At 39.1% G+C, this 134,233-nt stretch overlaps 1 protein-coding gene across 6 annotated transcripts; it reads left to right on the plus strand.

Annotated features, from left to right (window-relative positions):
• The first annotated feature begins 33,297 nt into the window (after positions 1-33,297).
• TAB2 (TGF-beta activated kinase 1 (MAP3K7) binding protein 2) lies at positions 33,298-121,313 on the plus strand. Of its 6 annotated transcripts, XM_055432806.2 has the most exons (9): positions 33,300-33,434; positions 59,699-59,847; positions 66,205-66,373; positions 79,555-79,745; positions 96,171-97,668; positions 113,615-113,775; positions 113,988-114,081; positions 115,470-115,550; positions 119,280-121,313. In XM_055432806.2, exons 4-9 carry the CDS (start codon positions 79,644-79,646, stop codon positions 119,420-119,422), a joined length of 2,079 nt encoding a protein of 692 aa, XP_055288781.1. In that variant the 5' UTR covers positions 33,300-33,434; positions 59,699-59,847; positions 66,205-66,373; positions 79,555-79,643; the 3' UTR covers positions 119,423-121,313. The 6 variants fall into 6 exon arrangements, with proteins under 6 accessions (XP_055288779.1, XP_055288781.1, XP_055288778.1 ...); XM_055432803.2 differs by lacking the exon at positions 66,205-66,373; XM_088840815.1 differs by lacking the exon at positions 66,205-66,373 and having other exon boundaries at positions 115,470-115,563; positions 119,280-119,419.
• The last annotated feature ends 12,920 nt before the right edge of the window (positions 121,314-134,233 follow it).

Genomic DNA, 134,233 nt, shown 5'->3' on the forward strand with positions numbered 1-134,233 from the left:
GTTGTCTATGGGGTCACACAGAGTCGGACACGACTGAAGCGACTTAGCAGCAGCAGCAGTTTAAGTCAATGGTTTTCCTACTTCTGCACTTGCACTCCAACATAGGAATCAAGGGAATTCTTTTTAAATGATAAATCATGTCTTTCCTGTGCTCAGATCCATCCAATGACCCCCACCTCACTCAAATAAAAGTCAGAGAGGGAAATGTATGTCTTCACTCATAGATAAATGGATAAAGAAAATGTATACATACACACAATTCAACTATAAAAAAGGAAATCTTGCCACTTATTAAAAAAATGGATGGACCTTGAGACCATAATGCTAAGTAAAATAAGTCAGACGGAGAAAGACAAATACTGCATGATCTCACTCATAGGATCTGAGAAAAACTGAACTCAGAACAGATGAGTGGTTGCCAGAGGCAGGGGTTGAGCGGGAATGGATGAAGGTGGTCAAAAAATAGGAACTTCAAATTACAAGTAAGTCTTAGAGATATAATGGTTATTATAGTTAACAATACTGTATTGTCTACTTGAAAGTTGTTGAGAAAGTGATCTTAAAAATTCTCATCACAGGAAAAACTAATTTATAACTATGTAATGTGAGAACTCTACGTGGAACAACAGACTGGTTCCAAATAGGAAAAGGAGTACGTCAAGGTTGTATATTGTCACCTTGCTTATTTAACTTATATGCAGAGTACATCATGAGGAATGCTGGGCTGGAAGAAGCACAAGCTGGAATCAAGATTGCTGGGAGAAATATCAATAATCTCAGATATGCTGATGACACTACCCTTATGGCAGAAAGTGAAGAGGAACTCAAAAGCCTCTTGATGAAAGTGAAAGAGGAGAGTGAAAAGGTTGGCTTGAAGCTCAACATTCAGAAAACAAAGATCATGGCATCTGGTCCCATCACTTCATGGGAAATAGATGGAAAAACAGTGGAAACAGTGTCAGACTTTATTTTGGGGGGCTCCAAAATCACTGCGGATGCTGATTGCAGCCATGAAATTAAAAGACGCTTACTCCTTGGAAGGAAAGTTATGACCAACCTTGATAATATACTAAAAAGCAGAGACATTACTTTGCCAACCAAGGTCCGTCTAGTCAAGGCTATGGTTTTTCCCGTGGTCATGTATGGATGTGAGAGCTGGACTGTGAAGAAAGCTGATCGCCGAAGAATTGATGCTTTTGAACTGTGGTGTTGGAGAAGACTCTTGAGAGTCCCTTGTACCGCAAGGAGATCCAACCAGTCCATTCTAAGGGAGATCGATCCTGGGTGTTCATTGGAAGGACTGATGCTGAAGCTGAAACTGCAATACTTTGGCCACCTCATGCGACGAGTTGACTCACTGGAAAAGACTCTGATGCTGGGAAATGTTGGGGGTGGGAGTAGAAGCGGATGACCGAGAATGAGATGGCTGGATGGCATCACCGACTCGATGGACATGAGTTTGAGTGAACTCCGGGAGTTGGTGATGGACAGGGAGGCCTGGCGTGCTGTGATTCATGGGGTCGTGGAGAGTCGGACACAACTGAGCGACTGAACTGAACTGAACTGAATGTGATGGATGCTAACTTGACTTACCATGGTGATCATTTTACAATGTATACTTATATTGAATCATTAGGCTGTACACTGAAAACCAATATAGTGTTGTATGTCAATTACATCTCAATAAAACTGGAAAAATGTTGAAATAAAAGCAAAACCCCAAGTTCTCATCATGGCCTTCAGTGGATCAGCTGAGGAACTTCGAAACCCACAGTTTCATATACACACTGCTATGTGTAAAGTAGACAGCTAGTGGGAAGCTGCTTAAGCTCAGTGCTCTGTGATGACCTAGAGGAGTGGGAAAGTTGCAGAGGCAGGGGAGGCTGGTGGTAGGGAAGCTCGAGCGGGAGGGTATGTGTGTATACATACAGCTGATTCGCTTTGTTGGACTGATACTGAAGATGAAGCTCCAATACTTTGGCCACCTGATGCGAAGAGCTGAGTCATTGGAAAAGACCCTGATGCTGGGAAAGATTGAGGGCAGGAGAAGGGGATGACAGAGGATGAGATGTTTGGATAGCATCACCAACTCAACGGATGTGAATTTGAGTAAACTCTGGGAGACAATGGAGAATAGAGGAGCTTGGCGTGCTACAGTCCATGGGGTCACAAGGAGACACAACTTAGCGACTGAACAACAATAACAAAATAAAATTTTCAGTTCAGTTCAGTTACTCAGTCGTATCCGACTCTGCGACCCCGTGAACCGCAGCACGCCAGGCCTCCCTGTCCATCACCAACTCCCGGAGTTCACCCAAACCCATGTCCATCGAGTCGGTGATGCCATCCAACCATCTCATCCTCTGTCGCCCCCTTCTGTGACATGCCCGCCACCCTGGCTGCTTCCCCAGACCCGCGCCTCCCAGAACGCCCGGGTCGCAGTGCCTCTGCCTCCGCTCACTTCTAGCTGCTGTGTTCGAGCTCTGGCCCCACGATGAAGGCCAGGGGTGATGGCTGAGAGGAGCTACCCCACATCCAAGGTAAGGGTCAGCAGCTGCGCAGAGATACCCCATGTCCAAGGTAAGAGAAATCCAAGTAAAACGGTAGGCACTGAAAGAGGGCATCAGAGGGCAGAGAGACAGAAACCACAATCACAGCCAATCTGATCACACGGACCACAGCCCTGTCTAACTCAATGAAACTAAGCCATGCCGTGTGGGGCCACCCAAGACAGGCGGGTCATGGTGGAGAGGTCTGACAGAATGCGGTCCACTGGAGAAGGGAATGGCAAACCACTTCAGTATTCTTGCCTTGAGAACCCCATGAACAGCATGAAATGAAATTTTTAAATTAATATAAAATTTTTTTAATGAACCTATAGTGTCCGGTTTGGGGCTTGAGTCCTTCCAGCTCCACAGTTGATTCTCATATGCAGGCAGTGTGGAGAACCAGTTCTGCAGGATCCAACCTCATTTTCCACCGCCCTCCCACTCTAGGCCTCTGGGTTGCTCACGGGTGCCTGTGCCTGGTGTTTGCAGGTTCACCCATGGCTCAGTCATCACTCTTTGTTCAAATAAAGGTAGTTACCTAACCACCCTCCGTGTCCTCTCCCCTGATCCTGTCTCTTCTCTATCTTCCCTCCTTGCTTTGTTTGCCTCTATAGCAACTGTCACTATCCCATATATTTACTAGTTTTTCATTGTATTTCCTGCCCTAATCCTCTCCACTAGGATGTAAACTCCATCATGGCAGGAATACTTGCCTGTTTTGCTTTCTTATATGTCCCATGAACCTAAAAGCGCATATGACACTTAGTAGGTGCTAAATAAATAGCTGTTGAATGAAGAAATGATTTACAATTCCCTCATCTTCTTGATAATTTACTAGATAAACCCCCTTCAAGCGAAAAACAAATATGCTCAGCCTGAACCTTGGACAATGTATCTCAAAATCTAAACTAATAGGATCCAAATTAAAGTAGACAGTTTCTACTTGGGCGGGGGGCAGGGGGGTGGGACAGAGTCATTCCATTTTGTTAAAATCAAGCACAGTCCCTGAACTCCTGCTGTATGCAGAACACCACATAATAAACTCCTGTTTCTTCAGAACGAGTGGGAAATGGGTGTTTCGTAAACTGAAAGTGATAGTGTACATTGACCATTCAGGGACTGTCAAATTTCAAAAAACTAAGAGTCCAGAATGAAGCTCCTTTAAAATTTCCTTTGATTATTCAGAAAACACTGAAGAATTTTACTGTGACTGGATGTTATCATTAAGAATATTATTTGCGTTTTCTAGGAATACATGAATACATGCTATCTCAGGGATGCTGCTGATCATACGAGCAATAGAAGATAGTGCCTGCCTTAAGAGTTTACAGTCTAAGTATGAAGACGCATCGTAAAAACTAAATCATTAGAAAACAAGTTATGAGGCAATATATCAATGAATGGCCATTTAAGTGACACAAATTAGAAACATAAATGAGGAACATAACCTTAGCAGCCTTCCAGGAGGAAATGATTGACAACTGGATTTTGCAGAATTTAAAAGCGAGGACAGCAAGCAGGTTAACTCACTCAACAGAAGTACAGTGCTTTGATTTTAGCACTTCACTCTGTAAAGAGTGAATGTTTGAGTAAATTTTTGACAACATGGACTGATGAAGCTCATTTCCCTATGCCTTGATTCACAGATTGGACTCCATCCGCATTGGCATCAGAAAACTTGTTTCTTAATCAGGAGTCCATAAGTCCTGAACAAATCCAGATAAAAAGCACAGTTTTAGACTGAGTGATTGATGCAGTTAAAGTTATTAGTAAGTATGGGCTTAGCTATAAATACAGAGCTGCAAGTTCAAACAATGAGACTATACCTGGTAGCATTTCTAGAAGTTTTTGCTTACTTTAAAAAAGAGCATAAAATTAACTAAATAGACTTCTTTAAGTAAAGGAAAAACTAATCATCAAATTGCCAACATCTGCTGGATCATGGAGAAAGCAAGAGAGTTCCAGAAAAACATCTATTTCTGCTTCACTGACTATGCCAAAGCCTTTGACTGTGTGGATCACAATAAACTGTGGAACATTCTGAAAGAGATGGGAATACCAGACCACCTGACCAGCCTCTTGAGAAACCTGTATGCAGGTCAGGAAGCAACAGTCAGAACTGTACATGGAACAACAGACTGGTTCCAAATAGGAAAAGGAGTGCGTCAAGGCTGTATATTGTCACCTTGCTTATTTAACTTATATGCAGAGTACATCATGAGGAACGCTGGGCTGGAAGAAGCACAAGCTGGAATCAAAATTGCCAGGAGAAATATCAATAATCTCAGATATGCTGATGACACTACCCTTATGGCAGAAAGTGAAGAGGAACTCAAAAGCCTCTTGATGAAAGTGAAAGAGGAGAGTGAAAAGGTTGGCTTGAAGCTCAACATTCAGAAAACAAAGATCATGGCATCTGGTCCCATCACTTCATGGGAAATAGATGGAAAAACAGTGGAAACAGTGTCAGACTTTATTTTGGGGGGCTCCAAAATCACTGCGGATGCTGATTGCAGCCATGAAATTAAAAGACGCTTACTCCTTGGAAGGAAAGTTATGACCAACCTTGATAATATACTAAAAAGCAGAGACATTACTTTGCCAACCAAGGTCCGTCTAGTCAAGGCTGTGGTTTTTCCCGTGGTCATGTATGGATGTGAGAGCTGGACTGTGAAGAAAGCTGATCGCCGAAGAATTGATGCTTTTGAACTGTGGTGTTGGAGAAGACTCTTGAGAGTCCCTTGTACCGCAAGGAGATCCAACCAGTCCATTCTAAGGGAGATCGATCCTGGGTGTTCATTGGAAGGACTGATGCTGAAGCTGAAACTGCAATACTTTGGCCACCTCATGCGACGAGTTGACTCACTGGAAAAGACTCTGATGCTGGGAAAGGTTGGGGGCGGGAGGAGAAGGGGACGACAGAGAATGAGATGGCTGGATGGCATCACCGACTATGGACATGAGTTTGAGTGAACTCCAGGAGTTGGTGATGGACAGGGAGGCCTGGCGTGCTGTGATTCATGGGGTCACAGAGAGTCGGACACGACTGAGCGACTGAACTGAACTTCATTTTTGAAAGAACTAAAGTCTGTTATTAGCAATGTTCCCATAGGTAAATTAAGAAGCGTAAAATGTATATATTAAGAAATCCAACATATTTCAAACTTGGAACAAAAGCACCCCTGAAGTTTCTATAAATCAATATACCTTAATTAAGCAACAATGAGCTTATTCAAAAGTTAAGGTTAGTTCCTAGTTAATCATATGACCTATTTCCTTGACAATCTTAATTAAATTCCTTTGTTTTTCTTTAATAAAAATATATAACTCAACCTAATTATGAAAGTTTTCATTGTTACTCAATATATGAGGATTGAATTAAAATTTTCTGACTAGATGAATAAATTAATTTTTCCAGGCACATATCTTTACTAGTTTCCCTCATTGAAAGCTGACAAGTTGGAAGTTTTCAGCTGAGTTTTCCTTCCCAGTGAAAACAACCCTGGGAATTCCAGAAACTGCTCTCTTGGGCCAGGCTTCGTGCCCACAAGCCTCCAGTTAGGGAGCTTACTAATTATAATAAGACAGTAGAAAACTTTTGAACTGTCTCTCTTCTTCTTCATTTAGAATTAGGGACAGGGAATGGGGGGATGGAGAGAGGAGAAATTTGTAATGAAGTGTAAGTGGAATTATTTTATTTTGAAAATCACTGAGTATAAAATGTTCTGAAATATTTTTTAATATTAATGTAGAATCAATTTGTTTTATATAACCCATCATCTTGTTCACTTAACCCACCTTGTTTAATTCTAGAGAGAAATCCGGGAATGACTATCGAGACTTTTTTTGTTGTTATGTTCTCCAGTAAGCTGTCATTAATTCACTTCTTATGTGTGTTGCTGTTGTTTATTTGCATGGGTTTTCTGGTTTCAAAACAAGACTGGTCTCAGATGCAGCTGTCCTGGCTTGTTGTTTGAATCTTTGCACATTCCAATAGCATCTTCCCCTGGAATGTTGAATTTAATGAATGAAAGACCAGATGCTCCAGGTACATCAGCCTGGGTGAGAACGGCATATGTGACAGGCCCCCGAATTATCATTCATGTCAACTCTTCAAAATTACCATACTCTAAATATAAGCTTAACATGATCTGTTAAGGAGAAATTTATGTCATCTTTCAAAACGCTAGTAAGACCACTTCACAGACAATACGACTTCATTTACATCACCTGATAATATTAGATGAGTCATCATAAAGGTGCTTATTCTGCTGTGACAATTTAATTGATGATAAACCTAAATAGCTCAATACAATGTTTAAAAAGCAATCGATTCAATGGTAAAAAGGCAGAGACTAGAGAAAGTCAGACACTCAATAACAAAGTTTTTTTTTTTTTCAGGGAAAAAAAGAGAAAGTTTTTAAAGCTATAGATAAATGAATAGCTAAAAGTATCACTGTACAAACCCAGCATCACTTTTGCTCAAGAGTAATGGCGTGTATGCGTGTATGTTACTGGTTGTGTTAGGTTGCTAGGGCTGTAACAGTTTGGTAGGCTGTAACAGATGACAACAGACTGGGATAGCTAAAGCAATAGCAATTCTTTTCCCAGCAATTCTGGAGGCTGTCTGTAGGACTGATTCTTCCTTAAGGCCATGAGCGAAGGATGTATGCCACCTCTCTCTCCTTGGCTTTTAGATGGTCATCTTCTCCTTATGTCTTCAGATAGTCTTCCCTCTGTACCCATGTGTGCCCAAATTTCCTCTTCTCATAAGTCATAGTTGATTAGGGCCCACCCTAATGACCTCATTTTAATTTTATCTCTTTAAAGGTCCTATCTCCAAATCCAGGTTTCCCAGGTAGCTCAGTGGTAAAGAATCTGCCTGGCAATGGAGCAGACACGGGTTCAATCCCTGGGTCAGGAAGATCCCCTGGAGAGGGAAATGGCAACCCACTCCAGTATTCTTGCCTGGGAAATCCCATGGAGAGAGAAGCCTGGCGGGGTTGCGAAAGATTAGGACATGACTAGCGACTAAACAACAACCTCCAAGTACAAACATATAAATTAGTAGGCGGAGGGCTGGAGTGCACACTCAAACTATAACATTAGCTTTATCCATGGTTTCTAACATAATTTTACCACCTGCAGGTTTGATAAGCCAAGACACTCAGGTAAAGCAGCTGCATTGATCATATTATAGCTTCTTTCTCCTATCTAATGCCAAGGTCACATATCCATTGGTATTGCTTTATAACAACTAGTACCACATATGATATAAAATATGTTCTCAAATAAATAGATTGCTTTATGGACAACTGTTATTGCAATGTATGCCATAGTAAAAATACTTGTTAACTGGAAAGACTCTTGAAGAGTCAGTAGACCTGGGTTCTAGCGCCTCTTCTAACTGACCAGCTCTGTGACCTGACCTATCTGAACCTGAGCTTCCTCACAGAATTGTGATGATCAAATACACTGAAAGCCATAAAGTGCTAAGCAAATATAAGTAATTTTTAAAATGTTTTTAAAGTGAAATATAATTCAGATATAGAAAAGCATATAATCATACCATTTAAATTACAGCTTTGTTTCCTTTCCAGACATTATAATTTTGTTTTTCCTTCTCGTCTTATTATACCTCCAAAGCCCCCAGAACAATGTTGACTAGCTTTCATCATGAATGGATGTTACAGTGGACTCAAGATAAACTCAAAATCCTCTGGAAGAATTTGTGAAAGATATGATTTATTTCTTTTATAAATGGTTAGTAGAGCTGCCAGTGAAGCCATTGGAGCCTTTACCCAACACAACTATCTCTCCTTTGAAGACAATATGTCTTTCTCTTCTCTGATTGCTTTTAAGACTTTGTCTTTGTCACCGGTTTTGTTTGGTTTCATTAAGATGAGTTTAAGTGAGGGTTTTGGTTTGTTTGTTTTTGTGATTACCTTGCTTGAGAATTTATAATGTGTAGATTAGTATCTTTCATCAGTTCTGGAAAATTCTCAAGCACATGTCTTCAAACATTACTTTGTCCCATTGCCTCTCTCCTCTCCTTCTGGAACTTCAGTGAAACATGCTAGATTTTCTCTCAATAGCTCTGTGTTTTCCAGCTCTCTTCTTATTTCTCTGCTCTCAGGATAATTTCTTCTGACCTATTATATAGTTCACAGATTCTATTTTTATTTGCCTCTGATCTTGGGCTAAAACCATCTACTAAACTGAATTATTTCACATATGTGTTCATCTACATCTGGTTTTTATATTTGATGGCTTCAAATCCAGCACAATCTCCCTTCTCAGTTATCTTTGTGCCTAGTTATCTTTAACCATGCACTGCATATTTGTAAAAGGAATAATTTCTAGGAATAATTTGAGGCTTACAGTAAAGACACTTTCCTCCAGAGATGATTGGTGTTTACTTCTGCCAAATCTGGCATTACCAACCCCAGACCACCTTACACCAAATTCAAGGTTTGACATTCCCAAAGATCTGAAGGAAATCAAACTGACCAGGAGATTTGAGTGGAGCTCAATATCTCTGAAAATATGTGTGATATTCCTTGAGAATACAGTTTTGTTGGAGAAAGATACATAGTTTTAAAGTCAAAAGACATCATTTTAAATCAAAACTGTGTCACTTTCTACATGAATAACTTCGAAGCAGCCATTTAACCTCTTTGAAATTCAGTTTTGTCATCTATGAATTGGAGAGTATAGTATTTGCTCTTCAAGATAGTCTAAGGAAGAATTCAAATATGGAAGACATTTTACAAAGTCTAGGACACACACAGAGAAACATTATTTGTCTTTATTTCAAGGCAAATCCCATAAAATGATGTTATATTTTCTCACTTGATAGAACTTGTTTGAGAATTTTGCAGATTATCTCAGCTAAAAGGATTAACTCCATAACTAGCCAAGCACATTCTTTCTACTCAAAGTTGTTTTTGAATTAAAAATGTAAGCCTAGCCCCATTATTACTATTAATCATAGCTTTTCATTGGGGATTTATTTAAAGAATCTTTTCATGCTAAGTAAATAGAAAGATTTAATTTTTTTCCTTCACTGGACAGCTAATTCTGAAATTTTTGTACATTTTGAATACAATAGAAAATGAAAAGTGTTACTGTGGAAGAGAAAAACTATGTTAAGAATCTGTCTGATTTTAGTGGAAATGTTCATCTGTGAATATAGCATCAGTTTGAAATATTTAATTCTGGTCAAGAGGCTATAGGGAACTTCCCTGGTGGTCCAGAGGTTAAGACTTCATTTTCCAATGTAGGGGATGTGAGTTCAGTCCCTGATCAGGGAGCTAAGAAAACCAAAACAGGAAACAGATACAATATTGAAACAAATTCAATAATGATTTCTAAAGTGGTACACATTTAAAAAAAAAATCTTTTAAACTAAAAGAGACTATAGTAATTGCATTAGTGTTTATTGTCAGCTGCTGTTGTAAATTGCAACAGAAAGTTAACAGTGCAATACAAATAAAATTTGCTTTTCTTACATCCGGGATTTTGCTAGATAAAAATGAAGCTAGATAAACTAGATGATATTTTTACTAGGAAAAAGAGAGAGCTTCTGGATGAAGACAGAGGAATTTTTTCTTCTTATTGTTATTGAAGAATGTTGGTCTCAAAGTATTAACAATAAAAGAACATTCACTTATATAGGACTAGAAAGATGGTAAACTGAGGATAGACCCAGCGATCCTGATCATTTGTGAGTGAATCCATGTAAAGGGATTCATGGATATAAATATGGCTGATTCACTCTGCTATACAGCAGAAAATAACTCAACATTGTAAAGCAATTGTACTTTAATAAAAAAGCTTTTCTTTAAAGTCTATGCATTGTTAAGTTACTCTGATTAAATTTTAAGCCCCTATTGGTATATTTGGCTCGCGACCTCAACTGTCTTATGTCCTTCATATAAAAGGAAAGTCAGACAGAATGATTTTGATCAACAAGACATGTTTGCTGAATTGTGGATTTAAAATCAACTGGAGTCACACACACATGAGTTTGAGTGAACTCCGGGAGTTGGTGATGGACAGGGAGGCCTGGCGTGCTGTGATTCATGGGGTCGCGGAGAGTCGGACACGACTGAGCGACTGAACTGAACTGAACTGAACTGGAGTCAAATAATCTTGATTCTAGAACTAATTCTGCCAATAGCTCTGATCTTGGGCAACCATTTCCTTCCTATACAGGTCAAGTGAAGTTGCATGAAATGGTCTTTAAAATCCCTTCCAGTTGTAAAATTCTGTAGTTCTGTGGGTTATTTTAAAATTCAGTGTAGGACTGAAAGTGACTCTTTAGAGTCATTCCCTTTTCTTCAAACTTCTCCTGGTTGAACATTAGTCCTAGAGAACAGTGCAGTGTTATGCAACAGAACTTTATGTCAGTCATGCTTCTAAAACAATCTCTCCCACCCCTTACCTCACCCCATTCTACCCACCCCCCACACACACACGCATATACTCCACTGTGGTTAAAAGACAGACCCAATGTCAAACTGAGGAAAGGACTAGGGGTTTCAGCTTTCAAGAAATTAAGGAGTCAAAGATAGGGAGAGTTGGGCTGAAGATTGAGAGAAGGTGGGGGAGTCTATCCCAGTGAGCCTTAGCTTCAAGGCCTAAGTCACTGGCGTGGAATGTTCTGGACTCTGCATCTGGCTGCACTGAAAGGGAGGAGCCTGACTCAGTTACCCAAGTTCATAGGATGCACCTCGGCTAAAATGAACCCATGTGTAGACTGAAACACTGCATCAGGTACTCTACCATTCAGGACTTAGGGATTTTTGCTAAGAGATAACTGGGGTAAAGACTGAGTGATGACAGGAAGCTACCTTCCCCGTCAGCCTTGGAGTCATCATGAACTGGGATAATTGGCAGAGGTCCACAGTGGGGTTGGTCAGATGTCCCCAGATACATCTCTGTGGGATAGAGGGGGCTCTTGACATGGTGGTCAGCAACCGTATAACATCAAGAGCAGATCTCTGCATGTGAGCCAACCAGCACCAGATGGCATGGCAAAGAGCCAACAGCTACAGAGATTAGCCCAAAGGGACATTCGCGTTCTCTCCCGTCTAATGAATATTAAAAGAGGAATTACAATAACCCTGAAAAAACCCTGGAAATCCTGCTAATCAAATTACAGAATCTCTGGGGCCATTGTAATGTAGAGTAGTAAGGTAACAGTTGAGGTTGTTGAAGCCAGCAATACACAGATTATCTTTTCAACCATTAAAATTTCTTAAAATGAAGTCCAGTGGAGAGTTAATATGAGGATGGAATGGTGATTTCTGCATATTATAGTTAGACATTCATCAAGAAAATATAGTTAGGAGTAACAGGAAGCCATGTTTATAAATCTTAACTCTATGAATGTCAGTTCATTTTAAAATTTCTTTTTGTTTATTTGTTCGATCCATGTGACAGCTATTTTGTGTCATAGAGCTATAGTACCTTCATCTATTGTTTCCATGTAATATTTTGTCTTCAGGTTGTGCATTGTGACTGAGAAGAGTGCTATATATTCAAAATATGCTGTCAGAAAACACTATACTGAACATGTCAACATCCTTTAAAATCTTATTTTTATGATTCCAGAATAAATCACTTTTATAAAGCTATGAACTCAGTAGTCACTGAGCCACCATTTTGCAGAACAGAATGAAACTTACATGATTAAGGCATTTTGTAATACAAAATATAGGTTTGTATTTTATTTGATACAAACCTGTATATGCCATTTGTAAAACAGTTTTGACAAAAGTATAAAATTAAATCTACTTTCAAATCCAAGAAAGAAATCATTTTGGCATATATAAAGTCTTAAAGTCCTGCATGTTGAAATCAATCCACGTCTATGGACTTCCAGCCTGTTCTGTTTCATATAGTGATTCAAAATTATGCCCAAGAAAGGCTCAGGAACAGATCCCACCACGCTCACAAATGCTAGAAAACTATGACAGTATGAGTGTGTGCATATTTTTTGTGTGTGTATTTTTACTTTATACACATAAATATGCATGTGTTTTATTTATGTGTGCATGTTTATATATAAATAAATTAGAATTATTACCAAGTTTTGCGTTCAGTTTATTTTCCAGTTTTTCTAAAGTGGCCAAAGTATTACTTGTGAAAAAGTATTTATCAGAACACTATAGGTGAATAGTTTATGATTTCGAAAGACATTCAAAATAAAAGGTAGCTACTTGGCAGCTGAGTTCCAACTTCAAAGAATGTAATTTACCAAGGGCTTCTGAGACTGTGCTCTGAAATCCGTCCAAAACATTGGTGCCAAGGCCACACCCCCAACGGCAGCTCCCAACCAATGGTAGCCTGACAGGGTTAGTAAGGCGGGCCTCTTCCAGTGGGACTTGGGACTCCTCTGATGGACGAATCTTACTCCAGGACTCCCCCAGAGACTTGCTGAACTTTCCCTGGAGGACATGACAGTGCAGCCCGCCACCACTCAACCTGCTCTCTCTCTCTCCTTCATTTGGGGTCAAACCTAGGTCATAGGCCGATGCCCCTCCAGCTTCTCTGAGCTCCCTCCCCGTTTTCTCTCACAGGTGCTTTCCTAAGGAAATTCATGTACATTTGGTCCTGTCTTGGAATCTGCTTCTTAGAGAACCTGAAATAACACAGGCTACACAGCAATATAGCATATTATTATACTTTTTTTTTTAGCCATGATGTCGTGTCCGATGCTTTGTGACCCCATGGACTGCAGCCCTCCAGCCCCTTCTGTCCATGGGATTCTCCAGGCAAGAATACTGGAGTGGGTTGCCATTTCCTTCTCCAGGGGATCTTCCCAACCCAAGAATCAAACCTACATCACCTTCACTGGCAGGCAGATTCTTTACCACTGAGACACCATGTAAGCCATCAGATCAGATCAGATCAGTCGCTCAGTCGTGTCCGACTCTCTGCGACCCCATGAATCACAGCACGCCAAGCCTCCCTGTCCATCACCAACTCCCAGAGTTCACTCAAACTCATGTCCACAGAGTCGGTGATGCCATCCAGCCATCTCATTCTCGGTCGTCCCCTTCTCCTCCCGCCCCCAACCTTTCCCAGCATCAGAGTCTTTTCCAGTGAGTCAACTCGTCGCATGAGGTGGCCAAAGTATTGCAGTTTCAGCTTTAGCATCAGGTATGTGTTATTGTGTAATAAATTAAAAGCAAATTTCTATATTATTAATTTAATTTGATTTGTGACAGATATATTTTTATGCCTAATTTTATTTTACCAGATTGGTGGAAGATGCATCCATTCATTCATTTCTTCACAGAAACATGAATTATGCCTGTTATGTGCAAGCCCTCTGCTAAGAACCATGACAGAGGCAAAGGTAAAGATGAATCAGGACATCAAGGAAGCTGGAATCTGAGTGGAGGTGAGTGGCCATGAGAAGTGCTTTGAGAGGCACAAAGCAAGTGTTGTGAAAGCCCAGAAGTTGGAAAGAGACCAGGATCTCACTTTTCAGCTAGACTCAGGAGGAATAGGTAATTTTTAAATTATTTTTGAATTTTATTGAAACCACCTCAGCAGTTTGGATCACAGTTTAAAAGGGCTTCAGGTTTGAGGAGGTGTGTTTATACTTTCTCATGCATACCAGTGCAAGTAACATTGTTGATGGCGCATTGCACTTCCCATGGCCATTTTCCTATCCACCAACTTTCTCCTTCTGGGGGTCTCCCCGCCAGCCCAGTCCCGAACCTGAATCAAGGAGTCATTATCATTACTGTTAGTTTTCTAGCCAACTAATATGGTTTCCTCAAGTTCCTCTCAAGCAAAAACAGAGAGACACAGACATAAAGTACAGATGTATGGACACCAAGGGGGAAGTCGGGGTGGGATGAACTGGGAGACCGGGATTGACATATATACACTACTATGTATAAAATAGGTTACTAGTGAGAACCTAAAAAAAATTCTTCTCTCAGCTTAAAGGAGTTCTCATTAATTCAAAGGATGCTCTTGGTTTTCATACTGATCTCACCTTCATTTGTACTAATGGGCACAGTGGGTTTTGCCAGACAGCTCAGTATCCTGCTGACTTCTCCTACTCCTTCAGTAACAGAAGTCTAGGAGTTCAGCCTTCAAGTGTCTGTTTTATTCGGATAAACTCTCTTTTGGGAGCTTCAGAAAGTTGGGTATGTCCCTCACCAGAGACAGACATGTTATAAAACAGGTCACTCTTTGATAAGTAGAGATGGGAAAAATGACAGGTGCAACAGCAAGAGGTTAGGTCCCAATGCTGTACTTTCAGTTCACAAAGCAGTTGATTTTACAAATTAATGACTTGTACCTGGTTTATCTATGGAAAACGGCACAGGTAAGCCACGACTAGCATCTCCCAGGAGCTCTCATCATTTCACCTTTAGGACTAGACTCACTTATTTAAAGGGGGCTTAATGCTGAAGTTTTTCCAAATGTGGGAGCCATTGCTTGGAAAATGTTGAAAATTATTTTGTCACTATTAGAATATCTTTCTTCTTGTTCTTACTGAAATGTCAAGTATTAATATAAGTGGGATAGAGTTGGAGTGGGAGTGCGCATTATTAAGATAATCTAAAATCAAATTCTGCCACATGAGCCCGTCTTGTTAGTAATACTTGACTCACCACAAGCTTGAAATTCAAATGTTGCAATAGCTTGTCTCTCTGAACACGTTTCCTTTTTCCAAGAGCCCTATCCAAATCTCACAAGACTGTTCAAACTCAGGAACCATTAAACATATAAAAGCACCTCCAAGTCATTTTCTTATCTCCAAAGTCCTGCCTGTTCTTTGCCATTCATAGATGAGCTGTTAGAAATGAAAAATCCTGACATTATCTTGTGGAAAGAAAAGTAGTTTGAAGAAAAAACAACAGAACACAAAGTTCCTCAGTGAAATGCTGACTTTGAGTGTAACATAGACAAAGCAGTTATTCATAAATCTGAGGTAGCATTTTTTTGAATTTTATTTAACCAAATGCTATAGTAGCTGAAACTACATTCTAAGGTGTTTCCTTAACATGTCATTTTTTCCTCCAATTCAGATACATAGACTTATTATTATAAAGTTCTTCACAATTCATAAGGTTTTCCATTTTGCAATAGTAAGCATTTCAGCATTTATTTTGGAAAAAATGTTTAGAAAAATCTGTGAATTTTTCTAGTAAGTAGACCAATAATTAGGTCTAGGATCAAGAAGATTACGGTGTCTCTCCTCATCCCTACCTCTGAACAATCGAAGCTGGTTTTCATTTTTTACTTTTTGTTCTTGTATTTATATAGGAATTTTGCTCTAAAAGAAGAGGAAGAGTAAGAAGAGAGGGTGCTATTCGAAACGTCTACAGGATTTGGACTAAATCATCTTACTGAAGACAAACTTCATACTCCATGCTCCCGCTGGGTTCACCAGGGCAGGAAAGCAGAGTTGGATGGGGATGACCGCATATACGGAGACATGAAAGACCGTACAAAGTTTATTATCTCAATTTTGTAGTTTGTAAACATTTTGAGAATAAGAACTCTTTTTTAATCTAAGTATCCTGATAAGGTGGTTCCCTCCATACAACAGCAGTTGTGCTTTAGCCAGTTCAGTGTTCAGACTATACGGGAGTTGTATGAAATTACTGACTCCTTAAAATAGCCCCCCGATCTATGGAGTCGGGCTCCCTTCTCCATCTCCAAAGCCTGAGGCTGCGACACAGTTCTTTTCTGTTCAGAGATGGGCAGCAAGTGTCGTGAGTCACAGAATGATTCTGTTAAGCATGAGGCCCCGAGTCCCACAACAAAGTAGGTTGAACTAAAGATTTTCAACCTTTTTTTGTGCAATAATGGCCAAAGAGCCAAGAGGACTTAACATCCAGATGACAGTGCAGAAAAGATCAGGTTCAGCAAGGATAAGGGAAGAGGGACAGGGACCAGGAAAGGCGTTCTCTTGTACCCTGAAGCCTTACATACATGGAAATTTACACAGATTGGGGAAGAGTAAGGCAGGATGGAAAACCAAAATAGGATCAAACTACCTGTCTCTCCTCCAGTCCGCCTCCCCCACATCCCCACTCCTGGTTCTGGCCAGAGAACCTGCTGCGAACTTCAGGCCGCCAGTGCTGCTGAGATTTCTTGTCCGCTGCCCTGTCAAGGTTCTTTCTCTTCGATTCTTTTAACCATGGTGGAAACGAGGTCAGTACTCTGTGATTTTCATTCAATCCAAATTCTTGAAATATTTTATTATTTACAAAAGATTTCCCTACTGACTTAGGACAAGAAAACTATGAATGTACAAAACCTGAGAGTCTTAATCATAAAAATTTCAATCTTCATGGCTTTAGTTAAGCAAAGGTTATTCCTAAAGGAATTTTGAAAGAAAATATTTAAGAAACAGCTTTATTTTATTTTTATTAAAGAGTTTTATTTTGTCTGTGGATGTATAAGTAACATATTCACTGCTAAGAATTTAGAAAATACCACTCCCCCCAAAAGTATAAAACATAAAATAAAGATGATCTCTTTCTTTTTGTAATTAATTAATTTTTTTTATTGAAGGATAGTTGCTTTACAGAAGGGTGATCTCTCTTGTCATCACTCGATGTCATGTTTTGGAGCCTATCTTTCGAGAATTTTTTCTATACCTATATATGCACTGTTTTCAATGTGACCAGCTTTTTATTTTCTTTTATAATCTGTCAGGCAATCTACCTTCTTCACTTAATATAATATTGTGCCATCTTGTCCTGTAAATATGTGTAGTACATCGCCCTTTTAAATCACTGCATCGTGTTCTTTATCAATGCACCATAATTTAGCCCTTTACTTATTAAGATATATTGCAGTTGTTTTCTATTTGTTTTATTGTCGAAAGGATGACTGAAGTAGAAATCCTTGAACACACGCCTTCAAATATGTTTCTTCTTAGGAGTGGAATGGCTAGGTCAAACAGTTTGCATATTTAAAATACCAATACATGTTATTAAACAGCCTTTGTGGAGAGCTTACACTATTCTACTCGCACTCCTAGGATATAAGAATACCTCTGTCTCCACTATACCAACACTGGGCTTTTATTTGTTTTAAATTTTCACCATTAATAAACAAAAAGTTCATTGCTTTAGAGTGAAATTGACTAATGAGGATGACTTTACTTTTCTATGTTTATTGACCAGTAAGAATTTTTAAAATAACCTCTTGATGTCCTTTGTCTTCTGTTGGCCTGTAGGTTTCCAACCTTATGATCATTAATAAGTTTTTGTGTTTTAGGGATAGTAATATTACTCTATATAGACTATAAGCTCCATGAGGGCCAAGACCGTTTTCATCACCACATAGCCTGCCTTTAGTATAATGCCACACTCAAGGACAGAAACTCAAAAAATATCTGTGGAATGACTGACCTTGTCCCTCATATATGCTGTTCAGTTCAGTTCAGTCGCTTAGTTGTGTCCGACTCTTTGCGACCCCATGAACCACAGCACACCAGGCCTCCCTGTCCATCACCAACTCCCAGAGTTCACTCAAACTCATGTCCATAGAGTTGGTGATTCCATCCATCCATCTCATTCTCTGTCATCCCCGTCTCCTCCCACCCCCAATCCCTCCCAGCATCAAAGTCTTTTCCAGTGAGTCAACTCATCGCATGAGGTGGCCAAAGTATTGGAGTTTCAGTTTTAGCATCAGTCTTTCCAATGAACACCCAGGATTGATCTCCTCTAGAATGGACTGGTTGGATCTCCTTGCAGTCCAAGGGACTCTCAAGAGTCTTCTCCAGCACCACAGTTCAAAAGCATCAATTCTTTGGCAATCAGCTTTCTTCACAGTCCAACTCTCACATCCATACATGACCTGTAAGTATACTTTTTTCAGTTTATGTTTTTCTTAATCTCTTTTCCCCATCCAAAAATTTTTTAAACTTCATGCAGTAAAAATTTATCAACACATTCCTTTACATATTTGAGTCTTATAGTTCCCATCTAAAGATTATAAAAAATAATATCAGCAAGCATTTGTGTGTACACCAAAGGTTCCAAAACTGTTGCAACCACTTTACCTATGTTTCTTCATTTAAATCTTGTAACGGGCCTTTGTCTAGTTATCACAATCCCATCCTACTCCCACCTCAATTATTTTTCTTTAAAAAAATCATTCTAGCTCTTCCTCTCAATCGATTTCATTAATTTTAATATGCGATACTTCCATATTTTCTAAATCAGGAGGAAAAGGAATAAAGTGAGATGCCTGTATATGTCATATGATATCACTTACATGTGGAATCTTAAAAAGAATTGGTACAAATGAACTTGTCTACAGAACAGAAACAGGATCGCAGACGTAGAAAACGAACTTATGGTTAACAAGGGGGAAGCAGGAGGAGGATAAATTGGGAGATTGGGATTGGCATGTATACATTACTATAAATAAAACAGGTAACTAATAAGAACCTACTGCCTAGCACAGGGAACTCTACTCAATACTCTGTAATGGCCTATATGGGAAAAGAGTATGTACAACTGATTCACTTTGCTGTACAGTAGAAACTAGCATAACACTGTAAATTGGTTATACTCTAATAAGAATTAATCTTGTAAAAGTGAGCTGTCTCCCTCGCTCCCCTTCATCTCAGCTGCCCCTGATTTCCTCCCCAGTGTGTGTGTATGTATGTATGTGGATTTCCGCCTTTTTTTTATACAAACTGCAGCATGCTGTACACACCGTTCTGCAATTTTTATTTAATAAAATATCCAGATGTTCTTCAAAATCACTTTTTCAATATTTGATTGTGGTTGAGTTAAATTTATAATCTTGAAGACAATTTTGTTCCTAAAATAGTATCTTGCAACTCAAGAATATGTTATTTTTTTTTTTTTTTAGTTTTCTTTTGTTTTCTTCAGTAAAGCTTTTCATTTTCTTATAAATCCTAAATATTTCTTAATATTTAGTCTTTTCAATCTTTCTACATCTGATAGACTGGAAGAAAAAAATACCTCCTTTTTTAAGCAATGTCATTTGCCTTATTACCAATGAGGTAACATATTTTCATACATTTATTGGCCAATCATATTCTTTGTAAATTCAGTCTCTCATTTTTAAACATCTGAATGACAGAGGCTTGAAAAGGTGCAGAGGGCAATTAAAACCATTGTTCAACACACTAAAAATCTGATTTACTATTCCCACCAAAAACACTTCTGGTTCTGTTAATTAGGATAACAGTTCTCCATTCTTCAGTCTCTTTTGATACGCTTTTTTCTTCCTCACATGTTACTCTACTTCATTTGCCTAAAATGACTTTTCATAAAATCTACTGTTGCAATTTCTCTTGCTCCTGTCTCTTCGTTTTTACTGCCACAAGTTTGTTCAGGTTGTCTAGAAATGAATGGCTTTGTGGTCTTCCCACTCACTCTCTTCCTGCTCCACCCAAATAGAGGATAGATGAACCACAGATTCCGGGCTTCCCTGGTGGTTCAGAGGGGAAAGAATCTGCCTGCAAAGCAGGAGAGATAGCTTCAATTCCTAGGTCAAGAAGATCCCCTGGAAAAGGCCATGGCAACCCATTCCAGTATTCTTGCCTGGAGAATCTCATGGACAGAGGAGGCTGGTGGGCTAGGACGCGAATGAGCAGCTAAACACACACGAAGTGCAGATTCTAAGGTATATTGCATTGCTCATAAGACCTGAATGGTATGCCACTGCCCACTAAACTTAGTTGATAGTGCTACTTTTTCTGTCTTGTCTCCTACCATCATTTTGCATTTTTCCTACACTTCAACAAAACCAAACTCCTTAATATTCCCAAAATGCACTCTATGCTTTTCTGACTCAGTGGCTGTGCTCTTGCTATTACAGGGATCTGGAATGCCTTCCCTTTTTTGTTGTTTGCTTTTTCGTTTGGTTTGGGGTTTTTTGTTTTTTTTTTTTTCTGATCTTTTGCAATCCTATCAGTTCTTCAAGGCCCATCTGGAATATCATCCCCAAGAACCCTTTCCTGTGATCTCCTCGTTTTTTGAATTCCCAGAGTAACTTTGTTTCTCTTAAATTGCCCACCCTATTATTATCATCATTATAAATTGTTTCAGCAAAGAGAAGATGTCTTGCAAGATGGTAGGGTGAAAAGGAGCTGGGTTATGTGATCAGAGAATCTGTTCAAAGCCCCACTGTTCACTTAATAATTGTTTTAAATTACTCAATCTAAAGTAAGTCCTTTAACCTCTTGAACCTTCAAAATCTTTAGTTGTGAATTGGTGGTTGTAGTAAGGTATAAAACAGAAGAAATTGTGATGAACATAGAAAATATATATGAAAAAACCCTTGTAAATTGTAAAGTACTGTATAATAGTGGTTTATAACTAGTGAAGTTTGTATGGTTCCTGTCACATGTGTTTCACACTAATGTATCAACCTGCTATATTCTACATCAGACGGGAGCAACATTTTTCTGATAGGGTCTTGCATCATGATCTAGTCTCAGAAATGGAAAACAGTATGACTGGCTGGTTGAGAAGATAACAGACTTTTTAAATAATGGTTTTATAGTTCTCCAAAGGTGAAGACAGGCCTTAAAAGTACTGAGCACCCAGGTCTAGTCTAAAGATAGATTATGGATTGTAAACACTTGCTAATTATGCTGACATAAGCTATTCTGAATGAAACAGATTTTTATTAAAGAGTTTATGATCTAGGGTGAAAGGAAAGGGAGACACCAAAGGTGAGAAGACTAGCCATTCTAGTTCCCTTGGTTTTCAAGTCTAGTCCGGAGGCAAAGGGTAGCTGAGTCAGTGAAAAGGACCGGTGATTTCTCATGGATCCATCTATTATTATTATTCTCCTGGAATAAGTTTTCAAATTATTCATGATGACTTCTGGTGCTTCCACCCACCGTGGCATTACACAACACACACATACCATATTTTGTATACATGAGAGCCCATGCCATAAATCACATTACTGTATTTACCCTAAAGAGAAACAAGGCAACAAGGAATGAGTGACCTTCATCCTTCGAATCTCTGTCTCCTTCCCGTAAGTTTTTAATCCCATTCCCAACCCTCTAAGTAAAATTCTTGCTTTCCACGTGTAAGAAAACTTAGAGGCCCCCACAACCTCTTTCTTGTCTCTCTTTCTAAGATTAAATTTCTCTACATTGTTACCCATTGTCGTCCTTTTAGAAAATGTTTTTATTGAAGTACAAAATATACTCAATAAAGTACCTAAAGTATGTTTACCTTTAGTGTGTATATAGCTCGATGGGTTTATGCATGTGTTTAAATCCAAACAACCACCACCCAGACCAAGATGTAGAATATTCGAGTACCTCAGTAGACTCCTTCATGAATCCTAATCAAAACTCCTCATCCTATAGCCCCCATGGGCAGCCTGCATGCTCAGTCGTGTCTGATTCTTTGCGACCCCATGGACTGTAGTCCATCAAGCTCCTTTGTCCATGGACGTTCCCAGACAAGAATACTGGAGGGGGTTGCCATTTCCTTCTCCAGAGGATCTTCCCAACCCAGGGATCAAACCTATGTCTCCAGCATCTCCTGCATCTGCTGCAGTGGCAGGCAGATTCTTTACTGCTGTTCCACCTGGGAAGCCCATCAGCAATTAATTCTTTTTAAATATGCAACATTTTATTAAGATATAATTCACATACTATATAATTATACTTTCAAAGTGCAAAATTCAGTGAATTTTAGTATACTCAGCATTATTAAATCATCACCAATATATAATTTTAGAACATTCTCATCATCCCCTAAAGAAACTCTGTACCAATTAAAAATCACTCCATGTTCCAGCCTTTCCTCCAGCCTCTGGCAACCATTAATCTACTCTCTATCTCTAGAAAGATGAATTTACCTATTCTGGACAGTTCTATAAATGAAAATATACAATATGTGGTCCTTTATGACTAGCTTCTTTCTGTCAGTATAAGGTGTTCAAGGTTCATTGCTGTTGCAGCATATTTCAGTATTCCATTTCTTTTTATTGGTGAATAATATTCCATTGGTGGATATATCACCCTTTGTTTATCCCTCTATCAGTTGATGAACATTTGGATTGTTTTTACTTCTTGACTATTATGAATAATGATGCTATAAATGTTCATCTACAAGTTTTTGTTTGAACACATGCTCTTACTTCTCTTGGTTATGTATGAAAGTTTTTAATTCTGATGAAATCCAATTAATTTCTTTTTCCTTGTCACTTATGCTTTTGATGTCATATCTAAGAAACCACTGCCCAACTCAAGGTCATGAAGGTTTATTCCTATATTTTCTTCTAAGACTTTTAAAGTTTTAGCTCTCATATTTAGGCTTATGATCTATTTTGAGTTCATTTTTAGATAATGGTGTAAGGTATAATTTGAACTTCATACTTTTGCGTATGGATATCCAATTGTCCCAGTACCATTTGTTGAAACAACAATTCTTTCCCCTCTTAAATTGTCTTGCGGAAAATCAATTGACTATAAATAAAAGGGCTAGTTTATTCTTTTTATTGCTAAGTAATATTCCATTGTATGAAAATACTACAATTTATTCATCCTTCTCTTGATAGTCATTTGGACTATGGCCAGTTTGGAGTTATTAAGAGTAAAGCTGCTATGAACATTCATTATTGGGCTATTATGAATAAATATGCTATGTATACTCATGTATGTATTTTCTGATGGACACACATATTTCTTTCCCCTGAGTATATACACAGGAGTGAAATTGTTGATGTATAAGAGTTCTCCGGAGAAAGAGAAACAATAGAATACTTAGAGAGAATGAGGGAGAAATTTTAAGGAATTGGCTCATACGATTATGGATGCCAGCAAGTCCCAAATCTACAGGATGAACAGGCAGCCTGGGTACCCAGGGGTAGTCAATGCTGTAGTTTCAGTTCAAAAGCCAGCAGGCTAGAGAACTAGAGCCTATGTTCCACTTCAAGTCAGAAAGCCAGCCACTGGACAATTTCTCTTCGTTGGGGAAAAGTTGTTCTTTTGTCCTATATAAGCCTTCAATGGTTGGATGAAGCTTATCCATATTGTACTGAGAGTCCACCAATTTAAATGTTTATCTCATACAGGAAGACCTCATGGGAACACCCAGAAAAATGTTCAGTCAGCTGTTTGACCACCAGACCCAGCCAAGTTGACATAAAATAAATCAACATATTATATTGTATTTAGTTCAGAAAGTAGACAAATGTTTAGCTTCAGTAGACACTGTCTAGGAGTTTTCCAATGTGGTTGAATCATTTTACACTCCTATCTGCAGTCTGGGTTTCCCTGATGGCTCAGACTGTGAAGAATCTGCTTGCAACACAGGAGATCCAGGTTTGATCTCCTAGGTTGGGAAGATCCCCTGGAAAAGGTAATAATTACTCTAGTATTCTTGCCTGGAGGATTCTCTGGACAGAGGAGCCTGTCAGGTCATAGTCCATGGGGTTGCAAAGCATCAGATGTGACCAAGTGACTAACACTTTGTTTCCGCAGCGTATGAAAGTTCAGGTTGCTCTACACTCTTCTTTGCTAATATTTGGCATTGTCAGACTTTTTAATGTTAACCATTCTGGTGAATATCACAAATACGTCATTGTGTTTGTAATTTGCATTTCTCTTATAGGACTTACTGGCCATTTGTAAATCGCCTTGCAAGGATACTTTTTCAAGAGTTTTCCCTTATTTTAAAATTGGGCTGATTAATTTTTCTTACTGATTTATGGAAATTTCTTTCATGTATTTTGAATGTGAGTCAATTGTCAGATATATGTATTGAAATACATTCTGTTTCATACTCACTTTCCTTATAGTGTCTTTCGATTAGCAGAAGCTTTTTTTAACTTCCCATTTATGTCTGTGATCCATCTTGAGTTTTTAATAATTGTTGTATATGGTGTGAGGTAGGAGTGAATTATCCTTTTTTTCCGTATGAATAGCCAGTTGTTCCAGCACCATTTGTTGAAAATATATCCATTCCTCACTAAATTGCAACAGTGACTTTGTCGTAAATCAAGTTCTATTTCTGGATTCTCTATTATGTTCCTTTGGTATATGCATCTATCCCTGTGCCAATACCACATTGTCTTAATTAATGAGCCTTTTAACAAGTCTTTAAACTTGGTAGTGTAAAATCTTAAGTTTGTTCTTCAAAACTCTCTTGGTTACCATAGACCCTTATATTGCCACATAAATTTTAGAATTGCCATTCAATTTGCACACACACAAACACATAGAAATGTTTTAGGATGTTTTGCCTTTCTTAATTATTTTTGTCTCATAATATGTCCCTTGTCTTAAAAAGCTAAACTCTTTTTTTGAATTCCTCCCTCCAGCCTGTAAACACAGCTAAATGTCTTTTCTTTCCTGCCAAAGCAAAGCAAACAAACAAAAAAAGCAAACATTTTTCAACCTTATAGTTATCTCAAGTTACCATTCTCTGTCTTTGCCATTTAATATTTTAAAATACATGTATATGTGTTTTAATTACAAAATTTCTGTAACATTTAAAGTTCAGAAAATACATATACCATTTTTAACAACTCCAAAACCATTATAATTATTTTATATATTTTAGTGGAGGACAGAGGAGCCTGGCATGCTTTAGTCCGTAGGGTTGCAAAGAATCAGACGTGACTTAGCTGAACAACATGACTGAACAACAACGGTATCTTACCTGTGCACAAGTATGTATTCTTTTTGCTGTTATTATCCATGTCCCCAGTGCTTTTTTAGGATGTTTTGCCTTTCTTAATTATTCTTAATTATCCTATCTTCTCCTTTTGCTTAGTAAGTATTTTTCCATATTGTTCCATAATCTTAGTTATTTTAAAATACTGCATCACATACAATGGAGTACACAAATTCCAATTTTTAAAACAATAATGTATTCAGAAAGTTCAGTTGCTTCCAGTTTTTAGTCTTATAAATAAATATTGCTATAAACACATTCATGCATATAGCTTTCCCTTTTGCAACTACTAAACTTTCTGAAAAAATAGTCGGTGTTTCATGCTTCTATCTATCTGCTTACCCCTAGCTCTTGAAATATATCTGCTTCTACCTTACTATGAAACGACTCTGAAAGATCACAGTTGTCTAGTTGGCAACCCAATGTTTCTAAACCTGTATCATCCTGAATCTCTCCATAGCACTTAACACTGTTGGTTTTCTTGAAACTCTACCCATTACCCCTTGATTTATGTGCAATGTTGTTATTCAGTTGTTGAGTCGTGTCCAACTCTTTGCAACTCCATGGGACTGCAGCACATCAAGCTTCCCTGTCCTTCACTATCTCCTGGAGTTTGCTCAAACTCATGTCCATTGAGTCAAGGATGCCATCCAACCGTCTCATCCTCTGTTACCTCCTTCTCCTCCTGCCCTCAATCTTTCCCAGTATCAGGGTCTTTTTTAATGAGTCAGCTCTTCGCATCAGGTGGCCAAAGTATTAGAGCTTCAGCTTCAGCATCAGTCCTTTCAATAAATATTCAGGACTGATTTCCTTTAGGATTGTATTTGTAATCCTTTAGGATGTGTAATGTACGGCTAAGGTGTGCCTACTTCTCTGACCACACTTTCCTCGCATCCACTTTATTTTCTGAAATTGTGCTGTAGATCCTCTCTACCCTTCCTCTCCTTTGGCAATCTCATGGCTTCATTGATTTTATCTCTGCAGAGGACATCCAATGCATATTCCCAATGCTGATCTTCATTCTGAACTTCAATCCCATGTTTTTACTTGGTGATCACATTAGAAGGACTTTCACAAAAATCATCATCTTTCCTTCCATAATTTCTCCTCTTCCTGTGGACCCTGGTCATTTAGGCTTTGATTTTGACTTTCACCTCTCCATCTTTGACTCCTGGACACTTGTTCCGTCATGTGAACTCGAAGCTGTTTCATGAATAGGCATGTGATTCAACTATGGCCCAGGAGATGGGAGGGAGGTGAGAGGGGAAGTGAAGGCTGGTCCTGGGGAACATGTTCCCTCTCCTTGTGCTGTGCTTAGTCACTCAGTTGTGTCTGACTCTTTGCAACCCCATGGACTGTAGCCCTCCAGGCTCCTCTGTCCATGGGGGTTCTCTATGGGCTACGGAGTTACCATGCCCTCCTCCAGGATATCTTCCCAACCCAGGGATCGAACCCAGGTCTCCTCCGTTGCAGTTGGATTCTTTATATTGTCTGAGCCACCTAGGAAACCCTTTCCTCTCTTCAGAAGAACTCTTTTTCTTCCTCTGGACATCATAACCTCAAGAAGTGATGCCTGGGACTGCCATTACCATCTTGCTATTATCAGCTATAGAATGATGCCAACACCCAAGACATCAGAGCAGAGATGGCAAGAACCTGGTCTTTGATAATATTATCAAGCTTCTGAATCTTTCAAGTCTGAAGTTTACACTACTTTGTAATTAACAAACTTGTGAGATATGGGCTTCCCCGGTGGCTCAGACGGTAAAGCGTCTGCCTGCAATGCTGGAGACCTGGGTTCAATCCCTGGGTCAGGAAGATCCCCTGGAAAAGGAAATGGCAACCCACTCCAGTACTCTTGCCTGGAAAATTCCATGGATGGAGAAGCCTGGTGGGCTACAATCCATGGGGTCGCAAAGAGTCGGACACAACTGAGCAACTTCACTTTCACTTTGTGAGATATAAATTTTCTTATTGCTTAAGATTGAGCAAGCTCTGGGAGTTGGTGATGGACAGGGAAACCTGGCATGCTGCAATCTATGGGGTCACAAAGAGTCAGACACAACTGAGGAAATGAACTGAACTGAACTGAAGCCATTTTAAATTGGAATTTATTATATCCTTACTTATAGACCACTTTATATCAACTCACTATCTCTCATTTGGGCTATTGCAAAGCTATGTGGTCTTTATGCCCTCAAACCTAATTCATTTCATAATCTGCTGCTAGATTATCCTTCCTAGAGAACTATTTGATCATATCTTTTGTCTTGTCCAAAGACCTTTAGTAAATTCCCATTGCCTAGAGATTAGTCCAAGCTCAGCAACTTACCATTTGTGGTTTTGTACACCCCTATATTATTGCAGCTCAGTTGGTAAAGAATCTGCCTGTAATGCAGGAGACCCAGGTTTGATTCCTGGGTCGGGAAGATCCCCTGGAGAAGGAAATGGCAATCCACTCCAGTATTCTTATCTGGAGAATCCCATGGACAGAGGAGTCTGGCAGGCTACAGTCCATGGGTTCACAAGAGTCGGACACAACTTAATGACTAAACCACCACCACCTATAGATCCCACCTGCCAATCAGGTTAGACCCAAGAGACACGGGCTCGATTCCTGGGTTGGGAAGATCCCCTGAAGGAGTGCATGGCAACCCACTTCGGAATTCTTTCCTGGAGAATCACATGGACAGAGGAGCCTGGCAAGCTGTCGTCCATAGTGTCACACAGAGTCGGATAGGACTGAAGCGACTTGGCACACACAGGCACAAGCACAGTCCCTTGAATATACCTCTCTTTTTCCCAATTTGTTCACATTTTCTCTGCCTGGAATATTCTTGCTCCATTTCCACTTGCCTATACACAACCTTCTGGAAACTAATGTTTCCCCTACTGCCAGTCTATGCAAGGTAGCCTTTCCTTCCTTGAAACTTCTGTGGTGTTTATTCCTGTCTACTTTGTATTGACGTTATTGGTGTTTATACAGTGTACTATTCTTGTCTACTACCAGTGCTGTACAATAGAGCTTCCTGTGATGATGGTTAATGAGCACTTGAGATGTGGCTAGTGCCACTGAGGGCCTGAATTTTCCCTTTTAATTAATTTAAATACAAATAGCTACCGGTAGCTAGTGGCTACACTACTGCTGCTGCTGCTAAGTCACTTCAGTCGTGTCCGACTCTGTCTGACCCCACAGACGGAAGCCCATCAGGCTCCCCCAGCCCTGGGATTCTCCAGGCAAGAACACTGGAGTGGGCTTCCATTTCCCTCTCCAATGTGTGAAAGTGAAAAGTGAAAGGCTCTCGAGTGTAGTACAGGGATTGCATCTTGTTTTATCTCTGTAATCATTAGAGAGAGCATCTGAAAGGCACAGTATGTTTTGTTCCCTCTTGTTTTCTCCACTGAGCCCTGTGGATAATAGATACTGAATATTTATTGGATCACTAATGATGGATATCACATTTACCAAATATATAAGTAAGGGTTCCTAACTATTTTTGTTCCAAATTTAAGTAATTTAAATAAGGGAGAAGAAGGAAAAGTTGAATGACCAAAACTCCCATCTGTTACTGAGAAAGATGGCTGATACCATTGTGAAAGCTTATCTCTCTCTTTCATTGTGCATGAGTATCTCTATTTCTCTGTCTCACAATATCCCTTCTTTTGGTTAAGTAAGGATCACAATAAACTGTGGAACATTCTGAAAGAGATGGGAATCCCAGACCACCTGACCTGCCTCTTGAGAAACCTGTATGCAGGTCAGGAAGCAACTGTTAGAACTGGACATGGAACAACAGACTGGTTCCAAATAGGAAAAGGTGTACGTCAAGGTTGTATATTGTCACCTTGCTTATTTAACTTATATGCAGAGTACATCATGAGGAACGCTGGGCTGGAAGAAGCACAAGCTGGAATCAAGATTGCCGGGAGAAATATCAATAACCTCAGATATGCAGATGACACTACCCTTATGGCAGAAAGTGAAGAGGAACTCAAAAGCCTCTTGATGAAAGTGAAAGAGGAGAGTGAAAAGGTTGGCTTGAAGCTCAACATTCAGAAAACAAAGATCATGGCATCTGGTCCCGTCACTTCATGGGAAATAGATGGAAAAACAGTGGAAACAGTGTCAGACTTCGTTTTTTTGGGCTCCAAAATCACTGCAGATGCTGATTGCAGCCATGAAATTAAAAGACGCTTGCTCCTTGGAAGGAAAGTTATGACCAACCTTGATAGTATATTAAAAAGCAGAGACATTACTTTGCCAACCAAGGTCCGTCTAGTCAAGGCAATGGTTTTTCCCGTGGTCATGTATGGATGTGAGAGTTGGACTGTGAAGAAGGCTGATCGCCGAAGAATCGATGCTTTTGAACTGTGGTGTTGGAGAAGACTCTTGAGAGTCCCTTATACTGCAAGGAGATCCAACCAGTCCATTCTAGAGGAGATCAATCCTGGATGTTCATTGGAGGGACTGATGCTAAAGCTGAAACTGCAATACTTTGGCCACCTCATGCGACGAGTTGACTCACTGGAAAAGACTCTGATGCTGGGAAAGGTTGGGGGCGGGAGGAGAAGGGGACGACGGAGAATGAGATGGCTGGATGGCATCACCGACTCGATGGACATGAGTTTGAGTGAACTCCGGGAGTTGGTGATGGACAGGGAGGCCTGGCGTGCTGTGATTCGTGGGGTCGCGGAGAGTCGGACACGACTGAGCGACTGAACTGAACTGAACTGAACTGAAGGAACTCTGCAGTTTAAAGCTCAAACGTTTTATTTTGCAGTAATTCCATATAGTGAAAATTTTCAAGAATAGTACAGAAATTCCCATATTCACCAAGTTTTTAAAAAATATTTAAACATATTTTAAAATGTAAAAATAGCCATGTAGTTGCCAAGGGCTGTGGGAAGGAAGTGAGGGAATTAGTGTTTAGTGGGTGTAGAGTTTCAATATTGCAAGATGAAAAAGTTTTAGATATTCACAATAATTGAATATATTTAACACTACTAAACTGTACATTTAAAAATGGTTAAGATGGTAAATTTAAGGTTATGATTTTTACTACCAAAAAAAAAAAACAACAGACTCCCACTTTCCAGCATGACAACAGTTAAACCATCCTTGAAAAATAAGCTATAATGTCATGAACTCCAAAAAACAATGTATCTTATCTTTTGTCCTGTGAATGATCCTTCTTGGAATCCATCTGTTCTTGTATTTTGGATATCTCACTTTTTATTAGTCCTTTGTTATGGCTCATTTTAAGTTCTTTGTTTTAGAAGATAACCACTTTTCCATCATATTTGAACTTCAACAGAAATAAAACTGATTCTTCAGTAAAAAAAAAAAAATCACCTAGATTCATCTGTTTTTATCAATCTTTCTGTATATGTGAATGGGATATGTGAGAAATGTGTACATATGCATAAGGGTTATAATTTCTTTTTTCTGATCCATTAGGGGAAAAATTGCATACATAAGTTTCCTTTACCCCTTAATATTTCAGTGTGTTTTCTCATGAACAAGGATAGTCTCATACATAATATATTCAGGAAACTTAAATGGGTACCGTACTTTAATCTATAGTTCATATTCCACCCACACTGATTATCCCAATAATGTCCTTTATAGCACTTTCCTCCCCCAATAAAAGATCCTGTTCAAGGTCACAAATTGCATTTAGTTGTCAGGTCTTTAGTTTCCTTTAATCTGCACTTTTGTTTTGCTTTCAGAACACTGACAGTGTTTTAAGAATACAGGCCAGTTATTTTGTAGAATTTTCCACTATTTGGGTTTGATGCTTGTCATCATTAGATCCAGGTTAAAGCTTTTCAGCATTGCTTCAAGGATGTATTGTTATACATACCTTCTCTGCCACCCATGGTTCTTAGACTTGAGCTATTCATACTTATTTGTATTCCTAAGATTATAAAACATTATATTTCTATTAAAATGTGCATATTTATTTCATTAAATAAATTTCTGACAATAGTTTGGATAAAATACGTAATTCTACCATTTCAAAAGCAATCGTTGGCTCTATATTTTATAGTAGTAATGCTTAAACTTATTAAATAATGGATTCAATTGCTCTAAACTCATTTCATCAATTAACATTTAGTATGGAAATAGTTCCTCGGAGAGAACTAATGCAAAGTATTAAGGTTCAGGGATCTGTTTCATTATCCAATATTGAACACATTAAAACTATAGTCTTCCCATTTTTAAAAAATCCTAATTTACTCCTCTTAATGATATCGACAATAGAAAAATACTTAAATTCTGATATAGTAAGTAACAATGAGTACTTTCGGCTTTTGATGTGAGGAAAGTTTTGAACTGATGCCCTGTCCCAATATTTCAAGGATTTTTAAATGATACTGGCGAAAGTACCTTAACCATAGAGAATGTGTGTGTGTGTGTGTGTGTGTGTGTACACGCGCTTAAAGACTCTGGCTGTAACCGCAGAGAAGCCTGTACTTCTCAAAGAGTGTGTGTGTGTGTGTATGTGTAGAGAAGCCTGTACTTCTTAAAAGGTGTGTGTGTGTGTGTGTGTGTGTGTGTATGTGTGTACACGCGCTTAAAGGCTCTGTCTGTAACCACAGCGCTCATTCTGGAGGATTTTTCTGGGGAGTAAGAATCGTTTCAAAAACTGGCAGAGAGATGGACATTTTGGACAGGGACAAAAAAAAATGCTGTAGTGTTTTGGACACCATTAAAACGCCGAATGTTTAAATAAATATCTTACATTGTGAGAAACGTTTGAGTGTTGAACACGTTTTATTTCAGGGGGGAATTAAACAAATATTTCTTTAAGAAGATAGAAACAAGTCTTTCCTCCCCCCCCGCCCCCCCCCCCAGTAAAAGTGTCTTTGGCTCAATTTCTAGGACTTCTAGGAACGTGCAATTAAAATAAAATCGAAACAGCAAAACCCTCGCAGCATTTAGACTGGTTTTTCTTTCCAGCGCTCAAGAAGACTCAAGAGCCCAACACTCTTTTCCAGACTCGAAGCTGCGAGCTGCGAGCCTCTCAGGACGTGTCCCGCGCGTCCTCGGGACGACGGCGGACTCCCGCCCGGGTCACCCCGTCCGCCTGGGGCCTCCCCGCCGCCGGCCTCCGAGGGGGTGTGTCTCCGCCCGCAGCCGCCGCACACCCGCCTCCGCCGCGGGCCCACCTGCCGCCCTCGGCGGCCCGGCCAAGAACGAGCGCGGGGCGGCCGCGGCGTCCGGCCTGCCCCCGGCCGGCACCTCGGGGCCCCCTTCCCGCGCGGCTGGGCCGGCTGCCCTGCAGGTCCCGCCGCCCGCTTGCGGACGGGCCGAGCCGCGGGCAGCGGAGTTCTTTTCTGCTTTGAACCCAAACTGCCGCCGGCCGCCGTTGCGGGCGGGAGGGGAGGGGAAAGCTGCTCTTTCCCTCCACACACACACCCCGCTCCAAGTAACGGCGGCCGGGGTAAAACGTCGAAAGTAGGATCCCGGGCCCTCCCGGAGCCGTTTGCCTCGGCGCCCGTCCCCGCACGGCCCCGGCGGCCGTTCGCGAGCAGCCTTCTCGCTCCAGCCTCCGCAAGGCGAAGGGGGAGGGTTACAGGGCGGGGAAAGAGCATCCCCGCGCCGCCGCCGCCGCCGGCCGCTCCCCCGCCACCCGACTGGGGGAAGGCCTCGTCACAGCCGCCGCCTCAGCAGCGGCCGCAGATCTCGCGGTGTTTGCCGGCGGCCGCGCCGCCATATTGTGTGGCAGTATTTTGATTTGCACTGGGCTGGCGGAGCCGCGGCGAGAGCGAGCGAGAGCCGGGGGGTGGGGGGAGGGCAGGCGAGCGCGAGGGGGGTGGGGGCCGAGCGAGCTGGAGCGCAGGAGCGGGCAGCGGCGACGCCACCCAGCCGTCGTGTTTGATCTGCGGCGGCCGCCGGCGGGGCGACCCAGCCCGACCCCCCTCCCCTCCCCCTCAGCCGCGAGCGGCGGCGGCGGCGGCGGCGGCGGCCGGAGGGAGTTGGCGGCGGCGGCGGCCGATCGGAGGGGCTGAGCGGGGAGGGAGGGAGGGCTGAGGTGTCCCCCCTGCCGGGTGGAATCGGAGGCGGCGGCGGCGCTGGCGGCGGCGGCGGTGGAGGCGACGGCGGCGGCGGCGGCGGTGGAGACGGCTGCCCTAGTGGGAGAGGCGGCGGCGGCGGCGGCCGAGGAGGAGGAGGGGGAAGCGGCGGCGGCGGCCAAGGGTAAGCGGACAGCGCTGCCGGGCCTCGGCGGGACCCCCGGTCCCGGCCGTCCCCTCAGTTCCCCGCGCCGCCCCCCCTTCATCTGGAAGGGGCTCTGCCGACTCGCGAGGCCCCTGCGGGGCGTCCGCCTCTGCCTCTCACGCTTCCTCCCCTCCGCCTCCTTCCTTCCCCAGTGGCGGGGTGGAGAGGGAGGCCCCCCGCGCCCTCCCGAGCGGCCGGGGGTGGGCAGCACCGGGCCGGGCCGGGCCCGGGGCAGTGCGCGTGGAGGGGGAGGGGGCGATCCCTTGGAGCCGGGCGCCGGGAGAGCCCCGGTGGGGGAGGGTGCCGGGCGTGGGGAGGGCCCCTGCCTGCACGGGTGCCCCCCGGCCCGCCCCTGGGGCGTGTGAGATGGGGGGCGGGGGAAGGAGAGCGCTTTTGGGGGAGAGCCGTGGCCCGAATCAAGATGACTTCGGGGCGAGGGGAAAGACCGAGGGAATCTGGCGGTGGTAGTGGAGGGGTGACCGTCGTTTCCCTCTCCAATATTGGTTTTCTGCAGCCTTTTTTCAAGTGGGGAGCCAGCCCCTCTGGGAACGTGTGGCCCCTCGATTTCAGTGGATAGATAATTCTAGCTTTCTGTCCGATCAGCCTCAAACCCTAAGACTGTGGTTGTGGCAGGAAGGCTGGAAGGGTCTGGGTATCGCCGAGCAGGTGACAGGTGTATCTTTCTGTGGCTGATGCTGTGGGATGGCGCGGGCAGGGTTAGTGTACCACAGTGTCAGAGGCCGTGTGCGTCCGTATTTATGTGTTTGGCCATGTTTCTTTCCATATATAGTATATTTGAGATGTTAGGTTTCCATTCTTCAAGTCAGCTTAATTGTTGTGGAGAAATTCTTCAAATGTTTCTGATAAGAGGGGTTTCCAGGAGGGTGCAGGGAATTTGCAGCTTCCCGGGGGTTTCTCAGAAGTCCGTGAATTTCGGGTCGCCAGTATGAGGCCGTTTTTGAGTGCTCTATTTCATTGGAAAGTTCTTGAACACTAAAGTCGTATTTGAGGCAACAGTGAGGCAGTATAATTTTGCATCCATTTTGTCTGTTTTAGGTAGGTTTGTAAAAGGGTCAGACTTTAAGGTCAGGTTGATTCACATTTTTATGAAAGGAATCGCTTTGTGCTTTAGCTCACTCTAAAGAGTATGTTGCTCATTATGCAATTTCGGATTTGGCCGGGAATTTTGGTGGGCATGGAACAGAATTTTGCTTTCAGTTTTTACACTACTACTGCTTACCACACTCCTCGTACAGTGGCAGAGTATTGACACCTTTTAAAAAATATCTTTGAATTCTTTGTAACAGTGAAATCGTGCTTGATTTTAATCCCAGTTTGAAACTTTAAATTTTGAAACCATTACATTTTCTAATAAAGACAGACATGCTTTTTATCTTGTTGTGGGCTTTGACTGAGCACTTAAATTAGAAACAATGGGAGGAATTGTTAGATAAATGAGTTACAAATTTTAAAAGGGTCAAGTTTTAAAAGGATCTATAGCTTTTTTAAAAAAAAAGTGTATGGAGCGAATATATTGAATGATGGCACTATCAGTGTGTTAACAGGAAATAGAATAAAAATTCCAGTGATTCAGAACTTCTGTTGGTTTTTTTTCTCCCCCTTAGATCTTATCCGTTTCTAATAGAGGGTGCTTAATATTTAAATCTTTAAAGGATCAACTGACAGTTGATGAGTAAGTCATCTACTGCATATACTATGTTACTCATTTTTCGTTTGGGCAAGTGGAATACGTTGAGTTCAAAACTATTCTCAGGGAACACTGATGAAATGCATGTCTTTCACTTCTCAGTGAGCTGTCACATAGTGCATCCTGTGCTTTTGTAACTTGTTAAGTGTATAAACAATCACTCTCATCTGATAGAAATTTTCTGAAAAATGTTTTAACTTAATCTGATCTGATTGAAATAACACCTATATTTGGTCTGCTCTTTACTGAAAAGAAGCACTTGCCTTCAACTAATGATATTATTTAAAACTTGCATATAATTATTGTATCTAATGAAATCAGGAGATTTTTAAACTACAAAGTAAGCATTACTCAGATCCCCAATTACATTATTACTGAGTATTGCTTCTTTAGTAACACATTACACTTGGGTAACTGTCTTAAAATGATTAGTCTTATGTCTTGACAGAAATAAAAATTTGTTATGCTTCTGTACATTTCTCTGTAAGGAAAATTCTCAAAATACTATTTAGGATAAAAATCGACATATGTATCTATGAACATATGCCACTCTGCAAAATAGGTGCAATGTACACCATTTACGTGAAGCTTTGTGGGTTTCCATGCCAAAAAATGCCATGAGGAATGTGTGAATTTTCTGAAACAGCGTTTTTTTTAAATTGTATAAACTCAAGACTAAAATTTTATTTTTTTTTAACAATTATCAACATACGTTAAAAGGCAATGTTTTATATTGTTGTAAATGTTTTGAGGGAAAAGTTCCAGATAATCTTTACAACATATAAAATTTGTGAATTAGACTATAATTCAGGAAAGCTTCAGTTCCTCTGTATCTCTCCCTGGCCAGGCTCCTATGACCCAAAGGAGAACAATAGTAGCACTTTTCCATTATGTCACTTATGTCATTTTCGTTTGATCCATCTAAGATTGGGACTCTGTAAAATAGAAGGATTATGAGGTAATAACAGAGGCAAATGTGAAAATGGGGCAAAATAGTAATGAGGAAGATAGGGGCTAAGATGCTAGTAGAGGATTAGATGAACAATTTTTGGCAACTTGGAAAATGAAGATGTGAATAGTGGTGGGTGCCAAGCATAGGAAAGTGATCGTGCTTTCCTGTGTTCTAAGGAGATTTGGTCTGAATCTTTTGATCTCACAATCTATATGTCATATTTTTTAAAATGAGTCAATGAAAATCGAAGTGAAAGTCTAAATGAAATGCGTAACTTTAATGCTGGAATGCTAGTAGTAAGTAATTTTTAATTCTCTGTATTAAGATGATAAGGATTTGGTGACTGAAATCATATGAAATCTAAACATATGTATTAATATGTTCTTACTTCTTTGCCTCTGGCTCGTATTTCCAGAATACTTAATAGTATTTTAAGATTTCATTTTTTATGGTGAATGGCAGAGTGTTGTTTACTCCCTAAGTCGTGTCCAATTATTTTGTGACCCCATGGACTGTAGTCTGCCAGACCCCACTGTCCATGGAATTCTCCAGGCAAGAATACTGAAGTGGGTCCCCATTTCCTTTTCCAGGGGATCTCCCTGTCCCAGGGATTGAACCTGCATCTCCTGCATTGGCAGGCAGATTCTTTACCACTGAACCAAGGACACTGACTTAATCAGAAAGTTAAAATCCCTGAGTATACTCAGGGGCAGCCAGTACTGTGCTTTATGTTCCCGTTATGATATGCTTAGTCACTCGGTCATGTCTGACTGTTTGCAATCCCACGAACTGTATAGCCCACCAGACTCCTCTGTCCATGGGATTCTCCAAACAAGAGTAATGGAGTAGGTTCCCATGCCCTCCTCCAGGTGATTTTCCCAACGCAGGGATCAAACCCAGTTCTCCTGCATTGTAGGCGGATGGATTCTTTACCATCTGAGCCACCAGGGAAGCCCATGTCCCCCCCTTTAGTTAACTACTAAACTTGCCTGTGATCTTGATAGAGTCAGAGATTAAGAATGGCTCTCTTTTTCTTAGTTTTTCTAAGTATTCTATTCCTTAAAACACATTGTTTGTTATTAAGTAGCCTTCCAGCATTAAAGTTACTCTATTAATGCTAGCCTTCCAGCATTAAAGTTACTCATTTCATTTAAACTTTGATTTTTATTGACTCATTTTACAAAATATGCTTAGTTTCTAATTTCTGAATCCTCTAAAGGAATGGGCTCCTGTTGAAAAGCACAGTAAGATGTGTCAGCTGAGAAGTTGATGTTTTGGAAGGAGACAGACGTCAGAATTGCCACAAATCAAAATTGTGAATGTTAATTTCAGTAACGGATTTCTATGAAAATTGATTTAAGTTTTGGCACTTTAAAAAGTGCTTTGTTTGAAATATAAATTATGTAGACCCCAGTAGAGTATGCTTGCTAAATAAGACTTTGCTGAATGTGTCTTTTATTTGCCTTAACATTTTACTTTAACAAGAAATTCTGTTGGATTTCTAATCTGTTACAGCTCAAAATTTGATATCAAGAAAGTGGTAGATTTCTTTTGGCCTTTTATATCTTAACATTACCCTTTTTAGTATTTCCTACATAGTAAAAGAAAAGAGAAACTAATACTTGTTGAATACCTACTGGGTGTCAAGTTTTCTATTGTTTCACAAATATTTATTGAGCACTTACTATGTGCCAGGGCTCTTCAGATGTTGGAGATGACAGCAGTGGATAACATCGACAAGATTTCTGTCCTCGTGTAGTTTACATTTTAGTAGTGGAAGACATAATAAATGAGGAAAATCAAGTGTGTCTGGGAAAGAAAGGTACTGTGGAGAGACGTGAGACAGAAAAGGGGATTGGGGAACAGACATTGCCTATCTGCTCTTTTAAAAACTGCATAATAGATATTATATTTGATTTCAGAAACAAAAGCTCCCATACATAAATTTTTTCTTTTAAGAATATATTTCATAACTTGGGAACAACATTATGTTTATACTTCGGAGTTTTAATTAATAGCAGTTTGGTGTTGGTAGTGCTTCAGAAAGCTGCTTTTTGGCTCAAAAGAAAACTTGGAGTCTGCTATACTGGTTTGAAACCTGATTTTGCCGCTTACTAGCTTTGTGATGTGAGATCAACCACAGTTTCTCAGCCTCTTTGAGCTTATTTTCATCTCTGTAAAATGAGTGTATCTATAAGATTGTTATGATAAATTATACATTTTGTGTAAATTATCTAATTTATAGAAGGGGCTCGATAAATTGGAACTTTTTTGTCTGTTGCTTATCTGGAGTTCTTTTATGAAACAAACATAGTTGAAGTTGGTAACCCTTCCAAGAAGCTTTCACAGCACTGTGGGGGACATTGTTTAATACACATTGTATTTAAACAGTTACCACTCTTCTCTGGTAGAATACGGTTAATTAAAACTCGACTGTGATTTATAGTCAGACTTTCTGGAGAGTTTGTGCACATTGTCGAGTCAGTATGCTGTCAGGAGTAAACCTGGTCTTTATGATAAAGAAACATGCTGACAGATCTTATTAATGGATGTCAGCTGGATATCAGCATTTTGAAAAGGAGATCAAAATATTGTATAGGATCGGTGAAAACACTGTGAAACCTTTAGCGCAGTCTAAGTATTCAATAAATGTTCACTTTTTCTTTAATTATTATGCCTTTATTGTGTGATGGGGGTAATCCAAATTATTCACAAAGTATTAAGGAGAACTTTGCAAAGAGAAAATAATGCTAACTGGATTAGATTTTTGAAGGAAGAGTGGAATGGTCGATCAGATTGCAGTTATTTGTTTCTCGTTTTTAGCCTGGGAGATCACTCAGCTGAGCTTTTCAAGGACAGACCCTGTCTCCTTTTCCTTTCAGTCTTGCCTTCACCGCATCTTCAGTGCCTGGCCTGTGCTTGGGAGCTCAAGAAATACTGTGTGTTCAGTGCTGAACGGCTCTTAGGGATAGATTTCCTTTGGTATCACAGCCCTTTTTGGTAGGCAGCACCTTCTGAGTTTGAAAAGTGATTGCGCTGGACTTAAGCCATCAAATCTCTTGTTTTAAGCACACACTGAGGTATCACACAGAGTCTTCCGAATGCCTTTTTTTTTTCAGTTTAGCCAAAAGTTTGAAAAAAGATCCTAGAGATTAGAAGGAAGAAAAGAAAGCAGTTATTTACAGCTAGATTAGTATTTGTGAACCTATTCATATGAAGTTATTGACATTAAAGTTAAAAGGTGAATAGCAATTTTTAAAGCAGAGTAGAAAAAGTAATTCATGCATAATTTTACACTCTTAACCAACCTTTAAAAGACAAGCTTCTCTCGTTTGTCTCTTTAAGGCGATTTCAATGAAACTGTAGATTTATACTATTATAAATTAAATGGCTCCGTCAATTTCTTACAGTCCTATGATGTGGAGAATATTGGTGTTTTCACGGAAAAGGGAAAACATCCCACCCCACCCCACCCTTAGCAGTAACCATTTTTCAGATGTTTAAATCTTAGCATCAGTCAGTCAGCTTTTTCCTGTTCTGTGGCAAGTTATTCTCTGCCTAATGAATACAGTAATAATTTTATCTTTCCTAAAACTGAAGACTTCCCTAAGGTCTAAGATCTTTAGTCATTTATATAAATTATTTCTTGGCTTAAAAAAAAACCAAGATTTTTTTTGAAGATTTATAGAAACAAATTGCTTGATATTCAAATTTGTTTTAGAAATGAGTTAGAAATACCTGCAGTTGAATATTTTTATACTCTTGTGGGATTTTGCTTGTTTGCTTGTTTTGAACTGTAACAAAACCTACCACTTGAAAGGGATACTACTACAGGGTGTCAGCTTGAGTGGCTTCAGAAAGAAGGTCTTGATTTATCCACAAACAGGTACAATGTAGATAAGGGCATTTTAAGAATTTGTAACATTTTAATTGCCTTATTAAAGAAATGGCATTCTTGTTTCACTTAAGAAAAAAACAGAACAAAACACAGTCCTTGTACAAGCCTCAGAAGCCAAATAATAAAGTAGAGGTTGGAAAGGTCCCAAAGAGAGAAGCAGCAAGAGTAACAAAGTGTAGGATTTAAAAGATTTTGGTGGAAGTATATGAATGCTGATTGTTTTTAATAAAATGATTCGAAAGAATCATCTGTTAAAGAAAATTTGTGACCCCTGCAACCAGCCCCTGCCCATGCTTGTTGCCACAATGTTAATAGTAAGTCAAAAGCAGTGCCACATACTGAGGTATACGCTAGAGATTAGTGCTATTATCAGAAACTTCAGAGCTTCTGGGGGGTTGATTCTGACCATTCAACTTGTCTATTTGGCTAGTGCAGAAGACAGATTCTGGGGAAATAACAGATGACAGTGGATTATTGAGGTGAAAAGAAGTGCACAAAAGTAAATGTTCACTTAGTTAACTATACTTAAATAATGGGAAGCAATTTTACACTTGGAATTTAGTTTTGTTAGGTTTTTCTTTCGATACCTGTTCAGTTTATTTTTCTCAACAAGTAAAATAAAAGGGAAGTAACTTCTATATTATTTAATTTACAGTAACTCTTCAGACCAAGGATGAAATAAAACATCACCAGTGTTTTTTAAAATTCAATAATATTGTTTTCTATGTCCATATTTCACATTCAGAAAAGATTTAGTGCTAAATTTATTGATGTTTATTACTGGATTGACTGATTTTTTTTTGCTTTGATTTTTCTAAACGTTTTTTATGTTAATTCATCGACATGATGGTTGTAGAATATTTTGCTCTACTAATGAGTTCAGTTCAGTTCAGTTCAGTCGCTCAGTCGTGTCCGACTCTCCGCGACCCCATGAATCACAGCACACCAGGCCTCCCTGTCCATCACCAACTCCCGGAGTTCACTCAAACTCATGTCCACAGAGTCGGTGATGCCATCCAGCCGTCTCACTCTCGGTCGTCCCCTTCTCCTCCTGCCCCCAACATTTCCCAGCATCAGAGTCGTTTCCAGTGAGTCAACTCGTCGCATGAGGTGGCCAAAGTATTGCAGCTTCAGCTTTAGCATCAGTCCTTCCAGTGAACACCCAGGGTTGATCTCCCTTAGAATGGACTGGTTGGATCTCCTTGCAGTCCAAGGGACTCTCAAGAGTCTTCTCCAACACCACAGTTCAAAAGCATCAATTCTTCGGCGCTCAGCTTTCTTCACAGTCCAACTCTCACATCCATACATGACCACGGGAAAAACCATAGCCTTGACTAGACAGACCTTTGTTGGCAAAGTAATGTCTCTGCTTTTTAATATGCTATCTAGGTTGGTCATAACTTTCCTTCCAAGGAGTAAGCGTCTTTTAATTTCATGGCTGCAATCAGCATCTGCAGTGATTTTGGAGCCCAAAAATATAAAGTCTGACACTGTTTCCACTGTTTCCCCTTCTATTTCCCATGAAGTGATGGGACCAGATGCCATGATCTTTGTTTTCTGAATGTTGAGCTTCAAGCCAACCTTTTCACTCTCCTCTTTCACTTTCATCAAGAGGCTTTTTAGTTCCTCTTCACTTTCTGCCATGAGGGTAGTGTCATCTGCATATCTGAGATTATTGATATTTCTCCCAGCAATCTTGATTCCAGCTTGTGCTTCTTCCAGCCCAGCGTTCCTCATGATGTACTCTGCATATAAGTTAAATAAGCAAGGTGACAATATACAGCCTTGACGCACTCCTTTTCCTATTTGGAACCAGTCTGTTGTTCCATGTCCAGTTCTGACTGTTGCTTCCTGACCTGCATACAGGTTTCTCAAGAGGCAGGTCAGGTGGTCTGGTATTCCCATCTCTTTCAGAATGTTCCACAGTTTATTGTGATCCGTACTAATTGCTATTTGTATAAATAATATTTAACAGATTAGTAATATACTTGTATTACACAGTTATGCTTATACTTTTTCTTTTCACCAGCTTTTACTGGTGGTTAGTTATCACTAGAAAATAGTTACAGAGAAGATAGCAATATAGGCAAGAAAATCTACTTTTTAAAAGGAATTCAGAACAGGGTATGTGTTGCATTTTAATTCATTGAGTACATTGTGGTAAAATTGCTTGGGTTACTTTTTAAAAGACTATTGGTGACCAGATAAACATGAGCATCTACTCTTTGGGACACAAGCTGATATATGTAGGGGTCACAGTTAAGTAGTTACTAGAATTGAAAAGAAGTTCTCAAGATACCGTAAGGGATCACTGTCATCAAAAGTTGAACATACAGGCACTGTGTATTTGCATTGAGAGTAATTAGGTGTTTACCTTGTGACAAGTGTATACCTGAATTCTACTTACCTAAGTGCTGTTTGCTGCTTTATGATGATTTCTAAAGGAAATGGGAAAATAAACATGTGGAAATGAAGTTTCAAAAAAACTTTCCGTTTCCACAAAGCCAGTTCTTCTTTTTTACATATGAAAATGTATTGACACCTGTTGGTTGAGCTTGATTTTTCTTTTTCTTGAGATTTTTCTAGCTGAGGTGAGGGTTGCCCTGAGTGAGACATCCTCATTCTCTTTGTGAACACTGGCGTGAATTGATAGGATGACAGTTCAGAGCCCTTGCTGTAGCTTTGTGAATGAAATAAATCCATTGTATTCTTTTGAGGAAGGAAACTGGCTCACGCGAAAATGGAACTGGTGATCTTAGCCTAACCCAGCTGCAAAATCAATACTTCAACTTCTGTAGGGTGATACATGACCAAAAGAATAGAAACTCCAGAGAGTGTTTCATATGCCTTCTATGATACACCTGTGCACAATAGCTGACTAACCCAAGAAGTCTTGCCTGATTCATCCTTTCACCATGAGTCAAGTCTGCTTTATTAGTCAACCTAATTCACCTGTCCAGTAGTTTTGAATTAGTTTTGAGTCCTGCTTGTGTGCCAGGTACTTTGCTAGGTGATGAGATGGGAAAGATGAGTAAGATCTTGCCCTCAAGGGACAGGTATACAAACAAGTATAGTACTCTAGCAAATGCCGTGACCAGGTTAGAGGTAAAACACTTTAGGGATCTACAGGAGGGAGTGTCCGACCCTGCGAGGGAAGGAAAGATACGAGAGGGAATTCTTCCTAGGAAAAGTGACACAATCTGTGTGCCAGATAGGCAAGGAAGAGGAGAATTTGGGAGAAGCAAGGCCGTTTCAGTCAGAACAGCATGCGTAAACGATGGAGGTGGGAGAGGACACACCTACTCAGTGCAGTGTATTAGGTACCGGTGTGGGTTAATCAGAAGTGAGGTGGGAAATGAGAAGAGCATGAAAATACTTGCATACTCTATAAAGTAGATTTGACTTCATCCTGTAAATGATGGAATTTAAATTAACATTCTAGAAAGATTTCTGTGGCTCTGGAGTAGAGAATATTTAGGAGTTGGGGGTGGGGTGGAAGAGGTAGCTTTATAACCATTTATTTGAGAATTGATGAAGAGATGAGTTAAGGCTGTAATTAAGGAGAAGAGTGGGTGATGAATTTGAGACTACTGAGTGTGAAGTAAGGTAAGAATCTCACACGCCCTGGCTGAAGTACCTGGGTGCAAGGTGTAATGCCTGCCAATTCTCAATACAGGAACATGCCGGGGCTACAGGTGAGGAAGATATTTGAGTTCTGTTTATGGTTTTATGGTTCCTATAGAGAGAGAAAGAAGAAGACATCACCTTATGTGTGTGGGGGGGGGGAGCGGTAACAACTGGGAAGTCTTCTCTGATTTGATGACATTTGAGCAGGTATCTGAGTGAAGTAATGAGAAAACTTTCTAAATAGAGAGGTGGGAGCATGCCTCCCATGTTCTAAGAGCAAGAAGACCAGTGTGGTTGGAGTTGAGAGAGGGAGAAGTATAGATGAGATCCTAGTGAGTATGTGCTTTTCATGTAGTGCCTTTAGATTGTAGTAGGGATTTTAATATTTAGGATGAGCTTAGAAGCCACTGAAGGGTTTTAAAACATGAGCTATTTGCCTTTTCCCCTCTTCTGACTTGTTGGAATATGATTTGTTAGTAGCTGCGTGTGTGTGATTCTATATTATTTTCATGTATGTAATTTCATATAATCCTCACAGTCAGGATACAGAACTAGATCTGTTTCATCAGCACAAAGAAACTCGTCTGTGCTACCCAGCCTTAACCACTGATCTGTTCTCCATCACTGTAATTTTGTCACTTGGAGAGTGTTATAAAAGTGGAATCATACATTATGTGATCTTTTGAGATTGGCTTTTTCCACTCAGCATTATACCCTTGAGATCCATTCTAGTTGTTTCTTGTATCAGTGGTTCGTTCCATTTTAATTCTAAGAAGTGTACCTTTGTGAGTGTGTGTTTTAGTCGCTCAGTCATGTCCGACTCTTTGAGACCCCATGGACTGTAGTCCGCCAGGCTCCTCTGTCCACGGGATTCTTCAGGCAAGAATACTGGAGTGCGTTGTCATTCCCTTCTCCAGGGAGGCAGTTGGAAGGGTACCATTGTATGGTGTACCACAATTAGTTCAGTCATTGACTGAAGGACTTTTGTGTTTCTAGTTTGGGGCTATAAGCACAAAGCTGCTGTGAACAGTTTTGCAGGTAAAATACGTTTTCGTATCTCTAGGATAAGTTCTCTGGAGTACAGTTGCTGGGTTGTGTGATAAATATACATTTAACTGTAAGAAACTGCCACTTTTCCAGAATGGCTGAACCATTTTACACTCCCACCATCAGTGTGTAAGGGATACAGCTTCTCTGCATCCTTGTCGGCATTTGATACTGTCAGGATATTTTTCATCCCAGCCATTCTAATAGCTGTGTAGTGATATTTTGTTGTAACATTAGTTTATTTCCCTAATGGTTCATGGTGTTGAGTGTATTTGCATGTGCTTGTCTGGTGTCTGGTATCCTCTGTGAAGTGTCTGCTCAGGCCTTTTGCTTATGTTCTAATGTGATTGTTTTCTTGTTGAGTTTAATGAGTTCTTTATATATTCTGGATAGAAACACTTTGTCAAATATGTGATTTGCAAATATTTTCTCCTGGTCTGTAGCTTGTCTTTTCATCTTCTTAATGGAGGCTTTTGCGAAGAAAAAGAAATTATGAAGTCTAATTTATCTTTTTTCTTCTATGAATTGTTCTTTTGTTATCAAGTCTAATATCTCCTTCACTTTAGTTTCCAAAGATTTTCTCCTGTTTTCTTCTAAAAGTTTTCTGAAAAGCTTTCCATCTTGCATATGTAGATCTGTGATCTATTTTTACTTAATTTTCACATAAAGATATAAAGGTTAGATGGAACTTCATTTTTTGTCTGTGAAATGATCAGCTGTTGCAATACCACTTGTTGAAAAAAAATTACCCTTCCTCCATTGCATTAATTTTTCACATTTGTCAAAAATCACATGGCTGTGCGATGATGGTCTACTTCTAGATTCTCTATTCTGAATTGATGTTTGTGTTTATCCCTGTACTAGTATCTCATTTTCTTGATAACCGTAGCTGTATGGTAAGTCCTAAAACCAGGTAGTGAAATTTCCCTAATTCTTCTTTTTCAGAATTGTTTTTGACTATTCCATTTCCTTTCCATGTAAAATCTAGGATCTATTTTTTAAAAATGCTGGAATTTTGGTAGGAATTTCATTAAACCCTTAGATCTATTTAGGGGAAATTGATATTTTTATTTTGTTAAATCTTTCAATCCATAAACACAGTTTAATCTCTCCTTATATTTAGATTGTCTGATTTCTTTGATCAGCATTTTATAGTTTCTAACACACAAACATTTTATATATGTTTTGCTAGATTTGTACCTAGGCACTTTTTTTTTTTTTTTTGGAGCAGTCATAAATGATACAGTGTTTTAAATTTTGGTTTCTAGTTGTTTATTATAGTTTATAACAATGTGGTTGATTTCTGTGAGTAGATCCTATATCCTGAGACTTTGCTAAACTAATAAATTCTAGTAATTTTTTTGTGTGACTTTTCTAATGTATCTGTGAATACAGACAGTTACATTTATTCTTTTCCAATGAATTTTTTTCCCTTTTCTGACCTTACTGCCCTGATAAATGCTTTCAATACTATGTTCAGTAGGCATGGGGAGATTAGACAAGCTAGTCTTATTCCTGATCTTAGGGGAAGGCATTAAGTCTGTCACCATTAAGTACATGTTAGCTATAGATTTTTTTGTAGGTGCCTTTCTGCTTCGTTTTGAGTTTTTATCATGGCTGAGTATTGAAATTTTTCAAGTGGTTTTTCTGTGTCAATTGATACGGTCATATGGTTTTTCCTATTTAAACTGTTAGCTGATGATAACTTCCCTTTTTAAAGATTTACTGTGGCAGCTCTTTGTGGAATAAACTCTAAGGGCAGGGCAAAGATGTCAACAGGGAAGCCATATTGGAAATTATTGCAGTTATCTAAATGAGAGCCGATAGTGACTTGGACCACAGTAACAGCAGGAGACGGTATGAAGAGGGCAAATTTTGGATATGTTACAAACCCTGAGTGGCAGGCAGGATGTGTTGATGAATGGGATCTGAGGCATTAAAGAGCAGTCAGGGAGTGCTCAAAGGTTTTTGGCCCAAGCATTTGAAAGTATGGAGTCGCTGTTGACTGAGTTGGGGAAGAAGTGAAGTACCAAGTTGGGCTGGACAACCAAGAGGATTTTTTTTGAAAGGCCTACTAGACATTTAACTGGACCTATCAAGTAGGTCATTTGAAATACAAAATGGAATTCAAGCAAGAAATTCAGGCTGAAAATAGAAATTAAGAGTCATCAGTTGAGTTGATGTGTGAGAAATTACAGTGATATTTATTTAAAATTTTACCTATAACCTTTTTCTTTTTACTATACTGTTATTTAAGGTTTATCGGAGAAGGCAATGGCAAGCCACTCCAGTACTCTTGCCTAGAAAATCCCATGGATGGAGGAGCCTGGTAGGCTACAGTCCGTGGGGTCGCTAGGGGTCGGACACGACTGAGCGACTTCACTTTCACTTTTCACTTTCACACATTGGAGAAGGAAATGGCAACCCACTCCAGTGTTCTTGCCTGGAGAATCCCAGGGATGGGGGAGCCTGGTGGGCTTCTGTCTGTGGGGTCGCACAGAGTCGGACACGACTGAAGTGACTCAGCAGCAGCAGCAGCAGCAAAAAACATGATTATCCTAGCACATGAAAAACTTTGTGAAAATTTGGATTGTTTTGTTTATTTACATTGTTGCCTTATGTCACATTAATCCAGAAATTATGTGATTGGGAAACAATTTCGGAGATATATGTTTATTGTAATGTGTATTTAATCATGCTTATTTGATAAGTAGATGGCTATAATAGTAGTATAGACACATGTGCCTTATTAATTTTGAGAGCTTTGTCCTAAATCTTTGTAAACAAAGTAAAAAGTTTATGCATATTGTAGACAAGTTTGGATACTATTATTTAGTGGCTGAGAGGCTTTCTGAGGCAACATTTCTTTTGTAGAGAAAACAGGTAGCCAGAGAGATTAAAAACAAAAATTAAAAATGAGAATGCAAAATAGATAGCAAGGAGAGACTTTTTTTTTTAAGACTTCTGACTTAGAGCCAGAATTAAATTGGTAAAGGGAAAGGGTGAGCCTCAGTTTACAAACTTGATAAAAAGATATCCTCTGAGTTCCATTCAGATGTGTTTTCTTCATATTAAGGTATTCTGGAAAATGCTTTTTAAGTGGCATAATATTTTCTGTTATAGCTAATTAATGATCTTTTCTTATTTATAATATCAATATCTCTAGCACATTATTTCCCCTGTTGCAGAGTTTGCCATATTACATTATAATATTCTTTTTATTTTTCAGTTTCTCCCACTGAATAAAGTTTTACAGCATTAGTACAATGCCTTAGTACAGTAAGCTCTATGTAAATATTTATGAATGAATGAGTGAACACACACACTTCTAAAGTTTAAAGCTGTTAGATTTACTTGCTTCTGAAAGTATGTTTTTGAGATTCCACAGTGTAAATTATGGTCAAAAGTCTTTTCTGAGTAGTGCCCTGATGCTTTCAAGCAAACATTATACCCCCGAAAAGTACATCCAAACATAGCGACATTACTAACCCAAGCTCAGTGAGGCACACATTTTTCCTCTTGTTATTTGTTCTTTTTTCATAGTTATAGTGGTTTTAAAGAATCCCCCTGCCAATGCAGGAAACACAAGAGATGCAGTTTCTATCCCTGGATCATGAAGATCCCCTGGAGGAGGAAATGAAATGGCAACCAATTCCAGTATTCTTGCCTGGAGAATTCCATGGACACATGGAGCCTGGTGGCCTGCAGTCCATGGGGTTGCTGAGTTGGTCACAACTGAGTGCACACACACACGCAAAATCTAAACCTGGCCTAGACTTCTTGTATGCAGAGCACACGTTGTAAATAGTAGGTTGGGCTTAGAGTTTGGTCTATAGAAGTATCTCATTGGAAATTTCCTGTACACATTTTGAAAGAAAGTAACTTTGATCTTCCTTTTACCTAGTCCCCCCTCATTTCCAGGTTGATGGTAGAGGTATAAGCCATGTTTCTTTTCAGTAATGATTATACATACTTTAAAAAGCATTTTCATATACCTTTTCTCCTTTGAGCTTTATAAGACAAAAATACTCTGAGCCTTTACTGTTCCAATTCATATTAAGCCCCAGGAGAACAGTAATTTTTGAAAGCCATAGTATTTTATTTCCAAATTTCTAGTGTGTGTTTTTTGTGTGTGTATGTTTATGTACGTGTATGTATATATCTGTGCATGCATGTTCAGTTGCTCAGTAGTGTCTGACTCTTTGCGACCCATGGACTGCAACCTGCAGGCTCCCCTGTCCATGAGATTGCCCAGGCAAGAGTACTGGAGTGGGTAGCCATTTCCTCTTCCAAGGGATCTTCCCAACTCAGTGATCAAACTCACATCTCCTGCATTGGCAGGCTGAGTCTTTACCTCTGAGCCACCTGGGAAAAGAAGAAAGAAAGTGAAGTCGCTCAGTCATGTCCAACTCGGCAACCCTATTGCAGACTACCAGGCTCCTCTGTCCCATGGAATTCTCCAGGCAAGAATACTGGAGTGGGTTGCCATTTCCTTCTCTAGGGGATCTTCCCGACCCGGGGATCAAACCCAGGTCTCCCACATTGCAGCCGGACTCTACCGTCTGAGCCATGAGGGCCTGTCTAGCCACCTGGAAAACCATATATATATCTGTATATACATGTATATATTGTGCTAGTCCATGAAACATTAATGAAGTTTATAGGAAAAATGGCTTTCATCTGATATTGTTGACACCAACGTAGTAAGAATATAAATTGTTTAGTGCTCTGTTTTAGGCATTGTTGTGGAAAGACGGGGAAGGGGGGCTATATAAAATAATCCTTATTTTCTCTGGGAGAGACCAGTGTGTTGTCAGCTGAGGATTCTTGAGAACACTAAATGAGCAAATGCATTATAAATCATTTGACCTAGTGCTTAGCACATAAATAAATGTTTAATCTTACTCATTGTTACAAAATTGTAAACTATTTGTTATAAAAATAATAAACTAAAACTTTATTGTTATACCTCTTTTCATTTGACTTTCTTGCTCCCGTTCCTTCTTGCATTTTATCTAACTTTTCTAACTCCTTTGTTATAAGTTCTTGATCTTTACATCTCCTCTCTTCCTGTCCAACCTCTTTTCCATTATTCCCTAGGTCAGTGTGGAGAAGGCAATGGCACCCCACTCCAGTACGCTTGCCTAGAAAATCCCATGGATGGAGGAGCCTGGTAGGCTGCAGTCCATGGGGTCGCTAAGGGTCAGACACGACTGAGCAACTTCACTTTCACTTTTCACTTTCACACATTGGAGAAGGAAATGGCAACCCACTCCAGTGTTCTTGCCTGGAGAATCCCAGGGACGGGGGAGCCTGGTGGGCTTCCGTCTATGGGGTCACACAGAGTCGGACACGACTGAAGTGGCTTAGCAGCAGTAGCAGCTAGGTCAATGTCATCACCTTCTACTGAAATTCATTGCAGTCTAATTCTGCAGAATCTCTTACCTCTCTTAGGAATGATAATGACATGATCCAGCAGTGTTTCAGGAACTAGAAATCTTGTTGCCACTCTGAAATATAGCTTAGGAGACCTAAGAGTGGACTAAGCTATCAGATAAGAGATTACTGTGTTACTTCAATTGTCCAGATAACAGGGACCTGAACAAGGATGTTGTGGGAATAGAAAGAGGGATTAATGCAAGAAACACTTGGAGTAATCAGGAGAACTTTGCCACTGATTGTATATGGTGAGGAAAAGAATTGAAGACCTTGAGATTTCTAGCTTCAGAATCAGTCCTGTACTATTAGTAATTAGCGTATAGATACATTATTGTGTGGGAGGCAGAGGGTTGAGTTTTGGACAAGATGCTTTAGTAGCATGGCACTGTCAGACTATTTGTTTGTTCCAGTCCCACCCACTCATCCTCCCCCCTCACTCACTCACTGAATTCCATTGCTATTAGTCTAAGAACTTCCCTTTAAGAAAGGTAATTTCTATTTGGTCATAATCAGCACTAGAGGCTGAAATGTGTGGAGCACAGTCTCTTGTTTCCTACCCGCATTCCCATTGCCCTCCTCTTTTGGAACCTTCCAAAAAGATTACTTAGAGTAATATTTACCACCATTACTACTATCACCCACCCCACTTCTGGGATATTCATAGATAAATTTTTTTATTTTTATATAAAGTAAATGGGGCAACTTGGCTGGGCTCTTTGAAGAAAAATAAAACTTTATGAAGTGTTTGTGATTAAAACATTAATCAATGAGTAGAGTAATACCTCATTCATCTAGTATTACTGGGCAATAAATATTCTAAATAAGACAATTGAAACTTATCCCCCAAATCTGTTTCCATGTAGACTTTATGTATATAGAGCTTTTAATGCTATTTTTATATATACTATGTAGATTTTATATATATATATATATATTAATAGCTCCAAATCTATTTCTTAATAATGTTTTATATGACTTACTGCTTTCTGAGAACATTTCTCCACCCTAACTTTACCTCCTGTTCTGCTTTTTGTTCCAGAGTTTCAGAATGAGAATCAGGAGTCCCTGATTCTAGTCTACGGTCTAAAAGTAAATTCTTGTTTGAGGATCTTTTGTTTTTGGTCATTTTTTACCATTGAATCTGTGAAATCTGGATTTGTGCCTAGCATATAGTAGATGCTTAGTATTTTTTGAATGAATCATTGTTTTATGCCTGCTTTAGCACTCTTTCCCTGATTTATTACTTGGAGTTCATCACTGCCTAGTAAATAAGTTTCTGAGTTTTTAGTATAATATGACTATCTAGGTTCTAATTGTCGAATTATTAATATTAAACTTCCTTTATGAGTCTGTTTTTGCTGCTTAGTAGAATGTTCAGTCCTCTTGATGCATTTTCTGGTCCTTAAACTTTTGAAAGAAATGATCTTCTACTGCTCGGTTTATTGAGAATGAGTAAGTTAGTCACTCAGTCATGTCCGACTCTTTGGGACCCCATGGGATGTAGTCCACCAGGCTCCTTTATCCATGGGATTCACCAGGCAAGAGTATGGGAGTGGGTTGCATTCCCTTCTCCAGGGGATCTTCCCAACCCAGGGATCGATCCTGGGTTTCCCACATTACAGGCAGATTCTTTACCATCTGAGCCACCAGGGAAGCCCTTATTGAGAATAGTTTCTTTACTGAGTACATTCTATGGGCCTGTATTACATATAGGCAGTGCCACTATATACAAGTATGTCACCTATGTCCCCAGGGATCTTACACTTTAGATGAAGAGACACAGAAGTGGAGCTCTAAGAGAATAATTACATTTTGAGTCATGAAGCATTGATTCACAGGTGTATTAGGAGTTCTCCGAAAAGGAGGGATCCATGTGGACTGAAGCAGTAGAAAAAGAATGCAAAAAGGAGATGGAACATGAACTGCTTTTGAAGAGGTAGTTAAGATTTTGACATGCATCCGGTGGAGAAATGACATCCTAAGATAGAGCAGTAGCGTAGTCAGGAATGAAAACAGGGTTGAACATGTTTGGACAAAGCCCAGATTTCTCTGAGTGTGGGGACTAGTGGGACGTTAAAGTAACTAGATTTAATAGGGTTTTACTGTAGACTCTAAAACCCTGAAGAGGATCTGAGGACAGAATTTAGAGGAGTCCCTGCATTTAGATGAAAAAAAAAAGCTCTTTATATTGTTACTAACAATAAACTGTAACTGAAATTTAACCTTTCCTCCTCTTATGATTTTAATCATAAAGCACAGTAGTATTACCAGTGCTGTGATTTTATTAGTCATAGAAAAAGCAGAAATATTATGTTTACTGTTTTGGCTATCTCTGAATATAGTTTATGCAAATTACTACTTTAAAACTAGTTGTTATTAGACCCCACTGGAGTTTACATGTAGGGTGTTAGTAAAGAAGCTGATACATAAATATATCAAAAATATGGGTTCTGAAAAACATTTGGTGATTTTCAGTATAATTGATTTTCTTTGTGATCACTGATTTTATTTTACTCGTTAAAAATAAAGCTGGCCTTCTTTGTAATCCTATGTACTGTGTTTTATGTATTTCAAGTCATTCTGAGAGGCGATATGTAGCTTTCTCCCTGCCAAGCAGGGGTCCAAGGTACCAGTTCCAGTGGAACCAAACTGGAGAAGGCCTTGAAAACCACACTGAAACATTTTAGTTGAAGTGATAAACAGGGGAGGAACCTAGTATATTTTTCATTTGTTTTTGTTGTTTTAACAAAATCGTGTATTTACACTGTACTGTGTATTTACTCTGTACACAGTTTTTAAAAGTTCATCAAGTTGGAGAAAAGAGAGCCTCTTCTTAGCTTACAGTTATAAACTAAACTTTAAAAGTGCATAGAAATTCGAATATAATACCACAGTCGCTGTCTTTACCCTCTTATTATGTATCTGTTCCAGTTTCTTAAGTTCTTGTGCAAAGCGGTGAAATATTTAGAGTGGTTATATAGGAACCTCTCTTAATCTGCTCTACTATACATGATTGGTCAAATGTGAAGGACTGAATGGCTGGGATATAAGCTGTGGGTCTGGTCATTTAGAAGTCGGACGATTAGGATAATGTGGTAGCAGTTGGGGTGGAGTAGAATTGGCAGTGGTGGTATTTGGAAAGAAGAACCTATAGGACTTGGTGGTAGATGTGAAGGCTGAAATGCATGGAGTGGTGTTAGGGAAAGTATCAAAAGGAAAGTTAAGAACAGGACGCCTGAATTGGGGTGTATGTATTGTATATTATGTAACACCCCCAGCAAAGTTTGAGGCATCACCCTGTATTTAAACACTAGTATTTCTGCAGTGGAAAATGGAAATGTTTCCAGTAAGTAGGCTAAATAAAGCCTGTAAGTAGCTTCACATCAGTTCAAAGCAGATTTTTGCCACTATCAGGTGAGCTTTGACATGAAACTTAATAAGAAATCTTTTCAGAACTTTTTAGATTTTGGAGCTACGGAAGTAACTGTGAGCTGTGTGGACTGTAATATCCGTTGAGGAGAGTCTTAGGAGTGGTGTTTTGAGGAATGTTAGTTACTGGATGGATGAAATTTAAAGCAGTTGAGAAATAAAAGAAGGCAAGAGAAAAGGTAATTTCAGTTTTAGGTTAACAAGAAAATTGCTATTTCTAATGAAAACGGGAAGTTGAAGAGGGGAAGCCAGTTTGGGCAAGAGTATAAGTTTAAACTTCAGCACAATTAAGAGGGAAAATAAATCTTGCTTCACATGAGATACCCTATTTTTTTTTCATGTATTCTGTATCATGGGTAAACGAGCTTAGTAGTTTAGAAGTGTTGCAGTGGAAAATTTCCTTTTAAAATAAGCTCTTAATTTTCAGAGCCTGTAGACTCTGATGTTGAGATATGAAAGTACTTCTAGGTTGGGAGTGGTTGGAAAAGTATTCCTATATAACTAGGATTGTGGCTCTGCTCGCTAAAAAAAGAACCTGACCGATAGACTGAAAGGAGTGGAGTAAGGTAGGGGGTCCTCTAACAGGATGCTTGTGTGTATGGCTGAATCATTAGTATGGCTGTTTTTATAATCATATGAATATATTCAGAAGTAGTAATTGCTGGAGAAGCAGTGGTAACTGACATGTTTTCAGTGCTTACCACATACCAGGCCCTATTTTAGGCCTTGTTCAGCAGACAGTCTAGTGGCATCTGTTCCTGCCTTGTAGACAAGGTTGTGGTTATCAACCTAGGTGGGAAGCATTAGGCTAGATAGTGGTATGATTTTGATTCCCAGGTCCCCTTTAAAAATCTGGAAGATAGATAACTAATGCATGAGTTTGTGAAATTGATTGAATTTTAACTTTATTGCCATTCTGTGACTTAAAAAAAAAACAACTTTGGTGAATGGACTCATACATTAGTATTGTCGTACTAGAAATATGGACAAGTATCTTTAACAAAAATGAAACAGGATCCAGTAATTACTCTTGAAATTTGTTTAGTTTCTTTCTGTTTACTATATATAAATATGCTGTATAAGGATATATTTTATGATTCATAAGTTTAAAAAGGCAAATATTGTCTTAAACTTTTATTCAAATCCTGCTAGTGACTTGTATGAGTTGAACTTTATGTTTTTCTTCTGTTAAATAAGGATGTTGGACTAAATCTCTAAGGCCCTTTCAACGTTGAATTCTGTGATTCTGATTGTTTAATTTTCATCAGAACAGAAAGCAACTACTTAAAGAAGCCTTTCCCTAGATTAGTACTACAAGTGTAGATAACATATCAGAGGAAGAAGTGAAAGAAGAAATGTCATAGTTTGTACTTAAATCCTTTGACAAACATTAAGAAGCACTGAAACAAGGAACCTTGGAAACTAGAAGAATGTGCAGTGTTGACCAGAAAAATTTTCAAGAAGAGCATGATCAGAAAGCCTTCAAGTTAGTACTTAATTAATGAGTCAAGTTAATAAACTATAGAGGAAGGAGCCCTGGACCTGAAGTTAGAAAGCCACAAGTACATTTTTGGCTCTAACTCTGCTGCTTATTGGAGTTTTGATGATCAGTAAATTACTTAATTTTTCTGAACCTTGCAAAGGAGAGTAATAAGTACCTGGCCTTACTTGGTGGTTTTTCATAAGAATCAAATGATATGGTAAATTAGGTGGCACTAAGGTAAGGTGAAGTCGCTCAGTCGTGTCCGACTCTTTGAGACCCCACAGACTGTAGCCTACCAGGCTCTTCCATCCAAGGGATTTTCCAGGCAAGAGTCCTGGAGTGGGTTGCCATTTCCTTCTCCAGAGGATCATCCCGACCCAGGGATCGAACCCAGGTCTCCCACATTGTAGGCAGAGGCTTTACCGTCTGAGTCACCAGGGAAGTCTGTTAGTTTGGGTGAACTCCAGGAGTTGGTGATGGACAGGGAGGCCTGGCGTGCTGTGATTCATGGGGTCGCAAAGAGTCGGACACGACTGAGCGATTGAACTGAACTGATTAAGAACCCGCCTGACAACGCAGAAGAGATGCAGGTTTGATCCCTTGTCAGGAAGATCCCTTGGAAGAGGGCATGGCAACCCACTCCAGTATTGCCTGGAGAATCCCTGGACAGAGGAAGCTGGCGGGCTACAGATCACAGAGTTGGACACAACTGAAGCGACTTAGCACACACACGCAATAAAACTTAAAATATTCTGTGAACTTTCTTTTAAAAAGCAAAATTTAACTGAGTACATTTGAAAATGTGTTTGGATTTATTTTTAAAAATATATGAAACAAGCAGCAAAGTTATTACAAAATGATAGGTAAAGATCCTGAAGAAGTTATTGAATTTGGTGATTGAATGAAACCGCTATCAAGGGAGGAAACATGAGGGCAAATTAAAGTTGAGGCCAGAGCATTACTGCTCAGTAGAGAAGTTTGGAAAGGCACAAATGTTAAGAGAGAGATGGCCTGGCATGGCTTGTTTATTCCTTGCATTGTTGTTTCAGACTTTTATTTGCCTGTTTGTGTTCCTTACTAGATTAGGGATAGGTGTTGGAGAAGACTCTTGAGAGTCCCTTATACTGCAAGGAGATCCAACCAGTCCATTCTAAAGGAGATCAATCCTGGATGTTCATTGGAGGGACTGATGCTAAAGCTGAAACTCCAATACTTTGGCCACCTCATGAGACGAGTTGACTCACTGGAAAAGACTCTGATGCTGGGAAAGGTTGGGGGCGGGAGGAGAAGGGGACGACGGAGAATGAGATGGCTGGATGGCATCACCGACTCTGTGGACATGAGTTTGAGTGTACTCCGGGAGTTGGTGATGGACAGGGAGGCCTGGCGTGCTGTGATTCATGGGGTCGCGGAGAGTCGGACACGACTGAGCGACTGAACTGAACTGAACTGAACTGAGAAAGCAGGAACTGCAGTTCATTCTCAGTGCCTTGAATAGAGTAGCAATTTTAATAAATGGCTTTGTAAATAAATACTTGCTGAACAAGACTCAACTAGTAAAGAAAATTGTTGCGGTACAAATTTGGGCATGATGTATGTTTAAGATGGTTAAGAGTTAAACATATTCATAGGTTGAAGTGAGAGATTGAAAAGAAAAGATGTTGGTTTTCTCAAAGAAACAGAAAAAAAAGGATAGAATCTGGAGCCATAAATGAAAATGTTGGTCTTAACTGGTAGAGAGACTCTTCCTTATGAAAAGCACCAGATAATTATGTATTTCAGAACATAGAGGGAAAAAAGTAAGCTTCCATATTCTTTTTACAAAACCAAGATAACATAAAATATGAGCATAAAAGAAGATTACACACCAGTCTCACATAATTTGATGCAAAAAATACATAATCAAATGGAATCTAGCATTACATTAACAGAATACTACAAATGAGTGGTGTTCCCGTTAGGAATAAATCAAGTCCGATTAGGTGATGGGACATGTGAATATCCTGAGGGATATCAAAGGAAGGGAAATCAACATTTATTTCTAATAAATCCTTAGTGAAACAAAAAGAAATGAACATAGATATATAAGATTTTATATATCTCAGACCAGAAGCCAGCATTTTGTTACTAGAAATGGTGAAATACTAGAATTTCTATTTTAGTATTTAGTGAAATACTAAATTCCTTTTAAAAACTCATGAATCAAAAGAGGTCTGGCTGGCATTACTGTTACATAACATTGTCTTGAGAATGCTGGCCAATATAATTAGGCCAAAAACAAAATAAGAGGTGTAATTATTGAAAGGGAGGAGGCACATTTATTTGTAAATGACAGTTTATATCTGGAAAATCCAAAAGAATCAACTGAAACATTATGTGAGTAATGAGATTTCAATGTGATAATCTGGTTATAAGATAAAAACACCAAAAAATTAATGGTTTATCTAGAAAAGTGTTTTTTTCAATGGTTTGTAAACTGAAAGCCTATCCATATGGGTTAATGAATGGGAATCCTCATTCTTAAATACTCTTTATTATGCCTTCTGGCAAAACTTACTTATCTTATCATCTCTAAGTATATTGTCTATTTTCAGTAAGATTCTTTCCATCTTAACTTTTACAGAGTCAGACATGACTGAAGTGACTTAGCAGCAGCAGCAGTGAACACATTTCAAGTAAACTTTAAGGTTTTTTCTTTTTAGAATTCCTTGTGGCTTGTGATACTTGCTCTATTACTTGGTAATGCCAGGGAAGGTGTAATCTGAGCTCTGAACCATATTTGGTAAATAATAATTTTATGTGGAACCCACTGTTCTATCAGTAAGAGGAAAATTATTGCTCAAATGTAAGGGTTTTCTACGCCCTTAAAGCATTTCCTGACTTAAAGACCAAGTTAGATCATATATTGATTCCTTTTGTTTTTTAAAAAACACAGTTCTGTAATGTTTTGACTAGAGGTGTGTTGACAAAAGTATTTTCTGCTTTACTTGAAAGAGGAAGAGTTACATGTCTACTTACTTGTTTACCATTAATTTACCATTAATCTCTTTATCCTAAATGTAAATTGTTGTATTTTTATTTATCATCAGTTCTCAGAATTGAGCTCTCTTACATTTGCCTTGTTCTGGGATCAGTGTTGATAAATCAGGTTATCTCTCTTATGATGTGATGCAACTGAGTTATTTAAAGCTAAAGCTTGCCACACAGCTGTCATTTCAGCATTTTATGAAAATGAAAGCTTAATTATACTCAGATGTTTAGAGCAAAGCTTCCCAGGTGGCACAGTGGTAAAGAACCCACCTGCCATTGCAGGAGATGATAGAATGTGGGTTCCATCCCTGGGTCGGGGCAATCCCCTAGAGTAGGAAATGACAACTCATTCCAGTATTCTTGCCTGGAGAATCCCAAGGACCGAGGACCCTAGCAGGCTCTAGCCCGTGGGGTCACAAAGAGTCAGACACAACTGAGCATATAGAAAACTATTGAATACCTACTGTCTGCCAGGTTGTTAGGTGCTAATTCTCATGACAATCCAGTGAGGTAGGGGATGGTATCCCATTTAATAGAACAGAAACTTCTGCAGAGTTTTAGTTTGTACAGGAACCAGATTTGGAACCTAGATCTTTCTCTCCCAGAATATTTTCAACTATAACATGCCATTACAAAAGGTGGAAAATTGACCTTGTCCTTAAAAACTACTTTATTCTATTTTGCTTTGTTGTGTCCTAGTTACTAGAAATGCAGGGCGTTAAGTTCTTTGCATCCTTATCTTCACTGCTTTTCTGTCCTGTTACAATCCTCACCATCTGCCATCATTGGACAGCAGCAGAGTATTCAGTTTATTTTGACTACTGTGGGATTGAGTCTCTTCTTTCTTAGACACTCCTAAAATTATCAGCTAGCCAAGCATAAGAGCATCATTCTAGGCCCTAGTAATCTAATTAGTACAACAGTCTAACATTTTTAATAGCCTACCATTTCTGTAACCTTTGTACTTGCAAATTTTCTTGTGTGTGTTTTAATAATGTGGACCTAACCAAAAAAAAAAAATCATTGACTCTATTTTGGTAATGGAAAAAAGAATTTCTAGTGTGGTTAAGAACCACATCTTATGAGCTGTTCTTTGCATCCCTCTTTAAGAATTACCAAGTATTTTTAAAAATTGGAACTTTATTTCACTGCTTAGATGTATCTAAAGCATTTCTTAAGAAAAGTCTGAGAACTGATTATAGGAATTTAGGGAAACAGAAGGTAATTGGAAATAAGATAGCAAAAGAGAAAAGTGACCTAAAATTGAGAACTTTACAATTCCAGTCTTACTAATGAAAATGAACTTACTGTTGGTTTTCTCATTCTGTATACTCTGGTCCCATATTGGACAGTTTGTTGCTGAAAGCCAGTAGAGATTTCATAAAGGCTACTGGTTTAGTTTCTAGAGTTGGGAGTTTAGGGTGGAGTTGGGTAAATTAAGACAATGAATTAAGTAATGCAAATAGCATCTTTTGGTAACTTGTAATTTAAGAGAGTCTTTTCCATTTAAGAATATTTCCTATGCGAGACACTGGGGACTACCTCACTCCTGTTAGCTCACGATGTTATCTGGTCACGTATCTTGTTCTGCCTACCTCTAGTTTACTCTAGTTTCTCTTCTGCTTTCAAGGCTCCAGACCCAGTTCCTGGACCTGCCCTGGAAAAGAAGTATCCAGTAGAGATGAGCTCACTGCAGTTACTTAATTAAAAATTTGTAAGCTGCAAAAGTGGCAATGGGCCAATCAAGAACAGCTACCATTTGAATTTTTCTATTTCCAGGTATGCTAAAGTCCATGGCACCAGTCAAGCTTAGCCATGTAACTGCCTTACTATGAAATCTATAATAACCAAAATTTTACTTTCAAAACTTGGGTCATCCTGCTCACAGTTTAGTAACATCCCTAACCACTGGGTGACATGCAACTAGTATTGAGTTTAACGTACCTTTTGCCTGACTATTTCTAATTTAGCTTGTTTGTAACAGCAAACTAATGGAAAAACAATTGAAGAAAAATTAATTGGAAATGCTATTAAGTCCTGTAAAAATGTACAAAAAGTACTCTGGTCTTCATTGAGAAGTACAGAAACAACCAAACTGTCTTCCTTTAAGATGTTCACATATGGTACAAGTAATTTAGAGAATTAAATAAATGAAACAGTTCTCTGTCTTGAGGTCCTCACCTAATCTACACCGTGAGTGCCTTCACATAAAGAGTTAATATGGTCTTCAAAAATGGGGGTGGGGGTGGGAGTGGGGAAATTGAAAGAAAATTTCTAGATAGAATCAAGTAATGCATTATGTAATAGTTTTACCTGAAGCATTTAATTCTATTTTAAATGTAAGTATATAACTAGTATTTGCTATATTTTTACTTGATTGCCCAAAAGAAACCAGATGAGAAAGTCATCAGTAGTTGGAGTTGTTGTGCACGATAACCGCAAAACTAAAAGTTAAGGTTTCTTACTACCTTAGATTTTAACTGAGAAAAAACTACTTGTGAATGTTTAGAGGGCTAAGTTAGCTTTTAAGGACATTTATCACTTTTACTAATTCGTATAGATATAGGAACAGTTAATCCATAAAAGGTGACTTTATTTGCTAAAGGGTAGATGACCATACATATCTTTTGATTTTAAAGTTCAGTTCAGATAGGTTAGAGATTCCAAAGTTGAACAAAGGAATTTTATATCCCAATTGTGATTTTAAAAGATGATTCTGATATCTTAGCTTATGCTTTGTATGCCTTCCTCCAGTATTAATGCAAAATGAATTTAATATCAGCCGATCTTGTCAACATTAGGTCGCTGATTCTGTACCACTTCATTTGTTCACCGTTGAAATAATTATATCTCACTGAGTGTTGAATCAGGGCAGGAACGAGAGCTTCTGCCAGAGTTACTGGGGTCGTCGCCACTGGTGGATGAATTGAAGGGGAGATCAGAGAATTGCTTCTGAGTTTGAAGTCTTACTAGTTATCACTGGGCTATGAGTAATGGTGAAAGTGTTCTACATCACTGAATGTAAATTGTATCTAAAACACTTTATTGGTGCACTAAGGATGTAAAAATAAATTAACCTTGTTTTCAGTGGGCTTAGGGACAAGTAATACCATAAAAAAGTATCATAATAGAGGTGGAAAAAACTGGAGAGAATCAACTTTGTAGAGAAAGTAGTATCTCTACTGAGCCTTGAAGAGTAGATAGAAATCTTTAGCAAGAAAGACAAGAGTATTCCTAAGTTGTAGAAGTCAAAGTATATAATATGTTCTAAAAATTGTAAACAGTCCAGTATGCCTGCAAAATAGTAGGGTATACAACAGTATGATGGATGGTGGAGCAATGCCACACATGCTTTCAAATGTATGATGAAGGAGTTTGAATTTAGTTCAGTAGGTCATGAGAATCCATTGCAGATTCATTTCTTAGCGTTCTTGCACTTAAGTCAGTGAGTCTTTTGAAAAGTTGACTGCAGTAGAGTGAGGGTTGAAACTTGAAAAAGTTAGAGATTAGGCAGTAGCAATACCTATGAAGGCCAGCACTTACTCTTATTTGATTAGGCATCATGTGTGAAGAATTTTACCTGTTTTTTCTCACTTACTCCTTATAAGAATGTTGTGAGAACTGAAATAATATAGTTAACATTGTTCAGCACAACCTGATCCATGGTGAGTCAAAATGACCATGCTGTAAGCTTAGAGGAAAGTGCCCTTATCCACCTTTATGTGTGGACATTTAAATCCCATCTGTCAAGACTCCTGATGATTGAGCATTGTTGCAGTTATTAAGTATATCAGTAACAATTTCAGCATTGATAGCATAGATATAGAGTTATTTGAAAGTACATTGAATTGGTTCCGTTCTGGTACTTTCAAATAATTCTTTCTATGCTACTCCTACTCTCTGACCCCCCATATCAGAATACAAGTAGTGTTATGGGGAAATACATCAAAAATATATAGGAAGTACTTTTATAGGGAAAATATTTGCTCTAATCTCTGTTGTTTATGCTTAATTTTACAAAAATACATGAATATATATTCTTACAAAAAATTAAAGCATAACAGAGATGACTATATCTCCTTGGACCACCTCCTGTCTATGTGTTCCATTCCCCAGCCAGGTCTCCAAAATAATTAGTGTGTATCCTTTCGGAGTATTACCTGTGCATGCATATAAAATTATCTGTTTAAAACTTTTTTTGGTGTCTTTTTTTTTTTTAACACAAGAGGCATCATTATACATGAGTTTTATATCTTTTTTCATCCAGTAATGTCTTAATAGGCATTTGCATATAATTATTTGGCTATCTTACTCGACTTAAAAATTGCTGTACATTGATTTACTCATTCATTCCTAAACGGTTATTCAGATTGTTCTTCTAGTGATATACACTGACGTGACACTCTTACGTCCATGGGGTCGCAAAGAGTTGGACACGATGGAGTGACTGAACTAAACTGACATTCTTATATGCTCCCCTTTAAACACATAGGTTGGATACATTATATTGTTATAGATGGAGCTCTAGTACTTTATGATCAGCAACAAATTTTCATTCACAGCTGATGGTGCTAGCACCAGATAGTGACACCACAGTTGGGAACTGGCCTAGAAAACAGCTCTGCTACTGACTTAGTTGGAACTGTAAATACACTTCTTAATACATCTTTCCATTATTCTCTTCAGTTGAAAAGAAAAAAAAAAGTGGAGTAACATTTGTCTTCTCTGCTTCACATGTGGGGATGATAAAGTGAGACATATGCTATGAGAAGTCTCATATAAATCTGAATTCTACCAGTTTATGATTTTCTCAAAAGCAGGAACTATATTTTATTCATCTTTGCCCATTTAGAGCACATTACCTGGCTTACAGTGGGCAGTGTTTGTGGAATGGATCACAGACATTAAGGTGAACCAAAAAGTAGATTGTATTTATGAAAATTCCGGGCCAGTAGAATTTTCTTAGATCTTATACATAATCTGGAATTTACATTTTTCATTGAAAACTTTCCACCTTTTTAGCCTTATCTCACTTCCCTTCAGCAGTAGAGCTATAATTCTTCAAATTTATCCTATTCTTTCATGGTCTTTTCCCTAACACAAACAGTTGTCAGTGATATCCTGCAAGACTCTTTATGATTTATCTGTAATGGCTAAGTCCAAGTCCTACATTCTTTGTGAAGTTTCTCCTGCCTCTCCTCAGTGCCTGCGTTTTAGGCACTTCCTCCCCCTGATCTCCAGCGCTGCTGCTTCACCTCTCACGGCCACACAGTGCATGTTACTGAGCGACTGCACGCCCGCCTCTGGGACTGCGTGGAATGTCACAGAGCCAGGCAGGGCTTGGGACTTAGAGATAAATTAGGTGGATCTGAAAAGTGAGAGGTGTGTTGTTCTTGCTGACTTGTGGGATTCAGCACATATGGGGCAGGGGAAAGCAATTAAGATCATCTATGATATGCCCATGCCTACCCTGCTTCTTCAGCTTTATCCGGTGTCACACTTTCTCCCTGATCCTCTCACTCCCTGCCCTTCAACATGAACCAGCTACTTGTGGTTACCCAAACTTGCCATGCTGTCTGATTCAAGTCTTTTCCCAGGCAGCTACTTACGTTTGAAATTTTCTTCCCTCTTGCCTGTCCACCTGGTAAACATATTTTTACCTTCTAAGACCCAGCCTGGGTGCCGCCCTCTTTAATTGCTCCTGCCCTTACACTCTCCACGCCCCTCAGCATTGACTGGCCTCTCCCATGTTTCCCCTGTGCACTGCAGCACAGCTCAGTCACATATCCGTGATTATGTTTGCTTGGTAATGTGTTTGTCTTCCTCTACTAAAATGTAAATTTCTTGAGTGTAGAAAAGTGTGCTTTTATTAATTTTAATATTTTCAGCACCCACTGTAGTAGAGAGTGAGTAGTAGTAGACACACAACAAATGTTTGCATAAGCAGTGTGTATACTGTATAGTATGTATGAAAATCTATAACAGTAATGCATTGGAAAATGTGTCATAAATCAAAATGTTGAGTAGATGATCACTTTCATATATGTTCATACTTTATATTGTCATGAAAGTCATTCTAGATTTATGGGTAAGTATAAGGGTCGGACACGACTGAGGGACTTCACTTTCACTTTTCACTTTCACACATTGGAGAAGGAAATGGCAACCCACTCCAGTGTTCTTGCCTGGAGAATCCCAGGGACGGGGAAGCCTGGTGGGCTTCCGTCTATGGGGTCACACAGAGTCGAACACGACTGAAGTGACTTAGCAGCATTACATAATGAGGTTTCTGGTTCTTTATTCAATTATATGATATTAAATTAAATATTCTCTAAGGGTATCTATAATTAGAGAAATGTGAAATAGCTTTATATATAATAAATATGTTGAGATAGAAGTTTATGTACAGTTTTGAAATTATTCTTGACCATCTAATATAAAATTCATCCCCCATAACTATAACAAGATTAACAACCAACTTTTTAACAGTCCCATAGTGTTAGATTGGAAAGACTGGCACATACTTAACAAGATTATGTTAAATTTGATGAAATGAACAGAAGAAACAGGAGTCAGGTAAGGGGCAGAAACTGCATGGGAATCAGTTGGTGAAATTTCTTCTTTCTCTAAATCTTCATCTTAAAATGTCAATTTAGATTAATATTTTAGCCAAGTTATTGTAATTTTCACATGTCAGAGTCTTACTTAGTTCATTCCAAATGTTTATGGTGGATGTAAGATGAAAACTGGTTCGTTCAAGTGCTTTCATTTTCTTTTCTGCTCTTTTTTTCCCTTTACCTATAAATAGGAGCTCATTATCATATCATTTGTTTATATTGTGCTTTCTTTTAAAGATATTTATACATGAAATGGATTATCCAAAAATTACATTAAAAGGGGCACACTCAGAAGTAACTTTGTTTCCATCTTAAAGCCCTAATATATTGGAAAATAATAATGAAGTATGAATTGGAAAATACACACAAGGTAGTTAGTTATATAATATGTTTTGATGAATTATAACCATTCTGCCTTAGATTTATTGCACTTTTCTTGATCCTTAGAAAATGGTAGCACTCACCACAAAACCACAGTACATAAATTGCCAACTGTGGCTGACTTGCACATTCCTTTTAGAGGAACTTATAACTGCTAAACCTTTAACCATAAGAAATGGTCAGTATTCATGGACTTGAGGCAGTGTATTAATGAGTAAATTGGGAATTTTTTTTTAAGAGGAGATAGAGTGGGCCATTATGTTACTTCTTAGCCATTTGACATGTATAAAATACACTTAATATTTACTGTTTTTCTATAGAAAATAAATTACCATAGGCTTATGAAGTTAAGAAATACATTTTCTGGTAACATAATCCTTTGTCCCCTTTAAGCTTTTAAATAACACTAAATCTGAACATGATAAGTAATTCAAGTAAGTAGCATTTAGGAGACTTAATTTGGTGTGTTTCTATTATTTTATTTTTGCAAATATCTATGTAAAGTGATTCAAGACTATAGCTGTTTTATGCTAAAGTTTATGCTAAAGATGAATTATACTTATTCTTTTTTTATCATAAATGATGATAGTATTTGAATTTTAGATTTTTAAATGCCATAGCTATAATTCTTACATTTTAACTCTTAGGAAAATAATTTGATATTATAGACTTTGGAGAGCAGAAAATTTGCTTTGCTTTAATAAAGATGTAACATCATGTTCCAAGAAATACAATTCTAATAATTTGCTGTTAAAAGTAATTTTGAAATTTTCATTAAATTACATTTGTAGATTATTTTTAAATTAATCAAATATGAAACATCAACCATTAATACCTGCTTGACATTTGATGAAATAGTTAACGTCATCATTAATGAAAGAGGTACTTAAAATAGTGTATATAAAAAAAATAGTGTATATAAAAGCACCACTATAGTCAAAAACTAAAAAATAGAACCCCACAGGACTTAACAAGAAAATGGAATTGAGGTATAACACTCAATGTCATCAGTGAACATTTTAAAAAGTAGAAACCTTAAAAAGCATGATGGTGTAATTTTACACATGTCAAATGTCTAAGAGATGTGTGTAAGTACTTATATTTATACAAATAAATACTGTACTTTGCTTTTAAACAGTCCTAAAGTTTGCCTTATAGAAGGAACTTTCACCTAGTTGTGGAAGCTTGTTATTGTGAAGTGAAGAATGGTTTTTTGAAATCGGAAAGAAAGTTGAACACAAGTTGTGGATGGGTGTGACTGATTCCTCGAAGCTGCAGTAAGCTGTGGTTGCCGGCAGATGTTTGAGGTGTGTTCATATTTACATTTTGAGTGTTCATAGGCAACTTGTTCAGCTGAGTGTGGTTTTTTGCATTCACCTAGTGTTTCTGACAGATGAATTCACAGCAGAATTCATTTAGTGCTCAAATTGTTGCCTAATATATCAATTGCATTGATGCAGTTTCAAAGCAACTATTATAGCAGCACTCACATATAGCCAAGGGTAAGACAAACACTGTAGTTTGGAGGGATAGCTACCACTTTTTATAGTAGTCTTTAATCTAGATTTATTCTGCTCTTTATTTAGAGATTTATTATGACAGATACTTACTGAGCATCCACTACTTGCCTTCCACTTTCTAAATATTTAAGATACAGCACTGAACAAGATAGTCTCTCCACTTTGAAACTAATATTACTTGTGTAACAATTTCTGTTTGTTGTCACAGGTTGGTTTTAAGAGGTAAAATTGGATAGATGAATGGACCTCTGGTTAAAAAAAAAGAGTCTACTGGGCATCAAGACTTTTCTGTAACCCCCTAAATTATACACATTTACAAGATAATTTTCTAGGGGTCTGTCCAGGTTGAGATTCTGTTGTTTACAGAAAAAAATTAGTATCTCTGGAGGTCACTTAAGGATAGTATATATGTTAAATTTTAGGAAAGTGTATATGTTAAAATGGAACAACCTCTTACCTTATTGTCTATAAGCTAAAGGAGAATCCCAGTGCAGTTGAGAAGTGAATTTTAGTTTTATGTATTTTGTCCTGTTTTTCCATAATGTTCAACATAAGCTATATTTTTCTTTGTTATAGTAGTAAATTTGTTCCAGTAAAAATTAACCATGTACAAACAGGGCAAAGATGAAATATATATATTGATTTACATAATAATAGGCAAAACCATTCGTGTATCTCAAGACCTTCTATAATAAAAGCCACTGTATACTTGCAACCTTCATCAACCTTTCTCATCTTCTCTTGTAGATACTCCCCACCCAAAACTCTTTCTTCTTAATCCTCTTTCCTCCTGTCCCTCCTCCTTCTAGCCAAACAGGTGACCGACTCATTGTCTCCAGAACCTGCTTAGTATTTATTGGATTGCCTTGCTTCATACTTCAACCTTGTGATGATTCAAGGCCCTTCCACCTCCTCCCTCCGGCCTGAGAGCACTCTGAACACCTGTAGCACAGTTTATACCACTTATCTGGCACTTATTTTCAACCTGTTATTAGATTTTCAGGTAGCTTTGTCTGAGTTATCCAATTAAGACAAATGATTTGTCCCACATACACAGGAAAGGAAGGCCTCAGAGGCTTTGTTAGCAAAGTAATATCTTTGCTTTTTGATAGACTGTTTAGGTTGGTCATAAATTTTCTTCCAAGGAGCAAGTGTCTTTTAGTTTCATGGCTGCAGTCACCATCTACAGTTATTTTGGAGCCAAAAAAAATAAAGTCTGTCACTGTTTCCATGTTTCCCCATCTATTTGCCATGAAGTGATGGAATCAGAGTTTATACTTAACCAACCATTTAATTGTCTCATCTTACTAAGTGAGACAACCCCTACTGATATAGAATTGTGGGTGAAATATTTAGCAGTGTTATTTCTGTTTTTAACTATTAACATGTTCTTTCACCAGAAAATTTTAGAAACAAATAGTTAAAACAGAATATTGTTTCTTGAAATTCTACTGCTTAGGAAAGTTTTAAGCTTACCTGAGAGTAACCCTCTTCCAACAACACGAGAAGACTCTACACATGGACATCACCAGATGGTCGACACCAAAATCAGACTGATTATATTCTTTGCAGCCAAAGATGGAGAAGCTCTATACAGTCAGCAAAAAACAAGACTGGGAGCTGACTGTGGCTCGGATCATGAACTCCTTATTGCCAAATACGGACTGAAATTGAAGAAAGTGGAGAAAACCACTAGACCATTCAGGTATGACCTAAATCAAATCCCTTATGACTATACAGTGGAAGTGAGAAATAGATTTAAGGGACTATATCTGATAGACAGAGTGCCTGATGAACTATGGATGGAGGGTCATGACGTTGTACAGGAGACAGGAATCAAACCATCCCCAAGAAAAAGAAATGCAAAAAAGCAAAATGGCTGTCTGAGGAGGCCTTACAAATAGCTGTGAAAAGATGGGAAGTGAAAAGCAAAGGAGATAAGGAAAGATATACCCATTTGAATGCAGAGTTCCAAAAAATAGCAAGGAGAGGTAAGAGCCTTCCTCAGTGATCAGTGCAAAGAAATAGAGGAAAACAATAGAATGAGACAGACTAGAGATCTCTTCAAGAAAATTAGAGATACCAAGGGAACATTTCATGCAAAGATGGGCTCGATAAAGGACAGAAATGGTATGGACCTAACAGAAGCAGAAGATAGTAAGAAGAGGTGGTAAGAATACACAGAAGAACTGTACAAAAAAGATCTTCATGACCCAGATAATCACGATGGTGTGATCACTCACCTAGAGCCAGACATCCTGGAATGTGAAGTCAAGTGGGCCTTAGGAAGCATCACTATGAACAACACTAGTGGAGGTGATGAAATTCCAGTTGAGCTATTTCAAACCCTGAAAGATGACACTGTGAAAGTGCTGCACTCAATATGCCAACACATTTGGAAAACTCAGCAGTGAACCCAGGACTGGAAAAGGTCAGTTTTCATTCCAGTCCCAAAGAAAGGCAATGCCAAAGAATGCTCAAACTACCGCACAGTTGCACTCATCTCACACGCTAGTAAAGTCATGCTCAAAATTCTCCAAGCCAGGCTTCAGCAATACGTGAACCGTGAACTTCCAGATGTTCAAGCTGGTTTTAGAAAAGGCAGAGGCACCAGAGATCAAATTGCCAACATCTGCTGGATCATGGAGAAAGCAAGAGAGTTCCAGAAAAACATCTATTTCTGCTTCATTGACTATGCCAAAGCCTTTGACTGTGTGGATCACAATAAACTGTGGAAAATTCTGAAAGAGATGGGCATACCAGACCACCTGACCTGCCTCTTGAGAAACCTGTATGCAGGTCAGGAAGCAACAGTCAGAACTGGACATGGAACAACAGACTGGTTCCAAATAGGAAAAGGAGTCCGTCAAGGCTGTATATTGTCACCCTGCTTATTTAACTTATATGCAGAGTACATCATGAGAAACACTGGGCTGGAGGAAGCACAAGCTGGAATCAAGATTGCCGGGAGAAATATCAATAACCTCAGATATGCAGATGACACCAGCCTTATGTCAGAAAGTGAAGAAGAACTAAAGAGCCTCTTGGTGAAAGAGGAGAGTGAAAAAGTTGGCTTAAAGCTCAACATTCAGAAAACCATGGCATCTGTTCCCATCACTTCATGGGAAATAGATGGGGAAACAGTGGCTAACTTTATTTTTTGGGGGCTCCAAAATCACTGCAGATGGTGATTGCAGCCATGAAATTAAAAGACATTACTCCTTGGAAGGAAACCTAGACAGCATATTAAGAAGCAGAGACATTACTTTGCCAACAAAGGTCCGTCTAGTCAAGGCTATGGTTTTTCCATTGGTCATGTATGGATGTGAGAGTTGGACTATAAAGAAAGCTGAGCGCCAAAGAATTGATGCTTTTGAACTGTGGTATTGGAGAAGACTCTTGAGACTCCCTTGAACTGCAAGGAGATCCAACCAGTCCCTTCTAAAGGAGATCAATCCTGGGTGTTCATTGGAAGGACTGATGTTGAAGCTTGACTGATGTTGATACTTTGGCCACCTGATGTGAAGAGCTGACTCATTTGAAAAGACCCTGATGCTGGGAGGGATTGGGGGCAGGAGGAGAAGGGGATGACAGAGGATGAGATGGTTGGATGGCATCACCGACTCGATGGACATGGGTTTGGGTGGACTCCAGGAGTTGGTGATGGACAGGGAGGCCTGGCGTGCTGTGATTCATGGGGTCGCAAAGAGTCAGACACGACTGAGCAACTGAAGTGAACTGAGAATAACATTTAATTTATTCATTAATAAGATTTTGATACTGAAGCGGAACACTTTGACTGTCAGGTTTAAATTATGTAAATCTAAGTAATTTATATAAGGTATATTACCAATTACTCCTTTTTTAAAAGTTGGATCTCTGGGAATTTAGCTTTGCTCCGTCATTTACTTTGTATGGTACCTCCTGGTTAGGAGCAGGCGACTTGACTCTTTTACATGTCTGTATAGTCACCTCATGTGATGAGTTGACTCACTGGAAAAGACTCTGATGCTAGGAAAGGTTGGGGGCAGGAGGAGAAGGGGACGACAGAGAATGAGATGACTGGATGGCATCACCGACTCTGTGGACATGAGTTTGAGTGAACTCTGGGAGTTTGTGATGGACAGGGAGGCCTGGCGTGTTGTGATTCATGGGGTCGCGGAGAGTCGGACACGACTGAGCGACTGAACTGAACTGAATAGTCATCGTTTGGGCGTTTTGTTTGTTTTTTAATCTTTTATCAAGGTTTGCTAAAAAGTAACACATCTCATCTAAATCTGTAACTTCAGTGGTAGTATAGTAATGTTTACCCCATCCCCTCCACTCTCAGGTCTCCCCATTTCCCCTAGAGTTAGAATTGCAAGAGCTTTGCTGTTTTATTGGACTTGATGGAAAGCCAGCTTTTAGTCATACGTGATTAATATTCTATAGCTCTTTTATTAGCAACACACACACTTTTCTTCCCGAAAGACCAGTTTGGAAAGGACCTTGGTGATATAATCCACCCCTCATAATCTATTAACTGGCTCAGCTGATAGTATTTACAGGGATTAGTAATATAAATATTGAATATGGATTTAAGCAAAAACTATGAAATAAGTAATTGGGCAGATGGACATAGGAGTAGAGAAGGATGGTTATATTATGGCATGAGAACTAAGTTACAGAGCTCACTCTTCATCTTCCATAGTAGGAAATCCATAGAAAATGTGTAAAATTGAAAAAGTCAAGAAATAGTCCTATAAATCATCTTGTCTAGGAATGTGAAGAAACAGCTTAGTGTCGAAACTGGAATATGAACTAGCATAAAAGAGGAGAGGCATGAGGCAGGGAAACTGCTGGTTTCCCCAGTAAACTTTGTAATACTGTTTGGCTTTTAAAAACTATGTACGTATGTTCTTCTTTAAATTTTTATTTAAATTTTTCATTATAGGGTAGGTTAAAAAATTAAGATATCTTACAATCAAATTTTGTATATAATGTTTAGTATTGGGGCTGGAAGGAACATTGGCCTTTTAGGGAAAAATTAATAATGACTCTAATTTTCATATAAAGTATAACCAAGAATATTTTTGTTTGTGTATTCCTAAATTATATGGTAGGATTGTCTCGTCTACACTGGTTAATTAATGCCAGCACCAAAGATGCCTCTCAGATGTTTATCTTCAGCCCAGAACTCTGAGCTCCAGGTCCATATATCCCAGCTCCCTCTGTGATATCACTGTTTTGAGGTTGTAAAGGTATCCTAGACTCATTATGTTCAAAACTAAACTTTCTTTTGTTTTCTTGGACCTTTTCTAGTTTGTTCCTTAATTTATAGATGGGACCACCATCTGAACAAATAAGAAAGCAACCTTTACACCTCTTTCTTTACCCCAATATCTAATCCATCTCCAAGTTCTATTAAATTTTACTTCCTTATTATCCCTTCAGTTTTTCCTTCTATTCGGTGTTCATTGCTGTCTCTACAGTTACACGGTATTAACTATTTCTTAGCTAGTTCAGTTCAGTAGCTCAGTCGTGTTCAACTTTGCGACCCCATGAACTGCAGCATGCCAGGACTCCCTGTCCATCAACAACTCCCGGAGCTTACTCAAATTCATGTCCATTGAGTCAGTGATACCATCCAACCATCTCATCCTGTCGTCCCCTTCTCCTCCTGCCTTCTTAGCTAGACTAAAGCATTTTTCTAACTGGTCTTCTCATCTTTTGCCATTTTCTCCATACTGAAGCTGTTCTTCACACGTACATGATTTCTTGATCATGTCACCTTTCCTGCCTCTGAGCTTAAATCTTTCAGTTTCTTCTCATTACCCTGAAAATAAAACCTCCAAATTTTAATGGCCTATAAAGGCACTGCATGATTTGGCTCCTACCTTTTTATTGCTGCTGCTATCTGTAGTTTTTCCTAATATACTCCCTTGTAGTCTGTTTCTGAATGATGTGAAAGGGATGAAAAACATTATTGTATCAGCAATGAGATAGACTGAGATAGCAGTCAGCAGATCTGGTCACAGAAGGCAGACAGAAGATAAAATAGTGGGCAAGTTAAAATAGTTATCTAAACTATTAGCTTGTTTTGATGTGTCTTTAATCCAGGAATTTCTGTGACCTGGAGAGCAAGGGTATGGACTCCCAATACTTGTATCTCCAGCACGGTTATCTCCTGTGTACTGCTGCTGCTGCTGCTAAGTCACTTCAGTCCTGTCCGACTCTGTGCGATCCCATAGACAGCAGCCCACCAGGCTCCCCTGTCCCTGGGATTCTCTAGGCAAGAACACCGGAGTGGGTTGCCATTTCCTTCTCCAATGCATGAAAGGGAAAAGGGAAAATGAAGTTGTTCAGCCATGCCCTGCTCTTCACGACCCCATGGACTGCAGCCTACCAGACTCCTCCGTCCATGGGATTCTCCAGGCAAGAGTCCTGGAGTGGGTCGCCAGTCCTTAAATTCGTGGATTGTGAATGGATGATGATAGTCCAATTTTAAATATCCAGTTACCTCATAAATGCTCAAATTTTGTTCAGACCTGTAAGTCCTGTTGCTTTTCTTTGTTGTTGTTTTTTTGTGTATGTGTGATCTGGAGGCTATGGTCTCTTCTTGGGAGTACGGTTAACAGTTACATGTGTTATACTACTCTTACAGTCCTGGAAAAATTCACCATAGTAAACAGTAGTGAAAATGAAGACTTGATAATTATCATAACATGAAGTCTGAGCCATTAACTGATACTTAGTACTCTGCACTGTCATGATATTGAGAGGTTAGAAATAAGTTGCTTACATAACTTGGAAAGGAAATACCACGGCACATTTTTAAATCTTTCCAGTATACTTATGGTTGGGCTTGTAGTGCTGTATATACTCTGCTGGGCTTCCCAGGTGCCTCAGTGGTAAAGAATCCTCCTGCCAATGCAGGAGACGCAGGTTCTATCCCTGGGTCAGGAAGATCCTCTGGTGGAGGAAATGGTAATCCTCTCCAGTATTCTTGCCTGGAAAATTCCATGGACAAGGGAGCCTGGCAGTCTACAGTCCATGCGGTTGCAGAGTCAGACACAACTTAGGGACTGAGCGCAGCACATATACTCTGCTATTATTTAAAATCATTAAGAACTTATTCCTCCCAGATTATTTGAGCTGGCAGCAGGTTAGGTGCTAAAATTTTGCCCCTATTGTTAGAAGCATTCCTGTAAAGCATGATTTCTTTATTCTTTTCTCAGAAGAGCAGTCATTTTGCATCTTAACCATAGAAAACGCATTTCTGTTTATTATTAGAAATAATTTTCCAGATTAAATTGTAGGGTTTTTCTTTCAAAATTAAATAAATACCTGTTTGTTTCAATAGTGTGTTTAGTTGTAAAGCTTATTCACTCACCCACAAGGCTACATTTAAAAATAATCATCTTGCTTTGTTCTTAAAGTTTACTTTTGCTGGATGCAGAATATGGGTTAATTGTTTCTTTTTCCTTTAAGCACTTGAATTTTGTCTTGTAAGTATCTTCTGGCCTTCACTGTTTTTGATGAGAAGTCAGCCTTCATTTAAATTGTTGTTGCCCTTTATTTTATTTCTTTCAGGATTTTCTTTTTCTTTGGTTTTCAGTGACTATTATGCCTATGTGTGATTTCTCTGGCTTTTCCTGTTTAAGACTTGCTAATCTTCTTGATCAAGATCTGTTTGCTTGTTTGTTGTGTTTAAAGCAGACTCTAACCAGTTTTATTATAGAAAATTTCCATGATTAACTTTTAACTAATCTGTTTTGGCATGCTTCTAATGATACCAAATCAGCTGGATCAGTGATAGCCATGGTGCGTCTTCTGGTATTTCCCACACCCTGTGCCCAATTCAACATTATTGCCACTGCAGATGGATACCAGTTTTGGCCGACATGGCGTACTTCTCTGTTTCAGATTTCTTAAACCTGGGCAGTTGTTGATGAGGATGACCAGTTTCACATTGCCTCATCTTACCATTTTCAGAGCCTGCATGTACCCCAACGTGTGCTTGCCACTTTTCATAAGGAGTTGGAATCTTGAGTTGATACAGAGTCTAGGGTTGAGTGATTTAGGCAACTTTATTGTCTTCTTGTGACCACCAGCTTCCTGATTTAAGTGTGAGGTGTCTCCCAACCAAGAACAACCTCCAGGATGGCCAGGGAGCCAGTCAGGTTCTTCTTGATGTGTAAATTTAGATCTTTTACTAACTTGGGGACGTTTTTAGACACTCCTTCATTAAATACTTTTTCTATCCCATTCTCTGTCCCCTTTCCTTCTGGAATTCCAGTTACAAGTGTGTTAAGAGTCACTCATTCTTTCTCACAGGTCCCTGGGGTAGGTTCATTTCCCTGCCTCAGTCATTTTTTTCCCTCCATCCTTCATGTTCTAATGATTTCTACTGCTGTGTCTTCAAGTTCACTGACTCTTTTGTCATTTCCAATTTGTGATTAAACCTAGCCAGTGAATTTTATTTCAGACATTTTATTTTTCACTTCTTGAATTTGCATTTCTTTTATAGTTTTTGTTTTTGTTTTTTGCCTTGACTGAGAAATCAGAGCATATTGGCCCTTATATTCCTGAACATAGTTAAAATAGCTGCTTTAAAATCCTTAGGTGCTAATTCTAGCATTTGGGTCATCTTGGGCTTGGTCTCCCTCAGTTGCCTTTCTCTTGACAGTGGGTCAGTTTTTCCTGTTTCTTATGTGTAATAATCTTGATTATAACTTGGATGTTATGAATGACACATTGTAGAGACTGAAGTCTATTGTGTTCCTTTAGAATGTGTTGATGTTTGGTTAGTGGTTTGCATGCTTGCTTGTTTGTTTTAGTAGGCAGTTAACTTGGCTGAACTTAAACTACAAACTGAAACCTCAGTTCTGTTACTTTAACCTTAGCCTGATTGCTTGGAATCTCAGGTCTGTATAGTTTGGGAACCAGCGATATGTGTAGATATTATACACAGAATTCGGTGTTCTCTCCTTTTGGTGATTTACCCGCTAGGTTTTCAGCTGTTGTGGTCATGCCAAAATCTGTCCTTTGGTTCATTAAGCGAATTAGACTGAAGATTTACTTGTTTGGGCTTTTGCTGTGGAAAAACAACTGGGATGTGCTGTCTGGCTAAAAGCCATTTTAAAAATGGAAAGTCACCCCATGTTGTCTACTTCTTCCAACTACTGACTCGCTTCTCCTCCTCCCAACCCCCAGCACCACCACTCCCACTTTGCTGTTTCCGCCTTCAAGCTCTTCATATTTTGTTTAGTTACAGAAGTTACTTGTGAGAGCATCAGTCCAGTAGGTGCTACTTTGCCATTTCAGGAAGTGGAATCCCTAAAATACAATTGTGCATTTGAACAATATTCTTGTTAGTATATTTGATAGTCATATAAGAGTTTTTTTCAAAGAACTTCAGAGATTTCTGTATATGTGTTAATAATAGAATGAGTTGAAATTTATTTTTATCCTCTTTTAAATAAAAAAGGTTGTCCTGAATTAGACTGAGGATTTATTTATTTGCCTCTCCTTCAAATTATAATTTCCAAATCTAGATTACTTGAAATGCATTTTAGAAACAAAATACATGAGGAAACCATACAGTAAAACCTTTATTTCATCCAAGAAATGTTACATCTTGGACCTAGGTCCTGGGAATCCAACTGTAAACTTCGAAGTTCTTGATCCTGTGGAGCTAATGCTTTAAGGACAGGCAGATAGGTAGATATGTCAGTATTGATAAAATGCTATGAAATAAAAACAAGGTATGAAGATGTGACCCGGAGGGAGAGGAGAGAAGTGTGGCAATATTTTAGGTAGAGAGATTGGTCAAGGAAGCAGTCTGATCAGAGATCTTGGTGAAGTGTGAGCTGCTGCTGCTAAGTCACTTCAGTCGTGTCCGACTCTGTGTGACCCCATAGATGGAAGCCCACCAGGCTCCCCTGTCCCTGGGATTCTCCAGGCAAGAACACCGGAGCGGGCTGCCATTTCCTTCTCCAGTGTGTGAAAGTGAAAAGTGAAAGTGAAGTTGCTCAGTCGCGTCCGACCCTTAGCGACCCCATGGACTGCAGCCTACCAGGCTCCTCCATCCATGGGATTTTCTAGGCAAGAGTACTGGAGTGGCTTGCCATTGCCTTCTCCGGTGAAGTGTGAGAGAGCCATGCAAATATCTGAGGGAAAAGGGTTCCAAGCAAAAGGGGCCACAAGTCTAAAAGCCCCAAGGGAGGAATGAGGTTAGCTTCTCTTTGAGAGATAGCCAGTGTGAGGGAACTCAGTGTGGAACTGAGGGAACAGTGGTAGGAGATGAAGTCCCAGGTGGTAGTTAGCCAGGGGTCTTGTGTTACAGGGTTTTGTGCTGGGGAAATGATTGTTCTGATCTACTTTTCACAAGGATCACTCTTCAGTGGAGTATGAGGTAGGGGAGGAGCAAAGAGTTAAGCAGGGAGGAGACCTTGGCAGTAGCAGTCTAGGTGAGCCGTGATCATGGCTTGAATAAGAGCAGTAATAGAGGTGGGAAAATGTGATCAAATTCAGAATAATTCTTTTGCAGATAACAGCCAGCAAAACTTGATGATAGATTAGATATGGCATGTGAGAAGGACCAACTGAGTGACTGATGGTACCGTATATGGAGATGAAAGAGACTGGGAAAGATTTGGTCTGGGTAGGGGAAATTAAGAGTTCAATTTTGGACATACTAACTTTGAAGTGAATTTTAGATATCCAGACTTAGATATGAAGAAAGCAGCTGGTCATGTAGCCTGGAACTCAAGGGAGAAAGAGCTCCCTTGGAGTTGGGCATAGAGATTTGTAAAGCCTCTGTTTAAAGTAGTGTGTTTGGTTGAGATTACCTTGACAAGGAACATAGGTGTAATCGAAAAGAAACCCTAGGTCTGAACTGCATAACTCATCAATGTTTAGATGTCCAGAGGAGGATCTGCAAGGAACTGCCAGTGGGTGGGTAGAAATCCAGAAGAGTATAAATCTCAGAAGCCAAGTGAGGAAATTGTTTAGAGAAGGAGGGAGTGGTTGACTGGTGTATAAACTGAAGAGAGATCTAGTGAGATGAGGCCTGAGGAGTGACGTTAAGTTTAACAATCTGAAGATCCTGGGCAACTTTGATAAGTAGTTTCAGTGGAGAAAAACTATGAAAACCTGACTTGGTAGATTTTAAAGTGATAAGAGGGAGGAAATGAAGACAAAGTATAAACCATCCTTTCAAGGAGTTTAGCCTGAAAGAGGGAATGGGCAGATAAATGAGTTAGTTGATAGCTGGAGTGAAGTCCAGAGAGACTTTCTCAAGATGAGCAATGCTATATAGCGTGTTTACTGTCCCTTATATTATGTTTAAATATCATTTACTAATTTCCAGTACTCTTCGTTTCTCTTGCAACCCATTTGTAGAAATATTACATTGGTTGCTAAAATATTGTGTGTGTGTATTTGGGAAATAGATTTGGGAAATCTGTAATGCAAATAATTTGGTTTGGCATTGTTTTTACCTAGGTGATGTAACTAAGCTGAAGTCACACAGACAAAAGAATTAGGGAGAAATTAACCAAATGATGATAAAAAGTTTGAAAGTCTTTACCAAACATGGTATCTAAATGAGCTTTTATCCTATTGAGGATTCAGGAGTTCTGTCATAACGAAAATTACTCAAAAGTGTTTTAATATCTACTGTTAACTGTCTACAGAGTACTAGGTGTGCAGTAAGGGACATGAGAAACCAGTTTCTGTATTCATGGAGTTTATAGGCTTGTATTTAAGCTTATGAAAAGAGAAATATTACAGATAAGAAATTTGTTTTAAAGAGATTGTCTTATTGTTAAATTTATTCTAAAATGAATTGTATTTTAATTATTGTGCAAATAGTATGATTTTAAATATTTTAATATGTTACATAGGTTTAATATATTTATATGCTATTTATATCCCAAAGAGGCTTTAAGATTAAACATGGTTTATGTTAAGAATGTTAGGGATATAAATAAATTTGGTATTTCTCAACTTGGACCATACATTAGAATCACTTGGGGAGCTTTTAAAAATCCATATGCTCATGTTGCTCCCAACCAGTCAAATCAGAACCTCTGGGGTTGCGGCTCAAGCATTAGTATTTTAAAATACTGATTTAATAGAGACAGAGGGAATAAAATGCTACCAAGTCCCTGAGAATGAATTGATTACACATTTAAGGATTAAGTACATGTGAAAATTAAGACAAAATATCAAATGTTTTTTGATTTATAGATCATTTTTAGATAAAGCATGCAAAGCTATTTGTAGAATCAAACTTTTTTAGGATCCAAAGTTTAAAAAATTTTAGTAGAATAAATAAGATTATTTCCTTAGGGTGTTCTCTGATAATTAAGAAAAAAATCAGTGATGTTACTCATTTTTTCCCTTTTAAAACAACCTTGACAATAATTTCTTATTTGAATGCCTTTAGACACATCCATCGGAGAAGGCAATGGCAAGCGACTCCAGTACTCTTGCCTAGAAAATATCATGGATGGAGGAGCCTGGTAGGCTGCAGTCCGTGGGGTCACTAAGGGTCGGACACGACTGAGCGACTTCACTTTCACTTTTCACTTTCACACATTGGCGAAGGAAATGGCAACCCACTCCAGTGTTCTTGCCTGGAGAATCCCAAGGATGGGGGAGCCTCGTGGGCTTCCGTCTATGGGGTCGTACAGAGTCGGACACAATTGAAGTGACTTAGCAGCAGCAGCAGCAGCAGACACATCCATTATAAAGCATACACAAATACATAGGAATTAGAAAATTTTAAAGTTTGCCATCAGTAGTTATAAACTGATAAGACAGTATAACTATACTGGAAGCATTATAAGATTAAATATTTTTATAATTTATACTAAATGTTAGATACTAAAGCACATACCCTTTTGTATTAAAATTTTAAATCCATGATAATATTAATTCTATAACAGCTCTCATTAAAATTTTTTTTCTTTCTTTCACAGAAAATGCTTGGACAGAAGAGATGAGTACTATTTCCACTAAGGCCTAGAATTGCCTATTGTACAAATAGTCCTGATCAGGCAATATACGAATGGCCCAAGGAAGCCACCAAATTGATTTTCAGGTTTTGCATGACCTGCGACAAAAATTCCCTGAAGTACCTGAAGTTGTTGTATCCAGGTGCATGTTACAGGTCAGTGTTTAATGATTTCTGAATTTATTAATAACTTGGTACTTTTTTAAACATTGGAAGAAAACACTTTTATCTTCTTTGGCATTAGTGCAGTGTGATGGAGAGATGAGCTTTGATGTCTGATAGTCATTTAGCCTTTAGCAAGTTCTAGGCTGTTTCCCATCTGTCATATGGATAATACCTGCCTTGTAAAGTAGATGTGAGGATTAAGTGAGATATTATATAAAGCATTAATATATGGTGCACATTTACGATGAGCTTGCTTGACTCCTCCCTTACCCCATTTTGCCAGGAGAACTTTTAAAAAATTCCAGGTCTTCCACTACATACGAAAAATGAGAAAATTGTTAAATAAGGAATCAGGAAACTTGGGATCTAATCCTAAATGGCACCCTAAGCATATTTGACAAGTAGTATGCCTCCTTTTGTCCTTTAGTTTTCTTATCTGTAAAATGGAGGTATTTGACTAGACAATGCCTGAAGTCCCAGTTCTAAAGAAAAAAGTTTATTCTTATATTTTTTTAATTTACTCTGTAAGTTTTCCATTTAATGTCACTCTCTAATACATTTTTAGAGTTTTCTTAATACATTCAATTTTAGAAATGCATAATTCTAAATATTTCTTGATAGTGTACCTTCTCATTTGATTAAACTGGAAATCTGTCAAAAAGTTTTTCAGCTTGTTCAGATGGAGATTTAAAAATGGTGATTGGGGCTTAGATATATTTACTCTTATTGAATGATTTTTAAGGTTTTAAATTATATGAAACTTGGAAAGGCTCAATATCCGTATTTGGTATCAAGTAACTCCATTTTGTTCACACTCTGTCGCCTGTTCTCCATACACTTAATTAGTCTCCATACACTTAACTAGTCTCCATACACTTAACTAGTCTCCATACACTTAACTAGTCTGCCACCTTTGGTCTGACCCAGTTTTCGTCTTTATCTAGTCTGTCCTTCTCACTCCTGCTAGAAATATCCTTTTAAATTCAGATTCTATCGTATATTTACCTGCTTAAAAGCCGCAGGGTTGTTACTCAGACCGTTCAGAGTAAAGCTGATAAACCTCGATGAGGGCTTACTAAATCTGCGATCGAAGATCCTGCCGCCTTCTGCAGCGTGACCTCTTGCCTAGTCCTTCCTCCCTCATACCCTTTGCCTTAATCATCCTCAGCTAGTTGGAATTCTCCAAATACGTCTGGCTCTTTCTGTGGTACATTATTTAAAAGCATATGTTTTGAGTTAATAGTACTGTATTGTATATTTGAAATTTGCTAAAGAGCAGATCTTGAGTATTCTTACTCCAAAAAAAAATTGAAGAAAGAAAAAATTGGCTGTGTGGAGTAGTAGGTGTGTTAATTGTGGTGGTCATTTCACAACGTCTATGTATATTAAATCCTCCCACTGTAACCTTTAAAAAGAATCGTGTTGTCCAACCTAAATATATACAGTTTTCATTTATCCATCATACCTCAGGTAAAGCTAAGGGGAAATAAATAAATTTCAAATTTTTAATAGTAACAAATAGCGTATGTTTTGTGAGTAAAAGAGACTTGAATTCAATATTTGACAGTTAATAGCAGCAATTGAATTAACTTATCTGACCCTCATTTTCCTCAAGTGTACAATAGAAACTTTAAAAAAAACTTCACAGAGAATTAAATGTGATGATGCAGGAAAGCAGCTAGTAGGATAACTGATTCATAATGAGTGCTCAAGTAACGTTAGCAGTCATTATGAATAATAGTAATAATACTGGTATGCCCATAAGGAATATTTGGTGAGTGAATCAATAGCTCATATTTGTTGATATCAGATGTGTAATGAAAATGAAAGAGGAAGGGTAATAAAAATGGAGTCAAAAACTAAAGAAAGTCTGAAAAGGAGCAGCAACAGTGAGGGGACAGTATCTTCTCCTACAACTCAGGTTCAGTTCAGTTCAGTCGCTCAGTCATGTTCAACTCTTTGCAACCCCATGGACTGCAGAAAACTAGGCCTCCCTGTCCATCACCAACTCCCAGAGTTTACTCAAACTCATGTCCATTGAGTCAGTGATGCCATCCAACCATCTCATCCTCTGTCGTCCCTTTCTCCTCCTGACTTCAATATTTCCCAGCATCAGGGTCTTTTCAAATGAGTCAGTTCTTCTCATCAGGTGGCCAAAATCTTGGAGTTTCAGCTTCAGCATCAGTCCTTCCAATGAATATTTAGGACTGATTTCCTTTAGGATGGACTAGTGGGATCTCCTTATAGTCCAAGGGTCTCTCAAGAGTCTTCTCCAACACCACAGTTCAAAAGCATCAGTTCTTCGGCACTCAGCTTTCCTTATGGTCCAACTCTCACATCCATACATGACTACTGGAAAAACCATAGCTTTGACTAGACGGACCTTTGTAGGCAAAGTAATGTCTGCTCTATAATATGCTGTCTCAGTTCAGTTAAGTCACTCAGTTGTGTCCGACTCTTTGCGACCCCATGTATCACAGCACGCCAGGCCTCCCTGTCCATCACCAACTCCCGGAGTTCACTCAAACTCATGTCCATCGAGTCGGTGATGCCATCCAACCATCTCATTCTCTGTCGTCCCTTTCTCCTCCCACCCCCAATCCCTCCCAGCATCAGAGTCTTTTCCAGTGAGTCAACTCGTCGCATGAGGTGGCCAAAGTATTGGAGTTTCAGCCTTAGCATCAGTCCTTCCAATGAACACCCAGGATTGATCTCCTCTAGAATGGACTGGTTGGATCTCCTTGCAGTCCAAGGGACTCTCAGGAGTCTTCTCCGGCACCACAGTTCAAAAGCATCAATTCTTCGGCAATCAGCTTCGGCAGTCAGTCCAACTCTCACATCCATACATGACCACGGGAAAAACCATAGCCTTGACTAGACAGACCTTGGTTGGCAAAGTAATGTCTCTGCTTTTTAATATGCTATCTAGGCTGGTCGTAACTTTCCTTCCAAGGAGTAAGCGTCTTTTAATTTCATGGCTGCAGTCAGCATCCACAGTGATTTTGGAGCCCAAAAAAATAAAGTCTGACACTGTTTCCACTGTTTCCCCATCTATTTCCCATGAAGTGATGGGACCAGATGCCATGATCTTAGTTTTCTGAATGTTGAGCTTCAAGCCAACTTTTTCACTCTCTTTCACTTTCATCAAGAGGCTCTTTAGTTCTTCTTCACTTTCTGCCATAAGGCTGGTGTCATCTGCATATCTGAGGTTATCGATATTTCTCCTGGAAATCTTGATTCCAGCTTGTGCTTCCTCCAGCCCAGCGTTTCTCATGATGTACTCTGTATATAAGTTAAATAAGCAGGGTGACAATATACAGCCTTGAGATACTCCTTTTCCTATCTGGAACCAGTCTGTTGTTCCATGTCCAGTTCTAACTGTTGCTTCCTGACCTGCATACAGGTTTCTCAATATTCGTGCCATGAACAGTATGAAAAGGCAAAAGGGTAGGACACTCAAAGATGAACTCCCCAGGTCAGCAGTGCCCAATATGCTACTGGATATCAATGGAGAAATAACTCCAGAAAGAATGAAGAGACGGAGCCAAGGCAAAAACAACACCCAGTTGTGGATGTAACTGGCAATGAAAGTGAAGTCCGATGCTTTAAAGAGCAGTAGGAACCTGGAATGTTAGGTCCATGAACCAAGGCAAGTTGGAAGTAGTCAGACAGGAGATGGCAAGAGTGAACATCAACATTTTAGGAATCAACAAACTAAAATGGACTGGAATGGATGGATTTAACTCAGATGACCATTCCATCTACTACTGTGGGCAAGAATCCGGGATCTTAGAAGAAATGGAGTAGCCATCATAGTCAACAAAAGAGTCTGAAATGCAGTTCTTGGATGAAGTCTCAAAAAGGACAGAATGATCTCTGTTCGTTTCCAAGGCAAACCATTCAATGTCACCGTAATCCAACTCTATGCCCCAACCAGCAATGCTGACAAAGCTGAAGTTGAACAGTTGTATGAAGACCTACAAGACCTTCTAGAACTAACACCCAAAAAAGATGTCCTTTTCATTAAGGGGACAAATTTAGACAATTTCATTAAGGCAAATTTGGCCTCGGAGTACAGATTGAAGCAGGGCAAAGGCTAATAGAGTTTTGCCAAGATAACACACTGGTCATAGCAAACACCTTCTTCCAACAACACAAAAGAAGACTCTACAAATGGACATCACCAGATGGTCAGTACCGAAATCAGATTGATTATATTCTTTGCATCCAAAGATGGAGGAGCTCTATACAGTCAACAAAAACAAGACCAGGAGCTGACTGTGGCTCAGACCAGGAACTTCTTATTGCCAAATTCAGGCTTAAATTGAAGAAAGGAGGGAAAACCACTAGACCATTCAGGTATGACCTAAATCAAATCCCTTATGATTATACAGTGGAAGTGAGAAATAGATTCAAGGGATTAGATCTAATAGAGTACCTGAAGAACTGTGAATGGAGGTTCATGACATTGTACAGGAGACAGGGATCGAGACTGTCCCCAAGAAAAAGTAGTGCAAAAAGGCAAATGGCTGTCTGGGGAGGCCTTGCAATAGCTGTGAAAAGAAGAGAAAGGCAACAGAGAAAAAGATATACCCATTTGAATGCAGAGTTCCGAAGAATACCAAGGAGAGATAAGATAGCCTTCCTCAGCAATCAGTGCAAAGAAATAGAGGAAAACAAAGGAATGGGAAAGACTAGATAGCTCTTCAAAAAATTCAAGATACCAAAGGAACATTTCATGCAAAGCTTGGCACAATAAAGGACAGAAATGGTATGGACCTAACAGAAGCAGAAGATATTAAGAAGAGGTGGCAAGAATACACAGAGCTGTACAACTCGGGTACTTCTTCCTAATCTTTTAAATCACGTTCTCTGATAAGACGATATTGAGAATGTTCCCTGAATCATTGAAAAATAAAAAAATGCTCTATTCTTCAAGAAGATTGTGTAAGATTTGCTACTGAAAGAACTGTCCAGAATGTGGAGGGAGGGAGGAGAGAGAAACTCTTGAAGTATTATCTTCAGGGTGTATTAAGTTAAATAAAATGCAGAGTATATATAGATGTATATAAATACATCTATAAATAAATGTACATATGTATATATATTTGCCCCCGTTTGCATGACGAAATACTGGAAGGATTAAAAACGAAATAAAAGATGGTTTATCCATGGTGGGCGAGAAGGAACAGGCCAGATGAGAGGAAACTTCTCAATGTGTATCTTTTAGTGTTGTTTTGATCTTTGTAAATAAATTACCTATTTTTTAATGAGATAAAATAAGTAAACAGGTTTTTAACTACCAAAATATAACAGAAAATAAATAATTTAGAATTTATTTTGGGCATTCAGTAGTGTCAACTTCAATATGTTAGTCTGGTTTTATGAAAACAAAATTGTATGACATGCTTCCCAATACCCAGCTCTTTCAAACTGAGTTGATAATCTTTCTGGGCATTCAAGCAATATGTCTTCTAGCTGATATAACAAAAATGTGACAGATGAGGGATGGGGAGGATTCCTCTAGAGATACAACTAGGATGTGAATCTTCCCAAATTTAGAAAGTTACTTTTAAACTGTCACAGCAAATAAACTACCTCTAAATGTAGTATAAACAGCTCTTATTATTATTTTTTTTTAAGTCGCTCAGTCATGTCCGACTCTTTGCGACCCCGTGGATTGTGTAGCCTACCAGGCTTCTCCGTCCATCGGATTCTCCAGGCAAGAATACTGGAGTGGGTTACCATTTCCTTCTCCAGAGAATCTTCCCGACCCAGGGATCGAACCTGGGTCTTCCGCATTGGAGGCAGATGCTTTAACCTCTGAGCCAGCAGGAAGCCCAGTTAGTATAAACAGCTCTTATTTAGTGACAGCCTTTCTTTTGGGCCTTGGCATAGTCAATGAAGCAGAAATAGATGTTTTTCTGGAACTCTCTTGCTTTCTCCATGATCCAGCGGATGTTGGCAATTTGATCTCTGGTGCCTCTGCCTTTTCTAAAACCTGCTTGAACATCTGGAAGTTCATGATTCACATATTGCTGAAGCCTAGCTTGGAGAATTTTGAGCATGACTTTACTAGCGTGTGAGATGAGTGCAATTGTGCAGTAGTTTGAGCATTCTTTGGCATTCCCTTTCTTTGGGATTGGAATGAAGACTGACCTTTTCCAGTCCTGTGGCCACTGCTGAGTTTTCCAAATTTGCTGGCATATTGAGTGCAGCACTTTCACAGCATCATCTTTCAGGATTTGAAATAGCTCAATTGGAATTCCATCACCTCCACTAGCTTTGTTCGTCATGATGCTCTCTAAGGCCCACTTGACTTCACATTCCAAGATGTCTGGTTCCAGGTGAGTGATCACGCCATCATGATTATCTTCATCGTGAAGATCTTTTTTGTACAGTTCTTCTGTGTATTCTTGCCACCTCTTCTTAATATCTTCTGCTTCTGTTAGGTCCATACCATTTCTGTCCTTTATCGAGCCCATCTTTGCATGAAATGTTCCCTTGATATCTCTAATTTTCTTGAAAAGATCTCTTGTTTTTCCTATTCTGTTCTTTTCCTCTATTTCTTTGCATTGATCACTGAGGAAGGCTTTCTTATCTCTCCTTGCTATTCTTTGGAACTCTGCATTCAGATGCTTATATCTTTCCTTTCCTCCTTTACTGTTCGCTTTTCTTCTTTTCACAGCTATTTGTAAGGCCTCCTCAGATAGCCATTTTGCTTTTTTGCATTTCTTTTTCATGGGGATGGTCTTGATCCCTGTCTCCTGTACAATGTCACAAACCTCCGTCCAGAGTTCATCAGGCACTGTATCTATCAGATCTAGACCCTTAAATCTATTTCTCACTTCCACTGTATAATCATAAGGGATTTGATTTAGGTCATTTCTGAATGGTCTAGTGGTTTTCCCTACTTTCTTCAATTTAAGTCTGAATTTGGCAATAAGGAGTTCATGATCTGAGCCACAGTCAGCTCCTGGTCTTGTTTTTGCTAACTGTATAGAGCTTCTCCATCTTTGGCGGCAAAGAATATAATCAGTCTGATTTCGGTATTGACCATCTGGCGATGTCCATGTGTAGAGTCTTCTCTTGTGTTGTTGGAAGAGGGTGTTTGCTATGACCAGTGCGTTCTCTTGGCACAACTCTGTTAGCCTTTGCCCTGCTTCATTTCGTGCTCCAAGGCCAAATTTGCCTGTTACTCCAGGTGTTTCTTGACTTCCTGCTTTTGCATTCCAGTCCCCTATAATGAAAAGGACATCTTTTTTGGGTGTTAGTTCTAAAAGATCTTGTAGGTCTTCATAGAACTGTTCAACTTCAGCTTCTTCAGCATTACTGGTTGGGGCATAGACTTGGATTACTGTAATATTGAATGGTTTGCCTTGGAAACGAACAGAAATCATTCTGTCATTTTTAAAATTGCATCCAAGTACTGCATTTCGGACTCTTTTGTTGACCATGATGGCTACTCCATTTCTTCTAAGGGATTCCTGCCCACAGTAGTAGATATAATGGTCATCTGAGTTAAATTCACCCATTCCAGTCCATTTTAGTTCACTGATTCCTAGAATGTCAATGTTCACTCTTGCCATCTCCTGTTTGACCACTTCCAATTTGCCTTGATTCATGGACCTAACATTCCAGCAATTCTAATATTGCTCATTACAGCATCGGACCTTGATCTAGCATCAGTCACATCCACAACTGAGTATTTGACTGTGTGGATCACAATAAACTGTGGAAAATTCTGAAAGAGATGGGAATACCAGGCCACCTGACCTGCCTCTTGAGAAACCTGTATGCAGGTCAGGAAGCAACAGTTAGAACTGGACATGGAACAACAGACTGGTTCCAAATAGGAAAAGGAGTATGTCAAGGCTGTATATTGTCACCCTGCTTATTTAACTTATATGCATAGTACATCATGAGGAACGCTGGGCTGGAAGAAGCACAAGCTGGAATCAAGATTGCTGGGAGAAATATCAATAACCTCAGATAGGCAGATGACAACACCTTTATGGCAGAAAGTGAAGAGGAACTCAAAGGCCTCTTGATGAAAGTGGAAGAGGAGAGTGAAAAGGTTGGCTTGAAGCTCAACATTCAGAAAACGAAGATCATGGCATCTGGTCCCATCAATTCATGGGGAATAGATGGGGCAACAGTGGAAACCGTGTCAGACTTTATTTTTTGGGGCTCCAAAATCACTGCGGATGCTGATTGCAGCCATGAAATTAAAAGACGCTTATTCCTTGGAAGGAAAGTTATGACCAGCCTAGATAGCATATTAAAAAGCAGAGCCATTACTTTGCCAACCAAGGTCCGTCTAGTCAAGGCTATGGTTTTTCCCGTGGTCATGTATGGATATGAGAGTTGGACTGTGAAGAAAGCTGATCGCCGAAGAATTGATGCTTTTGAACTGTGGTACTGGAGAAGACTCTTGAGAGTCCCTTGGACTGCAAGGAGATCCAACCAGTCCATTCTAGAGGAGATCAATCCTGGGTGTTCATTGGAAGGACTTATGCTAAAGCTGAAACTGCAATACTTTGGCCACCTCATGCGACGAGTTGACTCACTGGAAAAGACTCTGATGCTGGGAGCGATTGTGGGTAGGAAGAGACGAGGACAACAGAGAATGAGGTGGCTGGATGGCATCACCGACTGGATGGATGTGAGTTTGAGTGAACTCCGGGAGTTGGTGATGGACAGGGAGGCCTGGCGTGCTGTGATTCATGGGGTCGCAAAGAGTCAGACACGACTGAGCGACTGAACTGAACTGAACTTTCTTTTGGGAGCTGCTCTCTCTTACTCGGGCTTCCTGGGTGGCGCTAGTGGTAAAGAACCTGCCTGCCAGTGAAGGAGACCTAAGAGACCTGGGTTCGATCCCTGTGTTGGGAAGATCACCTGGAGGAGGAAATGGCAACCGACTCCAGTATTTTTGGCTGGAGAATTTCATGGACAGAGAAGCTTGGCGGTCTACAGTCTGTGGTGTAACAAAGAGTCAGACATCACTGAAGACGCTTGTTCCTTGGAAGAAAAGCTATGTCAAACCTAGACAGTGTATTAAAAAGCAGAGATTCTACTTTACCAACAAAGATCCTTATAATCACAGCTATGATTTTTCCAGTAGTCATGTATGGATGTGAGAGTTGAGCCATAGTGAAGGCTGAGAGCTGAAGAATTGATGCTTTTGAACTGTGATGTTGGAGAAGTCTCTTGAGAGTCCCTTGGACTATAAGGAGATCCAACCAGTCCATCCTAAATGAAATCAACCCTGAATATTCATTGAAAGGACTGATGCTAAAGCTGAGCTCCAGTACTTTGGCCACCTGATGCAAAGAACTGACTCATTGGAAAAGACCCTGATACTGGGAATGATTGAAGTCAGGAAGAAACAAGGACGAGATGATTGGATGGCATCACTGGACTCGATGTACATGAGTTTGAACAAGCGCCGGGAGATGGTGAAGGACAGGGAAACCTGGTGTGCTACAGTCCATGGGGTCACAAAGAGTGAGACGCGACTGATGGACTGAACACCAACTCCCTTTCTCAGTTGGGTAGGCTTCTTTGTCTTTTCTCTGAAGACAAGTATATTATCCTCCTAATATACTGGTTCAGAACTTTTCTAGATAAAAAAATAGTATACAGAATATTAAAAATCAGTAGTTAAAGGATCATGTCACACTGCCACTTTGTATACATGTTCTTAAACATCTTAGGAGAACAGAAGTAGCCGTTTTCTCTTCTCTTCTGACTTTGTTTACTGCTCAGCTCCCTCTTTTTGGAACTACTCACGTCATTTCCTTGTGCTGTAGATTCTCTAAGATAGCTGTTTTCAGCAGGAGTAATTCATATCTTTAACATTCATATTTGGTAACTAAATCAAAACTTAGAATAGTGTACAGATGTTGTGTAGCTGGCACTTTCAGTTTTTTAACTGAAATTTTCACTATTTTTTAATTCTCTTAATGTGACAGTTAAATCTGTAAGTTTAAAATTGCTTTTCTTTTCAAAATAATGCATTAAGTATTACTTGTAAGCCTTAGTAGTTAAGTACTATAGCCGTAATTGAAGTCTTCTCAGATGACCTCCATCCATAAACCTTATCCATATTCCTATTAAAACACCTACCATTGTACGTTATATTTATTTATGTACACATTAATTTCCTCCACTGGACCATGAGATCCTTAAGACAGCAATTATATTCCTTTCTACTTGCCTAATGGGATGCTCAGTAAGTATTGGTTGAAAGAGTGAATGAATCAAAGTATGAGAAGGATGATTATAGTGTATACTTTGACATTGTCTATGCAAGAAACTTGGGGGAAAATGAAAGATGAACTGGAAATAACAATTCAGACTCTCCTGTAATTTTGAAGAGAATGCGGATTTGTATATGTACAAAAAAACAGTGACTTTCAACCTTTTAAAAACTCTCCCCACCTCTTTTGATACACTTAATGGGAGTCCTGTACCATCTCCCACTAAAGTAACCAGGGTTTCTAGTTCTGGGATAAGAGCTGTACAAGGTGATCTTGAACATCTTGTCATGTTAGAAAGCAAGGAAGCTATGAAAGACTACTGGAGCCAATGTGGAATCATTCCCACTAGCCTAAAGATAGGATATAATGACCATAAATGACAAGCATTTGACACATACCGAAATGTTAAAGATACAGGAGTTTATCATGGTACTGAAAATGTGTCACCTTTGGAAGTTGATAGGGCATCAATTCATTATTCTAAAAATCAGTAAAGAGAAAGAATTTATTTATCCTGCCTCTTCTGTGCAAAAAGTAATAGTTGAAAAGATCAAATTCTTTGAGGAAGAATTGCAGCTCAATACATGCAGAAGGATAATTTAATTGGAATAACCCTTTTGCATCCCTTAATAAAGTTTCTCAACAGTGACAATCCCTGACTGCTAAAAGTCATTAGCTGGATCAAGCTGTGGCAACATCAGAACCTACCAATCAGCCTTAAGGTCACAAAAAGACAGGCAGATATATTATTGTGCCTCCTGTGTGATACAATAAGAAACAAAGCCTACAAAGGGACTTGCCAAAAACTTGTGTGCATGAACCTGCACACACCTGTAGTGAAATAGTTTACAGTGAAATACAGGAAATAGTCATACCCCAAGGGTGCAGTCAGCCAATCCAGATGGGAAATTCTGCTGGACAAATGACTCATTTTTCAAAAAACAAATGGCTTAGAAAATTATAGAAAGAGGAGAGGGTTAATTATTATCATAAGATATCAAAGAGGCATATCAATCAAATTAAATATGTGAACCTTGCTCAGATCCTGATTTAAACTAACTAAAAAAATACCTGCAAGACAAGGGACTTTAACACTTATTTGGATATTATGTGCTATTACAAGACAGGGGACTTTAATACTACTTGTATATATGTGGTATTAAGTACTAATTATTTTAGGATATGATAATGCCATTTGCCAGTTATGTTTTAAGATACATATTGATGTATTTACAGATGGAAACAAAATAGTGTCAGGCTTGATCTAGCTTAATGGGAGCAGCTGGGGCAGATAAATTGGTGAAGAAAGATTTGCCATATAAAGATTGATAATGAATATAGGAGAGTTTGTGATATTTCGACTTCCCTGATAGCTCAGTTGGTAAAGAATACACCTGCAATGCAGGAGACCCCAGTTCAATTCCTGGGTCAGGAAGATCCACTGGAGAAGGGATAGGCTACCCACTCCAGTATTCTTGGGCTTCCCTCATGGTTCAGCTGGTAAAGAATCTGCCTGCAATGCAGGAAACCTGGGTCTGACCCCTGGGTTGGGCAGATCCCCTGGAGAAGGGAAAGGCTACCCACTCCAGTATTCTGGCCTGGAGAATTCCATGGACTGTATAGTCCATGGGGTCACACAGAGTCAGACACAACTGAGAAACTTTCACTTCACTTTACTTCACTTGTGATATTTACTGTGCTTGTATATGTGTTTAAACTTTTCTGAAATAAAATGTTGGAAAAGTATATTTCCTTTTATCCTTGATGGAATTCCAGTTGAGCTATTTCAGATCTTGAAAGATGATGCTGTGAAAGTGCTGCACTCAATATGCCAGCAAATTTGGAAAACTCAGCAGTGACCACAGGACTGGAAAAGGTCAGTCTTCATTCCAATCCCAAAGAAAGGGAATGCCAAAGAATGCTCAAACTACCGCACAATTGCACTCATCTCACACGCTAGTAAAGTCATGCTCACAATTCTCCAAGCCAGGCTTCAGCAATACGTGAACTGTGAACTCCCAGATGTTCAAGCTGGTTGTAGAAAAGGCAGAGGCACCAGAGATCAAATTGCCAACATCCTCTGGATCATGGAGAAAGCAAGAGAGTTCCAGAAAAACATCTATTTCTGCTTCATTGACTATGCCAAAGCCTTTGACTATGTGGATCACAATAAACTGTGGAACATTCTGAAAGAGATGGGAATCCCAGACCACCTGACCTGCCTCTTGAGAAACCTGTATGCAGGTCAGGAAGCAACAGTCAGAACTGTACATGGAACAACAGACTGGTTCCAAATAGGAAAAGGAGTCCGTCAAGGCTGTATATTGTCACCTTGCTTATTTAACTTATATGCAGAGTACATCATGAGGAACGCTGGGATGGAAGAAGCACAAGCTGGAATCAAGACTGCTGGGGGAAATATCAATAACCTCAGATATGCAGATGACACTACCCTTATGGCAGAAAGTGAAGAGGAACTCAAAAGCCTCTTGATGAAAGTGAAAAAGGAGAGTGAAAAGGTTGGCTTGAAGCTCAACATTCAGAAAACAAAGATCATGGCATCTGGTCCCATCACTTCATGGGAAATAGATGGAAAAACAGTGGAAACAGTGTCAGACTTTATTTTTTTGGGGCTCCACAATCACTGCAGATGCTAATTGCAGCCATGAAATTAAAAGACGCTTACTCCTTGGAAGGAAAGTTATGACCAACCTTGATAATATATTAAAAAGCAGAGACATTACTTTGCCAACAAAGGTCCGTCTAGTCAAGGCTATGGTCTTTCCCGTGGTCATGTATGGATGTGAGAGTTGGACTGTGAAGAAAGCTGATCGCCGAAGAATTGATGCTTTTGAACTGTGGTGCTGGAGAAGACTCTTGAGAGTCCCTTGTACCACAAGGAGATCCAACCAGTCCATTCTAAGGGAGATCGATCCTGGGTGTTCATTGGAAGGACTTATGCTAAAGCTGAAACTGCAATACTTTGGCCACCTCATGCGACGAGTTGAATCACTGGAAAAGACTTTGATGCTGGGAAAGGTTGGGGGCAGGAGGAGAAGGGGACGACCGAGAATGAGATGGCTGGATGGTATCACCGACTCTGTGGACATGAGTTTGAGTGAACTCCGGGAGTTGGTGATGGATAGGGAGGCCTGGCGTGCTGTGATTCATGGGGTCGCGGAGAGTCGGACACAACTGAGCGATTGAACTGAACTGAACTGAGCCTCATAAAAGTCCCTGTGAACTCTTTTATGGTTTTGCTAATAAGAAAGTAATGTCTGTAGAGAGTAAAAAAAAACCTAAGGACATGTGAGTTATGACGTAGCTGGGACTCGGATATATTAATACTAAGTAATGAGAGATTATAAAGAATTAGGGCTTTTTGAGAGCTCGAGAGAAAAGGTTTTGTAAATATGGATGTCAGCTTTTGAAAAGGAAGTGTGGGATTGGATTTAATAGGGAATATGCATTTTAATTTGGGAATGTTAGCAAGAAGGAGATGAGAAGGTGAGGTCTTCTGTGACTTGGGAGAAGAATTTACTAGGAATAGCAATAAACTTAGCTTGGAGAAAAAGCACCAGTTACATTTGGCAAAAGATAAGGTCTTACTATGATAAGGAGTAATCAGTTGATAAAAGATTGTGATCAGTTTTTAAATTTTCTTTGAAAAACTAGTGTATATTAATTCAGAGCTCTGTGTAGGATAAAAGGATTTTTATGGCATGAAAGATTTGAACTGTTGGTTTAAGAGGGAAAAAAGTCCAACCCTGCTCACTAATCTTTTCTTTTGTGTCCCCTGTTCAAATTGTGAACTACCATTTCTTAACAAGACTTGGAGTTGCCTTTTAGTACCACTTTCTCTGCTAAGATTTTATCTCAAATCACCTGTAAACATTTTAACCTGACTATTCATCCTTTTTATCTCTAAAATTCCTCTTTCTGTCAGGCTCTTAGTCTTCCAGTTCTCCTTGAATTCTCTTTCTCCCTTATAGCCAAATTGTGTTGACTATTTATGAAGTGAAAGTGAAAGTCACTGAGTCGTGGCCAGCTCTTTATGACCCCGTGGACTCTACAGTTCATGGAATTCTCCAGGCCAGAATACTGGAGTGGGTAGCCTTTCCCTTCTCTAGGTGAATCTTCCCTACCCAGGGATTGAACCCAGATATCCTGCATTGCAGGCAGATTCTTTACCAGCTGAGCCACAAGGGAAGCCCAAGAATACTGGAGTAGGTAGCCTATCCCTTCCCCAGCAGATCTTCCCAACCCAGGAATCAAACCGGGGTCTCCTGCGTTGCAGGCAGATTCTTTTCCAACTGAGCTATCAGGGAAGCTTATCAGGGAAAGAGAGTCACTTGGACTGCAAGGAGATCCAACCAGTCCATTCTAAAGGAGATCAATCCTGGGTGTTCATTGGAAGGACTGATGCTAAGGCTGAAACTCCAATACTTTGGCCACCTCATGCGACGAGTTGACTCACTGGAAAAGACTCTGATGCTGGGAAGGATTGGGGACGGGAGGAGAAGGGGACGATAGAGAATGAGATAGCTGGATGGCATCACCAACTCAATGGACATGAGTCTGAGTGAACTCCGGGAGTTGGTGATAGACAGGGAGGCCTGGCGTGCTGTGATTCATGGGGTCGCAGAGAGTCGGACACGACTGAGCGACTGAACTGAACTGAACAATATTAACTCTCTGTTGAACTTCAGTACCACTTATTATTTGGCACATGTTCATGTTTTTAAGATGTTACTTTTTCACAAATCCATATTTTGTTTCCCTAATTGAGTTGCAAGCTCTTCTAAGGAAAAGTCTGGGTTTATACATCATTTGAGTCCTCACAGTCCCAAACAGAATGTTGTACACATTGTAGGTGTTCAGTACATATTTTATGGATAATTTTTGAGTGGTTAGTCAATCTCTTCTTAAGAAACAATCTAGTCATTTTTTGGTTTGTTTTTATTTTTTTCATTTCTCTGAAGTAGAATTATTGATGCCTTCTAAAGGCAAAGATGTGAACTCAGTTACTCTGGGGGCTACCTTGAGCTTATATTACATACATATATGTATGTGGTTTGTTTGTTTTTAACACTAAAGAGGAAGCATGTAAGGAATTGTGACACATTTCTTATGAATTTTAGAACTTTTTAACTTAAATACCACAAAAAATAGTTTTTAAAAGGTCATTGGTTTGAAAGAATTATACATAGCACATAAACATGCAAGAATTAATTATACAGTAAGCTCCAATGCTTTGGCCAACTGACTCCTTAGGAAAGACCCTGTTGCTGGGAAAGATTGGAGGCAGGAGGAGAAGGGGACAACAGAGGATGAATGGTTGGATGGCATCACTGACTTGATGGACATGTGTTTGAGCAAGCTCCAGGAGTTGGTGATGGACAGGAAAGCCTGGCGTTCTGTAGCCTGGGATCACAAAGAATCAGACATGACTGAGCGACTGAACTAACTAATATGCTTAAGTTGAGTATTTTTATTTTGTTCAACATTCAAACTGCATTTTTAATTAAGTTGCAGTGTTACTATATTTGCGTGAATCTCTTCTGTAAATCAGCCAGTTCAGTTCAGTTCAGTTGCTCAGTCATGTCTACTCTTCGCAACCCCATGGACTGTAGCATGCAGTCTTTCTCAAACTCATGTCCATTGCATCGGCAATGCCATCCAACCATCTTTTCCTCTGTTGTCCCCTTTCTTTATTTCTACTATAATAATAACTCCTATTGTAGCTATTGTTTGTTAGAGAGCTTACCATTACTTTAGTAATGAGGATTTTTTTTTTATCTTTATTGAATTGAATTTTATCTTTATTGAATTTATTAAAATATTGTTTCTGTTTTGTGTTTTGGTTTTTTGGCCAAGTCACATGTGGGGTCTTAGCTCCCTGACCAGGGATTGAACCCATCCCCCCTGCATTGAAAGATGAAATCTTAACCCCTGGACTAACAGGGACGTCCCAGTAATGAGGATTTTTAACTCAACTGTTTGCATTAATATTAGTTTCTCAAGAAAAAAGGCTCAAATGTATCTGTTACAATTGTACTAACTAATCTCTGATTAATCTTGTAATATTTTAATAGCAATGAGAGTATATGCTTTGGCTTTGGTTAACACAAGCTGTTTTTATTTTGTCTTATAGAATAATAATAACCTGGATGCCTGCTGTGCAGTTCTCTCTCAGGAGAGTACAAGGTATCTTTATGGTGAAGGAGACTTGAATTTTTCGGATGATTCGGGAATTTCTGGTCTACGCAATCACATGACTTCGCTCAGCTTGGACTTGCAGTCCCAGCATGTTCACCATGGAAGAGAGGGACATAGAATGAATGGAAGCAGGACTCTAGCACACAGCATTAGTGACGGGCAACTTCAAGGTGGCCAGCCCAGTAACGAGCTGTTCCAGCAGGAGCCACAGACAGCACCGACTCAAGCTCCTCAAGGCTTCAGTGTTTTTGGAATGTCCAGTGCATCCGGTGCTTCCAATTCAGCACCACACCTTGGATTTCACTTAGGCAGCAAAGGAACATCTAACCTTTCTCCACAAACTCCAAGATTTAATCCCATTATGGTAACGTTAGCCCCAAATATCCAGACTGGTCGTAATACTCCTACTTCTTTGCACATACATGGTGTACCTCCACCTGTACTTAACAGTCCACAGGGAAATTCTATCTATATTAGGCCCTACATTACAACTCCTAGTGGTACAACTCGACAGACACAACAGCATTCTGGCTGGGTATCTCAGTTTAATCCCATGAACCCTCAACAAGTTTATCAACCTTCACAACCTGGTCCCTGGACTACATATCCTGCATCCAACCCCCTGCCACATACCTCAGCCCAGCAGCCGAATCAGCAAGGCCACCAGACCTCTCATGTCTATATGCCCATCAGTTCACCTACGACTCCACAGCCACCCACAATTCATTCGTCTGGTAGCTCACAGTCTTCTGCCCATAGCCAGTATAACATTCAGAATATTTCAACAGGACCTCGGAAAAACCAGATTGAAATCAAACTTGAACCCCCACAAAGAAACAGTTCTTCGAAATTGCGTTCTTCTGGACCTCGAACCTCCAGCAGTTCCTCTTCAGTCAACAGCCAGACCTTAAACAGAAACCAGCCCACTGTTTACATAGCTGCCAGTCCCCCAAATACTGATGAGGTGATGTCCCGTAGTCAACCTAAGGTCTATATATCAGCGAATGCTGCCACAGGAGATGAGCAGGTCATACGAAATCAGCCCACTCTCTTCATATCCACCAACTCTGGAGCATCCGCTGCCTCCAGGAATATGTCCGGGCAAGTGAGCATGGGTCCTGCCTTTATTCATCACCACCCTCCCAAAAGTCGAGCAATAGGCAATAACTCTGCAACTTCTCCTCGAGTAGTGGTCACTCAACCCAATACAAAATATACTTTCAAAATTACAGTTTCTCCCAATAAACCCCCTGCAGTTTCACCAGGAGTGGTGTCCCCTACCTTTGAACTTACAAACCTTTTAAACCATCCTGATCATTATGTAGAAACAGAGAATATTCAGCACCTCACGGACCCTGCTTTAGCACATGTGGATAGAATAAGCGAAGCACGGAAGTTGAGTATGGGATCTGATGATGCTGCCTACACACAAGGTAATAAAAATACTGCAATGGGATCATTTTCCCTTCTGGGTTTAATTGGTGTACATTTGACTTCACTACAGAAGTGGGTATCGGTATCATTATTTTATGTTGTAAATGTTGTCCAAAATACTACTATCTTAAGAATTTTTGAGAGTATTCATATAAATTTTAAATTATCAGTTTTATTATAACTTGAAGCTCGAATGATAGCCTTATCAGATGTTCCGAATAATCACCTCTTGAGTTGGCTGTTTTCTTAATATTCATAACAGTTTGTTTTCACCTGTAGTGATGCTGACTTCCCTTTAAATTTTCTGCAAATAAAAATTCATAAAAACATCCATTTTAATAAGAGATTAGTGAACTAGTATAGCAAACTCTGCCGTCTTTGGCCAGAAGAATCCTCTGTTCTTCATTGTTCTAATACGGTTTTGCCTTATTTTGTATCAAAGTCTAAATTGCTATTCATTCTTGAATAACTCAAAACTATCAGTAACAGGATTCAAATTTCTCTTTTTCTTCTTTTCAGTCTCCCTTAAACATCAGTTAATGCAATCTTTTTGTTTGGAACTGTGAATAAGAGTTTCAAATCTATCTCACTTGATTATGCTTTTCAGAAATAGACTAGTTAATATTGGCTTAATACTAAATTATATCTATATTAATTCAATTAGACATCATTTATATCTGACCTCTTAAGTTGTTTAATCTTCAATAGGAAGCTATTAAATTCAGTCAGATAAAAAAGAAGATAAGTGTTTGTTTCTTCAGTATTGACACAGGTTTTGTGAATTAGCCAGAGTCCTTTAGATTAAGGATTTATCATAATCATCTATACCCCTGGTAAACTGTTCTCAGTATTATAGGTTGGAAAATACTACATAGTCACTCCCATGTAGTAAATAGCCACCTATTACTACTAGTACCACTTGTCCTTTTAAAATTTCTAATAATGATTTGACTGCTGAGTTTCTTAGAGGAGCCTGATTGGTTTGGTTTGTTTTAAACAATTATATTCTAGTGATTCTCAACCCATGCTGAGCTGTGGTGCTTTCAAATTCTGTAATCACCTCTGAAGCATAAAATAACATAAAATTTTATATTTATAATATAAAATATTATATTTAACATGAAATTTTCAAACAAAATTGCCCAGGTTCAGCCCCAGACTTGCTCAATTAGAGCTTCTGAATGGTAAAGCCTAGGTGCACGTGAGCATACATGTTCATGTGTTTTAAAGCTCTGTGGGTTATTCTGATTTTCTAGAAATTGTGCTGAAACTTTATGTTCCATATATCTGTGACTAAACTGGAGCCATTTCTGTGTAGTTTTGGCAATAAGTGATTTTTACTAATACATCATGTTTTTCCACTGATACTTAATTCCTGTTCTTCCCCCAAAGTCCTTTCTTCTACTCTTTCCATCAAAGTAGATTTCTTATGTTTGGATAGTTGCTAATTTTTAAATGGAGAGTATTTTTTTCTAACAATTTTATTAATATATAATGGACATACAGCACTGTATAAGCTTAAAGTGTACAACATAATGATCTGACTTACACACATCATGATATGATACCACAGTAGGTTTAGTGAACATCCATCATCTCATATAGATACATTAAAGAAATAGATTTTTTAAATATTTTTTCCTTCTGATGAGAACTCTTGAGATTTACTCTTTAACAATGTGTAACAGTGTTTTTTTTTATCTTTACTGTATTGTATATTACATCCCTAGTATTTATCTTATAACTAGAAATTTGCACCTTTTGACTGTTTCCATCTAACTCCCCTCTCTCTCCTCCCCTCTGCTAACCGCTTATCTGATGTCTCTTAAGTTATTTGTTTGCTTTTGAAGTATAATTGACTTACAGCACTGTTTTAATTCCTGGCACTCACATCATAGTGATTCATTATTACTGGACATTTCAAAATGATCATGATTAGTCTAGTTGTCACTTGTCACCTTACAAAAATATTACATAACTGTTGACTGTATTCCCCCAGAGTACATTTCGTACCTGTGACTGAGAACTTCATAACTGAAAGTTTGTACCTCTTAATCTTCCTCACCTGTCTCTCTCCCCTCCCACCCTCCAGAGTGTAATTGTTTTTATGAAACAACTTGAAAAGTTAATAATATGAAACAGGGGATTTTTTACTAAAGTAGACATGGAGAAGGCAATGGCAAGCCACTCCAGTACTATTGCCCAGAAAATCCCATGTATGGAGGAGCCTGGTAGGCTATAGTCCATGGGGTCGCTAAGGGTCGGACACGACTGAGCGACTTCACTTTGACTTTTCACTTTCACACATTGGAGAAGGAAATGGCAACCCACTCAAGTGTTCTTGCATGGAGAATCCCAGGGACGGGGGAGCCTGGTGGGCTTCCGTCTATGGGGTCACACAATGTCGGACACGACTGAAGTGACTTAGCAGTAGCAGCAGACATAAGATACTCATATATTACCTGGCATATGAAAATACAGTGTTGCTTAAACTCGCTGTCTCCAGTTTGTCTCCCCTTCTTTCTTGAGCCTCCTCTGTAGTCAGGGTTTCTCCCACTGCAGCACGCTGGCTTCTGGCAGGGCCATCGCTGACAGCATCGTTACAAACCCAGAGGCCTTTCAGTCCTTGTCTGTCTTGATCTGAATCAGCAGTGCTGGCTGCAGTCAAGCGCCCTCGCCTCTGAAACGCTTTGTCCACCTGACTTACTCCCGTGCACCGCCCTGGGGTTGCACCTCTCCTTTTCTTCTTCGGCGGTTCTCCCTCGTCTCTCTGACCTTTCACTTCTTTGTTGAAAGAAGTGAGATCAAAGCCTCAAAGTTCAGTCCGTGGGCTTTCTCTCTTTTCTGTCTTTACTGTTCCCTGGATGATCTCTGTCAGCCTCATAAGTTTAAATTTTATGCCAAATGCTCCCAAATTTGTAACTCTAACCTGGATTTATTTCCTGAACTTCAAGCAGTTTATTTAACTATCTCCTTAACATTTCCATTTAATGCATCCCAAGTTTACTGTGTCTGAAAAAACATCTTCCATTGCCCCCAGCCTACTCTTCCTGTCTCCATTAATGACATCTTAATCAGGCCAGAAACTTCAGAAACACTGCTGACTCCTTCCTTCTTTCACATTTCACATCTAATTTGACTAAATCCTGTCAACTTTAACTTTCAAAGTATATCAAGAATTCTCTTTTCTCACCACCCCCATCCATCGTCACCACTCTTTTCTGAGCTACCATCTTCTCTCAAGTGATTGTTGCAGTAGCCTCCCTGCTTTCACCCTTGCCTGCTCAGGGTCTTTTAACTCCGCATCCACAGGAATACAGTTTGAAAAACATAAATCAGATTGCGTGGCTCATCTGCACATGATCACCACCATTTCATCCAGAGATCCACTGGCTCCCCCTCATCTCTTTTACTCATCACTTCGCTCACTCTGTTCCAGCCCTGCTGGCCTTCATACTTCTGCCCCTTAAACCTTAGAAGGCATACGTTTAGGGCCTTTGTGCTTGTTGGGCTCTCTGTCTGAAATTCTCTTCTCCCTGAATACATAGTTAACGCCCTCAGTCCCTTCAGGTCTTTACTCAGAGCTACCTTTTCAATGAGACTATTTCTGAGATCCCTATCTGAATCCACCCCCCAGCATTTCCTGTCTCTCCGTCTTTGCTTACATTTGCTCAAGGGGGAAATGAATAATGTTAAGATCAGATCAGTTCAGTTCAGTAACTCAGTCTTGTTCGACTCTTTGCGACCCCATGAACCACAGCGTGCCAGGCCTCCCTGTCCATCACCAACTTCCAGAGTTTACCATGTCCATTGGGTCAGTGATGCCATCCAACCATCTCATCCTCTGTCCCCTTCTCCTCCTGCCCTTAATATTTCCCAGCCTCAGGGTCTTTTTAAATGAGTCAGCTCTTCGCATCAGGTAGCCAAAGTAAGGAAGTTTCAGTTTCAACATCAGTCCTTCCAGTGAACACCCAGGACTGATTTCCTTTAGGATGGACTGGTTGGATCTCCTTGCAGTCCAGGGGACTCTCCAAAACCACAGTTCAAAATCATCACTTCTTCTGCACTCAGCTTTCTTTATAGTCCAACTCTCACATCCATACATGACCACTGGAAAAATCATAGCCTTGACTAGACGGACCTTTGTTGACAAAGTAATGTCCCTGCTTTCTAATATGCTGTCTAGGTGGGTCATGACTTTCCTTCCAAGGAGTAAGCGGCTTTTAATTTCATGGCTGCAGTCACCATCTGCAATGATTTTGGAGCCAAAAAAAAAAATAAAGTCAGCCACTGTTTCTACTGTTACCCATCTATTTGCCATGAAGTGACGAGACCGGATGCCATGATCTTTGTTTTCTGAATGTTGAGCTTTAAGCCAACCTTTTCACTCTCCTCTTTCACTTTCATCAAGAGGCTCTTTAGTTCTTCTTCACTTTCTGCCATAAGGGTGTTGTCATCTGCATATCTGAGATTATTGATATTTCTCCCGGCAATCTTGATTCCAGCTTGTGCTTCTTCTAGCCCAGCATTTCTCATGATGTACTCTGCATATAAGTTAAATAAGCAGGGTGACAATATACAGCCTTGATGTACTCCTTTTCCTATTTGGAACCAGTCTGTTGTTCCATGTCCAGTTCTAACTGTTGCTTCCTGACCTGCATACAGGTTTCTCAAGATGCAGGTCAGGTAGTCTGGTATTCCCATCTCTTTCAGAATTTTCCACAGTTTATTGTGATCCACACAGTCAAAGACTTTGGCATAGTCAATAAGGCAGAAATAGATGTTTTTCTGGAATTCCCTTGCTTTTTCAATGATCCAGCGCATGTTAGCAATTTGATCTCTGGTTCCTCTGCCTTTTCTAAAACCAGCTTGAACATCTGGAAGTTCATGGTTCACATATTGCTGAAGCCTGGCTTGGAGAATTTTGAGCATGACTTTACTAGCGTGTGAGATGAGTGTAATATGTTAAGATACATAACAACTAATACCTGCTGAAAGCTTACTATGTGTTAGGCATTGTTCTGAAAGCCCATTTATTTCTCGTAACCAAATATAAAGTAGACACTAGTAATATTCCTATTTTCAGCTTAAAATACTTTAGAACAGGTTGATACCTATACAAAGGACAGGTAGCAGCATCAAGATTCTCACCTAGGCAGTTAACAGAGCCCACAGGAGTATAATGTCTTTTCAGATTTTCAAAATGAACCGTCTGAAAAGATAGTTCAGGTTTATCTTGTACCTTTATATAACCCCTGCTATACCATGTATGAGGGGCCATGTATGCCTCAGTTTGAGAAGCATGGAGCTAAAAGATCACTTAATATAAGTAAAGACAGCTATTAGGAAAGAAGTCACAAATAGATTATATGTAGATATAATTAGAAATAACTTGGAGCAATAAAGGAATACTTTATAAAGACACTTGAAGGTAGAAAAAAAAATTGCTAAAGAATAAGGAATCTGGTTTGAGAACTCAAATCCTACCCAAAAAAGCAGGGTTTCCCAGAACTGGCCACTCACATTATTTCTGTTTACCTTCAGACAGCTGGAACAACCATGATCACTTTCCTTAAGCATACCTACATACATGGAATTTCCCAACACTTGTATGGCTGTGCACCCTTTACCTGCATGTGTGCACTGTAGTGGGATGGCTGTCGTTCTTCGACCTCTTATCTCGTTTTGAGGACTGTTCCTTCCTGCACAGTGCATCTCTTGCATTGTTAACTTATACATGTGTAATGCTTTGCCACTTACACAGCACTAAATGAGGTGACCCAAATAATACTTCTTTAAGTAAGGATCTTTTCTGAACTCTTAATTTGTGTGGTGTGGGTGATAAAGAGAAAAGAAATGTTCCTGCTTCCTGCCGTGAAATTGATCTTTCTAAAGCTCCTAAAACACTGTTTCAGAGTAGAAAAAAGAAGTTGAGCCAAGGACTAGAATTATCAGTTCAGTTCAGTCACTCAGTCGTGTCCAACTCTTTGCGACCCCATGAATCACAGCACACCAGGCCACCATGTCCGTAACCAACTCCCAGAGTTTACCTAAACTCATGTCCATCAAGTCGGTGATGCCATCCAACCATCTCATCCTCTATCGTCCCCTTCTCCTCCTGCCCCCAATCCCTCCCAGCATCAGGGTCCTTTCCAGTGAGTCAAATCTTCGCATGAGGTGGCCAAAGTATTGGAGTTTCAGCCTCAGCATCAGTCCTTCCAATGAACACCCAGGACTGATCTCCTTTAGGATGGACTGGTTGGATCTCCTTGCAATCCAAGGGACTCTCAAGAGTCTTCTCCAGCACCACAGTTCAAAAGCACCAATTCTTCGGCGATCAGCTTTCTTCACAGTCCAACTCTCACATCCATACATGACCATGGGAAAAACCATAGCCTTGACTAGACGGACCTTGATTGACAAAGTAATGTCTCTGCTTTTTAATATGCTATCTAAGTTGGTCATAACTTTCCTTCCAAGGAGTAAGCGGCTTTTAATTTCATGGCTGCAGTCACCATGTGCAGTGATTTTGGAGCCCCCAAAAAATAAAGTCTGACACTGTTTCCACTGTTTCCCCATCTATTTCCCGTGAAGTGATGGGACCAGATGCTATGATCTTAGTTTTCTGAATGTTGAGCTTTAAGCCAACTTTTTCACTCTTCTTTTTCATTTTCATCAAGAGGCTTTTTAGTTCTTCTTCACTTTCTGCCATAAGGGTGGTGTCATCTGCATATCTGAGGTTATTGATATTTCTCCCAGCAGTCTTGATTCCAGCTTGTGCTTCTTCCAGCCCAGCGTTCCTCATGATGTACTCTGCATATGAGTTAAATAAGCAGGCTGACAATATACAGCCTTGGTGTACTCCTTTTCCTATTTGGAACCAGTCTGTTGTTCCCTGTCCAGTTCTAACTGTTGCTTCCTGACCTGCATACAGGTTTCTCAAGAGGCAGGTCAGGTGGTCTGGGATTCCCATCTCTTTCAGAATGTTCCACAGTTTATTGTGATCCACACAGTCAAAGGCTTTGGCATAGTCAATGAAGCAGAAATAGATATTTTTCTGGAACTCTCTTGCTTTCTCCATGATCCAGCGGATGTTGGCAATTTGATCTCTGGTTCCTCTGCCTTTTCTACAACCAGCTTGAACATCTGGGAGTTCACAGTTCACGTATTGCTGAAGCCTGGCTTGGAGAATTTTGAGCATGACTTTACTAGCGTGTGAGATGAGTGCAATTGTGCAGTAGTTTGAGCATTCTTTGGCATTCCCTTTCTTTGGGATTGGAATGAAGACTGACCTTTTCCAGTCCTGTGTTCACTGCTGAGTTTTCCAAATTTGCTGGCATATTGAGTGCATAGGAAAATATTTTTCTCAAATTGAGAGAACATGCATCAATAACTTGGTAACCAAAATGCATTATTTTTAACTTACCATTTAACATTTGAAATATATACTACAATAAAAATTTTAAAATTATAATTTCTTATATGCCATCTGTTGTAGAATGAGAGGGAAGGAGGACGGTTAATGAAACTGTTGCTGAAATGTGGCCTCTGTTCACCAGTGCCTGATAGAAACCCGGAGACAGAGTTTTGGGTGATGTAGAAAAGAGTAGCTTTTATTGCTTTGCCAGGCAAAGGAAGCCACAGTGGACTAGTTCCCTGACGACCGTGTGACCCACCCTGGAAGTTTAGTGAGTTTTATAGTGTTCAAAGAGCAGGGCTGATGAGCTCATGGACAGTTCTTCGATTGGTTGGCATCAGGGTGAGGTTTCAAGTATCATTCAGTTCAGTTCAGTCGCTCAGTCGTGACCAACTCTTTGCGACCCCATGAATCACAGCATGCCAGGCCTCCCTGTCCATCACCAATTCCCAGAGTTCACTCAAACTCATGTCCATCGAGTCGGTGATGCCATCCAGCCATCTCATTCTCTGTCGTCCCCTTCTCCTCCCGCCCCCAATCCCTCCCAGCATCAGAGTCTTTTCCAGTGAGTCAACTCTTCGCATGAGGTGGCCAAAGTATTGGAGTTTCAGCTTTAGCCTTCTGATTTCAGCTAGTCTAGGATATATGTTCTTGTGGTCAGCAGTTTTCATCTAAAGTGTGGTCCTTCCTATATAAACAACTTAGGAATGTTTGTCAGGCCTTTATCTTTCAGAAAACTGAGAATTGGTGACTGTGTTATATGGCCAAATTATAGTCTAAAGTGTTAGCAGTTCCCCAGCCCAACAGCTATTCTGTTTCTGCATCTTCACATTTCCCAGTCATTATCTCTTGAGTCAGCATTTTACTTCAAAAGACAAGGACAGAGACTTCAATCGGGACCCTGCTCATCTCAGCACCACGTCTATCACTACCACCCCCTGTAAAGGAAATAAATTATACTTGAGTCCTTAAACCACTATAAGAATCAGAGACAAAAATGAGTCCCAAATAGAAAAAACAAATTCGGGTTAGAAATTTCAGTTCAAAGTCTGTCAGCGTGAAGTAGATTCTTACTTTACTTGCTAAGAAGAACTAATATTAAAGTGAAAATTGCTTACCAGTAGTAAGGTTACTGGCCAGATAGCTACATTTCCTTCCTTGAGTCCTACCACCTGACTTTTACCTAACTTCTGTAAAGAACCAATAAGCACTTTCATTCACTGTATTCCGAGATTTTCTGGTGTCCTCTCCTATTCATAAATGTATGCTTTTGTAACACTGGCAACTTGTGTAAGTGTGGAAAACAAATCTCCACTCATTCAAACCAGTTTTCATTGGGGATTAGGGGAGGAAAGGGTTGGCCTGTGTTCTGTATTTTGTTATATTTGCCAGAGGCTCTTACCAAACTAACATTGCTGCCAAAAATGACTTCTCCTTCTCCATTATCAATACAGAAAACACCTATGGTATTGACCTTTTCTTATAATCATTTTTATGATACTTTAATGCTTTCCAGTTATATTTATGGTCCTATTATATTGAAAAGCAGTAGCTTTGACTTTGAACCTAAAATAGAAGTACAAATAAAAAAACTTATGAGATGAAAATTGGCTTCTTGGAACTTCTCATTCCTTGTCATTTTTTCAGCAGTACTTCCCTCCAAACCACAGCACCTTTCTACTTAACAAGATTTAGTAAAAATGCTAATCATGACAAAAATTGAGGGTGTTAGATATTCTTTTCAAAAAGAACTAAAAATTAATTTAAATTTTAAATTTTGCACTTTGAGTTTTATTCATCTGCTAATTGGAAATGCCTTTTAAAAAAAAAATAAATAAAAACGACTTGCTGTGTTGACATTGAGATCATGTTAAATTAACTCAGTAATTACTTGACATCAGACCATTTAAAGAATTTTTTTTCTTTTGGAGAAAACAATGGCCTACTCCTCATAGATTGTTCCCAGTCTTAAGAGTAACCACCTTTTTAAGTTGGAATAAATCTCAAGATTGGAAGAGACTCTGCTGCTGCTGCTGTCGCTTCAGGCATGTCTGACTCTGTGCGACCCCATAGACGGCAGCCCACCACGCTCCCCCGTCCCTGGGATTCTCCAGGCAAGAACACTGGAGTGGGTTGCCATTTCCTTCAGTGCATAAAAGTGAAGTTGCTCAGTCATGTCCGACTCTTCGCAACCCCGTGGACTGCAGCCTACCAGGCACCTCCGTCCATGGGATTTTCCAGGCAAGAATACTGGAGTGGGGTGCCATCGCCTTTTCCGGAAGAGACTCTAAACGTCATGTAGAACTGTGCGGCAGATGTTATCCAGTCCACTTAGCCGTCCAGCAGTTGGACCCAATCAAATGTGAATCCATCCTATTCTTGGGTACCTTCTGAGAAACAAGATATCTCCTGAGGTAGTACATTCCATTTGTGAAGAGTTTTGCCTACTAGCAAGTTATTTCCTCTATTAAGCTGAACTTTTTTACAAGTATTAATGAAAATAACATATCCATATGATAAAAGAAATTTAACACCAAAAAGGGAAGGTACAATAAAAATGTCTCCTTTGACCCCTGACCTTTCCCTTTGCCCAGCTATTTAATTATCTGAGGAAATCTCCATTATCAGTTCTTTATCCTCCTTCCATTTATAATTATAGTCTTTGTCTCTCACTTTTTTTTAATGAAAGTTTTATGAAACTTTCATAAAAAGTTCTTTTATGAAAGAAAATATATGTATTTATATATATATATACATACACACCTATATGAATATATATAAATACATATATGAGGGATTGTATATATCCTCTACAGTATGTATAACATAAACGTACTATGGGGCTATATGATATACAATTTTGGTTAACATAATCTTAAGATCATTTTATTTCCACATGTACAAATATTTTATTCTTTTGCTTTTAAAATTTTTAGTCATTTTAACATTTATTGAGATAAAGTTTATCATTTACAGTGTAAAAATCAGTGATTTTTAGTATAATCACGTGTGCAACCGTCCCACAACCAATATTAGAACATTTTCATCACTTCAGAAAGAAACTCAGTACCCTTTATCTGTCACCTCCTATCCCATTACCGCCACCCTCAGCCATAAGTGAAGTCGCTCAGTCGTGTCCGACTCTGCGACCCCGTGGACTGTAGCCTACCAGGCTTCTCTGTCCATGGGATTCTCCAGGCAAGAATACTGGAGTGGGTTACCATTTCCCTCTCCAGGGGATCTTCCCGACCCAGGGATCGAACCCGGGTCTCCCGCATTGGAGGCAGACGCTTTAACCTCTGAGCCACCAGGGAAGCCCTAAGTAGTCACTAATCTGCTTCCTGTCTATAGATTTACATATTCTGGACACTGCATATGAATGGAATTACATAGTATGTAACCTTTTGTGACTAGGTTTTTTCACTTAGGATAATGTTTTAAAAGCTCATCCAAATTGTAACATGTGTTAGTACCTCAATCCTTTTTATGGTGCATTCTGCCATTGTATAGATACACTGTATTTTATTTATTCATTCATCAGTTAATGGACATTTAGATTGTTTCTAACTTTGCCTATTGTAATTAATGCTGCTATGAACATTTGTGTACAAGTTTATGTGGACATATGTATACATATAAGTGTAAGTATACGAGTAGAATTGTTGGGTGCTACGGTAGGTCTGCATTTAGCCATTTGAGGAATGAGCAGCCACACTGTTTTCCAACGTGGCTGCACCATTTTGTATTCCCACCAGCAATCTTTGAGGGTTTTGACTTCGCCACATCCTCTACCACAGTTGCTATTTTCTTTGATTCTTACCATCCCAGTAGCTGTAAAGTGGTATCTCATTTTGATTTACATTTTTCTGATGGCTAATGATGTCAAGCCATTTGTGTATTTTCTTTGGAGAAATCCCAGTTTATATCCTTTGCTGACTTTTTAATTAGGTCATTTGTTTTTATTACTGAGTTGTATGAGTTCTTTGTATATTCTGTTTATAAGTCCCTTATGTGATTTGCAACTGTTTTCTCCCATTCTGTGAGTTATCCTTTCACTTTCTTGGTAAGTGTCCTTGAAGCACAAGTTTTTAATTTTACGTCAGGAAGTCTGATGTATTGCCTTCCTTTCATTATTCATATCTTTGGTGTCATATCTAAGAATCAATGGGTAAATCCAAGGTGATCAGGATTTACTCCTGAGAGTTTTAGAGTTTAAATTTTTGTCTCTCATCTATTTTGAGTTAACTTCTATATAAGGCTATGAGATAAGTGTCCAAATTTCATTCTTTTGCATGTGGCAATCCAGATGTCCCAGCACCATTTAGGTTAGTTGTTATTGTTGCAAAATTTTCTCCTATGCTATCAGTTTTCTTTTTTTTTTTTTTTTTAATGTTGGAGTGGAGTGAACAATGTTGTCAATTTCAGGTGTACAGCAGAGTGATTTAGCTATTCATATACTTGTATCTATTCTTTTTCAAATTCTTTTCCCATTTAGGTTATTACAGAACACTGAAGCAGAGTTCCGTGTACTATACCGTAGGTCCTTGTTGGTTATCTGTTCCCAGCACCATTTGTTGAAAAAAGTTTTCTCACTGAATGGCCTTGGGACCTTTATAGAAAATCAGTTGACCATAAACAGATGGGTTTATTTCTGTACTTTCAGTTTTTTTGTTTGTTTGTTTGTATGTTTGTCCTTATGCCATTACTACACTGCCTTGATTGTTGTTACTTTATAGTAAGTTTTGAAATTGCAGTGTGTACATTCTACTTTGTTCTTTTTTTAGGTTGGTTATTTGAGGTCTCCTGCTATTCCATGTGTATTTTAGAATCAGCTTGTCAGTTTCTACAAGCTGGGATTCTATAGGGATTACACCAAAATATTTTTCTAAATATTCTTGATTTTTTTAAAAAAATGTAGGCAAACCAAAAGGATATATAATGAAAAGTTCTCTGCACCAGAGACAACCAGTAACTATTCACAGTTCATTTTGTATTCTTTAGAAGTTGAAATTGTATATGAAGCATACATATATTTATACATTTTTAATACAAGTGAAACATCGTTTACTTTCTCTTTTTATCAGAACTTTTGTTTTTGTCTCTTTGAGAGTATTCCAAGTCGGGAATTGCAGATCTGCTTCTTTTAAAAATGACTATATAGTATTTTGTACCATAATATCTAATCACTCCTTTTTTGATGGATCTTAGGGTCTTGTTTTTACAAACTGCTGCAGTAAAAATTTTATGCATGAAAATTTTAACCACACCCAGGTATGTTGGCAGAAGAGATTACCAGGAGTAGGAAACTGCTGTGTCAAAGGATATTGGTTTTTTTTTTAATTTTGATACATATATCATTTAGGCTTCATTATGCTGCTATTAACAAACTGTGTCTTTAAACAACAAAGGTTTATTTCTAGCTCACTTGACAAATAGATTAGCTGGTGGGCTCTGTTCTACATCACCCTCACTCAGGTACCCAGGTTAAGGGAAGCTCCATCTCTGTGCTTCCAAGATTGTTCAGGCGAGACAAAGGACATACAGCAAATTAGCTCTGACTCCTTAATTTTCTGCCCCGACATGTGTTACTGTTTTGAAAGAACAAGTCCACATACCACCCCTAATTCAGAGAGGATGAGGAGGCGCAATTCTGCTATATTCCTGGAAAGCAGAGAGCCAGAAGTATTTGATGAAGAACACAGATGACTGCCTCAGTACATGCTACCAATTTTAATTTTGAGTCTCTCTAAAGAGATTCTACTAGTTTACAGAGATTCTACTTGTTTATTTTGTCAACCACCAGAGGGAGTTGTAAGCTTAAAACTTTATTAAAACTTAATTTTGACTGAAAGATTTAAAAAGTACTGAATATATTTTTCTCTGTTATTCCTCCTCTTTTTTTGTCTATTTAAAAGGGCAGGTTAGATAGTTAAGTTTGGAAAAACTAAAGAAATCACTATATGAAGCAATAAGTATATCCCTTATTTCCTTGGTAGAATTAGCATATCAAAGAGCCACCTTTCTGTAGTGTCAGCAACCTAAAAAGTCTTTAGGTTGCTTATGCTTAAGCATCCTGTGCTTAAGATTCCATGGGATGGGGAGAGGTTGACTGTTCTATCCGCAGACTTGCAATTAAGCCCCCTTTTCTGGTCCATCCCTCACTTCTGCCCTCTGTTATTTACTTGCATTCTCCAGGAGCCTCTTAGGTTTCTGCGTGGCAAATTAGCTGCCTCTTTGCAGTGCCCTCCTTGTCTATGAAACTGTAGCTTTCTCCGCCCTCCATTAGTCTATTCCATTTCATCTGCTTTCAGTCTTCCAGAAACTTGTTGAAATCTCTTGCCACTGATTGCCTTCTTCCTATTGTTTACCTTTGTTGGATTCTATCCATTTTATTCCTCTGTAATTTTCATGAGGTTTCAAAAGGCAGAAGATTGTGGCTTAGCTGGTGAAGAATCCACCTGAAATGTGGAAGACCTGGGTTCGATCCCTGGGTTGGGGAGATCCCCTGGAGAAGGGAAAGGCTACCCACTCCAGTATTCTGGCCTGGAGAATTCCATGGACTGTATAGTCCATGGGGTCACAAAGAGTCAGACACAACTGAACGAGTTTCATTTTCACTTTCCTTTCAGTCACCTTTCACTGGAAATCCTCTCTAATATAATTGATTCTTTGTATTTGACTTTTAAAGTCCATATTAGTCTAAATGTAAATAATTGACAGGAATGGAGAGTATTTTTTCCTTAGCTTACCCACTGGAATCTGTTTAACAGATCACCCCTCCTTTACAAGTACATATCACTACGTTGTGCATGAACCTAATTTATCTGTAGGTGTGGTTCATATTATTTTGTTTATAGCAGTTTTGTTGTATGCCAAAACAAAGGGAAAAAAAAACAAAAAACCAGTAATGTCTCTGCTTTTTAATATACTATCTAGGTTGGTCATAACTTTCCTTCCAAGGAGTAAGCGTCTTTTAATTTCATGGCTGCAATCAGCATCTGCAGTGATTTTGGAGCCCAAAAAAATGAAGTCTGACACTGTTTCCACTGTTTCCCCATCTATTTCCCATGAAGTGATGGGACCAGATGCCATGATCTTAGTTTTCTGAATGTTGAGCTTCAAGCCAACCTTTTCCCTCTCCTCTTTCACTTTCATGCTTTTGAGTTCCTCTTCACTTTCTGCCATAAGGGTGGTGTCATCTGCATATTGCCCTTCATTCTCACTTCGTGCCTCTATCTTTCTTCTCTTACTGTCCCACTCAGAAATTAACAATCCACTCCTCATCTTCTTTTAACAAAATAAAATAAACCCTAATGCACAATTGTTATGTTTTGGAAATAGAGGCATAAAACTTTGCAATTCAAGTAAAATAAACCAAATTAATAAAAGCTTGACAAAGCAAGCCTGGGGCAGTTATGGATATACAAAGATACAGTTTTCTATCTGGAATATGTGTACCTCCAAAACACCTCCCTTCATTTTTAGAATATATATTAAAATGAGAGATTAGATACCAAGAATCAATCATGGTTTTTAAAACTTGAGACATATTCCCCTAATACTGTTTTCTTCCAATAAGTAAGGAGAATTACAGAGGGCGATACCTGTGGATTGTATTAGTGTCAGATTTTTGTTGGGAAAAATTATCTACCATTTAAAGTTAATTTTAAAGTACTTGAGCTTAACTAGCTTCCCCACACCCCACACCCTAATTCAGATTCTATAGTACACTGCTGGGCTGAATGGCCTGAATATATATAGCCTTTTCCTTATTTTTTAGCTTCTTGGAAATTTTAGTTTGATTGATGGTGACTAGTTAGCATTAATCTAATATGTTTAATTGACTTGACTTTTTTAATTACTATTTTTCATTTTTAGAGTTTATTTATTATACTTTTTCAAATCAGCTTGTTTTCTTGTGGTAGAGTCATCCCAAGCCTCCATTTAATAGTAAATTCAGTTATCTTCACCACCAGTACAATATCCTAAAAAGTCAAACTCACTTTGTCCAGAAGTGGCCCATATATACCAATTTTTATGGTTTACTAAGGTTTCCCAAGCAGTTCATCACTCATGTGACAAGATTGATTGCTTATTTTCTTTTTTAAAAAAATCTTAGGAAAATGTTTTCACAAAATATAATTGGAATATAAGAAAATGTATTTGGTTTATCTGAATGGTTTTTGATTTGCAGTTTGAGCAGTTTAATGTTAACATTCATGTGGATCAAAATCAATTACTTTTATTTATTGCATACATCAAAATGTATTTAACATAACCCACATTCCCATTAAGACATTTATATGCTTAAATGATTCTCAAGTCAAAAATAAAATAATTCTCTAAAGTTAGAAATTTTGAGATTTTAAATATTTAACACACAGTACTTTGTTTTAGTGTTATCTTTGAGATCCTTCACAGCCTCTTGTTTGTCACAGAAGTAGTTATCTGTTTTGTTTTCCCAAGGTTGTTTAAAGGTTAATTGATGAAACTGGGTGGATCTTCATATATACTAATATGTATTGCAGCTCTTTTGGTACACCAGAAGGCCAGAATGGAACGGCTTCAAAGAGAACTTGAGATTCAAAAGAAAAAGCTGGATAAACTAAAATCTGAGGTCAACGAAATGGAAAATAATCTAACTCGAAGGCGTCTGAAAAGATCAAATTCCATATCCCAAATACCTTCAGTAAGTCCTTCTTTCTGTAACTGTTGTAACTGCTATGCTTAAACATGAAAACAGGCAACCGGTCATCAATACAAAAGCTTGACCTAGTTTTCTAGAAATGCTCTTAATTCACACTTGTTTTTCTGTCCTTACCTCCCCCTGCAAAACTTGACTCCTTCTTAACAAATAACACGAGAGTTCGATGTAGATCCTCACCTGGAATTATTTTTCAGCTCGAAGAAATGCAGCAGTTGAGAAGTTGTAATAGACAGCTCCAGATTGACATTGACTGCTTAACCAAAGAAATTGATCTTTTTCAAGCCCGAGGTAAAGTTCAATGCATATTCAGCTGAAATTCTTTGTGTTAATTTATCAGCTCTTCCTGTGGCTCAAAACAGACTTTCAACTGTAATCTTGTTTCAGATTTGATTTGGAGCCATATAGTGCTACTTTGATTTTTATTTTCTCTTACTCACCACTCCTCCCTCCAAAGTTGTATATTTGGTTGAGGAATAAATTGATACTTTTAATATCCTTCAAATCCCCTTTAGTCATACTTTAAGGGAAGACAGTGATTAGTATGTCTGGCTATATTATCAAAAGTATTGGTGTTATGTATTAATATAGTCTGTTACAGTGTTTATTAAGATTGTAATATATATACTCATATTCCTTTTTCCTGTTTCCCTTTTTTCCTTCTACCTTTGAAGAATTATGCTTTTAAGAACATGATTAAAAGGCATCCCCACTCTAATGGCACTTTCTTAATTGATGACATAGAGAAGAAAATTAAAATATGACTTACAATACTTTTAGGAAAATGGTAGTTAATGATATTTGAACTATTATTGACCAGCAATAATTGCTTCAGTTCAGTTCAGTTCAGTCACTCAGTCGTGTCCGACTCTCCGCAACCCCATGAATCACAGCACGCCAGGCCTCCCTTATTGTAGAGTAAAAAAGTTTGGGGCATTTGGCACAGTACATGAGTGAGTAAAAAGTGTTCCATAGACAACTAAAAAGAATGTTTATAACTTAAACCTAATTCTAAAGTTTGGAAATAATAGAAATATATAAAATGAAAAAGGCAGGAAAGGGAAGAAGCCAAAAAATAAGCCCTTAATCACACTTCTGAGTATGTGCCGAAATCCATTAAACTGAAAGATGATTTATTTTATTTTCTTTTAGTAAATAAACTGTTTATCTTGAAACAGTCATAGAAAATGCCATAATTTAACTTTGGAGGGAAAAAACTAGTGCTAGTCTAGAAAATGTAATCTTTGAACTTGTTCCTTTTGTTTAAAATTTGAAGCATCACATTATATTAGTTCAGGTTTTTATACTTACTTGAGGCCAAGCTATTTAGTTGCTTAAGACCATGTTAAAATTATATTTCACATTGTCAAATTTTAAGTTATCTTAACTTGTCACATACAACAGGGATCTGTTCTAATTCTTTTACTGTCTTACTAGCATTAATCTAACTTCTTCCTCAGTTTACAGGTTGGACTTCTGTTATGGGTACTATCGATATATTACACCTATTTCAGCTGTTTTTGAAATCCTTTCATGTAATTAGAAATTAGAGGTGTGAAATAAAAGTGTTTTTTCTATTTAACTGTGATTTTTTTTTAAGAAAGAAAATATTTGCTTTTTTAAAATCTTTTTAATGTTTTTTGAGCTATGAACATTGATATACTTTTTATATATTTCAGGACCACATTTCAATCCCAGCGCTATTCATAACTTTTATGACAATATTGGATTTGTAGGCCCTGTGCCACCAAAACCCAAAGGTTAGTGTATCCAGTAAGTGTGAAAACTTGCATTTTGAAAAACAAGATTTTAGAAAATTTTATTCTTAGCAGCCTTCCACTTAGAAGTACTTCCAACTTTGGCATTCTTGGATGGATTCATTAGGAAGATACTTATTTTCACTTAACATGCTAGGAATTGGGAGGGTTCAAAAATGTTATGTACTTAGCTAGCCCTTTAAAAGTAATATACATGTCCTTAGGATTCATTGTATACTCCCAGAATAGCAAATCTTGGCAAAAAAAAAAAATCACCAGGTATAAAAACTTGTATTCTTTGAAATTTTAGACAAACGTTAAGGAAGACACCTTAGGAAAGTTTATTTTTCATAAGTATTCTGTCCTATATAGTTTATGCATAGTTCTCTATAATCAAAATTCTCTGAATTTCAGATAAATGTTTTTTTAAATTATTACCTACTATCATTTTTACATCATTGATACAGATTATGTACATACCAAGCTAAGAAATGTTGAAACATTTGTGTGGGTTTTTTACTCCAGGCATTAAAAAATATGTAGAAATGGGAACAATCTTTGGTTTGTTACAAGAATTTTCATATTCTCATTCAGTATCCTGTTCTCTCCACTCCTTAGTTTTTATTCAGTTATAATTCAATTAGGCCTAGCTATAGCTTCATATTTTTTATTATTTAAAAGTTTTTAAACATAGTTAGCTGGAATGTAATGAAGTCTTATTACAGAGGAGCAAAAGTGAAATTGGGCATTTGACACAGTACATGCAAGTGTTCAGACATTGGATGTTGATTGAATAAAGGAATAAGGAAAGCAGCTCCTTAAAATAAGCAAAATTGATATTTTAGACTCTGGATGAGTTGCCTTACTATAGTCTTCATTCTCTTTCAAAAACTAAAAATTCTCGTATAAAAGATCCTGTTTTGTTTCCATGTAATTCAGTACTTATGGGTAGGAGGGAGATGGCATGTAGATGAAATAAGGTTTGTCTTGACAGCTGAAGCAGCATAAGGGCTAAAAGTTTATTTCACTGTTTTCACTACTTCTGTGTGTGTTTGAAGTTTTTTAAAAAAAATACTTAAAAAAAACTTAAAAAGTTTTTCACAAAAGATAAATGCTTGTATACTGGATATTTTAGAGAAATAAAGAATTAGTCATTTTTGCCTTAAGGCTAAAATAGGGAGTTACTAGTTTCACTTAGAGAGGTTTATTTAGTTCTTAAAATCAGTTCTGCTTTACAATGAGGATTTTTTAAGAGCTAAAATAAAATGTGGACATCACAACTCATCTTGTACTGTGCACCCTAAATAACCTGCCCTTTTCTTGATTCTGGTGGTTACTTAGTTTCCAGATACCACTAATAATAATCTTCTAAGGACCAGAAGACTTTGTGCAGTTGCAAGAAAACCATTGGAGATTTTTTCATTTAAAAAAAAATTAGGTCCTCTATTTGATTCAGTTCAGTTCAGTTCAGTTCATTCGCTCAGTCGTGTCCGACTCTCCGCGACCCCATGAATCACAGCACGCCAGGCCTCCCTGTCCATCACCAACTTCCGGAGTTCACTCAAACTCATGTCCACAGAGTTGGTGATGCCATCCAGCCATCTCATTCTCGGTCGTCCCCGTCTCCTCCCGCCCCCAACCTTTCCCAGCATCAGTCTTTTCCAGTGAGTCAACTCGTCACATGAGGTGGCCAAAGTATTGCAGTTTCAGCTTTAGCATCAGTCCTTCCAATGAATATCCAGGATTGATCTCCCTTAGAATGGACTGGTTGGATCTCCTTGCAGTCCAAGGGACTCTCAAGAGTCTTCTCCAACACCACAGTTACCTTAGATATTTAAATATTGAAGATAATCCTGGCACTTAGTAATAGAATGAAGTGTTAATACAGATTGAATGGCCCTCCTAAAAAACCTTTGTAGTTAACAAAAAGGATAGACAAGGTTTTACTGAAAATGTGCCAGATCGGAATGTTTTCTAACCTTAGTAAGACCAAAATTCTAATAAGTAGACTGGATTATCGCCAGAATAAAACAGTTGTTCTATAAAATGTTCCCTAAGTATGGAATGTGGAATAATTGTAGGTGGTAAAAAGTCGAACTTTTTTAAACTATTCATTTTAATGAGTTTTATGTGGCTACTAACTCGTCAGACCCTTGGTTTTTAAAATACGTTTACTGAGATAAACCTTAAGATAATTTTTTAACACGTATTTATTTGTTTGGCTGTGCTCGGTCTTAGTTGGGGCATGTGGGGTCTAGCTCCCTGACCAGGGAATGGACCTGGGCCCCCTGCATTGGGAATGCAGAGTCTTAGCCACTGGACCCCCAGCAAAGTTCCCTAGATATTTGTTTTAAAGCTATTCAATTTAAAGAAAATTGCTATATAAATAATACTTTTACGGTGCTCATGCATGTGCCAAAAATCATGGTGATGTCTAAAAATTGTGACTATGCCTAAAGTGGGAATTTTGCAATAAAATGTTAACCTCAAGACCAAACAGTAAATAAAGTGCCACTAAACAAAATATCATCACTTAATTATTTTGAATTTGTTACAGAAACTTGACTTCCTATATTTTTACCCACTATATATCATAGTTTGTCTTTTAAAATAGCAGAAAAGATATCATTTACTTACCAGCTCACTGGAATAGGTAGAATTTGCAAATTAATATACATTTTTAATATAATTTGTAAACTACAAATCATAAACCGTGACTGGAGAGATCCAGTAATGCATGCTCCTTTTACTTCTAACCTCCCCAGAATAATTTATAGGAATCCTATTTTTAAATTGCAAAGATACCGCCCTCCCCCAAAAAGGTAGTTTTGTAAATGTAATTTCATCTTTGACACAACCATGGAGGAATATGTTTCTTATATTTAAGATACCTCTGTACATTCAAACATTTAGAACATTGACCTCATAAAACTGCAGTGACTATTTTATAAGAAAGAAAGACTAGATGTAGAGGAAACATGATTATCTAAAATCACAGAGCAAAGAAATTAGGAGTTAATAGCAGAACCATGAATAGAACTCCATTCTCATGACTCTGGATCTAGTAGTCTTTCTAGTGTTCCATAATAAATGCGTTTTCAAATAACATGAGAAATAAAGTCTGATAAAATTTTATACTGATTTGCTTCTCCAAGTCTGTTGTTGACATTTAGTTAAATAAGATTTTAGAAATTAGTGCGTATTGTTCAGTTTTAGATTTTTAGCAGATGGAGAACATTTAATAAACACTTCCATTCATGATAGAAATCAGAAATATAACTACTACATTAGTGAGAAATGAAACTCAAAGTTGAATGAGACATAAATGCACTAGCAGTACTGCATTGTAGTTGGATACCTTTTCACATTCTTAGGTGACATTATGGTAATCTTGGCTGTTAGTTACCATATTAATTGATTTCCCTTTTCTCCTGCTATAAATTGGGGGAAATGATGCTCTTTTCCCATTTGAGGAGATATTGAGGTGATTAAGTCATGTCCATGTTGCTGTTCCCCAGCAGAGATGTGCCAGCCTGGTAGATGCAGGTTGTGAGGATCAAGCATGTGGGTCAGTTTCAGCTCGATGCTTCGTTTGATTAACAGGCTGTTTCATGCTGTGCGTTGCTAGTGTTTAACTGACTGAGCTATGAGGAAAGCCCCATAGTGTTTATAGTTGCCTGTAATTTATGACTGTGATTTTGCTTCTAAAATAATTCTTTTGCTTCCTTACAGATCAAAGGTCGACCATCAAAACACCAAAGACTCAAGACACAGAAGATGACGAGGGGGCTCAGTGGAATTGTACTGCCTGTACTTTTTTAAACCATCCAGCCTTAATCCGTTGCGAACAGTGTGAGATGCCAAGGCATTTCTGAGCCAGGAGGCCCTGTATCTTGTCTAAATCCACATCTGAAATTCAAGAAACCAGTCTGTCATCAGGGGAAAAGTTTCACTGCTACATAGGATTTTGTAAAATTGAAGGTGTGACAAGATGGTGTCGTGCTAATGTTAAATGTCAACCCACAGAGCTAATAATACCTCAGTCTAATGGGCAGTTGAAATTCATCACATGAAAGGTAATCTGCTGAAAGACTCGGTTGCCCACTGCCTAACCATGTACAGTGTTACCAGTAGCCCATCATGGATAATTCTCAACATATTAATACCTAGGTGTTCCCAGTACTTTTTTCCCTCATGTCACTACTGAATTTTGACAGGAGGAAGGAATAGATGATGGCTTTTTTTTTTTTTAAGCTTTCGGTGAAACACTACAAACGTGAAGAAAAGCAACAAGGTTTAACTATTTAAAAACTGTTTGCTGCTGTCTAGTGCCAGTGGAGAGGGGAAGAGCTTCACAGGTCTGTGGTACTCTTGGCCTTGTGTTTGTCTTCCCTGAAAGCGTCTCCACTCCTGAAGCCAGCATCTAGGGTCTAAAGATGAGAGGAGAGCAGCAGCATTGTCTGTACAAACATGGCGTGAAGTACCCCAAAGCTTTTCCTACTGTACAGAGCTCTCAAGTTTGCTTTAAGTGATTTCTTTTCTTCCTTATAATTTTCTTATATTTCTATATGTATAGTGTAATAGTCTTTTGTTAACTAATTTTCTTTTTTCCTTTTAGTGATTAAGTACTATCATGTCCCTTTTTAAGCCTTACATGAGAGAAGCATTGCCTTCAAAATAAAAAAGCATTAATGAAATGAAACTATGCACAAAATAACTTTCCTCTACTTATTCTGTACTTTACCCTCATGAGTACCGATGTTCTGTGAAGACATACAGATGCTGCACAGTGAATTGCAGAAAATATTACAAGACTTAATGTCTATAGGTCACACTATATACTGACTTTAGTGGTGGGTAACACAACATGGTGTTTTATCTTCCACAGGGAAGCTTAAAACAAAAGGTATTTTTAACCCACTGACAGCAACAGGGTTAAGCTTGCTTTATCTGCCTTGTGTCCCACAGAACTTCCACAGGAGAATACTATTGGGAAAGTACAGTTTCAAAACCAGCAGCAGTACCTACAGCCCTTTTTTTGGAGAAAAATTTAAACGCTTTACTGTTGGGGCAGTCCGTTTCTAAACCTGACTTGGTGGCAGTAGCGTGTATATTTATAAAACAAGGCTAGTCGTATTTAGGACAACTGAAGAAAAGCTGGAAAAAAGAAAAACAAGCAAACTTGAACACTGAAGCAACCTCAAGCATCTCTTTATTTTGATGATATATTTTTATAAGGAAAATAAATATTCAGATGATCAGGAATGTATATAACGAAATGAAATCAAGGAAAAAATAACAATATGCATTTTAAAAAAACAAAAAATTATATATCAGTACTTAGAATGGGGTTAAGGGAAGTGCTGAAATGTAGCAAAAGATAGATAATGTAGACTGGCACCCACTGTAAATGTTTGCAAATGAATATTTTTTAAATAAGCAAGAATATCACAGGTGATTCTATATGAATGTCAGAGCCTTAACTTCCAGGCTTTGCATCTTGTATATGAGAAGAACTATGACAATCCTAGTTAATTAGATGAGAAACCCAAAGCCCTTACATTTGATGCATTTTGTTTAAAAATAGGCCTTGTTTTTCAGCTTCATCTGCAGTTCTATGTGAAGATTGATAAATCAGTTTTTACTTGTTTTATTAATAAAACGTAATTTGGATATCTTGAGTTGATGGTTTTGTGATTTAGCTGGGTAAACTATCTTTGTAACAGATAAGTTATTTATAAAAATTAAAAAACTTATATTCTAACATGGATTTTTGTGACTTGTTCTTAAAGTTTTGTGGGACAGGAGGTAAATTATGCCCCAGCAGAACATTTGATAATTAATAGAAATCAGAGGAAACTCCACCTCCAGAGTCTCCTCCTGACATCATGGCATTCCGCGGCAGTTCTCAGATTATTCTTATCAGTTTCCCCAGGCTTCTTTTTAACTAATGACAGCAAAAAGTTTCAGCTAAGCCAGAAAAATGAATATTCCTATTTTCAAAGTTTATTATAGCTTTATTCTTTCGTTTCTCTTGGAGTTTTGTTTTTTAAGTTTACCCCATTGTTGAAATGTGATTTCTTGGGCCATTTAGCCTGAGTAAGTCGCTTAGTTCATATTTGCTCTCTCACACTGTGTGTATGTGCTGAAGATGGCAATACTTCTCTGGAAGAGAAACTTTAAGAGTTTTCAAAAACTTATGTCTCAGTTTTTCTGAGCTTGAAAAAGAGCCAAGTAGCGCTTGCTGATCTCATTATGACATAACTTAAAGCCCTGCCATGACTTCCCTGGTGGCTCAGATGGTAAAGAATTTACCTGCAATGCAGGAGGCCCAGGTTCGATCCCTGGGTCAGGAAGATCCCCTAGAGGAGGGCACGGCAACCCACTCCAGTATTCTTGCCTGGAGAATCCCATGGACAGAGGAACCTGGCAGGCCACAGTTCATGGGGGGTCTCAAAAGAGTTGCACAGGACTGAGCAACTAACTTTGTCTGCCATTGTTGGTCTTTTAAACCTAGTAGGACATATATATTCTTTGCAAGGGAACATGAGGTCTAGAGACCACCTTCAAGAATTACTGCAGTAAAATAGAATTACAGGTCCTATGAGCCTCAGATGGAAAAATGGACTTCGCTTCTCATTGCTGATCATATATGGGTGCTGACATTCTTTATTTTTAAAAGGGAGGTGGGCAGTTAGTGGCTCATGTAAACTGGCCCTCTCAGGAAAGCTTTTATTTTTAACAAAATATTGGCCAGTATCTACTATCATAGCTAGTACATTATACAAAGAAGATTCAAATTGTATTGAGAATTTTTGTAGAAAAAATACGAAAATTTATTTTTCTTTTAAATTTTCCATTTTTTAAAATGATCAAGAAAGATCAAGCTACAGTGTAATGTTAATTGACTTTATACTGTAGAATTGAAATTGTGCATAAAATCATATCTATGATAGCCCAAAACTATATTAACTCTTAGCTTTAAATTTGTAATTTAATCAAAACATGTATAAATAGCAAAGTTAACTGACATTTCATCAGTATCCTGTATCCCAATTAAATGTTGATAGGCAATTATAGTGAACAATGATAGTTTAAGAAATAAATGATAAAACATATAATAACCTGTGAGTAATTGAAGATGACAATGCTGCCTTAGAAAATAATAAGTCTGCAGTGACACCAAAGGCCATTCCAGATTTAATATATGCTTGATAGTTTTACACATAATATTACAAAATACTTAAATTTCTCCGTAACAAGTGAGCATGTTTTTTTGTGGCTCTAGCTTTTAGAAGCTATAATTATATCCATTTTACTTGAAAATGAAGTGATTCAGGGTTGCAATTTCATTTTTATTGTTTCCATCTGAAAATATAACTAGGCAAATGAGAGAAAAGACTTCCTCCAAAGAAAGCACAATTTTGTGGCTTTGTATTTGTTAAATTGGATGTCCCCCCTCAGTATGTACTAGGCTGTTTGGTGTTTTTTGTTGTTGTTGTCTTTTTTTTTTATTCCAGGGAGTGTAGTTAATCATTAAAAATGCTTGGTTATGCATTGTCTTCGCAACTATTAAGTTTTTTCTATGTTATAGATTCAAAACTAGAGTTGCTATGTTAACAGTATAATAGTTCATTTATTTACTTAGTTATTTAAGAAGGTTATGAAAGCAGTTGCTTTCTTAATACTGCCACCTTGTTCCACAGCTAGACCCCCTTAAGTCTTAAAGAGTTGGGACAGCTGCGATCCAACTGGGCGTCTCCCTGGATTTACTCTGTGATCCTGGGATAGTCACTTGCTTTTCACTCCTTACCTTGTTAAAGGAAGATTATATTAATGTTAAACGCTCCTCACAGGGGTGTTGAGGGGCTTCATTTGAGTCTATCAAAGCCAACCTCTTCTCTCGCTGCTGCTAAGTCGCTTCAGTCGTGTCCAACTCTGTGCGACCCCATAGACGGCAGCCGACCAGGCTCTGCCGTCCCTGGGATTCTCCAGGCAAGAACACTGGAGTGGGTTGCCATTTCCTTCTCCAATGTGTGAAAGTGAAAAGTGAAAGTGAAGTCGCTCAGTCGTGTCCGACTAGTAGCGACCCCATGGACTGCAGCCTACCAGGCTGCTCTGTCCATGCGATTTTCTAGGCAAGAGTACTGGAGTGGCTTGCCATTGCCTTCGGAACTGGATTATCCTGAAGCAGTGGGTTACGTTTCCGTATGAATGGGTTTTGAAACATTTTTCTCAACAGTATTAACGAGCAGAATGGTAACTTGACTTATTTATTTCTTTGAGTTGGCCTCAGAACATCTCAGTCTTGCGGAGTTTGGTATTTCTGTCACTGTGATTGAGTTCTGTCCCTCTTTTGATGTCAAAAGATTTATTGCTTTGCAAAGGTTTCAAGGCTGACCTGAAGATCAAGTCTGTTTATACATGTCCAGCTCTCTAAAGAATGTACTTTTTATGATGGAGAATAACAAATTATTTCTCCGGGAAAATAAATACTTTCTTCAAAGGACTTAGTCCAGTGTTTGCACATCTGCATATTTGTTTTAACCCTAAAATTGACCCAAAGTCCACTTCATTGTAGCTACTCTTTATAGATCCCCTTCTTTACCCCCTTCCCCCACCCCTTTTCTGAGGGCAGGAATACATCCTTCCTTTGATAGCAGCTGTGCTCAGCACTCTGTACCTACAGGTTCTACATCTTCAGATTTAAGCAACTGTAGATCAAAAATACTCAGGAACAAAGTTCCAGAAATCAGAATTTGAATTTATTGTGTATCAGCAACTATTTGCATTGTATGAGGTATTGTAAGAATCAGAGATGACTTCAGACAGAGTAAATACTATGCCTTTTTGTATAAGGGGCTTGAACATCCACAGGTTTTGGTATGGGGTCAGGAGGATACCAAGAGACGACTTAAATAACAGAACCATTACAACTCACTGATCCAAATTCCAAAAATGTTTCTTGATCCTCATAGCACACTGAATAAATACTGCAGTATCTTCACGGGGGAAATGTTTTCCAGTGATTTTAAAAAGGAGAAATAAAAACACTCCCACCCAAGAAACCACCAACTAGTTCCTAGTAGGCTCACGCCTTTCACACTGATCTAAGTGGTTCCGCATCCAGCTTCCTCTTACCTTGCACACTGCAGCTAGATTAAAGAGAAAACGTCCTATCCATGTTCTCTTCAGAAATGTCAACTGTTTCCCCATTGCTAACTGGGCTGACTTGAAAGATTCTGTAGTCTTACCAGGATGGTTTTACTTTCCAATAGATTACGCTTTACAACTCAGCTGGCCTAACCACTTACTGTAATAGATCTTGCACTTCCCCCCCGCCTCACCATGTACTTTTGTCCGTCCCATTTCCCCAGTCTGTCTTAAGTTTAACCCTTCAAGCATCAGGTCAAGGGTCAAGGCTAGCAGAACTTTCCAAACTACACCTTCTCGTAACACTTGTGTATTTTCTGCCCACATGGCGTTCATTGCTGCTTTGACCTCTCTGTTTACGTACTGACAGTAGGTATTGTGACATACCCCTTTGTGTCCCCACAGTCAATGCGGCTGTGCATAAGAAGTCAGTAATTGATGGTGATAATGATCCTTGAGGACCAAGTTAATTTCTAACATTCAGTCCCAAGTTAATCAGCAGGTAGAGCCACTTTGAACTTGATGTATGTATTCTCATAGGAGCAACCTATCATAAGTGATAGGTTCCCAGACCAAACCACTGATTGACTGGAATGCTTTGCATCTGAAAATAAGATGCAGTGCTATCGGGGTAGATAAATCAACAATGAAGTTAAGTGAGAACGTTCGAATTCTCAACATGTATTTCTGGAAGACGATGGAGAAGTCAAGACCTCTGGATATTCTGGAACCTTCAGAAATTTGGCATTTGAAATTGAGTCTCCTGATTCTGTTACCTCTGATTTCACTTTAGAGCTTTAATTTTGTCTTATCTTAGATAAAGATGTTTGCATGACTTATTCTTTAACATAACAGGGATCCATTTTTTTTAACAGACTGTTAAAGCAGAGAGGAACATGGGAGAATATTTTTCCAGGAAAATTGGTCTAGAAAAGAAGAAAAGTGAAAGTTGAATGTGAAATGTGTGATAACTCTCTTCCCCTTTCCCAAGATGGGGATGGAAAGGCAGACTTTTAACTAAAGGAACAATAGCAGAGAGCTAGGGCGTGTATAACCAAGACACTACCTGTGTGATGGATGCCATGAAATGTGTACATTTTATGACGTGAATCAACTTGTCAAAATTGCTAACATTTTGAGTTTTTGTTTTCTGATTTTTTAAATTTATTTTTAATTGAAGGATAATTGCTTTACAGAATTTTTTATTTTTTATTTAATTTTTTTAATTTATTTTTTTATTGAAGGATAATTGCTTTACAGAATTTTGCTGTTTTCTGTCAAACCTCAACATGAGTCAGCCATGGGTATACATATATCCCCTCCCTTTTGAACCGCCTTTTAATCTTTCTCCCCATCCCACCCCTATAGGTTTATACAGAGCCCCTGTTTGAGTTTCCTGAGCCACACAGCATATTCCCATTGGCTATCTATTTTACACATGGCAATGTAAGTTTCCACGTTACTCTCTCCACACCTCTCACCCTCCCCTCCCCTCTCCCCGTGGCCATAAGTCTATTCTCTATGTCTGTTTCTCCACTGCTGTCCTGTAAATAAATTCTTCAGCAGCACCATTTCTCTAGATTCTGTATATGTGTGTTAGAATACAATATTTATCTTTCTCTTTCTGACTTACTTCACTCTGTATGATAGGTTCTAGGTTCATCCACCTCATTAGAATGGGTTCAAATGTGTTCCTTTCTATGGCTGAGTAATATTCCATTGTATATACCTACCACAACTTCTTTATCCATTCATCTGTCAATGGACATCTAGGTTGCTTCCATGTTCTAGCTACTGTAAACAGTGCTGCAATGAACAATGGGATACATGTGTCTTTTTCAATTTGGGTTTCCTCAGGGTATATGCCTAGGAGTGGGATTGCTGGGATATATGGTGGTTTTATTCCTAGTTTTTTAAGGAATCTCCAAACTGTCTTTCATAGTGGCTGTATCAATTTACATTCCCACCAAGAGTGCGAGAGCATTCCCTTTTCTCCACACCCTCTCCAGCTTTTATTGTTTGTAGACTTTTTGATAATGGCCATTCTGACCAGTGTGAAGTGATATGTCATTGTAGTTTTGATTTGCATTTCTCTAATAATGAGCGATGTTGAGCATCTTTTCATGTGTTTGTTAGCCATCTGTATGTCTTCTTTGGAGAAATCTCTGTTTAGGTCTTTTTCCCACTTTTTGATTGGGTTGTTTGTTTTTCTGGTATTGAGTTGTATGAGCTACTTGTATATTTTGGAAATTAATCCTTTATCAGTTGTTTCATTTGCTATTATTTTCTCCCATTCTGAGCATTGTCTTTTCACCTTGCTTATAGTTTCCTTTTCTGTGCAAAAGCTTTTAAGTTTAATCAGGTCCCACTTGTTTACTTTTGTTTTTATTTCCGTTACTCTAGGAGGCGGGTCATAGAGCATCTTGCTTTGATTTATGTCATCGAGTGTTCTGCCTATGTTTTCCTCTAAGAGATTTATAGTTTCTGGTCTTATATTATGTCTTTAATCCATTTTGAATTTATCTTTGTGTATCGTGTTAGGAAGTGTTCTAATTTCATTCTTTTACATGTAGCTGGCCACTTTTCCCAGCACTATTTATTGAAGAGGCTGTCTTTGCCCCATTGTATATTCTTTCCTCCTTTCTCAAAAATAAGGTGCCTGGGTTTATATCTGGGCTTTCTATCTTATTGCATTGGTCTATGTTTCTGTTTTTGTGTCAGTACCATACTGTCTTGATGACTTTTTGTAGTACAGTCTGAAGTCAGGAAGGTTGATTCCTCCAGCTCTATTCTTTCTTAAGACGGCTTTGGCTATTCAGGGATCTTTTATGTTTCCATATGAATTGTGGAATGTTTTGTTCTAGTTCTGTGAAAAATGCCATTGGTAATTTGATAGGGATCACATTGACTTTTTGAGTTTTAATAGAATTATTCCACAGACTGTTTCACTGAACCGCTAGGTTCAATATCCCAAAGCGTAGTTATATTACTATTGAATAGCAGAAACATAACAGCAAAGTTTTTTAAACTTGTCACCTGTATTTCTTCATTAAGCACAATTTTATTCTCTTCTGCTGTTCAAACCATTAACATACCATAGTTAAAAGCACTGATTTCACATTACTGACACAAATGGCCCCCACGTTCTAAGTGAAATAATAAGCAGGACTCAAGCCACAGTTGTAATATATAGTGGAACTATATGTAACTTTTTCTGAATTTTCCAGATCTCCTATAAATGTGTTATCATACTTTCATAATTTAAAAAATAGAAGAGAAAAAATTTTAAAAAGAATAAGCAAGACTCGCTGAAAACCTTTAGCCAATAGTCATTTTCTCCCTCTGAGCATGTGTGCGCTGGCATCTGTGTTTGCTACAGGGCAGAAATCTTGAGACCCTTAGCATTGTATAAACCTCATTTTTAATGGCATTTTTACGTAATCATGAGTCCACAGTAAAAAGATTTTATTACTATATTGAGTCATTGGTTCTATTTTCTCAGATTTCTACAAGCAAATAGAGAAAAAATACCCTTCCATTCTCAAAAAATGCAATTTAGTAACACCAGCTTTCTCCTGTAAACAGAAGAGTGACTTTCAGTTATTCCTCGTACAATCTGTTTTCATTTCCTAAGGTCCCAGGTTGCTCTACTATGCTTTAAAAATTATAATTGGACATAGAACCTTTGGCATCTTCATTCATTCAGAAAATGGGCTTAATATGTGCTTCCTGGCGCTTGCACGTCCTGTGTGTTGCCTGCACACTGGGGGCATGTTGGATGTCTCCTCCCACTGCGTTTGTCACACAGCTCTCTCTCTGCCTGTGCTGTTTAGGACCGTTTCATGGACCTAGTTGACCTCAGAATCGTTATCCAGTTACACACTCTGGTTTTTGTTACAGCCTTCTTTTTAATGCGTCTGTGCTTTGGTCACACCGAGGGGCATGCAGAACTTCCCCAACCAGGGATCGAACCTGCACCCACAGCAGTGAAAGTGCTGAGTCCTAACCACTGGACCACCAGAGAGTTCCCTCTGCTATTGTTACAGACTCTGTTTTCTAACATTTTAGATTATTTAACTGTTATCCATCCATCCTGAATTCATCCTCCTCTGCGTCCTAAGCATTTTCTCTGTAGGTCTGTACGTGACCCAGGAGGAGACGAGCAGCATGGGGCGGTGATTCGTAGCCTCAGGAACAACCGTGTCTCAGTCCTTGGAATCATCTCCGAACACCTCTAACTCAGCACATCCTCAAACTGCGCTGCTTGATAATGAAATGCCAAGCGGATGTATGTACTTCACATTGCACTTCCCTGTTTCTCTTAAAAAAAGAGAATCACATTGATCTGATAAGGTTCGCTTCTTCGGCAAATAGTCTGGGCACTGTGTAGTTTTTAAAAGAATGATTAACACCTGCTTTATACTGCATTATTAGGCAGTGTTCTCAATGCTTTTCAGGGCTTCCCTGATAGTTCAGTTGGTAAAGAATCTGCCTGCAATGCAGGAGCTGCTGCTAAGTCACTTCAGTCGTGTCCGACTCTGTGTGACCCCATAGACGGCAGCCCACCAGGCTCCCCGGTCCCTGGGATTCTCCAGGCAAGAACACTGGAGTGAGTTGCCATTTCCTTCTCCAGTGCATGAAAGTGAAAAGTGAAAATGAAGTCGCTCAGTCGTGTCCAACTCCTAGCGACCCCATGGACTGCAGCCTACCAGGCTCCTCCATCCATGGGATTTTCCAGGCAAGAGTACTAGAGTGGGTTGCCATTGCCTTCTCCTCAATGCAGAAGACCCCAGTTCAATTTCCTGGGTTGGGAAGATCTGCTGCAGAAGGGAATGGCTACCCATTCCAATATTCTGGCCTGGAGAATTCCATGGACTGTATAGTCCCTGGGGTCACAAAGAGTCGGACACGACCAAGCGACTTTCATTTTCTTTCACTTTCTAGATGCTTTTCAAATATTAACTCATGTGATCCTCATAACAACCCAAAGAGGCAGATGACATGATATTTCCATTTACAAAAGAAGAACTGAGGCAAAGAGAGGTTAAGTAACTCTCCCACAGCTAATAGGACTCATGAAAGTGAAAGTCAGGTCGGTCAGTCATGTCCGACTCTTCACAACCCCAGGGACTGTAGCCTGCCAGACTCCTCCATCCATGGGATTTTCCAGGCAAGAATACTGGAGTTGGTTGCCATTTCCTTCTCCAGGAGGTCTTCCCGACCCAGGGATTGAACCTGGGTCTCCCGTACTGTAGGCAGACACTTTACCGTCTGAGCCACCAGGGAAGTCCTGGCCAATATTAAAAACCAAGCAGTATCTAGCTGTGCTTTTAACTACTGCAGTGCGCTGCCTCGGGCTCTCCAGGGAGCTGCAGAGCAATTTGTATTCCTGTTTATTCCAAGGCAGCTATTTATCCCAGATCTCAGTCTCTGGAATCTTCTTTCCATTTGAGGAGGAATTTCACATTTGAACTTCTGCTACTCCGCCTTTTGCTCATCTTCCTAATCTGACTCCTACAAGTGAAGACAGGCTCTCTTGTTTTGTTCATCACTATGTACCTGCTCCCCATGTGAGCCTGGCACACAGAAGTGTGCAATGAATTTTAAGTGACCTGATAAATTTGGTAACCTTGTGTTACTTTATTTTTTTATCATGTCCCCCCCAAGTGCATCTCAATATCATGTTCCTCCCATAAGCGAGGCATTGTATTAGACAGCATGGCAGATAAGGTCACCATCTTAGAGCTTATAGGAGGGAAATAAGTACAGTCAATCCTGTTATTCTTGGAATTCCATAAAATGTGTGAATTGGGGGACTCCCTGGTTGGACAGTGGATGGGATCTTCCTGCCAACACAGGGGACAACAGGTTCGATCCCTGGTCCAAAGAAAATTCTGCCTGTGGCAGAGCAGCTAAGCCCACAAGCCACGACTACTGAAACCCGCGCACCCTGGAGCCCACTTGCAGCAACGAAGACCCTGTGCAACCATAGCCAAAATGAATTCATGAACTGTTTTTCATTCGTAGTTTGCCTCCTCACTATAGTCACTCATGGGCATGAACAGAGCAGTGACAGTGCTGGGTCTCGTGATGCTCAGGCTCGGGTCAGACAGCGTGAGCACCCTGCCTTCTTGTTTCAGCTCTTCTACTACAAACACCTGTCCTTTTTTTACGGTCTATTTAGTGCCACAGGTTTTGCTTTTTTGTGCTTTTTACTGGTGATTTTATTGTTTACAGTGACCCCCCCCCCCCAAACATAATGCTGTCTAGCGTTCCTGAGTTCAAGCCCAGCATGTGCCTGGGAAGAACACAGTGTGTCAGGCAAGTTGCACCCGGGCATGAGCGAGTCAAACAGTGCTGCTACCGGGGAGGTCAACGTCAACAAGTCAACCATATATATGAAAAATACACAGCAAAAACAAGGTCACACCTTGATTGGTTGATGAAAACATTGTGACCAGAGCCTCATGGGAATCTAACCCTGTATTCCCCTCACAGCAGGGATTTAGCATTGACAATTTCAGTGTTTGTGGAGACTTCAAAGAACACAACTACCATAAATAATGAGAATCAACTATAATCATAAGTCAAGTGCTGTACAGAGGGGCACAAGGTTTAGTGATGGGAGAGATGACTTCCACTGGTCGATTCAAAGACAGCTTATGAAAGGGAGGCATTTGAAATGGGATTCATGGCAGGTGAGAATCTGACAGAGGTGAGAAGACATTCTAAATACAGATTCCTGTAGGAATCTAGAAGCAACAGAGACTGCAGAGATCCACAGGAAACCTCGCTTGGCTGAAAGGTAAGTACAGGTTGGGAAGATTAGACAGGAAAGATAATTTGAACCGTTCTGTTGATGATGATTGAGAGTGTACTTAATTTGATAGACAATAATGAGCCATGGAAGCTTTGGGGGTAACTTGCCCAAGGAAATGAAAACAGAAGTCCACGTAAAGACTTGAATGTAAATGTTGGCAGCAGAATTATTCATTATAGCCCCAAACTGGGAACAACCCACACACCCATCAATAGGTGAAGGGACAAACAAATGTCATCTATCTACGCACTGGAATGATTAAAAAGGAACAAATACACCATAATGTAGATGAATCACACATGTGTTACACTGAGTGAAAGAAGCCAGACCGTCAATTCAGTCACTCAGTCGTGTCCGACTCTTTGCAACCCCATGGACTGCAGCATGCCAGGCTCCCCTGTCCATCACCAACTCCTGGAGCCTGCTCAAACTCACGTCCATCAAGTCAGTGATGCCATCCAACCATCTCATCCTATATCATCCCCTTCTCCTCCAGCCTTCAATCATTCCCAGCATCAGGGTCTTTCCCAATGAGTCAGTTCAAATGTATCCAGTTGTCAAAACTCATTTAAAAATCGGGAACTTTCTATATAAAAATCACACAATTTATGTGAGTGCACTTCATTGTATTAAAACGATACATATTAAATTAAATTAAAATAATGAATGTGTCTTAGAAGAAACTTCAGGGGAGGAAACCTCTAATACATTTTAATACTCTGAGGTGAAAAGTAATGAACAAACACTCGTGAGAAAGACAAATAAGGGGAAAAGCAGAAACACAAGTACCAACTAGGTGCCCTCTTGTAATGATCAGGTATAAGGTGGTAGCTTGTCACATCTGAAGCTAAGGACTCACAGACATCATCCTATGTGAGAATTTCCATTATCTATACTGTCGCTAACTTGTGTTTTATTTACAAGTTCATAGTAGTATATATACCAGTTTCTCTGAAACTTGTCACCGTCTATTAGGTGACTAAGATACCTGGTTGGTGTTCTTCTCGATCCACTGAGACCACTGAATTAATGCTAAGAAAGATGAGAACAATCTATGCTGAGAAGCGTCGTGTCCTCTTTCATTCTAGGGAACTCAGCATGAGATCAGCGCCTATGCACACACTGTGGAAGCGGCTGGTGAACTGTACCCCCAAGATCAGCGCTGTCTTAGGACCTTGGTTCCTCTGGTCCCTCCTAAGGGTCGTTCTTTGTGAGGGAGGGAAGAGCTGACCTGTCCTGGTGGTGCTCAGTCCCATGCAGCCAGCACCCGGTGTCCCACAAAGGGACACAGCGTCGGTGCGGGCATCCCCAGGACACAGCCTCTGGCAGCTCAAATTCTGCAGAACAAACAGACGTCCTCCCCGGGTGACTGCCTTTTCATTAAACTTTTTAATTCTGGTAATTTTCTTGTATATAAAATTAATACCTCTGGTTATACTCGCTATGTAACCTTTTATGATAAGACTTCCTCAACAACCATCAGATGCTTCTACTGAGTTAAACATTACTTTAGAAATTTCTTTTTTATTCATTCAAAACACGCAGTCCTATGTGCCGAGGCTTATTCTGGTTCTAGGGACACAGGCCCGGCGTTACGGTCTCCCCTGAGCCCACCTGGCCCCGGGGACCTCTCACGTTCCTGCACTGCCTGTCACGTGCCTGCTTTGAGAGTGCCCTTGTCATATCTTAGCTTCGTGTTCTCCCCTTAGTAGCCTGTGCTCAAACTCAAGAGAATACGGTTCTAGTAGTTTTTTTGGGTTGTTTTGTTTTGGCTGCACCATGGGTCATGTGGGATCTTAGCTCCCCAACCAGGGATCACACTGGGGCCCCCTGCATCGGAAGCATGGAGTCTTAACCACTGGACTGCCAGGGAAGTCCCAAAAATACACTTCTAAATGTCCGCAACCGTTTCCTTCACTGAAGAACTGTGAACTGGCTTTTCTGGCTTCTACTTCTGTGAAACAGCGGAGAACCTCACCAGTCAAGACGTGCTGCAGAGTGCTCCAAAAATCAGCTGTCAGTCTCTTCAAGAGCGGGTTTCGGTTGTGAGATTGAGGCGGGTGGAAAGGGAAATGGGCAAGGGAACCGCTCTGGGGTCACCGCACCCGAAAGGCTGGAGACGGGCTCTCCAATCCTTTGCTCCTAGCTTCTTGATTTGCTCAGCACCCGCTGATACTAAGTTGGATGGATTCCTAAATCTGACACGGAGTTGCTGCTTTCTCGCTGTCTTTCCATGTTCTCTTTAATAAGGAGGGGAGAGCGAGGGTATCTCAGAAGGATGCCTCCCCCCTCGACCGCTGAGCTGGGGTGGGAGGGACTCAGCACACGCATGGCTTCTCCCCTTGGACCCCCCTTTCTTGCTTTCTAAGCACATCATGAGAACATCTTCCATCCACTCAGCCCTGGGCGGCCCGGCTCCTAACTGCTGAATAAACAGAATGGAAGTCAAGCAGCAGAAAAGCACCAACGCACACAGAGGCATAATTATCAGGGAATGTTTTTCACTTGAAAACATTGCTCACCCGGAAAAAAACTTTAGAGAGAAGAGTTTACGCTGTTTTCAGTTTTCCCTTCAGAAATAGTTTCTGACAGGGCTGATATTTCCAGAGTTCAAATGCAACTCTTCGAGCAGAGGATTAAAGTTGTGATTAACTCCACAAGACGGCACAGACGTGGTCCAGCAGGCTTCAAAAGCACCTAGGATGCTGATCAC

The sequence above is a fragment of the Moschus berezovskii genome, chromosome 10 (assembly GCF_049115385.1).
Source record: "Moschus berezovskii isolate FMDL1 chromosome 10, NW_MosBer_1.0, whole genome shotgun sequence".
NCBI classification, from domain to species: Eukaryota; Metazoa; Chordata; class Mammalia; order Artiodactyla; family Moschidae; genus Moschus; species Moschus berezovskii.

Coding starts and splice junctions, on each gene's coding strand:
- TAB2 (XM_055432804.2), top strand. CDS start 79,644: ATGGCCCAAGGAAGCCACCAAATTGATTTTCAGGTTTTGCATGACCTG. Junction 97,669..113,614: donor TGATGCTGCCTACACACAAG/GTAATAAAAATA, acceptor TATGTATTGCAG/CTCTTTTGGTACACCAGAAG. Junction 113,776..113,987: donor CCATATCCCAAATACCTTCA/GTAAGTCCTTCT, acceptor ATTATTTTTCAG/CTCGAAGAAATGCAGCAGTT.